The following is a 144179-nucleotide window of genomic DNA, read 5'->3' as shown; positions in this document are numbered from 1 at the left end:
AATTTGATGAATCAACAAAAATAATTTTGATTTTTCCTTAATAGCTATTTGCTTCCTTCAATGCGTATTTTATTTCAAAGACGCCCGAGCCGACATTTATATTCCGCATTCCGCAATCCATTATGTCAGCTCTCAACAGCAGCTCTCTGGAGAAAATGCCAGCAGAATTCAGGGCTAGTTTACCCTGTGTGTACTAGGATGCAGTAGTGGCAAATGATGGCAGAAACTCATTTAAACAACACAATCAGATTTACTTTATGCTTTTTTGGAATCTTATTAGAACTGAAATATATTTCCTACATTACATTAATAACATTATTAGGTATTTTATCAATCAGATCAGTTGGTAGTGTCTACTTCAAAATATCTGTTATGCCCTGTTTATAAACAATTTTTTTAATTTCTTAAATTTTACATTTTCTTTTAATATCAATGTTATCCAACATTTATTTAAATATACTTCAAATGTATTTAGACATACATTAGTGCTGCAAATCAATTTTAATGGAAGTAGTAGTTTCATTAAAACTGTAGTCAGCAAGCACACTTAACCTGATTGTAAAATGAATTATTTTCACTAAAATACTGTCTCATGGGGAAAAAATTATTTAGTTAGTGATGTTTTAATAAGTGTTTGTTTTCTTGGAACGAATTAGGGTGTTACTTCAATGGGCGTCTATTACAGTGTTTGTCTAGATTGTCTGGATGGATAAAATTTGAATAGTTTTTTTACATTGCTTTAATGGTGTTTTTCGGTTATCAATGGACCACTTGCCAGTCATTACCCCAGATAATTAGGAGTATACTGTACAACAAAAGAAAGCTTCAATTTTTTTATGTTTTCTATGTTTTAAAAGCTTTCCCAAAAATGCCAAAATTCACATCAGTCGCGAAGCTTTGCATCACAACCGAAGCTTCAAATAAAACAAATAGCAAATTTCCTGACGAAGTCAAATCAAATATTAAAAAGAGCTTCACGTAGTCGAAGCTTGTCACAGGTCTGCATATAGTGGTAAGCAAGTGATCTAACTATCGTATTTACTCGCATAATGTCCGCAGTAATTTGGCTACATTTTTGACCAAAAAAATGGGGTGCAGACATTATGAGGTGGAGTCCGAAAAAAAAATTTTTCCTCATAATTTTACGTTTTGTGTAGAGTAAAAAAATTGTTCTCTCATAATCAGTTTACTAGCAGAGCGCTGGTGACTGGCGACCCTCCTCAGCGAACGTGAGAAATGTGACGTGTGTCAAGATAATTGGGTGCCAGCGATTAGTGGAAGATGCCACTCTTTTTTTTTTCTTTTCTCACTCGCGTGTGCGCTCTTACGTTCAGAAGCCGCAGCCAGCCTACACAAAATAAACGCTTTGCGTGAAAAGATATTTTTTTTTAATCTTTCATTGAGACGGCCACTGACGGCACGGGGCGGATGTCTAATGTCTGCATTAGCCGGCGCCGGCGAGCCTCCCTCCCTGTCCCTTTCCCACTGTGCGTATAAAAAAACAGTGCGCATGTACCCCCACCACTTCTCCGCTACCTCCCCTACTTTGTGACAGTGTGAGTTGACGAGTACTGGCTTGTGCTATATATAGCCCATCCCCTTGCAACTCGCGTGACGTCGCAGGCAGCTGCTCAGTAGAGTGCGAGTTTCTGAGTCCGGACGGTTTCACCACGCTACAAACCCTCTCAGCGACCGCTCCGGAGAAATTAACAACTCAAGGTCAAAGCATTGTTGACAGCGTCGGTAAATTTCCATCCCGTTACTGTGCCTTTCAGGGGTGGCCAAGGTTGCTTTGTCTGGTGCGGACTTTATGCGGATTTAAAAAAATTTCATTTCAAGTATTTAAAAAGAAATGTGCGGACATAATGCGATTAAATACAGTACTTGGAACACTGGGTGTATGCTACTGAACACCTACACAACACATTGGATACTTGATAGTATGTTTGTGACCAATGACGAAGGAAGTGTCAATGTTGTAGCTCTGCGTGGGACCTGATATGTATGTTGTTTGTGTGGTCTCTTTATGAGCTGTCGCACATTGCAGTCAATATGTTCCTACCTGGAAATCAATTAAGATAATTGTCATCCTGGTTGTTAGGTGCTTGGATAATAAGTTTATATTTTCTCTTAATTGACGTTCAATTCTTATATAACTTGTGTACAACTATGTTCATAGTTTTCTTTCTGTGTTAAAGATATTTTTTTGCAGGTGATTATAATTCAATTTGGTGGAGTGGCATTTTCGACAGTGCCTCTAGACCTGCAGCATTGGATGTGGTGCATGTTCTTGGGCGTCGGCACTCTCGTTTGGACTCAGATCATCGTCTCTATACCAACAAGATCATTGCCTAGATTCTTGAAGTAAGTGGTACAATTATGTCTCTAGTCAGACACACACGCTTTGAATCTGAATTTGACTGACAAACTTTGGCTGCAGGTTTATCATGTGAAAATAAGTTGATAACATATTTATGGTCTAAATTGGCTCCCAAAACTGGTTAATGCCTTTGAAGTTGCAGCTCAACTGGTAGTTTTGTAAATAATAAAGAAAATATATTTATGATACTGCGTAATGCTTAATTGAATCAAGTTCTCCAAACACTGCAGATTTTGTCGCAGAAGTAAATACTTAGACGCTTGGCAGGTGTGCAACTCAGTTTGAAAGTTTTTAAGTTATGTACATGCAAATGAAGATATTTTGAAGAAAATATCACTCTTTTAATTAAACTAAAACAGTTGATGTACCTTAAAGTACATGAACTTGAATGCTGAATAAACCATGTGTGTCATCAAACATCACAAGAGAAAAACATGGTCGCACTTTTATTTGTGAGGCAATATTTTGTCATAAATAACTTGTTATTTAAGGATGTTTTACCTTTGGTTCCACAGTTTCAAATTTATTGGCAATAAAGGGTGTTAACCCAAAATAATTTTACTCTAGCGACAAGATTTGTGACCATATGTTGTAATACATGTTCTGAACTTATTTTTACTCTTATATGAATCTGTAGTCAAATTTAGACTTGTGTGTGTACACATACATATACACATATTTTATGTTTAATAGACACGTAGAATGAGATTTACTTTTGTTTTCAAGGTATAGAGCACTTATCAAACCGGAAGTCCATGAGAAGCCGACACCAGGAAAAATACTGTGGATACGAGGACTGACCAGACTGAGGACTCAGGTAAGATGATAGTGTATTTTCAAGTGTAATATTTAGGGACAGGACCGATATAACACCGAAAAGCATGTGAAATGAAAACACCGCATAACATGGAATTGGGAGTTAATCCACCATATAGCACCGAAAGGCAAGTTATATCGTGGAATTAAGCATTACTTAACCAAAACTATATTCAAACCATTAAAAGAAATCTTTAAATGTTTGAAATTCAAGGAATGTTGGGTGGTGGTGGTTTTTTTTTTTTTTTTTCCCTTAAAAAATTGTACCAAAAAGCATGAATCATAAAAATTAATTTAATTTTTTGTATTGTGGATCTTTTAGTGACTAACTTTTAAAACACAAATGCTTGCTAATTTATTTTTGTTCTGAATTAATCTGTTTTACACTATTTTATTGCAAAAAATGGCATATAATTTTACCTCTGTTTTAAAAAGAATTTGGACTAAAAATAAAACCATAATCTTGCCTGTAGCAATAAATTTTATTTTGATAATTTGTTAAATACAGAACAGTAAAAATCATTATTAACTACTAGAAAAAGTTTAATATTTTTAGAATTTTATAAATAATAAAAAACAAATGAATAAATTTACTGTCACTGATTATACAGTATAAACAATAAAACAAGCTCTCATCAGGCATATTTATATAACTTGAACTTTATAAGTAAATATTGTGCCAAATTTTAAACACTGCAGAAATGTAAAAATAGCATGAAAATTCACAAAAGTAATATTTGCAAAAGGACGAGCCATTAGTCTGAAACGAGTGGCTCAGGGTGGTAGACGTGTGTTGTGCGATGGAAGACATTCATATTTCTTTCTTGACTGGATAGCTGCAATAGACACTAAATACATCTATATATAAAACCAGTTACTTTTGTCTCCTGGAAGTCCGGCCCATTCCGTTATCCTATTTTTTGGGGGACGGCTTCAGTAAATTAAATATATGCTTCGAGAGTAGTTGTGTTTGAATGTATACCAAGCATTTGATAAGTTTCTTTTGGGAGTTGTTATGAATGTACCTACATGAAACGTATGTCAATTTCAACCAAAGTAAATCAGTCACAACGAACAGTGGGTTTTCCAAACTTTGGCTCTTGTGTAATCCAAGCATGGGTAAAGCCCAAATATCACCCAGTGGGTAGGCATAATGGCAGGCTAGAAGCAGCAAGGTCAACCGAGGCCAAGGGTTGGAGATGGCCCGGCCGAACGATCCATAAACCCTGAGATTTCTTCAAACTGCTCTACCAGCACCGGAGTTGGCACAGACATTTTAAACATTAAAAGTTAAGTAACATGTTTACCGTGATGCGAAGAAAAAAGTAATGAATGTAAGATGCTACTGTTAGCAGATGTTTTGAAGCACCATTAATATTGTGGTCACGAATATCAAAACCAATGCTACCTTTCAAAGATTTTAAACAAAATAAATCTAGAAACTGTTGAAGCACAGGCAACAAATTCTCACTTTGCAATTTGTTGTCATCTCGCCTGCCTCTGTTAGTGTGGTGATGCTGCATTGTGCCTGGAGTGCCAACTAGCAGATTACCGTGCGTCTGTACACTTGATATCTCAGGGCAGAGTGTTCAGTTGCAGCAGTGTTTTATAAAAAAAAATTTAAAAATTATATTTAAATTCATAGATTTTCTAGTAATAATCATGGTTTCAAGTCTGAAATGTCTACTACTACTACTACTACTATTACTACTAACCTACTTACTTTTTTTCTATTTGAGTATATATGTACTTGTATTTGTCTTGTATGTTTCGGTGCTGCAATTGTACGGCGTTGGTGGGCATGTGACAAATTTCAAATTAATTATTTAATTAACATGCTCGCGGAAAGTTCGTCACGTAGTTGCATAGAATGAAAATGTGATCGCTGGTGTGGTGCCTGGGCTAAGGGTTCCGGGAGTCTGTTGTACTGGCAATCAAAAAGTACACAAATAAAGTTGGACATACAGTTACACTTGAAGGAATACCGTCTCTGGCATGATGCCTAGGCATAGGGCCCCTGAAGTTGTTCCACCTCGTGGATGCTACACAGCCCGCCACAAAGTCCCAGGTGAAGTTACTCATTGATGAGTTCAGGTACACGTTTGGCCCATAGGCGGCCCCGTGTGGGTGAAAATAGAAAGCCTGGTGGCTAAGTCTTTGTTTAAGTGATACATACATACGCCACGCCTCGAGGGCAGATGAACAAAATTACATAGAATGCTGAATGTTTCTCGGGAGAGAATTAAGTAACTATTTAAATGACCAGCAGTTTAGAGCTGAGTCGAGAAGGACCCGCCGAGGAGCTGATTGAAATGGATTAAGAGTTACGCTATGGAAAACTACCTCGGTGCTTGCACGCGTGCGGCCCTGACGCAGAGTTAGGACCTACTGCCGCGGCCCTGGAAGGTGCCACACCGCCCAGGGTTGCGTTTCAGATGCGAAGTGCAGAGAAAACAGGAGACAAGTCAGGCTAGGTTTAAAGATGTAATTGTACATTGAACAAAGGTCATGATGGTTTGTGCGAGCAAAAACAGATGTCTTCAAAATATAATTTTCATTGCACCACCACCACTTAAAAACCTTTTTCTACAACAATGTACTATGAAGCGTTGCCAAGTTTTGTGTAGGCCGCTCATCATGCTGTTTCATAACACATCTATAAAAAATTGTGTGCTAACTATTCTGGTAAATACGGTTTTATGTATATTCACCCTTTGTTGTGGAATTTATTAGTGTTAAATGTAACTTGTAAAATGTTAGGTACTAATTATAAGTATGAGTGCTGTCAGAAATACATTTTTCTAAAATAAATTTTTTACGTACTAAATTTCTTCCTACTGATAACCATCCTAAGGAAATAAAACCAGATTTATCTTAACGCAAGATGCAATACTTTTCAAATGGCAATATTTAGATGTTAACATACTCTTTCTTTTGGTACAATGTCACATAATTTTGTGAAGTACCTTGAAACTGACTATTAGCTCCTCCCAAAATACTGTAATGTATGTATTGTAGACATAACATGTAAGGAAGATTTTAGAGTGTGTCCTCCATTATGACAAAAGTGCCAAAATGAAGGTACAACAGCCATTCTGTATATTAAAACAATTACATGGAGTAACGTATAGATATTGACGGGTCTGCATGTTCATGTCTTCAAGTAAGTAACAGAACACTGCCTGGGGTTTGTCGTGATTACATAAAAAGAGGTTAACTACTACAGTGAAACCCCTTATTTACGTTACCGTTATTTACGTTTTCCCGTTATTTGCACTATATTCTTCAGGTCCCGTTTGGTTCCCATTTAATCCAATACAATACTTTCACGCGAATTACGTCTCAAAAATCTAATCCATCCCGCTATTTACATCACGTAACAACGATAGTAGGCCTAAAAACATTGTGAAAAACGTAACTTTTATAGTCGGCAGTGAACATTTTAAATCGCAAAATAAACATATTTTATAACATGAAAAATTGCTTTTATTTCTAAACATATAATAATTTAAGCCTAGGCGTGTAAATGTCCGAGTAATTATAGCAGGAGACAATCTAAAATGTACTCGGGAAAAACGTAAACTCACGAATGTATAAACGTTCTGTTACTATATTTATGTCACAACTTAGCCGAAATACTGGTACGAGACATAAACTTCACTAGATAAAATGAGCGGAGTCTTGGTAACTGTTTTAAACGTATTTTATAATTTCGGAAGTATTATACAGTTGACGCATATCTTTTAAACTAACCATTTATATCTGGGGATCGTAAATTATTAATTATTGGTATCAAGACATCAAGATGATCGTAAACTTGAACACGTCACAGCAGGAGAAAACTGGTGCGTATACCAATAAACTGGTATTAGAACTGGACAAAACTGGTACACGGGAGGTGGAGCTTATATTTTTTTCCGCTAAGCTCACATCTGTTGGCTGGCTGCTGATGGAACGTCACGATTCTGGGCGGAGCGTTGAGTGAGTTATACTGCGCATGCGCAGCTCAGACAACACAGAGAGCCAGCCGGCAGCTACGCCGCGCTATAACAGCTGATTGAGTACGATGACCTTTCTCCGCGCACGGCGCGCTATTGACGGTAAATTTCCAATTTGTGGTCCTTTTTTTTAAATTTTTTGACTGTGGTACAATGCGTATGTGTAATGTAGCCCGCATTTGTTATGAACGCTGCAGGATGCGACTGTATTTTAATTAACTTTAACGTATTTCTTACTTTTCCCTTTATTTACACTTTCCCGCTTTTTACACTTTTTTACTTTGTCCCCATGAAAAGTGCAAATAAGGGGTTTTGCTGTACGTAGCATTCTCATATCTAGAAGATATGTTCTCTGATGTTGCATGTAAACATGCTAGCTTATGTACACGTATCTAAAGCATATTCTTGCCACTGTGAATGACTTGTTGCACCTGTTGCAGATACGGGTTGTGAATGCATTTCGCCACGGACTGGACACGCGCTTCCAATCCGTGGATGCCGCCCGCCGACAGAACCTGCTGCCCCGGGCCTCAATGGAGTTTCTGAGCGGCACCCCTGCGGAGCCGCGCACGAACAATGTGCAGATTCAGGCGGCCGTGTGATTCGACGCACTCCCCTGCGCCCCTCCCTCGACCCTGCTCCCTTTCCCAAGGAAGGAACTGTCACTTGTCACTTCCGCTATGCCAAGCTTCGTGAGGGTGAATCATCACGCTGTAGTGCTCGACTTTCTTCTCAAAATTGCAGCGTTCTTCTTGATCGTCTCTGAGTCTCTGAATAGGTTGTTATACTGTTGTTCATCCCAAGTTTCATTTAAATAATTGTTGCCTAATCAATATCCTTTAAGGTTGTTCATGTTGTTATAGGCTGTGTGGTGGTAAGATATTTCATAATGGTGCAAAAATATTGTTCCAAACAGTTTAATTTTTGTTAGATTTATTTAAACATTTAATCAGAAAAAAATATACTAACTTAAACTTTTTGAAAATGTATTTGGGGCCAATTTTGTATCAGAACACCATAATAGTGGTTGGTTTGTTTATCAAAAAATTATGTTACGAAGCATTTTTAAAAAGGGCCTAAGATTAAAATTTGAATTTAAAACTGACCAGGGTATTTTAGGGGACTCATACATAAACACTTCAGTTTCAAATAATGTTGCACATTAGGCATTGCATTAGTAATGCTTATGTGGTTATATGTAGTATAACTCCTGATATTTAATGCAAACATGTATCACTAAAAGTAGATGATAAAGTATATTGCATTTTTAAAACTGAAGAATACCACAATTTTTGATTGTTTTAAATAAGCAATGCCCAGAGAATGCTAAAACTATTGTGTTTGTTTTAAGTTTTTACATGTGCACCATATATTATAAATAAAACAGTAAGGCTATTTTGTACTATATGTTAAGGTGATGGATATACTATATTCTTTACATGTGCATTTTGAATGTTGCATTTGTTGGGCAGCTTGATTTTCTTGTTGTGCTTAAAAATTCAAGTGTGAATTATTGCATTTTTTAGTCTCATTTATGCACTAAAGATAAAATGTTAAAAAAAAAAAATTGAACTAATTTATAAGAGCTTTTTTTTTTTCTCTTGCTTTAGCAGCACTAACTTCGTTCTTTTAGGAATGATGTCTTTGAATTGTGTAGGGAAAGGTAAATATTTTTTTTCCAAATGATGTGTTTTTTAGTAATGGAAATTGTTATAAGAATCAGTAATGGAAATTGTTATAAGAATCAATATTATTTATATGCAAGATAGATCACCACCAATAGTCACATTTTCCAACCATAAAAATATTGAAGATTTTATTTCCTACTATTAGCATTAAAAAATTAAACTGAAACAATGTTTCGTGGAAATTTAATGTGGAGGAGAAATATTTCCCATGAAGGTGTGAAGTATTCATAAACCACAAGTTTGTAAAGATTAAAATTTTAAACTTAGTTTTATATAATTAAGTAATAGTGTAGATGTACATTTAAAATATTATAACACTAATATGTTTTATAGAATATGTAATCTCCCTGCCTTGTTACATATAGTACACACCACTATAAATTAACTATATGTGCAAATGGTTTCTGTTAATGTTGTTACAATTACGTATCTCTGTGAACCCTCTATTTAATGTGCGCACCAAGCAAGATTCCATTGTTTCATTGTATGCTCTAAAGATTGTAGAATTTTAGTAATTTATGATGTGGTCTGAATTGTGTTTTCTTAAAGGTTTTTGGTGTTTGCAAGCTTTAATTTTCATTCATGAATAAGTAAAAAAAAATCAAATCTATTTTATATTTAGAAAAAGTATTAAGTGGGTATATTTAAAAGTAGGGATTTCATTACTGTAATTTATAGATGTGTGAGAAGTTATTTGGTTCAATTAAGAACATAGTATAATAGTTCAGATCAGACTGAGGGAAGTGGTTTAAAATTGTCTAAAAACAAGAGATGACTAAGATCTAGGGCGGTTCTGATACCAGATACTATTATCGTACATTGGCCAATGTTAAGTACTGGTATTGGTAGTATCGGAAAAATATGTTCAAAACCTTGATTTTTTTTTGTTACTTGCTGTATTTATTTGTCATAGTTTGTGATATTTTTTATGTTTAATTATTTTAACTACTTTTTTAAGGGCAAATATTAAAAATTGTTGACTTAGGTACTGTTTAACTACAAGTAATTAGAAATGAAGATTTTACCTTATAAATAAGTGGTGCATGATTTTCAAGAAAATTGTTTTGAAGTCATTGTATCAGCTTCAGTAATTGGTATTGGAAAAGGAGGTATTCAAACAGCCCTACCAAGAACTCTTATTTTAGTTTTAACTTCTGGCACATTGACTGTCAAAAATTTAAATTCTTGTGCAATGTTTTTGCAATTATTTTATTTTTAATGTAGTGATGGGTTAAATTCCAAATTTTTGGAATCTAACTCTCCTGGAACTCTCAAGGCTTAAAAATAAATGTACAAGAAGTAAAAGTTATTAAATAGTTAAAACATTCAACCCTTTAAATGATTGTTTCCCAAACGTATGTTTCCTGAATCAATACATTTTTTAATTATATTTACGTAATTTCATACAAAAAATATAAAATGTATTGGGAGCACAGGATTTTAGAGTTGTTAGTATTGAATTTTTAAATTTGTTACATTTGAGTTCATGTTTCCTTTTAAAGTGTTTCATTCAGAATATTTAAAATAGTTGTCCGTCTGATTATACAATAACATGATGGTTTTGCAGTTTGCTCCTGCTTTTATTTCCAGGATATTCCCTAATTTTCTGTTTTTGTTTGGTATATCAAAAATATGTAAATTAATTTGTGGTATATGTGATTAATATTATGTTTTTTTTTTTTTTTTTTTTTTTTACATTCTTTGTGTAAGTTTTTATATTCTGTAAATCTAGGTGTGTGTAAATTCATCTCAAAATGGATTAAGGTGTTTTCATAATTTTTTATTTTTATATTAATGAACCTTCCACATCTCTATTAAGGCACACTTTCATAATTCTATGAAGTTTCTCAAATATATAGTTCATTAAATTGAGGGTTCATTTTTTTTTGTCAAAATATCCTTTATCATTGTTTGGTGCTGAAGTTATTTTTTCTTCCACTCTCATTTTAGTGTGTATGGTGTTATATTAGAAAGTGGTTCTCAGTTTTTTTTTTGTAGAATTTAACTTGTATTCTAAAATACCACTGTATGTCATTCAGGTTTGAACTTTTTTTTTTCTGCGAAGTTGACTGACAGTAATAGGGTAATCAATACAGCAAAATGGAGAAATCCTCCGTTGTACTCACTGCCATAGTTATGATACTGATAGTGCTACCAGTGTTTTGCAGTTTTCACCATTTATTATATATTTTCATGCTGCTTTACTAGTCATCTCAGTGTAATGTTGCCCTTAATAGTTTTTGTGAGTTACTGATTCTCAACATTTTTTTCTTCACACTTCATAGGTGACAATTTCCAAACTTATTTTATGTTTTTTTCATGTGGTACTTGTAACGTTATTATGATAACCATCAAGATGTAAATACAATGGTTGGAAAATGTACTTGCTTTGAGTTTTGTTGAGCTATGATCAGACATGCTCACAAGTTTTTATTTTTATTGGCATTCATTCATTGATTGTGTTGAATCTTTTTTTGTACCTATGTGCTGATATTTTATAATAGTTAATTGGATTTTGGTATGATTTTTGTGGGGTTGAGATTACTTAGAATTTTAAAAAGAATTACATGTAGGGGAACGTACCATAGCACCTGGATAATTTCTTTGTTAGGCTGAATAAAATTATTTAAATTATTTATAACTCTAAATGCTGGGTTAAATATTAAAACCTCAGAAAAAATTCAGGTTCATAATGTGTCATTTATTAACATTTGGTGCTACAAATATTTAATTTGTTATAATATAGGAAACATGCAAATGAAGATACTGAACATTAAAATATATACAATTAGTTAAACTCAAGGATTTATGAAATATAGATCTCATAATTTCTAAAGAATATTTTTTAAAAAAACTGCATGATTTAATGCATTATAAACAATTTATTATTATTTAAATTAATCTGAACTATTATTTGTCACCTGGTTGGAAGCCAACTTGAACATCGCTGAGGAAGATATAAGCAAAATGCTTGCTGGTTTGTCATGTTGAGTAATACGTTTCTTTGCCTCGAGTCTCATGCTTCATTCAGGACTCTATATCCAGATCATTAAAATTAATAACTCAAATATGAAACAGTTAATGTTATTCAGAAAATAAATTTTCATTTGTATGGAAGTTAAGAAAATGTCCCGCAGTAAAGTTGGGGGGAAAAACAATGTAAATTGGAACCTTATACACTACTAGTTATACTATACAAGCCTGAAATTGATATATGCCATTCAATTGATATAAAATATTTTGTTTGCAGTTGTTATTGTAACTCCAAAAATATGTATGCCAATGCCAATGTGCACAATTTTTTTTCCATTCTCCCTGGAATGATCATTGAGGATAGAAATAAACTGTGTAATCATGTAAGTTGTAAGACCACTGATAAGGGAAAAGCCGTAATGTAGCTGAAGATGTAATTCGTTAGTGTTGATAATTAAGTAGTAAGCAATAAAGAGTAGGAAAATGTGAGTCAAAGGGGTTAAGTATTGTTTTAGGAGGATCATTACTTAAAATCTTATTGTTGTTTGAATTGTACCTAAAGTAAGTTATATTATGGCAGTTTAGAATTGTGTTGATATAGAAAGAAAGCATTGGCAACCTATTTCTCCGTATCAAAGTGGATACTCCTCTGAATTTGTTTTCTTAATTTTCTCTTACTGTATTAGATGGACGTGTTACTTCAGTGTATTCAAGGACTCTAGTTCAAAAGTGAGCATGTTCAGTTTTTTTTTCTATTGGTAATAGTGGGTCGTCACTCGTTAAGAGATACATAGTCAAGTTTGAGGTGAGCTGAAGATTTTGTCTTCAAGCCGAGTCAGTCTGAATTTAAGGGTTTAATTTGTTGGAATCAGATCTATTTAGTGTTTGCGTCACTTTTGAGTTGAACCTTGCATTTATGGGAGACCTTTCTTTTTATCTAGTTTGATTATAGATTAATTATCTACGTGTTTCAAGGTTCTGAAGTTTTGGGTCTGGGTAGGTTTTTTTCTTTCTTTCTTTGTGAATGCTGTGCTATGTACAGATATATGCATTTAAAAAAACATTTCTGTTCTGAATTATGTGTACATATAAAGTAGTATTTGAACTTCACTATAGTAGTTGTTAGTTATTGGTTTTCAAAAGTTACAGCAAATCAAAGGTACACCTAAATTAACCACGCATGTAAGTAAGCATTGAGCAGGTAGTGCATCGAGACATACATCAGGATTTTCTGTACAAGTAATGCTTGAAATTAATGTATTAAATTGTAATGAAAATCTCTGAATGATAAATTACATAACTGTAGTTTAGGAACTAATTTTTCCCCCTGCTTATAAACCATTTAGGAACTGGTTGCATTATAAAATTCTATTTTACTTCACTTGCCATCTTTACAGAATTAACTGCCATAACAGACTAACTACTCTTTTTCTTACAGATCTTTTGGTTGAGATTATGTATCATTTGTGCCAACTCCTGTGCAGTTTATTAATTGTGTAGATACACACTTGCTTGTATTGTTATATTTTGACATACAAATTACAAGTGTGTCTGCTCAAGTCCATAATATTTTTCTTTTTATCTATAAACTCACGTGTTTGGAGAATTCTGCACTTTAAAAAGTTTTTTTTTTTCCGAATTAATGTCTAATTGTTTAACTTTTTTTTTACTTGGTACTTGTTTAAGCCTATTAACTGTTACAAGCATTTTAATCACACATTACAAACTTCACATTCATTTTGAAGTACAGTCAAACCTCTATCTATCGTTTTTCAGGGGACCAACAAAAAAATTCAGTAGATGCGGACATTCAATAGATGTGGACTTCACTCTTAAGAATTTTTAAAAAATAATATTTAACTTCAAAATTAGTGTCAGAAATATGTCAGTTACTTGTCATTAAAGTTAAATCAGTTGAAAAATAAATAAAAATGGAAGTATTTTACTTAATTCAATTTACACTTGCAAAAAAAAACATAAGCACAATAAATCTACATGGAAATTAAAGTCGTTTTCAATATCCTGAAGTCTGAAATATGTTTACTCATGTCATCAAATGTAGAGCTGTTCTGAAGAAGCCGATTTTGCCAATATTTAATTGAATCGGCATTTCTGCCGACTTCCGATATGCTTGTTAATTTTCGGCCGATATTACTGAAAAACGAGAGAGACTGCCATAACCTAAAAATCCACGAGTACCCTTTTCAGTTTTCGTAGTAGTACTGCATTATTTCAGATCGCATTATTTCTTCGCAACATGTGCCAAACGTACATATAAAAATTTAACATCCTTTTTTTCAATAATGTTCTTTAATTTTAATATGTCATAAATAAATACATTACCGTCACGGTAAATAGACATTTCGGTTGTAACGGTAACTGTAGTGCAAATGTGGTAGCTTTCGTGCTTCTGTAGTAATTATGGTATCGACAAAGAATCTTTAGTTCTTTTTATGGTAATTATCTTAGGATAACAATTGGGTTTGTACTGTAGTTATGGTACATCATCCATATTTATTCGTACGTTGTTGTTCATTTGTCTTTTCTTCATATTTACGTGCGCCATTACTTGGCTGCAGATTTAAGGTGATATTTACTACTGTATACTATCATTACTGTTTTTATGACGGTTTCTTTCTAAGAAATGGTTATTTCTGCAAAATATTTATGGTTAAACGATCATCTATTATAATTTATAGTGACGGGACCACATATTTTGAACGAACAATGCGGACAAAACGATAATTCGAACATCGGTACAAGCGGACTTTTTTAACCTTAGTTGTATGGCAATTTTGCCGGGACCGTAGAAAGTATACGATAAACACGGACAATCGATACATGCGAGTTCGATAGATAGAGGTTTGACTGTATATTTAATCAAATTTTTGCCATCATGTGTAATCTTATTGATGACAAGTTGTAAAAGTTGTCTTGGAGCTTAAAGAAAAATTTGAATATTGAGTTGAAGTTGAGCAGTGGATTCTATTTATAAACTTGTTGCACTACTAATAATTTATTAGTCAAATTATAGATTCATTTGAATTAATTTTACATTTGACTCTGGTTTATCATATTACTAACCTCTCTTAATGCCTACAAAATCTGTACCATTAGGTGAACAGGTATGTAATCCCCCATATTCTAACAAGTCTTCCAAATGTGATCTGGCATACTACTATATGTAAAATAAGATGGAAATCGCTGAGTGACTCTCCAAGTGTAGTGTCTCCAAAAATTATTTTTGAAGTGAAGTCTCAGATTTTGTGAAGATAAATAAAATAGGCATACGCCTGTAACGGTCTCGCACACTTTTCTAGCATTATGATGAATCCTTTGTTAATGATTCATTTGTAATTCATGTCAAGGTATTAATTATTTCTATTACCAACACTAATTTGGAAATCAAAAAAATAAACCACCGATAATAATCTTTACTTATGTATGGGTATGTAGAACATATTTGCAAATCTTAGTGATGCATTGTATTATTTAGCTTAAAAATGTTGCAGAAACTGCTAATAAACTTAATAATTAGGCATAATAAAAGTTAAATTCAATATTTAGATAGCAGTTCAGATTCTGTGAAGTGATGGAATTTATAAATAAGCATTTCAAAAGGTTTTGGGTTACATGTTTATGTATGTATCATATTCGTGTTTGAAACTGTACTTTTTATTTTTTGTTTTACACATAAAGTTGTCAAACTGTTTTTGATATGCTACTGTGCATTATTAAAGTTTGAGTACTTATGTGATTTGTCCCTTTCTTTATTTGTGCATAATATGTTATTAGATGGTGGTGTGGATTGATTTTAATTTAGGCATTAAAAGCTAACACAGATTTTTACCTCTGGTATTATTTTCATTTCATGAATTTCTTCTATTGGGAAATGAACAATGGTGCAGTTATATTTACTTAATTTGTACTCTGCCTAAAGAGATACTTTGGTAGAATTGCAGATAGAGATAGGATTTATGCTGTAGTAAGAGTTTGAATGCTCTTGTTTGCTTAGCATTAATTATGGCAACTATGCAACTCACAAAGCTGGTTACTGTTTGAGGATTATTAGTTTAATACCTGGGATAATATACACATACCCCCACCTCTTACTGTATTAGATAACCAAATAATCATAAAAAGTATATTTTGGAAGCTCATTGTAATAAAATTTTATGCAGTGTATGTCATTATGTATTGTTACACATATCAAGTGATAGCTGAGAATGTGAGAATCTTTCATGAGTTCAGGTCCTAAATGTGATTGTATTTATCGGCTACCACCGTGTGTATTTTTGTATTAGGGACTTTGTGGGTGAACCTTTCGTTTTATCATGCCTACGTGATTCGAGTAGTGTTGCCTAAACATCTTGACCAGAAGTATTTTTCAGAAAATCCAAACGGCAGAAAGTTTGGCTTTTTTATGCAGTTTGTTTTTTTCTCAGATCACTGCCATTGTTTGCATCTTGCCAGCGCGATATGCAACCTTTTTATATGCATCACTTTCGGGTGAAGTTGACACAAAAGGAAATGTCGGTATGATATTACTGTATGCCGGGAATGAACGTGATAGTGAGTTATTAGCCACAATTTAAATACTTTTGAGATATTTGCAATTCTTTAAGATTTTTTATTTGTATTAAATAATAGTTTAAAAAATTCTTATTTAATAAAAACTATTTTTGCAGTGATTATGAATTTTTTTTTTCTTAGTACAGACTGAGGTTTGTGTGCATTTCTCAAGGCACTGGAGTGCACAAATACTGACTGAAATATGTCTAGAGGGGAAAATATAGTAATACTGGGGAGGGGGGGGTACTTTTTTATCCAAATGTTGAACTGAATTTATTTAATTTTGCTAACTGCTATAAACTTATGTATGAATAAAATTAACTTGATAAGTGGCTATAATATAAATTGTGGTTAACAGATTCAAGTCACGTTTTCCATCTCTGAATTGTTCATTATTATATTGTTGAGATGATTTATTTTTAGTGTAATTTGTAACATTGAAGGTACAATTCTTGTTCTTATATTTATATATATATATATATATATATATATATATATATATATATATATATATATATATATATATATATATATATATATATTTGTATTGGTTAACTACATCTTTCTCTGTACATGCAATGTGAATGCAAAGTTATGCAGTTTGTGTGATTTCATTGAACCAGTCCTATTCACCAATGACCAAGTTGATTTTATTCTCCCCCCTCCCCCCTCTACTCTAGAATGCTATGTTTTTTATTATTATTTTTTAAATTATTTCCAATAATGAAAGGCATTGGTAAAACACGAGAAATTTAGTCTTGCCAGTTTAATGTGGTAATTCAACACAAAGCTGCTTCTTCTGCTGCTGAAAACTTACTACATAAGGTATATTGTGAAACATTTCCAAGTTGATGTTACTTGGTACTTAGTTCATTATTTTTGAGAGCAATCTTTATGGGCCAGGTTTGACAGCTTATTCAACTGGCACTTCTAAGTTAATATCTAGCTTATCTAGACTAGCAAGATCTTAAAATAGAAAGTATGCTTGTATAATAAATGTTAAAAATAGTTCTGTGGCCCACGAGGTGTATTGTACTAATTTAATAGCTATGCTTTTCTTAAGTTTTCCACTTATCAGCAAAGTTATATTCAAATTTTCTTGCATAATCAAACTGATGTACATAACCAAAGTAACTAAAGGCATAGCCAAGTCTTTTCCAATATGTAATTTAACCCAACCTAATTCACTTGTGGGTCACATATTTTAAATTGGTAAGCAAACTGTTAAAACTTATATTACTTCATTATATTATGAGAACTTTTAATGAACAATGACACATTGGATGTTATGTGTGTAAACGATAGTACATACATCAAAAGAGACAAAAATTTATTTTGACCACATGGTGGCATTTGTATATTGCCATTTGGTCAAATGTTTGTTATTTTTTGTTTTGTCCCATCTCTTTTGGTGTCTACTATTTCAATAGTGCATTATTTTAGGGGTTTGTTATTGATATTTTCAGAAGGTAAAATTTCAGTTTTTGGGGTGTTCATTGTGTAGCACATCTGCGGCACACTTGTAATATATAATACCAGAAAGAAAAGCTGTAAAAGACATTCAATATCATAGTATATATTTATATTTAAAAGCTTTGTTAGTAATGTATGTTGCATGTGTTGTACATTTTACTAGAAAAATTTTCGTTGGATGGTTGAAACAGTGAACATATGACTGCGATCTTTGCACTCCCATTTCATTTTCTTTGCCTGATACTCAAGAGTTGAATGTTAACAAGTGCTTAATTAAAAAGCCTGTAACTGTTTTAGGACTTGGTTCATTATGAAGCAGTTCTATATGTGTGTAGGTACATATTTCTCAGTTTTCAGGTACTGAAGTTTCCTAGAACAGTTGCCTGCTTTTTCTAATTAGTAACATGCTTTATTTTTTTTTTATTTATTATAGTTCAAAAAACCTTTTTATACATAGTTTGTAATTATTTATTTTAAGTTAGACATTTTAAGTATATGCTGTGTTTTCCCTCATTTATTATTAATAGTAATAATTTAGTACATAGTGTTAAAATTAATGTACTTATTGTAGTACTTATTTGCATTGTGTTTAAGCATTTTTGTGCATTTATGTTATTTCTCGCATTATTCTACTTGTAACATTTTAAGATAGAATTATAAAAGGTTCTAGCACTGTGCCTTCCTCGTCATTTTCAAGTAACCTCGTAGGTAGTTTTTCAGCAGTTTGTAATCTCTTGTACTACGGCTGTAATATTGATGTGAACAGACTGAACATTAATAAAGTTCTTGTTTTATACCTTATGCTTTTATTTCCACATTGTTTAATATAATAACAAAAATGCTTGGATTTCATGTAAAATTTTGTTAGTAGGCAAGACTTTTAGCATGGAAACTACAATTTTAAGAGCCAAATAGGAAAAAATTTTATACTTACAATTAAATTTGTTTCTATAGCATTTATCTTTCAGCCATTGGCTGAAGAAGAAAAGATATAGTACGTAGTAACTTAACATTGAAAAAGACAACCTATGGTTAAATTTTACAAAGCAGTGTTGCAACACTGTTTGTCCTGACAAGCATAATTGTTAGTAGGGAGTTGGGCATCTTTCACTAAAATAGTGATAACAGCCTATGTGTCATAGCTGCTGTCCACATAACTAGGGTCATGAAATATCATACTTGCCAATTTTTACGATTTTCCCGTAAAATGTACAGATACACAGTGTCTTTTACGGTTGTATGGGAGCGTGTAATTTCTTACGATTTTTTTTGTTTCACCGACTTCAAAATAATAACCATTTATAAAATAGCGATGTTTAAATTAATTTACAATTCCATAAAAGCATGCAATTATTTTGCCAAATTTACAATACACCTACTACCGTATGTACTCGTGTATAGCGCGCCCTTTTTTCCCCTCAAGTAAAGGAAAAAAAAAGGATGCGCGCTATACACGGAAAAAAAAAAGTGAGTAGATGCGGCGGGGAGTGGAAGTCGTTAACTGCCGGTGACGGGTGACGTTTCTGGCCAGCCCCCCACCCATACGCACAAGCAACAAGGCCTCTCTTTCACACACACACACGCACGCACACAACCTGGTCTCTCTCTCTCACACACACACACACACACACGTGCGCGCGCAAGCTCGCAGGTCTCTTGTTTATTTTTAGACCTCCCCCTCTACCGAAAGACAACGCAGCTAGTAAAATAAAAAAGAGAGAGAGAGAGTGTTGACACCAGTCCCCCCCTTCCACTTCCTTCGCTTTGTCGCAGCTGCTACCGGTGAGTCATCTAGTCCTCCGTGTCACATTCCTGCCTGCCTCCCTTCCTCCCGCCCACGTACCAGTTGTGACGATACAGCGCTTCATTATCTTCCATCTACACAGCAGAGTTTAAGTATTTTCCTGACGCATCACCACACATCAATTTAAATTATCATTTGTTTCATACGTAATTACTTAACAGGTACCACAAAATGTTAGTACAATTTATTTACGGGAAAAACAAAAATTTTTTTCTTTGGAATTTGTTGCAAAAATCGTGGTGCGCGCTATACACGAGGGCGCGCTATACACGAGTAAATACGGTACTTAAATAATATAAACCTGCAGGGATAGATTTTAACGATTTAACTGGACTGTCCAACGGACAGGTATAATTGGACACTTACCTGTCCGTAACTAATTCCACCTGTCCAGCTTACGTTAAAAAAATTACTGGTTATAAACTTGATATGTATATGCTTAAGAACATCACTGTACTCAAAACAAGTCAGTTTTACACTATTTTAATATTAATAATAAAGTTTTAAATATTGATTTAAGTGTTTTGCACTAAATCACTGGTTTAATGTGTCTGAACTACTATCAGATGAACTGTCATCAGATGCCACTTCCTCATCTTGCTGCAGCCTAGCTACGCACTTTCTGTATGGGGGCTGAAATGGTCTGCGCTTTCTCTCACCACGATTAAACCAAAGTTCAATAGCCGGGGTAGGATCAAAATCACAGACACTACTTCATTTCATCTGGATACGCATCAGTGATGATAATGTATCATCATTAAGTTTGTTGCGCCAGTTTGTTTTGGTAGACTTCATCAAAGATAATCCTCTTTCACAATCTGCAGTGTGAGCAGGTAGAGACAACACAAGATCCACGAGTGAAAGAATATTAACAAATTTGCTCTTGTGTCTTGTGTTTATTTCCCTCCAACTGGCTTTGTACACAGGAGTACAATCCTGGTAAACAATTTTCAGAGCTGTCCATTCTGGCTCCACCATTTCACACTGAACATTATTGTTCACAAGGGATCTTGAAAAATGTAACATCTTAATGATGGATGTGTCACCAAAGTGTTGTTCATTATTAGAAGGCCATGTTTTGAAATTGAAAATATTGGTTGCAACAAGTAATTCAGACATTTCAGTGTCTTTATCTGTGAGTCGAGATTCCAGACATCTAACAATGATATTTATAGCATCAGTCTTGTTTGAGGAATGTAAAGCAATACCTTTCAGCTGTCTTCCTTCCGGTTTCATCGATTTTCTCCAAGAACGTAAATGAAAACCTTCACTGATACTCAGTTTCTGCAACATGCAAATAGTCTCTTGTATGGTTGAATTTGTCTCTGCTATTGTCAAACCTGAGACCTGGAAAGACTGTGATAAGTAACTCAATGCACAGAGTATGTCACAAAAGAAATGCAGGTACTGTACCAATTCCAAACTTTGCAAAGATTCTTTAACTAATTTGCATGTTGAATTGGTGGATGCATCACATTTGGAGTCTTGCAGTAGATTTGTTGCAGTCAAGTGAAGAGCAGGAATTATTTTGATTACATTTGTGACACATGATTTCAAGTGTGGAATCCAATGAGTTCCTCCAAATCTTGTGGGCGCGTAAAACTTGATCTTAAGTGTTTCGCAGGAATTCTTTAGAAGACTGCGATGAACTGGGCTGTGATGGTAAAATGAATAAACCTTTCTCAAGAAAATGTCAATTTTAGAATGTAGTGGTATTTGGACGAATGCTGATTTTACAGCGAGCTCCAAGCAGTGAGCCATGCAGTGAACAGCAACTAAATTTGGTTGCATGTTTTCTTTCAATTTCGCTTGTACACCATTACGTAAACCTCTCATTACAGCTGCACCATCACTGGCAAAGCTTACCAAGTGTTTCTTCATGTTCACACTGTCATAACCACAATATTCATGTAAAACGGTTAAAATGCACTCAAATATCTGAGTAGCATTAGGCCTGTCGACATGCCTGACTGCTACAAAGTCAGTATGGATCTCCCCTTCAAGTGCGTACCTCATATACACAATGACCTGCTCAAGCACAGCACTGTCGGTCGACTCGTCACACATCACAGAAAAATAATTTGCACTTTTCAAATTATTTTCTAATGATTTCAATTCAGTTTCAGCACTTACACTCATGAACTCTTTACACTTTTTGTCTGTAAGGTATGTATTGCCTACATCGAGGCCTTTCTGTTTATCAAGTGCACATTGCCACCTAAAGTCTGTTAACGGTCGTCCATGTTTCGCCAGTGCATGAGACGTACGAAAAAGCAACTGCATTTTTGCTAGTGCCTCTTTATTTATGCTCTGCAAAGCCTTTTCTGCCAGAGATGTACTTGGTGTGGACATTTGCACATTTTGTAATTCTTGACACTGCCTATGACAACTACTTGCTGCATGGGACGTGAAGTTTTCTTTACGAAAACTTGAACATCCTTTTACCAATGCCGACTCGAATGCTAGTTTGGGATACACTTCACAGACTTTGCAGTACATTTTTTTCTGAGCATTATCATACCGAACCCATTGAAATTCTGTACACCAGTTCTGAATAAACTCACGTGCCCGCACTTTCTTATCATATTGATTATCGTAGTCTTTCTTGTCGTCGTCAGTTTTCCGTTTTTTTTCCGGCGGCTTTGAAGCGCCACTTACAAATCGCCACATTGCTGCACAAACAACTCTAATGTATAATATTAAAATATTGCGCGCCTTTACGTCATAAACACCTGTCAAGATAGACACGTTAATTGTTTGGGGTGCCAGTTCACACGTTAAACGAATGAGAACGAAGGCATGTGAAGAATTTGTGACGGGAGGAAGAGAGAGATTGATGGAGGGAGGGTAGCAGGAAGGGAGGGAAAACCGGTTATCACTGCCACATGGCTGCACGCACGCACACACTCTTTCGTCTCTCTGGCTGGTTTATTTTTAGATTTCCCCATCTCCCCCTTCTACAACAGCCTTGCTAGCGCCGGTGGAAGTCGTAAAAGAGAAAGGGAGTGGAAAAAAACGTGGAGTAAAATAACTGCGCTGTAATAAAACTCCCGGAAGGATCGCACCATATTTTATTACTCAATAAATCGGCATAAAATGTGCGACCCTCGACCCTTATGCGGGTAAATGGGTAAATACGGTACTCCTGACAGACTTGTGTGGGCTACTGAATGTTACGTTGAAATTTAATAGTAACCTGTCCCCCCCGGACAGGCACGTTTCGTTATATACCTGTCCGGGCGGAAATTTGCCTGTCTCGGACAGGCGGACAGGCGTTAAAGTCGAACCCTGTAAACATGAGTTTTTATGCATTGCATAACTTGATGTCGCCACTCGCCATGCTTCGGCAATTGGCAGTCATTGGCCATGTAGCACGTCACTTGTCTAACGGCAAGAATTCCGAAGATACACGAGCAAGTAGTCAGGTTTCTTTGGTCAAGTGACTCCGCTTCCTGTAGTTTTCCATCGTGGCCACGCGTGACAAAGTAGTTTGTAAATATGGCGATTAGGTTTTAGATGTTGAACGTGGTTATCAATGTTTGTAAAGTGTGAAATTACGATCTTATATTTTGCGTGTGTATTTTTTGTTTCAGTTTTGTTTTTAATGGTGTAATGGTATAAAAACATTACTGAAATGAGTTGTGCAGGAAAAAAACTGTATTGGCAATCTTTTCCTGAAGATTATACAAAGGAATTTCCATTTGTTCTTAAGTCTGAAAAGGGCAGCAAGTTTGCCTTCTGTAGCATTTGCAGGTGCGACTTGAATGTGTCGGATGGTGGTAAAAATGACATTTCAAATCACGTGAAGTCTATCAAACATACAAGCTATGTAAAAAATATTGATTCTAGCCGTAAAATAAACAGTTTTTTTGTCAGTGCCGGGCACGGAGCCGATAACGTTATTAGAGCAGAGTGTTTGTTTACATCGTTCTTGCTTGAGCACAATATCCCGCTTAGTATATCTGATCATACAAGACCAGTTTCCCGATTCAGAAATAGCGAAAAAATATGCTTGTGGAAGAACCAAGACAACAGCGGTTGTGGGAGAAATGGCTAGAGAAACAAGAGAAGGCATTATACAACAGTTACAGAGAGTACCATATTCCGTGGCAACAGACGGAACTAACGATACTGACTCAAAAATATATCCTATTGCAGTGACGTATTTTGACAAAGATGTTCAAAATGTTGTTACAACTGTTATCTTTACCAGAATTACAGGGCGATGCAACTGGCAGAAATATGGAAATATAGTTGTCAGTGAACTAGAAAGTTTGAATGTACCTCTAAGTTATATGGTGGGATTTTCTTCAGACAACGCGGCAGTTATGCTAGGTAATAAAAATGGCGCAGTTCAAGTTTTGGTAGAGAAACAGAAGGGGCTCGTTGTCATGGGCTGTTTGTGTCATTTAATTAATTTGGCTGGAGAAAAAGGCACTGCTTGTCTACCGGTTAAAATCGATGAACTGTTGATAGATATATACTATTATCTACAAAAAAGTTCCAAACGAAAAGACAGCTTAAAAAAATTTCAAGCACTCCATGGTGAAGAAACAAAGAAAATATTAAAACATGTAAGTACCAGATGGTTGTCTCTTGGCAAATGTTTGAAGAGACTTGTTGAAGAATGGGATCCATTATTGAGTTTTTTCAAGAACCAACTGATTGCACAAAAAACCACATTCTTCTAACCTGTCATCTTTTGTGATTCCAAAAAAACTCGATGGTGAAACGAGTTGCAGCTTGGAAGTAAAGAAGGTTTCTCAGAAATCTAGTAGCAAACACAACATACATTTCACTGAAAAGATAGAAGGTATCTCTAAGAAAAGAAAGTCAAGTGCAGATGGTGTCAGTTTCAGCTGGGTCTAATAAGAAAGTGCTTATAAATTCTTAGAGTAAAAATGTGTCAAAGCCTGCAGTAAGTTCAATGCAAAATGCATCTCGTGAGGAAATGCTGTTCATGACTTTGTCATCCCCTGTAAACAAGGCTGTCTGTTTATTTTTATTAAGTGTGATCCCAGTATTTGATAAATTTAATACAATATTGCAGTCATCATCTCCACTAGTTCATAAATTGGATACTCTGTTGCATGATTTCTTGAAGGAACTGATGTTAAGGTTTGTTCAACCAAGTGCTATGAAGAACTGTTCAGTGCTTGAAGTCAAGTACCATTCTGTTGAAATTCAGCGACTTGATGCAGATTTGTTAATCAGCAATGCAGGCAGCATCACAGATTGTTTGTTCATTGAAAGAAGCTGATAAGATGATGTTCTACTCATCTGTGAGGAATTACTTTGTAACTTCATGTGACTATATAGTAAATAAATTTCCTTTCAAAAATGAAGTCTTGAAGAAAGCAAGTGTTGCGGACCTTGACAACATTGGCAGTTCAAGTTTTAGCAATGTCAAGTTCTTCATTGAATGATTTACATTTATTTTACATGTTGGTGAGAATGAAACTAAAGACCAGGCATTGGACGAGCTTCAGAGTCAGTTTTCAGTTCTTCAGGTTGAAGATATCTCTTCGTTTGTCAATATGGAAGAGTCAGTAGTTGCTAAGTGGGTCAAAATATCTCGTATTGTAGATATCGCAGGGAAACAAAAATTTGACAGGGTATTCGGTGTCATGCAGTCAATTTTAACTCTTCTGCACAGCAACCTGGATTCTGAGCGTGTCTTTAGCCTTGTAAAGAAAAACAGGATTGAGTTTCGCTCGCAATTGTCTGCTAAAGTTCTTGAAAACATTTATGTTGTTAAATGCAAGCCATCAGGGGGAAAGTGCTATGAGCAGAACTTCAGTGACAATTTTTTGAAGAATGCAAAGCATGCAACTGTACAAACTCTTATGAAGAAGAATTAAATCAGTGCAGCTGTGTTAAAGTAAAGCTGTAACTGTTAGTTACCATGTGTGTAAATAATTGAAGTGTAATACAAGCTACAAGACAGTCCAAATGAGCTGAATTTATGAACTATAGAGGTAAGCGAAGAGTATTAATCATGTTTTCTTATGTGTTTCGGGAATTTTTGTCTATATTAAAATTTAAATCTTATTCCAGGTGTATGTATGTATGTATGAAAGTTTTTTTTAGTAATCTAAAATGTTGCTCATATCTTGTTTCCCATGAAAATTTGCCATGCCTAATTTACGCAGAAGTTATGTGGTTTTAAATGTTTTACTGATTTCAATTTGGAAAAGTTGGCAAGTATGAAATCTTTTCAATTGCTAAAAAAAAAGAAGAAAAATAATGAAATCTGATTTTCCTGCGAAATTTGTCCCATTTTGAAAATGTGTTCACTCCTTTGTTAGTACAACAGAGACAATGCCTACTTATAATCTTACTATGAAAATAATGCACAATCCATTTTATCACTGTAGACATAGCAAGAAATGGCACCAATCCTTAAATAAGCATCATACATACATTATTGAATAATTTTTTGCAATATTGGATGATGTTTAGAATCAAAACTTTTTTTTTGCAGAAACTTTAGTGAAATGTTCTATTAACTGATAAATTTTTTTCTAAGCTTACATAACTGTCCTGTAAATAAAAAGTAGCTTAAAAAAATTAAATGGAACCATTTTTAGACTTGAATCATGTTGATATTTTATCACTTGCCATCTTGTTTGTTGTTGGTGCTGCAAACTAGACCCAGCATTGCCAACCATAGCACACACAGTTTGGGTACACTCATCTCTAAATTCGGGTAACATTCAGGTACAAAAAAAAACTTTTTTCTGATACAAATATCATACAGGGGAGGGATACATCAATCAATGGAGAAATCGCTATTTTTATGTTCAGGAAAGAAATTTAACTCCTATAATAATATAATTATGGCTGTAGGGACATGCAAATTTTGCATTTGCAATAAAACAAATTTTTACACGATATTCATAAGTTTAACAGGAATAACCTCACTTTTACATAATTTCCAATACCACAAATTTTTTTGCGAAATACGTCTGTTTACCACGAATAACCACACATTCCTGCCATTTGGTAACTTAAAAAAAAGTAAATAAGCAGCCATTGTCACCATTGATAACACCATCAACGTAAAGACTACACTTGCCAATGTTTACGTTTTATTATTTATTTGATACGACACGTTCTTGGCGAACTGCACTCGTGCACTAATACGTTAAGTACTCTAGAGTCAAAGAGTAATGTACAGCCATTTTGTTGGATATTTTGTGCGTTACAGCGCTTGTGTCGCAAAGTAAATTATAATTTACGCACAACTGTTCATCTTGCATCTACTATGTAGTGTGCAAACTGTTTTAATTTGTTCTCGTACTGTAAACAAACTTAACAATTACGTTTTCTGTTTAAGAATTATAATTTTCGTTTGAAAATGTTTTACCTATACAGTGCGGCTATTTTATAAAAACTGTAGTTTGTGATAGAAAAAGGCTTCATATTTCTCAGCAGAAGTGTGAAAGTGTAAAATATGCCGAAACCTCAAGCAACCACCAAACTTCGTGAGCGCGAATTTCGTGATTGTGGGTTATATGCGAGTGATTAAAGAACATTAATGTGTCTACTGTAGGGCCGCGACGTCTTGGCGGGTCGACTCCCTAGAGCTCAGCGACCTTGTAATCGACACATCCCGCCTTGTCTGCTCCGCAGATAGCAACGGCCTGGAAGTCTTCATGCCGTTCCGAAAACATTAGTCGAGAACAATCTCACGTACGGTGCAACACAGCGCAGATCTTAATGATACAAAGATGCGATAATGCTTTACGGTAATTTATTATTTAAAGGTAGTGCACCATTTGCTCGACTGGGCAGCTTAGTTAAACATAGTTAAACATAACTATACAATTCTTTAAAGTTAAGAACTAAATTTGTAATTGTGGGTTGCTGTAGGAAACACAATTAATTAAGACTTGCATGGAACTCCCTCGCTGATGCTTTCTTTTCCATTTGGTTTGGCTGAAATGTGAAGACGATCGACGTGACACTTTCACGCACTTCAAGAACCTTACCACTTTTATGCACACGGGTTGGTATTTTTTCCATAACAGCACTCTGAAAGAACCATTTTAGTCATTTCGAGGGGGCCGAAAACCATATTTATAACAAACCATCCTCGTGTATTTTATAGTTTCCTGTTGTGCTTGCTTTACAAACAAGAGAGGCTCCGGGAAGGAAGCCCTGCGTAGAACCAGCGCTTACAACTATCAGTCTGTGCGCTGCATTTGCTGTTGCCATTACACCTTCAACGTCACCTTTCTTTTGCCAACATTTCTGAAAGGTTAAATTAGTGTCAACCCAGGATTCATCCATGTAAAATATCTTCTTCCTAGCCTCCCTGCACTGTTTCATCTGAGTCAGGTACCGTGATCGCCAAGCAACGTCAGATCTTTCGAGAAGAAGCATTCGCTTATCTTGGCTTCTTTTCCACACAAAACCCATTTCTTTGAGTATTTTACGCAGCGATGTTTTCCCCAACTCTATCAGATTTTTTCTTTCAAAACTGGCAGTAATTTCCTTGTGGGAACCACTTTTTTTACTGCATAAAATTCGTGGCTAGTGTCTCTGATCACTCTTCTATCAAAGTCATCAACTGACAACAAACGTTTCCCAGTTTTTTTTGGCTTGTAATGAATAATTAAACATGAGAGGCTGTTCCACGGTCAAATAAAGGAGTGTTACATATATGTAAATATAAACATATACATTGTAAATAAATAATATATTAATATAATATACATTAATATATATCATAAAATCATATATATAATAAAATATATAATGCCATATATAATGTATGTGTATGTATAATGTATGTATTGTAATATAATGTAATATAATATCATGTAATATAATGCAATATAATGTGTAAAATATTGGCTACACTTGTAACTAACAAATATTGTAACAAGCGGTGCAGAAAGTTTGGAAAATTGCCAAATGCAAAACAAACAAACCGCGAGTGAAATTACGGGGAATGCGTTTAAAAACTTATAATGTTGTTGTTTGTTTTTTATTTGGCGTCTCTCTGTTGTGTTTTCGGATGCGCGAAACATATCTTTGGCTTATACCTGTGTATCGCGCAGCTCTTTCGGTTGCTTTTGCAAGAGGTACTAGCAGACATTTGTTGGCAGCTTCTTCATCATAACACTGGATTACACTACTTATTCCTCTCTCCCCACTATGTATTACTTTATTGTATCTTGAACGTCCTGCGTCAGGCTCCATTGTTCACTTCAAACTGAGAGCGTGGCGCCTGATGTTTTTGCTATGAATCACATAGCGGCTGATGTGCGCACGCAGCTGCTTCCCCTCTCATTTACTCTTTCCTGCTTCCCCGCAAAATGACACGCCAAGACGTCGCGGCCCTACAGTACACTGCAATGTTACTGTCTCGTGGGATAGAAAGGACACCTGCAGAAAAATGTGGAAAGTGTTAAACACAAGAGGCTGGCTGCTAACAATATTGAAAAGAAAAGACAAATGTCTCTCTCAGCTGTGTTGCAAACTGCAAAAAAGAAAAAAAGATTCAGCAAACGAAATTGCGAAAGACACGGTGGAAGCTTTTGTTAAAGCAAAAATACCACTGGAAAATCTTGATGATCCCAACATTCGGAGTTAAATGGATACATATACATATTGAAGGAGCGGGCAATTTACCACACTCAAGAACCCTTAGAAAAAAATATGTTCCTGAGCTTGCTAGTTCACGTCTTGAAGAGGTCAAGGCAAAGTTACAAGGAAAGAAGATTGACATTCTTTGTGACGAGACAACAGACAAAATGGGGAGGTGCGTGTATTTTGTGCTTTTTAGGATTTTGACAGATTCTAGTCCTGAACTTCTTGTTGGTAGTGTTCACTTTCTCGAAAGCGCCAATGTCACGCATTGCTCAACATGTGCCATGTTGGGCACACAAGCTAAGTCTGGTTGGCAACATTTGAGTGAGTGTGGGGGGAAACAATAACAAACCGAGATTACCAACCGACTCGAGGGAATGTCCGCCACATTTCCCACTTGCGAAAAACCTGGGTTGGAGTAATCTCCCCCACCAGGAATTGAACCAGACCACTTTGGTGGAGGAATGTGTGCGATATAAAACACCCATCACCATGGGTCTTACCATTTCACACTGAACGAAGGAGGAGTTCCTTCCAATGATAACATGCTATCAATGCTGTCTAGTCTAAACGTGAAAGCCAAACAGAAATATGTCGGCCGCCTCCCTTCCTTGACCAACCGGTTTATAAAATCTTCATTTCTGAAGAACAGGAAAAGGAAAATGTGGGGGGAAAAAGCAGCAAACACACTGAAAATGAACAAGTAATAAATCAAAAGAACTAAATTTGCAGCAAATTTAAAAACATTTAAGTAATAAATGTTACTGCATCTCATATTACACATAGATAAGCTTGTACTAACAACTCTATTCAACTCTTAATTGCATGGATGGCATAGTTGATGCTTAGGTTGCTAGTCCAATGCCATTCGTTGGTCACGAAGTTGTAACACATTCCATGTATCAGCCTGGTGGTATTGCCATCTGCAATTGAGAAAAAAAAGTCATACCTAGTCTAGATTAGAAATCTACTCAAAGTCCATTAGTCCCTAGGTAAAATTCCATACCAGCAACTTGATGATACATTTTTCAGTAAACATTACATATGGAACTCACACAATGTTTTTTATAAACATCATATATGGAACTTGCACCTGACTTAATGTTTAGTTATCAAATTTATTTCAAAAAGCTATTTAATATTATGTGACACACATGTTCATCACACTTAAAATGGAGCAGCACTTCTATCAATTACAGTAAATTCTCCCTAATCTGGTACTTTCGGGACGACAGCTATTTTACTGGATTATTGAACGTCATTATAGTTTTATGAGAACATCAAAGAGAGATGAATATACGATGCCATGACATTTCAAACAAGTTGTAATGAGCTGCTCTTTGTCTGTACATTGTATGTACACAGTGTGGCAATAATAATTTATAATCTACTCCAGGCACACTAAGCAAAATTAATTATATTTTATCCAGATCTAGTTTAAATTTTAAAAAGTACGGCAATTATTTTCCTCTATTAGACAATAAAATAAATGTAGAAAAATTGTTACTATTTTAATTTTAATATATATTTTTTTTTATTAAGAATCAAATAATAATGTTATGTTGTATATACTATGTTGTTTATTTGCTTAATTCATAATTTTTCATGCTAAATCATTTGCAATCTGTAGACTCCTTTACTTAACTGGGAGGTCATCGCCCACCCCACAATTCAAGTCTTGGACCACCACTAGTACACAGTTATATACTGTGCAAATTATATATATATATAATCCACTAGAAAACTGTAATTTACATAACACAATCTGAGCATGAGCGGCTAGACGAGTGATGAATGCCGGAATATACTAGCTCAACAATTACCATTTTGGGCCAGAAAACTTCAGTAAAGCTCATTATCTTAACATTTCAAATAATTCCACTTGCGGAAACCAGCCAGGCCTGCAGGTGCCGTGAATGCTCACTCACGTTTGGCGAGCAGAGCCTCTGCCCCGTGTGGCGACACGCACTTGTTGAAGTCGTGGGTGCCTCTCGGCAGCAAGTGCAGTACGTACTCCGCCAGCAGGATGCCTGCGGCCCACGTCAGCCACGTTCTGTTCAGCGTCGTCACGAAGAACGACCCTCCTGGCTGGGCACAAGTTGGGGAAACTATCACTCAACTATCTGCTGCTTCTGTAAGTGAAATCTCATTACAAAGCACAGTACTTTACTTTAAAGTAATTCTTTTTAATCCCAACAAGAACTTAATAATAGTTTAGTGTAAAGTAATTTCATTATTAAGGCTCTGTCTCACACTCTTCCCCCCCCCCCCTCCTTTTCTCTCACTAGTTTCTCATCATTGCTATTAGTAAAGGGCAAGTTGTATAACTCTAGCATGATATCTCTTGCATTTTTTGTCCTGTTACAAATATTTACAACAGATATTCACTAACTGTAAATAACAGGTGTAAAAAGTCACGGAAGTGATAATATTATTAATTTATTCTTAACATTGTAACATACCCACCAACAGTTGGAAAAATTTTGAGGTGGGCACAAAAAAAAAACTACAAGATAAAGAAAAAATTACACAAAGCAGCAACTACCACTACAATGGACAGGACATTTACTACAAGACAAAATACAGGAAAGATAAATAACAGATAAATAGATATGATGAAAAGAACTATATATGATATGGTAATGAATAAGAGAGAGACACACACACAGCACACACAATAATCAACACAAAACAAACAAACCATACACACAACACAACACATACAAAACACGTGTCACTAGATGAACAGACTAAACAATATACAGTAGAATCTCATTACTAAGTACCGTGTTTTCTCGTATAATCGTTGCACATTTTATTCTAAAATCAAGTTTGAAAAGTAGGGGTGTGACAATTATGCAGAAAAAACTTTTTGTTAGGTAAAGTTATTCATAAAAACAAAACCTGTTCATGGAAAGTACGTTTATTTAAATAAAGGTGGAGTATAAAAGAGCACACCAAACAATCTATATTAATAATTCCTTAAACAAAACCATTTCTTCAACTTTAAATAGAAAAACCAAAACTCTAACGTCAACGCAAACCACTTGAATCCGACGTGAACGAACGTGTAGTAGTACACACTTGCCACGAAAAAATGTGGGCTATCAAATGTAGTTAACTCGGCACCTGACAGAGAGCGCATGTTGCATCCAATCGGTGAGATATCGATATTCGACTACGTGCGTACACTCTATACGGGAAGCAACATAACCAAACATGAATGATGCGCTGGCTACATTTTTATAAGCGGTACCAAATATTTGGTGGTAAGCCGCGGTAACGCAGACGATCAGATAAAGGAAATAATGTTTAAAAATGTCTTTATAAGAAAATTTACACGTTAAACAACTTCGTATTTTTTCAGTTAATTTATTAAGTAAGTGGTAATGACCGAATAAATATTAGATTTCTACTTTAAAATACATTGTTTTATACGGAAAAGATACCTACACAAAGCGTTCCGCATCTACTAGCGGGACCAAAAACATCATGCGACGTTTACGCGATAAGTTTTTTTATCCCAATTTTGACAGCCTAAAATATGGTTGCGACCATTACGCGCGTGCGACAAATATACAATAAAACACGGTACTTACAGGGACCTCAAGTTTTTGTACTTAGTACTTAAAAATACATACATATCATTTAGTGATGGCCCGATATCCAAAAACCCGATACCGATATTTCCAAACTAACCAATCCGATACCCGATACTCCGATAATAGGCCTATCTCATTTCTATCACTGATTCTATAAAATTGTTGTTCTGGAGTACTGTTAGAGACAATAATGAAAAATGTTAAATATTTATTATTTATGTTGTTGGCAATCCACTCAATATAGCCAACATAATACCTTTGCTGCAACTTGCCCTACTTAAACACGTTTCATATTTTAGCTTTTGTAAAACTTACGTAACGTCTTTGTATAGAACAGCAGTTGGCGACCATGAAACGACACGGAAAGAAAATGCCTGTTATATCAAGCAGCAACTTTATTCTTCTTCATGTTTACTTACGGCTACACCACTTATTAAATTAAATATCGTAATTATTTTCGTTTATGTTTTCAATTTATGTACACTTGGTGAACTTCGAAAATTCATCAAGCGAAAACATTTTGCCAATATCTGAAACTAATAAATATGCACTAATGACTGGGATTTGTGTACACATAGGAGAATTTTACCGTCGGGATGCATTGCAGTATCAGAAAGAAGAAATAGGCTTGAAATTGTTTCAGTGGAAAATATGCTTGGAATTACTAGGTAATATGGTGACGTGAAGAAAGATAAATTACGCCCGCGGAAAATAAGCTTGGAATTACGGTTAAGGTTATGTGAGAAGTATTATTGGCGAGAGCAAACATCGGTTATCATAATATCGCAAGTATTTACCAATGTCCAATATTGAAAAATGTGCCGATATTACCGATCTCCGATATTGAATATCGGGCCATCACTAATATCATTACAAAGAGAAAAATCATAAAATAAATCAAAAATAGCATTATTATAAAATATCATTTGGCGAACATCTGACATCAGTTTAAATACTGGTGTTTTTATATAACTTAAGTTTATTTATTTTTTTAAAAAATCTGTTATTTACATTTGTTTTTGAGTTTAAATATTGCTCTGTTTATAACGATTCCTTATATACAAAAATAAAAAGATGTTAAAAGCCAATTGTAGTTTTTGTTTTATTTTTCAAAGTAAATTGCTGCACTGATATATTCAATCACTTTCAAACTCTTTCTTACTCATTCCACTTGTACATCTGCCTATCGAGAATTGCTTTCAGATCGGGCGATGGGAATTAACAAAAATTAATGTAGGTTAAGTCCTTCAGTAACATCTTACTGTAAGAACACGAAATCAGTGCGGCCCCAAACGTGGTCACACCCAGAGAAAATGAATCTCGCCATGAGCCAAAATGCCAACGTCGGTGGCCGCAATTTCTATTTAAAAATGTCCAAAGAGTTCCAAAAACAACCAATGATTAAATTCCTATCTTCGGCATGGCTCGAACTACCGACGTTACATTTATCCTTCTCAAATACTTCATAATTTGTGAGAAGCCACCGAACGCGCCCTCGTTGTGCAGCGATCGACAGACGACTGGTGAGATCATGGCACTGTGTCCTTCACGCAGGGAGGGCAGTCACATGACCTCACCGACCAATCACACACACGCTTCATTCACGCTATAAATCACAAGCCAATAGGAATACGCAACATATATCAAAAACAGTTTCTATACACAGAAACAGGGACTTTACATTCTCGTTCTTTCTCCCATACCGTGAGACAGCAGTTATCACTCCGTTCCCACGACCAAAGGGGAATCCCAGTGTTACCTCCAGTCCGGAAGGGTGGGAGGACAAGGGGTGAAATCTCAGAAAGAGGTTCTTCTAAAGTTCGAGAAACAAAAGTGCTTTTATTAACAAAACTTGTAATAACAACGTCACATCCTTCAATACACGCATGCTCCGATATGACAACCTTCTGAATTCTTATTTTGACGATTACAGCAAGTGCCCACGATGTCTGTGAACAGAAAAATATAATTAACAATACTGGATCACAAATATATTTCACACACATTAAATTATCGCTTTACTTTGAAGCAAACAGTAAATTAAATTAGCAGAAAATATGAACATCAAATCAATTGGTTTTTGGCACATTCAATATTACATTAACTAACTGTACTAACATGAATTTAACGTTGCCAAACAAATCAAATTACGATTAGTGAATAAGAAAATATGAAAGAAAATAATTAAGGAGAACTGACATGAAATCTCTTATAGTACAGTTTATATTATACGTAACTAGTTTACATTCTCATTTATCGTGGTCGGATTCTTTAAAGTTAAACTGTGTTTCTGGTGTATCAATACCTAATTTATGACACTTAAACTGTTCACGTTCTTACACTCAGCGAGTCGTATTCAAAAGTCTCCTGGTTATTGACAGCGGTATGCCGTGACGCCCCACCAATATTGCGGCGAACAGTCTTTATCATTCCTCGGCTCGTCAGCCGTTCAACGATGTTGCTGCGTTTTGAAGTTCTATCAGGAGTGATCGTGTAGTCCGGGAACTTATAACAGTTCAGTCGAATCCGTTACGTAAAACTATGTTGGTTACGTCACGGTAAGCCTCAACGTATTGCAAGTTGGTACATTTTACGTTATGCGGTATTCAACCTCTCCTCTGTCTCTTGCCACGCTGCCTCACTGCTGTTTTACTTTCAACACCAGTCAAACATTTACTTTACTTATCCCGTAACCTTTACGAGACAGTTCCCTTCATTCTACAGACGAGACAAATTTTCTATTTCCTCACTCTGCGAAAATTCTAAGTCCAAACAAATGCGACTTGAATTTATTCTAAGTCCCTCGTGGACTGTAATATTTCTACTGGGTTGAAAATTTTTCAGAGTCCCATACGGACTTAGATTCTGACGACGGCTCTTACCGTTTTCTTCCTGAAGCGGTCGCCACGTCGTCGGGCAGCGTGACGGAGGAGGCCGGTGGTGTAGATGGTAGTCACTGCAGGTTCATGCTGCTGGGCCAGTCGGAGACTGCCTGCAGAAGCGTTGGCTGGGCCGGTTTATATAGTCCGCCGGGGCCCAACCGAGGAACAGTCTGGATACCCGCCGGCGGAAGTACGTCATCGTTGGTTGTTCCGGACGAAGCCTGCGAAGCCGGGCGGAGTCGAAGCGGCCCGAGCGGCCCCGATGTATTGCCGTCCGGCGCGCAGAAATCAAACTTTGCGCGCCCCTGTGCTGCGGGTGGTATCCATCAGATAGCCAGGGGCGCTGTCTGTAAGTCGTTTAGTTACGCAGTGTGAAACTGCGTAACACCAGCTTTTGTCTCTGTTGGCAGGGAATCCTAGTGTCTGTCTCATTCTTACTTACAAATCTCATATCTCTCTTTCTCTCTATTTACATCTGCCACAGACACAGTCCCTTGTTCTAGAACATTAGGTAACAGCAATCATAATACAAATTACTTGACAAAATTTAACTTATTTAGAAAAACATGAAAAAGTAGGCCAAAACAGCCAAAAATCCAGTACAACGACTTATTTGTGAATAATTACATAAAAAATAGTAATGATTTAAAATGTCTGTTATAATACAAAGTACAATCTTAAAACACACAGCAAGTGCAAATCTCAACCCTAAAATACCTACATAAAAACAGTAAAAATATTCTTAGCAAGACTTTTGAAGGAATGTTTACATTCATGAAAACAGTTTAAAAGAAAAATATTTAGCTAGGAGGGCAGGGGTCTTGCAACATTACATGTTGAACAAAATGTTCTATGTCATAGAAAGATTTCCTGATCTCTTCTGGTACCTTTTCATGTTTAGAGATCAATTTATTCAGTTTTTCTAAGCTCAGAATAGCTTCTGTAGCTGTCACAGGCGGCTCCTTACAGTCAGAACATCATCTGATTCAGCTTTTGATGACTGTGATACTTCACTAATCACATAACTGTCAGTCAACACTGGAGTTGTTTCTATTTCATTATCCACAGAGACTGTGAATGAAACAGCATCAAGCTACATGGAGGCTGTCACTTCTTGCCATACTTCAGGGTCAATGTCATTGCTTTCGCATGTTTGTGCTGTAGTGTGGCTTGAATCCTGGTCTGATGAAGTTACAGTGAGCTCGTCAGTATTACAGTTTACAATGCCAGACTTTCTCCAGCAGTTGGCAATAGTTTCTTGTTGAACATTTCACCTTCCACCTGTGATCATCTCAATTGCCTGATGAACATTGATGTTGGTGAGCACTTTCAACCCAATGTTGATGAGCAACCACTCAACAAGGCATTTTCAAAAATGTACCTTGGCATTATGAATAATGCCTTCATTAAGGGGCGGCAACTGAGATGTGCAGTTCGGTGGCAGAAACATCTGTTTGATGTTTTCCAGTCGAACATCAACACCGTGTGCTGTGCAGTTGTCTATTAACAAAAGATTTTTTTTCATTCTTTTTTCATATTCTTATCGGTTTTCACCAGCCAATTTGAGAAGAGTTCTCTCGTCATCCATGCACTAGTGTTACTAGCATGATCCACAGGAAAACAAGAAAATCCTTTGAAGCACCTGGGAGTCTTGTGTTTACCAATGAATAATGGCCTCACTTTTTTTTGTTCCTGTGGCATTGCAACAAAACAGACAACCTTTCCTTTGCTTTTTTCTCCAGTGCATTTTTCACCTTTATATGCCATTGTCCTGTTAGGCAGAAGCTATTAGAAGAAAAAAAAAGGCAGTTTCATCAGCATTGAAAATATTGTCTAATGAGTACGACTTAAAAATACTCTCCAACTTTTCTTCATTCCACTGGTTTGCTGCCTCTGTGTCTGCATCTTTATCCTACCCACACGCAACCTCCCAGAAGCTGTGCAACCACCCTGAACTGGTTTGGAAGTCTTTGATGTCCATAAGCAATGCAAACTATTTTGCATTAGCTTGTAACATTGGGCCAGTTACTGGAACATTTTTTGATCGTACTTCTTTCAACCATTTGTTCAAAGCACTTACGGACATTGGTGATCTCCGGAAGGAAGACTTTTGCAGTCACAACCGAACAAATATTCTTAATACATTTTTTTTTCAATTATTGCCCGGTCTTTAACAATCGTACTTATGGTCGTCGCCGCAATGCCGTATGTCTTCACAACTGCTACCTGCATTTCCACTTTTTTCTTAAGTGTGAATTGCTTTCGTTTCTTTTTATCTCCAGGATCACTCATTTTTCAAGCACAAATACAATGAGGTGTCTAAAAACCATAACGTGAAAATAAATTCCAAACAACAACAATCAATGCACGGACTTATATAATACATTAGCCATTAGCGAGACACTTTCCTCTGAATTAATAGACTTTTTTCTCTTACTTCATTCACTGTTTCGATGTATCGAATAGTATTGTGTTGTTCACGTCGCATATTAACTATTAAGTATGTTAATCAATGGTAGTGCGCGCACACATTTGTTTTGAGATTTTAGATGTTAGAAATTATGTCGCAGTGGTATGATTGATTTCTGTTTGATCTATAACATTAATCATTTAGCTGGAAATTTATTTCCCAATTTAAGTAAATTTTGGAGTAGCAATGCCACGCCAGTAGTGTAATTTATACTTTATAGTGAAAATTATGATACTTTAAACGGAAACAATTTTACACTGAAAATATATGATTTTCAGTAGGGATTTAAAAAAAATATGTTTTAGTGAGGTACATTGTACTGGTATTCTACTGTAGACCATGTTTTCAATCATAAGTTATTACTAGAGCTGGGAAAAAATGGTGTAACGATTTTTCCGCGAATTTTCGCGAAAAAAGAATTTTATAACTATAAAACGCGAAATTTTGAAAATCTCCAAAAAAATATTGTTAAAATATGAATTATTTGCGATTTTATAAAAGATTATGTGCGCGATGTCACAAAATACGATGTTCACACATTAAGTTGGAAATACCACTTATTTTAAAACACCTTAGCTGTCTTTTAGCGTCTTCCATTTGCCAGAAACATTACGCCTATCAATTCAGAAAATTACCTATTGCAGTACTTATTCAGCCGGCAGCCTCCATATTTACACACAGCAGTCCTTACTCCCCCTTCGCTTCACAATAGAATACACATAATTTTTCCGTTGATTAAATTTTTCATTGCTTTACTCCGCTGCTTAATTAGTTCTTTTCGAATACCTGGTTTCGAAAAAAATGTTCTATAATGATTTTGTAAACATTTATTACGCCATTCCGAATTTGCCGTGTACATTAATATTCTATACTTTTGCAAAAGTTTACACGGGCAGGCAGTTTAAGTAAAACAAGAATCCTTGTAGGTTTCGACTTATTTACTGCTAAGCCCAATATAGCGATGCCAAAATTTAAAGCATCTTTCTTATCACAGGCTACGGAATTTAAATCGGAAGGGCTATACGTTTCCAACAACATTTTGTTCTGCAAATGGTGCAAATAGTGCAATTACGAGAGAAGGGACACTGTTGTCAAACAAGTTGCTAGTAAGCATCATATGAAAGTGAGGTTAGGTGCCGAGGGCACAAGCAGTGACAGCAAACGTCTTGCAACACTAGAAGTCGCAAAAGTCGGGGAAAAAGTACGAGAGGACAGAGAGACATTTATTTTGGATACAACCGAGGCTTTTATATCTGCCAACATACCACTCCAGAAATTAGACAACACCCAATTACGTGGTTGGATTAATAAAAATGTAAAGGGTGGGGGAGATCTTCCTACAGCCAGTTCCCTTAGGAGAACATATGTTCCAAAATTGGGGGAGAAAGTGGAAGCACAGTTAAAAGATGAATTTGAAGGGTGATTTAAACTTTTGAAGAAAAAGTCGTAAGTACCGGTAGTAAAAAATTTTCTTTAAAATATGTTTTCCTATAAAAACACAAAACACCGCAATTGCTGTTTATTGAAATGAAATTGGCATAAAAATAACACCGCTTTTTCCCATCACTAGTTATTACATAGCTGTTAAAGACAATAGTGTACTTATGTTTGTGAAAAGTTGAGGAATAACATTTTTTACAGTTATTTTTTATCATCCAATAGAGAAAAAGACTGTCATATTTATTAAAGTAACTGATGAGTCTATATTGTTTGCTAAAGTATATAGTAGAGGATTCTGATAGTTACAAACTCTTGCTTGACTTTTCACACCCAATATATGTCGAAAAATATTTGATAGAACAACAAATGAAGGAGAAAGATTGTGTTAAAATTAAGAATTAACATAAATAGCCTCAGAACAAAGTAATGCCATAAAAATGAGATGATAAACTTTCCATATGAGACAGAGCCTTAAGTAACAAAACCAATTTTATTTTTAGTCACATAAGAGCGGGAATGGGATAGCAACCAACAAAATGACTGGCCTTTGAAGCGGGAATTAATAGTCTTAAAAAAATGTACTATCCAATCTTGAATCAGTGGATGATCTTGTACCAGGGTTGTAAAAAAAAGTTTTTTCTAAAAAAAATAAAAAAAAACCTGTTTTTAACAAGTTTTTTTTATTTAAACCAGGTTTTTTATTACATTAGTTATTTTGGCTCTCATATATTCAAATGAAGCCATATAACGAATCTGCACACCTGACTGGGACTTAACCAAAAAAATGGGATTTCCCACAGAATAGGAATTAACTATTTATTTTTTTTTATTTAAGAGGTATATTTAACTGAATATAATTTACAATTTAGCCCGATCATTTAAATGATAAGCTCTTGATTATAATATAAATTGTTTTTTTCCTGTAATTCACAAGAAATATTAATGACCAAACTTTTGTTCTTATTAAAGTAAAAAATTGATCTTTCATTAAAAATATTAACATATTCTATTTAAAAATACATTATTAAAAAAAACTGCCTTAAGCATGGCAATGAGATGTTTCAAGTGTGTATTTACACTGTAAAACAAGATTTGTCATTACAAATTCACAGTTAATCCTTAATTCTTTCTAAAAAATTCTTTAAAAACATTTACAAATTAACTTTTAATAAGTGTTTTTTTTTTAAAATAGTCTAAAATACCAATTTAGAATAAATAAACCATGCGACCCTAGTCACAAGCTTTTTCCTTTCCATGATAAAACAGGAACTACATACATCAAAAAATAATCTTTGTGTTAGTTGCAAAAATTTGAAAGGCTTGCAATACACTGGTGCTGGACATGCAGGGACGCCACCTTGAGGGAGGACGAGCAGGCTTCCACGAAGAGGTCCTTCTGCAGGACGTGCTCCAGGACCTCGGAGGCCACGACCGCGTCGTAGTGCTCCCGGTGGTCGCACGTGTGAGCCTCGATGGTGCCCAGGACGTAGCGCAGGCGGGCCCCGATGCCCGGGTCGCCGGCCGCGTGGCGCTCGGCCGTCTCGACCATGCTCCGGCTCGCGTCCACGCCCGTCACCTCCGCACCCAGCCGGGCCAGCGGCTGCAACGCGCACGCCCGCCGACCATGCCTCCACCTCGTCACAGTCACTCAGACCACATGGGTGACCACGAGAAAAACTCACTTCCATACGCAAACAAGTCTACAGAGTTTCCATGTTTTCACTGACCGTAGGAACAGGTGATTAAATTTTCTCTATGTAAAATGTTATCATGAGCTTCTTTGATAACCTTCATTTATTGACATCAGTATTTTATTAACTAAGGAGTATTCAATGTGTATTAGAAACAGTGCTAGTATGGCAAGTTGTTGAAAATCTTACATAATAGCCTACAAATGGTTTTTGTATAAAGGAGGCTAGATTGACCAACTCAAAGATAGCATTGAGCCTTATACTATATCAGAGATAATTGTGACTTGGAAAAGTGTATGAAATTGTAGCATAATCATGGATTAGCTTATTAACAGCAACCCCCCCTCAGAAGTTCTGAATGCATGAACAGTATTATATTCAGAGTAAGGGCATTAGCAAAAATCATCAAAATCATTTTTCAAAATATTGCTGCTCTTAATCAAAATGTTTTCTAACTCGTGAGGTGTTTTGGGATTTGTTTCAATACATTTCAATTTAGCTGTTATGGCATTCTGTATGCTGTACACCGGCTAACGTCATGAATAGGTATTCCATGTTGGGCCCAACACGGGAATCGAACCCAGATTGTTTTTATGGGTGATGAGTGATCTGACCACTAAACCACTGTAACCCTTAATGCATGTGATGACAATTCTTTAGCTTTCCTCGCTGGGGTCAGTTAATGTTTGACTTCCCGAAACTGAGTGTCCAGAAAACCATGTGCTATTACTGGAGTCAATGTTTCATAGTGATTTGCGACCAAACCGAAATCACACTGTGTAACACACAAATGTATTTTACATCATGAAATAAAACATGAGTCAAGCGTTACTTTTCTCACTTCAAATTACAAAATATTGTTTTCTTCAACCTCCAAAATGTAAGCATTTATTTAAACGTGTAGTTTACAGTAACAAAACGTATGAAAAATGTAGCCTGTACAAATTAATCATATTATTTAATGATCATGCATGTATGAACTTAAAACATTTAAATGCTCACCAATTTATTTTTCTCAGACAATGTTTGCTTCAAACATTAGTTATTAAAATTATTTTATCAAATAAATTAAGCTTGTAATGCAATTAAAATTACACTTATTTGATTAAAAATGGTACCATTAAGAAACATATAATTATATTATTGCACTATTGTCATAAATAAATGACAATAGTAAAATTACAAAAGTCTCTAAGTATTAACTTACATCAAAATCGTTTGTTTTTGTACAACAGTATTGTCAGAAATAATTACATACATATTTGGTACACGTGAAGGTGTACACATGCATTAAAAACTATGTTTTCATCTATAATATCACAGTAATGCGCGTTGAGTTTGGTGGGGGAGGGGGGGGGGAAGAGAGAGAGAGAGAGAGAGAGAGAGAGAGAGAAGGCTAGGGAACCTCTGAAATTAAGAAAAAATACGAACAGTATACCACATACAAGCAGCTTATCCAGAGATAACTTGTGTCTGTTAAAACCCAAGCGCAAAACTATCAGTCCAAGGTCCAAGTGGCCCCCCTTGCAAATCCTACAGATTTTCGCCCCTGATCACTGTTACTACTGGCCTAACATATTTATTTCTCGCCCACAAAACATAAAGCCGGGTCAAATATTATCGATGGGAGGAAAAGGACATGAAGTCAAGGAGCAGACTTCTGCACATGGAGCCCAAATACATCCACCATCTCCAAGGTGACTCCGAACGACTAAGGAATGTGGATAGTTTATCCTTCATAAACACATTTTTAAAATGTGGAATTTTTAATTTCCTAATTGCTGTCTTTAGATCTGTGGTGGTAAGGGGTCGCTTTGGTAGGTTACTAAATATCTTCATTCCCTACGACGGAAAAGTGACGGGATGCACACAAGGGAAAACAGTACTTACCCTGAAAAAAAACTACCTGTAAAAATCTGGTACTGGCCACGCACCCAGAGCACACAGAGAAATGATGCAGAAAGTAGCAAGTTGTATATAACTCTGACGTCACAGATGCAAATAGGTAAAGTAATATGTCTAATCTGACATCTCTAAATTGAAAATACTGTTACAATGAAAGGTCTTAAACTGGAATGTTTGAGACAGCAGCCATGTAGGATTAGCAATTTTGCCACATTTATGAAAGTCGTTATAGTTTCGACAGGAATACCAAAGAAAAAATAATATATGGTAAAACTGTGATAAGCTGCTCTACAGAAAAAAAAAACATACAAAAAATCATTAAAGAAATGCACCTGTGAAATGTAACCTGTCAGTAAACAGGAAAAGCTGTACTGAGATGTAAAGCAACAGTAACAATAAAATAAATAAAATGATAATGCTGGCAGCGCGGTAATATGATCTAGCGACAAAATTCAACAGCTGGAATCCACCCGAAAGATCTTAACATGAGTGGCTCAATTGGTGCTGGATCACAGAATGTGCTAAACCATAGTGTGCCTGATTAAAGACCTTTCACAGCTCACCGCTATTTCATCCATGTAAACTATAAGGATTCTGAGTGCAATTTTATGTGACGTAGAAATCTACGCCAACCTTTTATGTACGTGCTCTATCTCAAGAGTGAAACCTTGCCAGTTCTCAGTAAACGTATCTCTAAGTTCAAAGCAAACATGGAGATGCCATACCTCAGTTAAAATGCCACCACCGCAGCCCACTTCAAGAATCTTGAGGCCCTGTAATGGCTCACCCGTGTGAATGAGCGAGGGCAACACCTTATTGGTCTGAATGAGGCCATCGCGAATAAATGGTACCCTGGGAAAGAAACAAGTTCAAATAAAATTCATGGATTCTCCCTACAACATTTTTAAAGATCAAGTTTAAAAGTTTCCCCAGAGAAACGTTTAAAATCAATGACGATTTCAGGGGCACTTGAACAGAGGGGTGTCAAACAGGCAGCCCACAAAGTGCAGCTTTGCTGCCAGCCCTGCTTCTATTGAAATGTAAGTAAGAAAAAAAACACTGAAAACACTTATACATTCATAACAGTCTACGAAACCAGTACATAAATTCACTTTAGTTTCCTTATGAAATATTGAACTGATTTTTAAATTTTTATTTTAATATTTATTGAATTTTTTATTTTTTGTAAAATAAATAGGTCCTTTAATAGTGTTTATTTTATACAGAAAGTATTACTCATTTTCAAAGGAGTGCAGGAGAGAGAAAAAGAATGGAAAACAGTGAAGGAAGAGGAATGGTGGAGTGACAGAGAAAGATGAAGGCATTTTACTTTGCTGACTCGGCTGCAGGCTAGGAACAGTTAATCATGATCATGATGATGATGATGATGATGATTTTATTCAGTCTACATTATAAAGGCAATATTCACGCTTTATAGAAAATAAATATTTAATTTCCTTTGATATTTATTTAGTTTCTTTATATTTCATTTCTTATGTTTATTTGGACTCTATGAACAACCTAGACTGTAAATTTCTTTCGTTATCATTTGTCTATGTATTACTCTATGTTTATTTTATTTTTAAATTGTAGCCGCACCTACAACTGAAACGGGAAATCAACACAAACAAGGGGTCGTTCCAGTACGACCAACGGCAGAAATTCGCTGCGCTACAAGAAGAAAGTCCAAAAAATACGAATTAACAAGCAATCCAATTTATTAATCACAATGCATACAATGCATATAATATGCATATAACAATTTGATTCCCACGGGAATACAGGTTAAAACAATGGTGCAAGCTGACGACGCGTTTAACGTAGCACAATCATATGGGCCGCTAGGCAACAACATGAAAGAAAGAAAGAGTTTACAATTACGATTACCGTTACGACGCGGCTTGACAGGAAGTGTCCTAAGCCATCGTGGCGTGCCCATATACAGCCGCAGAAAAACAGTGTTACATAAGCTACCGTAGTACTCGGCGTGAGCAAGAGAAACTAAGGCAAAGAATCCAATTAAGCACTGACCTGAAGGGTCCAAGAGAAATTACAAACATTACTAAACATGGCAAAAATGAATAAGTGAAAGTGCGGCCACGACGCGCAAGCAAGAACAAGAAATCATACTAATTACTGAAAATTACAGACGTTAAGTTTCACAGCCGAGTACATACCAACGCGACGCCAGCCCTAAGTGACAGTCCTCGTGTCAAACGACCGGAAGACTGTGGCAAATAGCCCGGGTGCCGAGGTTATATAGGCCGGGAACAATACACGACAGAGTGCGCTGGTGGCGCGGCGGGGAAGGGAGGAAGAGGGGGGGTAGAAAGGGGAAGTTGAAGAGGAAGGGGAAAGGAGGAGAGGGGAGGGGAAAGGAGGGGAAGGAACACTCGGCAGTGCCCGCACTACTTCAAAATATTGTCAAAGTTAGCATAGCAGTAGTATTTTCAATTAACGATTAGTTTAAAGATGAACACGTCAGAAATGATAGTAATTTTATTATCTTTTGTTTTAGAAACAAACTAAAGAAAATTGTTTAATAGTGACGGAAAAATATTCTTTTAGAACGAATGGAGACTTGATCGAGACAGCAGCTAAAACGTAACACATTTGGAATTGATTTATGATTTAAGACATTTATTTGAGGATTGGAAATAACCGCTACTGCAAATATTAGCTGAGTTTGGAAGAATATAACGATTTTAAGCTACGGAAGATTATACTCAGAGGTCAAGATTTTAAATAATTCTTTCTAAGAAGAGAAATCGTCGTAAATCAGTATTCAAGAGACCGCCTAATGCATTTACTATGCTATGATTACTACGAAGATTGAATACTTTTTTTAATACGAAGAAAGAAGAACCGTCGAAATGAGAAGTCACAGTTCGAGCCCGGGAAGGATGAACGTTGCACAGTCCAGCCCTGTCGCTGCACATATTCGGAAGGATGGAGGCGTTACGGCGCGTATTCCTGCCGCACGCTAGAAGACGGAGGAGCAACACAACTACCGCAGTCCTTGACGGGTTGAACCAAGGAGTCACTGAGAGCCTACACGTCTCGTGGGTATCCTGCATCAAGGTTTGGTCCCTTACCCCATCAACCGAAGACTCACCGTATAGAATTCCCTGAACTAATTTCAGTTTAAGTGAAACGAACAATGTTTGACCGATCTAGACTCTTTAGTATTCTAACGAATATCCTCTGTAAAAAAAACATTCTTAACTTGTTCATCTTTAGATTTAGAATAAAATCCCGGAATCACGATCCCGATCATGATAGTATTACTCAATATAGATGGAATTTGGTAGTGTAATAATGTGTTATTATCTTTTGCTGACAAGTACTGCTTGAACGTACCTAGTGGTCCACGCTCTACAGGACTAATTTTTAGTTAAGAATTGATAACTTACTAATTTTACCTTTTATTTTAATGTGTGACTTTAATTGTACAAAATACTTTAAATTACACTTAAATATTTAACATTTGATAATGAAAACACTCACTCAAGTGTTAATAGAATTGCTTGATGCTTGAAGTTATAGTCATATCAAATTCCATCTGTAGCTTAGAATAAGTTAGTTTAAGGTAATATTCATGTTAAGTGTTGTTTTGTATAAATCAAAGTGTATTGTCACCGTCACAACACGCACTACACATGAATATAGACAGTACATTTGAATTTTGATTACACTTTATTCCGAGGTATAAAGTTTCGGTATTATTATTTAACGTACCTTTGAAACACCTTACCTTGACTTTTACACTCAAGTATCGTAACACAATTCTTGATACTGGGAGAGTTAGGCTAGAATTGAGGAAATTACAAAATAAATTAGATAATTTCATTTTAGGCACTAGCTGGCTCCACAACATTATTCTTAATTTAATTGGCCTATAAGTGCAATCTAAGCAATACAAGCAGTACAAGCAACGAACAATCATAATGTTTAAATGTGCATTGGAGTGTATGTTTTTGGTTAAACAAATTATGAAACCTGCAGCCTGCAAATTGTACTTGGCCTGCAAAATGTGTTATCATAAAAAAATACCCCCACCAAACAAAACAAGTTTGATAACCTTGTCAGAGACAAGCACATGCTCAGAATGACAAATGTTTTCCACAGATGCAACACTAGTGTTTCGCTGGTACAAAAAGCTTCCTAGGATTGAGATAATATTCCTGGAGAAACAAGAGTATATAGCGCGGTGCATACACTCATTGTCGCCACAAAGGTGTTAATAATAACTGTGTTTAAGAACATGCTTTCATCATCCTCCCATTGCATGTCACAGCCAAAATGCATGTTCAAAATTTAAAACAAAAATCAATTTCTCCCTGGAAAGTTATTCGCAATCCAAAATTTTCTATAATTATGCACCTGTTAAAATAATGATGCCCTATGCCTTTTAAGAAAATTATAAATAAATATAATACATTATGCATTATTTGAATTCATTTGTGGCATATCATTAACATTGACAAGAAGCCAAAGAAGAAAAAAACAGTTTCCACAAGGGGGAATCAAACACACGACCCTCGCATTACGAATCCGAACTCTTACCATTACATCAACCACTGCTTGGAAAGTACGCTAACGTAAAAGACTTATGTGTTGACCGAACCGCAAAAAATTTTTTATTTCCTAAAGGCTTGGCCATTATTTTTAGTCAAGCCTTATGTATGCTGTGATGACAAATAGCCACTTTATCCTTGTTTGAATCAACATGATTAAGAGCCTACTTGGATCCTGCACTTTCTTAAGAGTTCCTCAACAGCCATGCAGTGTATAACGCTGATGTCACCTCTTCTGACCTCACCTCAACGCGTTCATGCTGTGCAAGGCCTTCATCTCTCCGTTCTCGTCCCACCACCGGTCCACCAGCTGGTTGTAGAGTTTGATGTCATTCTCATCTACAGTCGACTGCGGCTTGGACGCTGCTATGTGGGCACTTCTCGACACGAGGCACCTGTCAACACGAGCACCAGGTCTAGTCGCCGGGGTCAAGTACGTTACCAGTAGCGACAAGATTATGAGGTGGATTGCAATAAAACCGAAATAACACCGACAAGCATGTCAATACGCCACATAACACCTAAATGCAAGTTAGTACACCATGATAGCTCCGAAATACAAGTTATATCATGGAATTAAGAGGCATTTAACGAAAACTTCATTCAAATAACAAAAAAAGTAATCTTTTAATATTTGAAATTCAAGAAATGTCATTTCTGAACAAATATTGTACCAAGTGCATAGATCAGAAACATTAATTTATTTTGTTTCATTTTGCATAATATTGAATTGCTTTTAAACCAAGAATGCTCCGCAACGAATTTGTATTGTTCAGAAATATTATTTTTGACTAATTTATTACAAAATATTTTATTGTAAATATGTAGCATAAAAAAACACTACCTATATTGGTGGAATAACTAGTACAAATTAGTATTTATAAAAATAACAACAATAACACAGAAATCTTCTGTTTTAAAAACAAAATTGGATTAAAAATAAAACCATAAATGCTTGTCTAGTTAACAGGTGTTAAAAGACAACACTTACATATTTGGTCAGAATGATATGTGCCTGGCAACGCAGAGACAGTGCCGCGGAAGCCAATAAGATGGGTGATTTGTGTTGGGAAGGAGGGAAGGAGTGGAGGGGGAGACTCAAAGACAATGCATGAGTTATGAAAATCTATTATTCCTTGAGATTTGAGTGAGACAGTCAATTTTCCTTTTAACATTCAATTCTACATTAAACTTTCTCATAAAAAATTCCCCCCTCTGGACCCGCTCCTTCACAAAATTCTGGCTACGGCCTTGCGTACCTCATGTGAAACTGATAAAGAAGTTGGAGGTCATAAGGGATAGGAGGGTGGAGTCAGTTGGTGATTCCTTAAAACAAAACACAGAGGCACGTGTTTGCAGAACAACTGTGTGATATATATAAAAGTGGAGGACGTTTAAAAGAATTGAAACTTCTTTGCCAGTGCTCTGACATCTAATCAAAAAATAAAATTGGTTGTCTGTTAAGTCGGTTTACGGACGATAGTTTAACGTGACGTCATAACAAATCATTGATGAAATTATTGATCCAGAAGAAAAGGAAATATCATATTCGGCCTGAGACTGAGCCGTAATAGGTTTTTGCAACCAAACCAGTTAGGCATTAAAAATATTATATTCTTTGAGGAAGAATATTGTTTTTTAATTTTTCTATCTTTTGTATGATAAAATTTACCTCTGCATACTTTTATGAATAAAATTGAATCATTTTTATTGAATTATCACTGTTTTGTATGGATACAAAGGAGTGAAATGAAATGTACAATTTAATTAATAAATTTACTTTTATTTGCATTCATTAATTCAAATATATTTATTACTTTTGAAATGTTGCGTGCGCCGTATTTATTTTTACAAGTACAAAAAAAAATTCGCAACTACCGGGATTCAAACCGACATCCTTTGAATTTGGAGTAGTGACGCTGACCGGAAGGCTACGAGGCCATACTTCAAAAAGGAGTAGTTGTTTAGGTTGTTATATACATATTTATAAAAATTTTGTTCACGGTAGGGGAATAATATTATTTCGTTTCTATAACACGATTTTATAACAAATACGCATCCCAAATACACCAAACTTATTTATAATGTGTTACAATATTTTTAAAACATTGTGCAAAAGATCCCGGGTGTAATTTTAATTATTATGTGTAACTGTAAAACACCATTGTTGGTTCAAAACGTATTTGAATATTCAACATTACTTTTAAATAACCGTACCGATTGGCTTAAAATCGGTAGACGATCGTTAAATTACATAATATTAATCATTCAAACGACGAAAATATGATTGAAAAGTCAAATCGATGGTTGTTCCAATCGAGTGGAAGAGAGATGCCACGCATGCGTACAATGAGCAAACAGGACACATCCGTAGTGGGACATCCGTAGTGGGACACTTTTTCGTGCGTGCAGCCGGAGTTCATCGATTTATTAGACGTCACGTCAAAAAATTTCAATTCAATTCAATTCCTCTGTACCCACAAAAATGATCTTGTGATATTCTTGTAGCATTCTAACTTTCTCCCTGTTCAGCATACATTCATGCCTCTCTGCTAAACACAAAATCCTGCAGATTTATTAATTTTACTGGTAAATGTTGAATGTCCTGCCATTCTGAAGAATGTAAATCAAGCAACTATTTTATTTTTGCATATTTATTTATCACTGTGTTACTTTCCTGTGGGATGTTGTAGTTATATCTGTGAATTTTTATATTCTTAAAGTTATTTTCTTTTTACAAGGAACAAATTATTATCGGCATGTATTTTTCGTTAAACAATCTGAGCACTCCTTAGACTGCAACAAGGCAAGTCTGCTCCAGCAGTTTCTTCCTTGTGACTGGAAGCCGTCTGCAAAAGAAGCCATTGTCTTTTTTGGCCGGACCATTCAGGACTTATTTGTTTCTACACTGAATGGCTGTGATAGGTGTGCCTAAAGTAGACATGCACCTGACAGAAACTCAACCAATCACGAAACACAGTCAACGCAACAATGTTTTACCACAAAGCTTGTCTCAAAATACTATTGTGAAAAATGGATGATCCTACATAATATATAATTTTACATTTCACACATGAATTTTACATGATTTACATTTTCAGACCATTAAAAAAACAACAGCATTAAAAAACAATTAGCAATAGGCTAATTTATTATAGTTTGGGATATATAAAATGATCCTTTCCTCTCCTTTTGTCTTTTAATGTCTTTAATGTCTTCATTTTGGGTGATTTAATTTTATTATTTATTTAACACCTTTGTAGGTGGCAAAGTTATAATAATAAAGCTATTTTTACATTTATCCATTAGTAAATTAACTACCATTGCAATGTAATCCTTTGTTTGTTTTTTTTTTAAATTTATTTAATAGTTTCTATTCGCTTTTCTTTTAAATTTGAGTTGTCGATTCATAATTTATAGTAGGTTCAAACCTTGGAACCAAAAGATCCTCTAGGTCTTAACAGCCGACAGTCGGCAGGATTAAATATTTTGTTCTCTGAAAGTTGCATGCTAGTAGGAGTGCTTTAGGGTTACTTGGATTTACTTGCAGAACTTGGATTTTGTCTGAGGTTTTCTTACAAACAAGAATGTCTGTAACATTCCCTTGCTCACTGCAAAGGACTTGCAATGTTTTCTCACAGTCCTAGGTTTTTCCAAGACAATTTTTTTCTGGTTTAGTTAAAGGTTTAGTCAGATAAAGGACCCCCACTTTTAAAATACGTTAAAATCATTATTTCGTAAAATATTCCAAGTTAAAAGTTCTGTATTACGTATCCAAGTTCAACCTGGTAATATTCTTACGTAACTGCTTTTCCGGAAATTAATAATAAAATTCAGAAATTTTTTTTTCTGAAACTAGAAACATTTTTGTTTACCTTGGAAACAGTGTCTTGATATTCTAACTGGTGTCTGAGAAATCACAGTTTATAGCTTACATTATAACACCTATGCATTGATGCAGCAGTAGCCATTTTTATTTTATGCTCATATCCGTAGAGAATCAAAGAATCTGCAAACCTAATCTTCACAACAGTCCATTCCAAAGCCACCTTTGTGCATGTTCTGCATAAATATTACAAATTTGTTACATCGTGAGAATGGTCGTTTTGATTAGGTTCGCCCCATTAAATATAATTTAATGTATTGTGGAGCATTAGTTAGGTTAATATACCTTCATTAAAATTACTGTGAAACATTTTTAATGGTTGTTTAGGAATTACAATGTAATGTAGCAACCAGTTCACATTATTATTTTTTTTTTTCAAATCTAATTAAAACTATGTGTATTTGGGAGTGGTCAGAGTTAGGGAGGGACCTAGGTGCACCTCAGGCCGAGGCTGTACGCCTAGTCATGCTGGGATTAGCCATGCAGGGATGGGTCGCATGCATCATGTACTAGGAGAAGATTGGCAAGCCATGGCAGTGATTGATGCCATAACTAACTCACCTTACTCTTAATTCTAGACTATAACTACTAGAAAGTTGGGCCCAGGTAAAACCTGCATGGACGCAGGGAAAACCCTGGGCACTGTCATACGGGGTGCAATTTTGCATACATTAAGTGTGGGAAAATACAGGAGAAGAAGGATGGTCTGGATGAAGAATTGGTCAGAGTAGAAAAGACTAGTCCGCTCCGAAGCCCGAATAGTTCCAAAGTTCGCTGAAGGTTACCGAAGTTTGCAAATCACACGAGCAGCTCAGTAGCACATATTACAGGATAAAAACGCGAATGAAAGAAGTCCATGTCGTCTTTCATCATTCGTAGACTTACATAAAGGAGAAATTAGAGAACAAAAAACCAAGCTAAAGCAAAAATACTTTTTAAAAAAGTGTGGATGGTTGATTAGGATAGTATAGCTACATTAAAAATACTGTGAAATATTGTGAACGATTGGTTTTGTCAGAATTGCTAAATTATAAATTGGTAATTCCTAAGAAACCATAAAAAATATTTGAAAGTATTTTTAATGTAGCTATACTAACCTAACTAACAGTCCACAATGTTTTAAAGTATTTATAATGTAGCTACTTTACCTAATCGACCATTCTGAATATTTGACTTAAGTACTCGAATACATAAACACATGGAGGTAATTATTGGACGTTGCGGCGTTTAGAACAAAAATTTAAAAAAAAAAATTAGAAAATGGTTTTCACACACTACACATGTCCCTAAATTTACTCCCAGAGGATGGTTTCATAATTCCTACTGGTTTGTGAAAAAAATTTAAAATTTTATATTTTACATTACAAAACCTGTGCTTTTACGTTGCTGCCGCCATTCATTGTTTACGGCAATTGGAATTCATACATGTTTTCCATATACTAGCGACGTTCCTGAATTAACCTTGCAAGGAAGATTTCTTAATTACTACTGGTTTGTGAAGGTAAAAAAAAAAACGTTTACAGCTTACATTACAATACCTATTTATTCACGCAATTGCTGACATTCTTTATGTATGTTTACCGGTGTGTGTTTTTTGTTTGATTTCTTTTTTTTAGAATTTTAGTTAATGTAGATGTTGAATAATGACATTTGTTCAAATAATGACTGTATTGCAGTTGTAAGGAATTTTTAATTATTGTATTTCATGTTTTTTTGTTTTATTAGTATAAGTAATTGTATTACGAAATGTTTGTTTTGTTACATTGCATTTAACGTACATACTATTTTGAGTCTGTTGTAATGAATGATTCTAATAGGACCCTAAAATTTTAATGGAACTGTGATTAATTTTCTGTGAGGAATACATGCTGTGCACTGAAGTAGCTAACATATTGATTTTTGCATGCTTTCCAGGGAATTCTTTGATTACAGCCGTTATATATTCTGTTTTCGTTATGACTGGTGTTTCATGTATCCAAGTTTATCCCTAGATCCTGAAGGCTTGATCCTGATGGCATGATCCTGTTGGCTTGATCCTGTGGTACATGATGCTTGCTGTTTTGGTTCAGTACGGAGGAAAAACCTGCACATAATAGAAATTTGCAAATTAAGAAAGAATTGAGATTGTATGTAAAAAAAAAATTTATTCTACTTATGATTATCATTTTTATTATATGACAATATTTTTTATGTGCAGGATCTTATGATGTAGGCCTACTTAACTAATACAACAAGCATCATGTACCACAGGATCAAGCAACAGGATCATGCCATCAGGATCCTTTGACATACTGAAATAAAACAGCAAGCAACATGTACCACAGGATCAAGCCAATAGATCATGTCATCAGTATAAAGCCTTCAGGAACAAGGTATAAATTTCAAAAAGACATTTTTAATTCTCCTTAGTTGGTTACAGTTGTGCTAAACAAAGAGATACACAATCATGGGTAAACAATGTCTGGTGCCAGCAGTGTGAAAACACCGGTATTGTAATGTAAGCTTTCGACTATTATTTTTCACAAACCAGTAGGACTTAAGAAACCGTGTTTTCAGGATAAATTTAGGGATGTCGCTAGTACTTGAAAAACATATTTATTTACTTTTTGTTGATGTCCGATGCTGGTATAGTAATGTAAGCTATAAACAATCATATTTCACACACTAGTAGGAATTAAGAAACCATCCCTTCAGAGTAAACATAGGGATGATGTGTAGTGTGTGAAAACCTACTTTCCCGATTGTTCTTTCCATTCTAAAAAGCAGCGACGTCTGATAATTACCCACACAGGAAAGCAAACAAATGGCAGGAGCATCTGCATCAATGCACAGGTACTGTGATGTAACCTATAAACTGTTATTTCTCAGAAACCAGTAGAAAATTATAAACACTGTTTTCAGAGTAAATAGAGGAACGTCTTTAATGTTCAAAAAAAGTATTTTCCAAATTGTATTATTATATTTACAGAAACGCCACGACGCGAGATTTTTACCAAGATCCTGGACATAAAAACGTGTGATGTAACAATACATTATAATCGTATGTTGAACACGGATGAAAAATAATTTCCACAAAACATGACATAATTTATCTGTATGGCGATATTCGAGATTTTGTTAGTATAAGATCGTTCCATAAACCCAAAAAAAAAATAAAACAGCAAGCATCAAGTATCAAACGATCAATACTACACGTCATGCCATCATCGTATACTTTTGGATACGTGATACGGACCAATTAACCTATTAAGATTTAAAAATTATTTTTTTTTTAGAAAAGGTAACGTCTTCTTTATTTTCCCACGTTCACAAGTCTTTTGAAATAACAGGTACCTACTAATAAATTTATAGAAAAAAAATATATAATCCTTAAAACATTACCAGCGTAAATAATTCCCTATAGGAAAAGTTCCATTACGAGCAATACCGTTCACACACATATCAGACTACAAATAAAAATTTCAATTCACGATGATTATTGTCATATCTTTTTGGGAAAGTGTAAATCAAAGCCTTAATTATTTATAAATAGACAACACAACTCTCAAAGAATGTATACAAACACATATATGTCAAAGATTACAGAGTACAAAACAGGAAAAAGACTGAAATTTTGAACTCGGTAAATTAAGGTATGTTTAATTCTATAGAAAGAACAGCTGTTCGGCCCCCTTCCTTGCACACCTGTTCGTGCACCCATTTGCTGAACAAGACGACATTTCACATAAAAATACACACTCCAAGAGCTCGAATTCCCATCCAACACGATCCAACGTTAACACAACTGTCCTAATTTAAGTAAAAAAAAAAACTTCCAATTTGGCGCTAAAAGTTATCACTTAGTATATAGAAATGTAGTTTACTATATACTCTTGTACATAATAATTTTTCTCGAGTCAAAAGTCTTTTTTTTTTTGTTTAATATTCATGCACTTTTCCACCACCATACATACATCACTTATGAGAAAATGTGATTTTCTTCATGGAACAATATGGCGGCGACCTGCTTCCCCCTTATGACCACTGGCTTCAGCAGAGATACCAACAAACTGGGTTTATGCTCCATCTGTAACTTTCTGTAATCTCTGAGATTATAGAGTCTTTGGACTTCTAGTAGGGCAAACATTTTGACCGCCATTAATTGTGTTAGAAGCAGTTGAATTGTCAGGTATGTTATTACTGGGGTTTTACTTTCAAATATAATTATCATGTTTAAACTGTATTGTAGAACGTTTGTGTAGTGGTAATTGTTGATGATATTATTTGTATGAACTAAATCTACTTTCAGTTGTGACTTCGAACTGGCGGGTTTTTCTCCATCTTGGTAAAAACAAGCTTTTCTGTATTTTTCAGTTTTTCATTAAATCTCTCCGTTTATTTAATTTTAATACTGGTTTTGTGTCGAGAATTATACCTGTCATGTTTTTCGTTTGAGTTAAAATATATATGGAGTTGTGAACGTCAAAGTTACACTGTCGGCGAGATGAGTCGTATATTAGTTAAAACGGAATTTCTTAAATTTAGAATAGAAATAGAAGATTGAGAACAACTCAAACGGTCCAGTGCAGATTTTTATTTGGTTATTACCTTTTTGCATTGTGTCACTCAAAATGCGCGAGTATCTACGCTTACGTAATTTATTTTTCCCTCCAATTTCGGTGTCCATCCAACAGCTTTTTACCGCGTTAATACACTGACGTATACTGAGCTTTCTTACAAAAAAATAGTGAATTCTATCGAACAATACATGATCCAAAAATAAAGGTTATCAATTCTTCTTTCTTGATAACATTGCACAAAAAAAAACCAATGAATAAGAATATTTTACTTTTCAAAACAAAAAAAATAACTAAATAAAGCGATTTTAGGTAGTACAAAAAGTATTCGTAGACAGTCATTTGTTGTTAATAAAAAATAAATCAATATTTTGTTGGGCATCCTTTTGCATCAATTACTGCCTTCAGTATTCGTTGCTTTGAATCGACAAGATTTTTTGTGATGGTGTTAAAAATGTTTCCCATTCTTTTTTGTAAAACCTTGAACTCCGCGCTATTCAAAGCTTGACTTTCCCTTATTAAATTTTCTATAGGATTTAGGTCCGGGGAGGAGTATGCTATTGGCCGGGTACATTATATAATAGCCAATTTTTGGTATTATAAGCAGTGTGCTTCGGATTGTTGTCCTTTTGGAATGTAAAATTACTTACAAGTCCAATTTGTTTTTCACTCACTGCTAAATAATTTTTTAAAATGTCAATGTACATCTTATGGTTCATTGTTCCTTCAATAACATGTAACTTTCCGACTCCTGCAGCACTCGTACACCCCCACACCATTACCGAACCACCACCGTGTTTGACAGTCGGTATCGAATGACTTGGATGCAGTTCAGAGTTTTTTGCCACACTGTACGCCTCCCATCCGTACCGAAAATATTAAACTTTAAAATATATATTTAAAACAAATATTACATTTACTTTGTTCCAGAAATCATTATCTTTATTTCTGTATTTTTTGAATTTGTCGTTTTTCCCAATTAGTTTTGCTGACAAAAAACCTTTTCCTGATGACTCGACTATGGTATCCATTTTCCGCAAGATATTTTGAATGGTACTGATTGAAACTTCTATATTTCAATCTTGCATGGTGGTAGCAATCGTCCAAGCAGATATTTTTGATTTTTTTTATAAGACGCACAATAAATCTTTCATTGGTGCATGAAAGAGTGTGTGGTCGACCACTCTGCACATTTTTTACTATTTCCACGTGCCAAATCGATAAATTATGGATTGAATTGTTGAGCAGGCTCGATGGACGAATGTCAAAATTTGTGCAAGACTTTTGCAATGATTATGGAGCCTACTAATATATTTTCTTTCTTCCTTCGTAGTTTCTTTTCCTTCAAGACCCATTTTCGACAAGTAAAAAGTAACAACTGAATGAAATATGGAATATTTGTCAATAGACATGGAGGGAATGACAAGCCAAAAGAGGTAAACAAATGTACGAACAGTGTTTCCCACCTTACATCGAATGTTGTTTTTGGTCTCATAATGTACGAATACTTTTTGTACTTCCCGAAATCACTATATTTTATTTCTTTGTTCCAAAAACTAAAAAAAAAATATTTTTTTTTAGTTAGTTTTTTTGTTCAATCTTATCAAGAGAAGAAGAATTGATAATATTTATTTTTTAATCAAATTCTTCGATAGAGATACACTATTTTTTGTTTAAAAAAAACTCAGTATACGAATACATTTTACACTCATTGTACGTAACTGTTTATCGATGGCTTAAAGCACAGTCATTGTATATCCATTTTCAGAAACTTGTGAGAAACTGAAAAAGAAGATTTCATATTGTTATCCCAACTACCAGTTACAAATTATACTATATCTATTATTTTTATTGAATTAGTAGATGTATATTGTACACGATGAACAAGTATCAATGCTAACAAGTTACAACTTTAAATTTAATAAATTTTTATTGTGTGAATTCTGTAGACATACAATGTCTGTGCTTCAGAATAAATTGAAATATCGGACATACAACAGATGTGCACTTATTATCTCTTGTTAAGTTAATGACAGTAATAATACCATGCTAGTTTAATAAATTTTAAATATTCTATTAAAGAATTTTTAATTTCAATTGAAAGGAATCAAAAATATGATCATAAACATATTACCAAAAATAATTTCTCATAAAACCTTTTTGTAATTTTTAAGTTCAATAAGTCACACAAAAACACTCGACATTTTATTCATCAAAATTTAAAACAATATTTTGTGTGTGTGTTTGTGTGTGTGTGTGTGTGTGTATATGTATATATATATATATATATATATATATATATATATATATATATATATATAATATCAAGTTCTTTGAGTAGGTATTTAATTATACTAATATTCATTTAAGCAATCAACATCGTCATTCGCTTATTTTTAATCAAATGTTTTACTAAACTTTGTTCAAATATTCACCCTAAACACTATTATTATTTTCTTTAACATAGAATATTATAAAGTGGTTTATTTTTGTAGTTCTTATTCATTTGAAGAAATCAACAACAAAATCATGAACTTATTATCAACACACATTTCTTTTTAAACATATAGGCCTGCACAATCATTTGTAAGTATACGAAGTAAGACAAAATTGCTACATATTTTCTGCCACATAGCATCACAGACAATTGTTAAGTTCTTTGGGTCTTCCACTACTCTTCTTCACTATCCTCCTGGTATGGAACCAAGTCACGGACACCTTTTTTTGATGGGGATGCCTTCTATAAATGCTGCATAGTCACCAGGTATGACACCAGTTCTCAGCAAATGAATGAGATCTTTTATCTTTGCAAATGAAACTGATATATTTTCTTAGTATTTTTGAGTAAGTTCAATAGTATTCCAAACAGTAGGCTTCAATTTCTTTTTTGTCTTAGAAGTGTCAAGTGCCAAGAAATTGGGATCACTTATCTCATACTTGAAATAGATTATGGACAGCTGCTCTTTGACAAATCTTAACCATTTTATTTTCAGCCACCGAACTGGGCCACCATCAGTACTTATTTTGGTGTTCACTATCTACAGCTACAATTAACTATGGGCTGAAAAACCTTCTAGTATATTATTTTTCCTGTTCTACTTGTGTATGTCTTGCCACTCCTGCGTTGTTTTTTTATATTTCTTTGCCATGAATCGGGATCAGCTTTTCTTTTTCTTTTACGATGGATGTTATCCTTTTGCTGCGCCTCCTGCTTATCTATCTCTTCCTCCAAACCTTTGGCCAAATCTTCATTGTTGTGTATATTAGGTAGTTCATTGGATTCATGTGAAGCATCTTGTGTAGTGTTAATTATATTTTCCATATCGAAGGCTTCTGTATGTATTGAACTCTCTTGAGAAATATTTATGTTTCCATTGACATTGTCATTTGTTACTGGGACTAAATTCTGAATGTACAAATTTGTTTCTAAATTGGGAATACTTGTGTACTCATTATCTGACAAATTATGAAGTACCTGTTGGGAGAAATTATTGTCATCTTGAGTAACATGTATTCTCCTTCTTCAATTACCTCACATTGCGAGACGTTAATGACATTCAAGGTTAGTATAGAGACAGGACTTTTGACGGCACAGATATTGTATGTCTGGATATACAATATCTGTGCTCTTGAGGTCAGATAAGACTGCTTTTTAAACTGGAGTATTGCCAGCACAAGTATTGCATGTCCATGCTATGGTGGACATACAATGTTTATGCCTATTGTAAAATGGCTCAGTGTTAAAATATAGCTGAAAATGTTGACATACAAAATGTGCGCATATAAATAATGATCAAGAATGGACATATGTTTTTTTTTTTTTCAGTTCATTTTTTAATACTTTATTATTATTTTAGTTAATGTAGATGTTGAATAATGACATTTGTTCAAATAATGACTGTATTGCAGTTGTAAGGAATTTTTAATTATTGTATTTCATGTTTTTTTGTTTTATTAGTATAAGTAATTGTATTACGAAATGTTTGTTTTGTTACATTGCATTTAAAGTACATACTATTTTGAGTCTGTTGTAATGAATGATTCTAATAGGACCCTAAAATTTTAATGGAATTGTGATTAATTTTCTGTGAGGAATACATGCTGTGCACTGAAGTAGCTAACATATTGATTTTTGCATGCTTTCCAGGGAATTCTTTGATTACAGCCGTTATATATTCTGTTTTCGTTATGACTGGTGTTTCATGTATCCAAGTTTATCCCTAGATCCTGAAGGCTTGATCCTGATGGCATGATCCTGTTGGCTTGATCCTGTGGTACATGATGCTTGCTGTTTTGGTTCAGTACGGAGGAAAAACCTGCACATAATAGAAATTTGCAAATTAAGAAAGAATTGAGATTGTATGTAAAAAAAAAATTTATTCTACTTATGATTATCATTTTTATTATATGACAATATTTTTTATGTGCAGGATCTTATGATGTAGGCCTACTTAACTAATACAACAAGCATCATGTACCACAGGATCAAGCAACAGGATCATGCCATCAGGATCCTTTGACATACTGAAATAAAACAGCAAGCAACATGTACCACAGGATCAAGCCAATAGATCATGTCATCAGTATAAAGCCTTCAGGAACAAGGTATAAATTTCAAAAAGACATTTGTAAATCTTCTTAGTTGGTTACAGTTGTGCTAAACAAAGAGATACACAATCATGGGTAAACAATGTCTGGTGCCAGCAGTGTGAAAACACCGGTATTGTAATGTAAGCTTTCGACTATTATTTTTCACAAACCAGTAGGACTTAAGAAACCGTGTTTTCAGGATAAATTTAGGGATGTCGCTAGTACTTGAAAAACATATTTATTTACTTTTTGTTGATGTCCGATGCTGGTATAGTAATGTAAGCTATAAACAATCATATTTCACACACTAGTAGGAATTAAGAAACCATCCCTTCAGAGTAAACATAGGGATGATGTGTAGTGTGTGAAAACCTACTTTCCCGATTGTTCTTTCCATTCTAAAAAGCAGCGACGTCTGATAATTACCCACACAGGAAAGCAAACAAATGGCAGGAGCATCTGCATCAATGCACAGGTACTGCGATGTAACCTATAAACTGTTATTTCTCAGAAACCAGTAGAAAATTATAAACACTGTTTTCAGAGTAAATAGAGGAACGTCTTTAATGTTCAAAAAAAGTATTTTCCAAATTGTATTATTATATTTACAGAAACGCCACGACGCGAGATTTTTACCAAGATCCTGGACATAAAAACGTGTGATGTAACAATACATTATATTTACATTTGTATTTAAAACGGGTTTAGTCTATATCCCGATTCCGTAACAATACTGATGATGTAGCTTATTTTGTTACCACCCAACATTTAATTCTAAAAAAAAGACACTCACAAAATTGGATTATTGTGCACATTGCTCCAACCATCCAGAGCCATGCACACAGATTTTCTGGATAGTTTTTTCTTCACCTCCATCCATTTCTCAGAGTAAATTTCATCTAGAAGTTTGTTTGAAACTTGCCTTCGGTTGGGGGGTTTGTAGCCAGGGCGAAGAAGTTGAACCATTTTTACAAACTCAGGATGTTCGACATGTCTGAATGCTGAGTTTGTACCGAATATGAAGCGAGCTATTTGCAAATCTAGTTGTTTTTTAACTTAGTGGTGCATATGGTAAACCTATCTAACAAGGTATTAGTTCCATGTGGTACATGTGTAGAGGAAGAAGCCTGAGATCCTTCAGTTGAATCCTCTTCACTACTTACTGCCGATAAGACAGATTACTTTCTAAACTTGATAAAATAGAACATTTGCAACCAAGTGTTGATGTTCTCTCTCTATCTGTAACAAACAAAAAGTACCCCATTGTTGTAGTTTTCACTTTTCATCCCCTATAATATCAACAAGGGTAGAGAGCGGGAGTGGGAGTGCTTTAGTGGGGGCAAATATTCAACTTTGCAGGCATCAGAGTGAGTCTCTTTTCTAGCTAAAAGTATCTTTTTTTAAAAAAAGCCTCTATCAGTCTCTATTTTTCTGAAATCAGTCTACACTGTCTCTTTTTTGTTCTTAAACTGAAGAATTTTTAAAATATTCATAAATTTGCTCATTACTAATTTGCATAATACTACATTACTGCAGAATGCAGAGCATGCTTGACCTTTCCTACCAATAACTGTATGGAAAACAATCTAAATCTAAATAAATTTGTTCGTATCAAGTTACATTACAGAGAAATTGCATTTATTGTAATATAGTTTACTGTCTGGTTGAGATCCTGGCTGTGGTATTCATTATTAGTAGGCAGTGTATCTCACATGACATAATGTGTTGGAGGGATTATAAGTCTGGTTAGAGAAGATTTCTTCTAACCAGTGATGGTAACAGTTAATGGAGATAGGCATTAGCTGACCTTAAGCACAATTTTTCTCTCTTACTGTAAGTTTATGACTACAGTGGAACCCCTGAATTAAACTTTTAGAGGGGAAAACTGAAAACTGTGCAATTCAGAGGAAAGTGTAATTGAGGGGAAAGTAAAATTTTACAAAAAACTACATGGAGTTATTCTTCAAGTCAACGCTTGCTGTAATAACAATTTTCAATTTTTTACAGCATTAACTATATTATTTTTGTTTTAATTTTAGTAGTTAATGTCAACCTCAAAACTGGAGTAAAAATAGTTATAGGCCTAACATTTAACAACTTGATATTTTGAATTTACTTTAAGCAGCAGCAATAACACAAACGAATGGGATGAAATTAACAATGCAGCAGCAATAACACAAACAAATGGAATGAAATTAATATATTTAATGTAGACACAGGAATATCCATTGTTGTAAATATTTGAAATATTTTTTAAATGATCTTTATTTTTTATATGTTCCTGTTCCGTTTTCTTAGTGCTTGTGAAATTAATATTAATAATAGTGTTTCTTCGGATGGGCCAGGGAGGGGGGAGGGCAGCTAATCCCCATCCAAAGCCAAAAATGAATTGTTCAGTGAAATGAATGAAAATCAAAGCTTAAACTCCACAAAAAAATATTTGTAATTATTCTAAAATAAAATATATTTTTAGTGTTTAATTAATTAATAAATTATCTGACATCTATTTTTTTAAAGTGCATGTACATTATTTCTAGTCTTAACCGGCAAATTGGTAGGGGTATATAAAGAAATCTCTTAGCATTTTTAATTTTTGTCATTCTTGATGATTGAGGCTTGATTTTTGAAGTATATTTTATAGAGATTTGATGGTCTACAAAGTCTACTTTTTTAAAGATTTAGTCTACATTTTACCTTTTTTTAAAGCCAAGGGCCACTCCTATCCCTGACTTTGTTACTCGAGAGGCACAGCATTACACACATAAATGAATTGTCAGAATACTGTGAGGGGTTAGGGACAATGTTCATACCAATGTGCAAAGCCATAATCCCATAAAAAATAACTTGCTACAAATCAACATAACATAGTTTTTGTTCCATATCCAATCAGCTTTCTCATGGACCAACTTTTGTTTGTTTAAGTTGGCTAGCATGTGACATACATTATTATTTTTAAAGGTTGCAGTTATTTGGGATTGTAGCAATTTCTGTTTGTATAATAAGGATTTATCGCTTTACTGTCACTGGTATGGTTACTGTTATTTCGATTGTAACATGTCCTTGAACAAAACAAGCAGCTGTCAATATGTGCCTGCCCAGTTGGGATTAAATTTTTTATTAATAAAAAGTGTCATTGTGTAATTTTTATACTACACCTCAAAATTGCCTAGGCAACATGTAATTTCTAACTTAGCCTACATTAAACAAAAGTTTAAAATACTTATTAGCGTACATGATATCCTGTTCATTTACTATATGAAAATTTTGTGATCTGACAAAACTCTCACATCTGTATCACTGATCACAGTCCTACACTGTGACACACAAGACTGAATGTAATGTGTACTTTTGAAAACAATTCTTTTTAATAACTTTGCTATGGTAGTGTAATTATATGTTTTTGTGGTGGTCTTTACTTAATCTCCACTTGGGTTGTCACTTTCTGTAAATACAGAAAGTATATGTAGTGTCCCAATCTAACACAGTTGTGTAAAAACAGATGAAGAAACATACATAAATATAAAATATGACATATTGTGTTATGTTGTTTTTTTGGTATGGCTGCAGCTAGCTCTATGCCAATCGCATAGCTCTGCACCTAGCTCTATATCGATCAGCTGATCGGTCGCTCCACTGCAACGTCTGTATTATTTTTAATTATGGGCGCCACTCTTATGTGTATAATGTCAGGTGTTTGAAGAATAAATAGGACAATACACATAAGAGAAAATTAGTAAAAGTTTCAGGACAAATAGTTAGAATGTAGAAACAAAGAGAATTGGGATATTTTACCATACATAAAACAGACAATAAATTACAAACATAATTTCTAGGTCGTATTTAATAAAACAATAAATATTCAAATTAGTAACTTGACATATGGCAACTAAATATGTGTTTTAACATGCTCAGGAATTAGGTTGCACACATGAATACATATACAAAAGTCCGTTTTATCCCGTTTGTAAAGTTCGTTGTTATCAGTTTAGGAGCGGCGATAAATGAGTAAATTATCATATATGCTTTCAAGGTTTACTTCAATTAAAAATGTACCGCGGCGTAGTTCATTATATGCGTCGGCAAAACACCGTGAGATCCTATCCCGTTTAACCTCTGGGTATAGGAATTGGATTGTGTATTCAGAGTAAATTTAATTAAAACACGTCTGTCTTTAGTATTTGACGTAATTTCACGTATTACTTAAATGCTTTAGATTTGTAGGGAAACAGATATGACTATTTTTGGTTCGTAGACACAGTCATTTGCGATGGAGGAAATCGAGTCAGATATTACTCACGTATTTTCACTCCTAAGATCGCATCAGTTCTGATGCACCCTATAATAATTACATATAATTACTGTAGACGTCGTTTAGAAACATCCTTTTTCTTGGATGACCTAAATAGCTTCGTCGAATTTCATATTATTAAGGGATCCAAACCCCGGCGATTTTGACTGTCACGCCACAATTTTATAACTCTCTATTCTTAATTTTAGTTCCAAACTCTTCATTATTGCAACTCGGCCTCTGATTGGCCGGAACAAAATCACAGTTAACGTAATTTAACATTTTATAATAAAATCCGACTTCTCCCAAAACGTCACAAATTTAAAATGTTATTTTTCAACAATAAACACTCTTTTATATAAAATCAGTGTCAAAAGCTGAAATCACCGTTAAAACCAATAAGGCCCTAGAGGGGTCTAGTCAATTGATGCTTAATTGTCAGCTGGAATTATGTCAATGATTCCGACACACGTAGAGACGTTCAATTGCACAAAATAAATCGTTCAAACGGAAATATATAAACAAACGACGATAAATATAATAAAATGTTAGTAAATAAATAGTTTGTTCACATTCTGTGCGTGAAGTAGTCATAAATGTAACAGCACAGTAGTATGGTACATTAAAATGTTTTTAAAAATTAATTTTCTCTCATAAAATTCCACTGCAACTCAACATGTCCTCAATTTGGATTGTTTTTAATTAATAATATTATTAAACCTGGCTGGCTTCAGTAACTTTCATTGCAATGAAAACTTAAAAGTGTTAAGTGATAGTATGACTTTAAACAACAACAAAAAAAGTAAAACTGTTTATGAGAAAATCAACACTTAATTTTCATACTACACATAACCTATACAATTCTTACGTAAACTATAACTAAAAAAACTTTCTTGCCAAGCCTGAGATGGTCCAGGTTGATGGAAGCATGAAAGGGTAAATAATTAGTGTACGGATTAGCGTCAAAAAATTTTTTAAAAATCTGAAATAACTTTTATTATATGCTCTTTTACATCCTCTTTTCAAAACAGCCTGCGTAGATAAGAAATTCCAATTACTTTTGGAGATGTAGCCGTTTTTATTTTGCAATACAAGACCTATGTAATTATTCCAAAGCCGCCATTTTATATTTTGCCGTGTGCACGTGAATGTCTAAATAACATAAATTTTCCATTAGGTAAAGTTAGTTACATTATAAATACTTCAAAATAAATGGAAATTAAAAATAATAATTAATTTTACTTGTATAGTTTTAACTATTTATAATGTAACTGACCTGACCTAACAAAACAAAACGGGACAAAGGTAGTTAGGTCAGGTCAGCTACATTATAAATACTTTGAAACTGAACGGACATTAAAAATAATAAAATTAATTTTAATGGCTGTTTGGTTTTAAAGTATTTATAATGTAGCTGACCTAACCTAACAAACCGGAACAAAGGATTAACAGTAGGAACGAACGTAATTTTTTAAAGCATAAAAATTTGAAACGTTAAAAACTCACCTAAGTTGGAGGCGGCCTATTGGTTCATTTGAATATTGGCCTATCACGAACTATCACGTGACAACATTATCCAATTAAAAAAAACAATTGATACTCGTAAACAAAAAACAATGATGGAAGCCGTGTGAATGTGCAGGTATAGTGATTAAAATTTAAAAATTTGATAGCTCCAAAAGTAATTGGAATTTCTTATCTCCGCAGGCGGTTATGAAAAGAGGATGTAAAAAAGCATAAAATGAAAGTTATTTCAGATTTTTATAAAAAAAAATTTTGCGATGATTAAAATTTAAAAATTCTATATCTCCAAAAGTTATTGCAATTTCTTATCTCCGCAGGCGGTTATGAAAAGAGGACGTAAAAGATCATATAATGAAAGTTATTTCAGATTTGTGCGATTTTTTTTTTTGGCGCTAATCCGTACACTACATATTTACCCATGAAAGAGAGCTTGCGGGGGACTGCTCATCAGTACTACTGGTACTGGTAGACAAAATACAAAGGTCCATTCCTTCTTCTTGTCTCATTAAGTTGTTGTTATTTTCCAGGGCACTGTTTCTGTGGGTAGGTCTACATTTTGTTTCAATATGTTGTTTCATTCTAGCAACTAGTCCAACCATGTCTTCTTTACACAACTTACATTTTGCCCTCATAGTTTTACCAGTACTTATTTCAATAAATTGTTGCCATATTGGATCCTTTCTTCTACCAGTTGAACTCATTATTACACTATGTCAATATACTTCTTTCTTTTATTTTCACACTTTTTGACACTATGAAGTAATAAAATGTATCACTCACTACTAGTTAAGTCATGCACTAACTGGCACATAAACAAATACAAATACACACAAACCAGGCTGCTCAACTGTCAACAATATGGACAAAAAAAATTCCCTGCATTACAGTTACCACATTTCCCTCTCAATCAGGATTGCTACAGTCAGGGAAAACCGAGCAAAGTCAGGGAATTCCTTACTCAAAAATGTGTAGCAATATACTTTACACCTGATGGGACTTCTGCTGAAACCATATGTGCAAAACATATTGTGGTGGTTTTGTTTAAAATTAATATTAAAAACAAAAAAAATTAATTTAAAAAACTCTTTAAAACATGACAAACTGTTTAAAACAAAAAAAACTGTTTAAAACCAAAAAAATTACTTTTTTGATTATTTTTTTTTTTTTAACTTTTTTTTCAACCCTGGTTTCAGATAATTTATTAAATAGTATATCTATTAAAAAAAATTTATTGCATTTTGTTTTTCTACCCTTATTTCCACCCCTTGCAGTAATAGTATGTACAGGTGCGGCAGAGAGGACGGACGTTTTTGAGATAGGTAGTACTCTCCCCCTCCGTCTACGAGAGAAGTGGGGAGGGTGCCGTTTGACTCGTGAGTTTCTAGCATTGTTTTACCAGTTGTCGTCATGGAGCCTTGGACGGTGGAGCACCGCGTGTTCGCCTATGATTTTTTTCGTCCGAAATAATGAGTCAGTCACCGTCGTATAGCGTGAGTTTCGTCGCCACTTCAACATTCATCGGAATAGAGCTGTTCCCTCTCGAAACACCATCCTTCGTTGGGTTGAATCACTTTGCAGGCGTGGTGAACTGATCAACAGAAGACTAAGAGGAGCTCCGCGAACAGTTCGAACTTCTGAAAATGTTGAAATCGTTCGACAAGCCTTTCTTCGCAGTCCGACTATCTGCCCGGAAACACGCTGCAGCACTTCGCCTCAGTGATCGTTCGGTAAGGCGAATTTTGCGTATGGATCTCCGCTTTCACCCCTACAAATTGGCCATTGTGCAACAGTTACAGCCCGGAGATTATGCACAACGAATGAACTTCGTACGTGAGAGGGAAGCACTGATCGATCAAAATGAGAACCTCATTTTGTTCATGATTGACGAAGCTCACTTTCACCTAAACAGCATGGTTAACCAGCAGAATTGCCGTTATTGGGCTAATGAAAATCCGCAACAGTTACAGGAAAGACCGCTGCACAGCCCAAAAGTAACTGTGTGGTGCGCTGTATCGCAAACTTGCATCATTGGCCCTTACTTCTTCGAAGACGGTAATGGTCGTGCTGTTACCGTGAACTCAGAGCGCTACGTCGAAATGATCACCAACTTCTTTTTCCCTGAAATACGACGGCGACGTGTTCCAACCCGACGTGTGTGGTTCCAGAAGGATGGGGCGACCACCCACACAGCCAGAGCATCAATGGACGTTATTCGCCCTCTCTTCTCTGGTCGCCTTATTTCCAGGTTTGGCGATGTTCATTGGCCTCCTCGGTCCCCAGATTTATCCATATGCGATTTTTTCTTATGGGGACACCTGAAGGCTAGAGTATACGAGAACAAGCCCCGAACTCTGGACGAAGTGAAGGACGCAATTCGCGTGGAAGTCACCCAAGCTGAGAGAGCGATGTTGGAGAGAGTCTACGCGAACTTCAAAAACGCCTCCAGCACTGCATCAACAATTTCGGCCACCACATGCCTGATGTGATTTTCCACACTTGACTGTCTCAAATGCTATTTCCTTGTGAACCTGATTGCATCAATAAATTTGTTTTTTCGTAAAAATTAACTATTTTATGATTTTTTTAAAACCGTCCATCCTCTCTGCCGCACCCTGTATTATTAAAATAAATTCAGAAAAAAATTGTAAGATTTACAAACAATTATAATGAATTTGATATTTTACCTACTACTTAAGGGAGTTACGAATTTTTTTTTAATTCAACCGTTCATTTTTTCAACTTGCAGCAATGGTTCAGCTGATAAAAATTTCAGGCAAAAGTTTTTTATAAAAATTATAGGATTTACAAAATCGAATGAATTCGATGTGTCCATGAAGGGAAGTAATTTTTCTGTCCTCCAACCCTTGTTTTTTCAACTCTTAGCAATTATGGTTGGTTGTATCAAAAGCTTATTCAGACAAAAGATTTTGTTATTGCTCCTACGAGTTATAGTACGTCTAAACTGATATATTTTCCATACTTGGGTGTTACAGCGATTTTTCTGTTTTTCAAAGAAACCTTCCCCATTTCTACCCTTTTCACTACTAGATTTTATGTATCGGTTTACAAGTGATTTGTAGAAAATTTTGATATTTATATATATATATAAACCTTCGCGTTGACAATGGTTTTAGGACGTATGGACCATGAAAAGTAAAACTACACTAGAACCTTGATAATCTGAGCTGGATGGGACCGGGGCCAACTCTGATTATCAGAACCTCGGATTATTGGAAATACGAATAAAAACACTCAAAATTGATATCTAATACATATGTCAATGTTTTAATAAAAAGAAAATACAAACATATTAAAAGACAGAATAGATATATATACTTAATTATTTTTTTAATTAATCTATTATTGTTTTTTTGTTTTTTTAATGCTCCTCGCTTCTCAGCTGCTCGTGTGCTCCACTTCTTAAAAAACATTACGTCATTTGGCGTGAAGTCATCTTGCTGCTCCACGTATTCGAGTGCCTTTTCTAAGCGTAGAAACTCATCTGCATGGCTAATTTTTTTTTTTGGTTTCTTCTTCCTCTTGTTTGTCTTTTTCGGTGTCCTCATCCAGGTTGTTGATCATTTCAATAATTTTCTCATGTGTCAATTCTTCAATTTCTTCACTGTCTAACCACTTCTTAACCTCTTCAGCACTGGATTCCATTTCGCAGCCAGGGATTGCCACCATTAAATTCAATAGTCATATTATCACAGTCATCTTCAACTGTTTCTTCTTCTTCACTTTTTGAAACTCTTGGTTTTATAATTTTTGACCAGGACTTCTGTATAGTTTCCTGTTTAATTTCTGACCACGCATCAACTAACCAATAGATAACGTCTTATATTAACTGTTTTTAGCATATCTACTAATGAAATTTCTTCTTCTTGCAAAATATATGTCAGAAGCATGCGTATGTACTTTTTCTTTATTGTCACAATGACGCCTTGGTCCATAGGTTGAATGAGGCTAGTCACATTTGGGGGCAGGAAAACAGTTTTAATTTCATCACTTGACAGCTCTTCTACGTTTGGATGGGATGGAGCATTGTCAATAACCAACAGTGCTTTTCTCGGTAATTGTCGTTCTTTTAAAAACGTTTCTACTGAAGGAACAAATTCTTCGAAGAACCAATTTTTAAAAATGGTCGTATTCATCCACAAGTTCTTTTGATTTTTGTATGCGACAGGTAGTGCAGAGCTGCCAACCTCAAATCACACCCATCAGTAATGGCAATTAGGTATATGAAAAAAGTACGCGTAAATCATGCTTGATAAATTTTTCTTGGGGCATTATAACACACTCTCAAGATAAAACAAGGACAATAATATGCAAAAGAAAAAGAAAAATATGAATACAATGCAAATTAATGAATAAAAAAATCTATTTGAACAATACAATCATCTGAATATGTAAGAAATATTAATAATTTTACTGGCTATTTTGAATCTTCAATTCAAAGTATTCAGAGTTAAACTTTAAAGCAACTGTCTTTTTATTTGCTTTTTTTATCCTGGTTGGATAAGAAATGTCATGTAAACAAACAAGACAAACACAAGGACTTGTAAACAATAACTGCGTTCGTTACTTTTGTTTCTTCAGATGTAGTGAAAAAACGAAGATATAGATTTATTGCTCGTCACGGCTTTAAAATGTTCTGCATGTTTCTTTGATTCAATATGCCGTCTACAGTCATCCCTTGCACCATGTGCAATCGAAAAGTCACACGTGCATACATTACAAAACCGTGGCGTTCCAAACATTTGAAAACGACAAGCATGGCCATTCTTTTGAATATTTAAGTCGAAAGTTCTGAAGACTTGCGTGTTTTTTTTTCCCCCAGATACATATTATTCTGTCACACGCTTCATTTCTAAAACCGGCACTGAAGAACACAACACTATCGAAAAACATGAAAAAATTTCACGTCTGTAGACACGACAAAAACACTATGATGAAAAAAATGGCTTTCAAGAAATAAATTAACACAACACAGGTTAGCCAAAGTACCATACAAAAATTATCGTGATTTAAGTAGCCTTCAAACGATAAGTCAGAGAATATGTACTAGTTGTATCGTACAACGGATGTAATACCATCCCATTATTATTTGAAAACATGAGAATTAATTTACTTATTTCGACAGTACATCGTACATGCGCACACTTACTAGTTCCGTTATTTGTGCAACCAAGCAATGTATTCAAACTGCGTTCACGAAACAAGCACAGCAGAAACGGAATTTTCTCCGTTACCATGCAGCACAAAGCCTCGTTTCCGTAATAAACCAGCGATGTTCCGTAATTCCGGGTTAAAATCCGTAATAATTACTGAAAATCAGTAATGGTTGGCAGCTCTGAGTAGTGCGTTCATATTTACATTTTTAAAAGCTCTAGGTTTTTTTGACTTTCCTATCACCAAGGGACGAAGCTTATGTGTCCCAGAGGCGTTGGAACATGGCAGAACAGTAATTCGTTCCTTGCTCTTTTTATGCCCAGGAGCGGAAATTTCGTCTTTGGATGCTAAACTCTTGTCAGGTAGCATTTTAAAATTTAACCCAGTCTCATCACAGTTATATAATTGATCATGTGTGTAGCCCCCTTCTTCGATCATGCTTTGAAATTTTTGAACGTAGTTTTCAGCACCAGCAGCATCGGCTGAAAGCTTTTCTCCCGTGATATGCAATTGCTGCACACCGTATCTATTTTTCCATTTTTCCAGCCATCCTTTACTGGCATTAAAATTGCTTTCACCTTGTAATTTATTACGAAAATACTGCGCTTTTTCTTGTAATATAGGCCCAGAAAGAGGGACACCTTTTTGCTGCTGTGCTAAAAACCATGAAAACAAAGCTTCACTTGTTTTTTCATACGAGATCTGGATGTTGTAGCCTGAGAAAGATTTTTTTGAGTATGCCATAACTCCAATTTCTGTCTGTTACACCTCCAGTCACCCACGGTAACAGCACTCACTCCTAACTCACGCGCAATTGTTTTTAGCGGCTCACCTTTATCAACCCGCGTCAGCGCTTCTAATTTATCACTTAATGATATTTCAGTATGTTTTCTTTTACTCATACTGGTTCGTAATAGAACTGGGTTGTAACTACATAGATGTGCTCACGGCGAAGAACTTATTAGGAACTAAAAATTGCCCTCTGGTGGGAACGCGGGGAAGTGACGAGGGGGCGGAGGATCTAGGCCGACGGAGAAAAGGGGTTTCCCCCCCCCCCCCTAATGTTCTAAAAATAGATTCTTGCGACTTCTGACAGGGGTGGACCGCTACCTGCTATGTACAGTCACTTACCCAACTCACCCCATCGGGCCTTCCTCCTCAACGTAGCCCTGGCCGTCCCTACGTGTATGTGTGTTTTCAAAATTTCTATTTTTTCTTTCTCATAACCCCCAAAACTGACTCGGATTATTGGGAACTCGGATTATCGAGACCCTACTGTACATAAAAAATTTCCGAAAATAGCACCATGGTAACAGCTACAATAGATAGTATTTCTTTGAAAGATACCTAAAAGGGACTAGTAGCTTTGTGATACCATAATACTATTGACTAAGTCGTCAGCATGGTAGTGCTGAGGTCATTACCCCCTTCCATTCTTGTGGTACAAATGTTGGAATATGGGGTTTTGGGTAGTGAATATGCACCTATTTTAGTAAAGGACATGATACCAAAGATATATTACCCACTGTATTGTATTATATACTACAATAGAGGTGATATAGGTTGAGGTGGGTTGAGGACAGTTGTAATATGTACGTACACAGAGGTGGGGAATAAATGGCAGTGAGATCACGGATGGAAGCTCCAGAGGGTATGGAGGCATATAGAAAGAGGAAGGCATGCTTTTCTAGTGAGGATGGGAAGGGAGTGGAATCCAGAGCTGCCAACCATTACGGATTTTCCGTAATTATTACGGATTTTAACCCCGAATTACGGAATTACGGAACATCGCAAGTTTATTACGGAAACGAGGCTTTGTGCTGCATGGTAACGGAAAAATTTACGTTTCTGCTGTGCGTGTTTCGTGAACGCTGTTTGAATACTTCGCTTGGTTGCTCAAATAACGGAACTAGTAAGTGTGCGCATGTACGATGTACTGTCGAAATAAGTAAATTAATTCTCGTGTTCTCAAATAATAATAGGATGGCATTACGTCCGTTGTACGATACAACTAGTACATATCCTCGGACTTATCGTTTGAAGGCTACTTACATCACGATAATGTTTTTACGGTACTTTGGCTAACCTGTGTTGTATTAATTTATTTCTTGAAAGCCATTTTTTTCATCATAGTGTTTTTGTCCGGTTTTTGTCGTGTCTACAGACGTGAATTTTTTTTATTTTTTTCGATAGTGTTGTGTTCTTCAGTGCCGGTTGTAGAAATGAAGCGTGTGACAGAATAATGTGCATCTGGGGGAAAAAACACGCAAGACTTCAGAACTTTCCACTTAAATATTCAAAAGAATGGCCATGATTGTCGTTTTCAAATGTTTGGAACGCCACGGTTTTGTAATGTATGCGCGTGTGACTTTTCGATTGCACATGGTGAAAGGGATGACTGTAGACGGCATATTGAATCAAAGAAACATGCAGAACATTTTAAAGCCGTGACTAGCAATAAATCTATATCTTCGTTTTTTCGCTACATCTGAAGAAACGAAAGTAACGAACGCAGTTATTGTTTACAAGTCCTTGTGTTTGTCTTGTTTGTTTACATGACATTTCTTATCGAACCAGGATAAAAGAAGCAAATAAAAAGACATTTGTTTTAAAGTTTAACTTTGAATACATTGAATTGAAGATTCAAAATATCCAGTAAAATTATTAATATTTCTTACATATTCAGATGATTGTATTGTTCAAATAGATTTTTTTATGTATTAATTTGCATTGTATTCATATTTTTCTTTTTCTTTTGCATATTATTGTCGTTGTTTTATCTTGTGAGTGTGTTATAATGCCCCAGGAAAAATTTATCGTGCATGATTTACGCGTACTTTTTTCATATACCTAATTGCCATTACTGATGGGTGTGATTTGAGGTTGGCAGCTCTGGGAATGGGCTGGAGTAAGGAATACTGGAGTTGAGAGATGCAAGGGACAGGGTGGCCAGCCAACCGGGAAATACGGGAAATAGCCAGGATTTCTTTATATAAAAAAAAAAAAACAGGAATACCTGGAATCAACCAGGAATTTTTATTAGAACCGGGAATTTTTTTTATGAAGTAACGATCGCAAAAACATACTGCTGTTAAATGAGCACGTTCACCACCCGTCGAAGCACGACAGTATGCTCGTGAGCTATATTTTGTGAAAGTTTATTTGTTCATATTGCATTTAAAAACTTTTGTAGTACGTAAGAAACCGTTTACAATTCAGACTTTCATACTTATTATGTTTCTGTATTCAAAAGCAACAGCATTTTGGCTGAAAATGTTGTTGTAGGGTGGTAGTAATTTCTCGCACGGCATGTTGGTAGCACTAGTTTTGTATGTATATTTGTTTTTACTTTGCGCTCATGTTGTTGCGTCACGGTATCACGGATACTTTTCTCGAGTTTTTTTAAAAGTTTAGTTGTGCGGGACGTTGTTTTGAATTTTTTAATCTAACATGTAATAGGCGCAGACTATCAAAATGTCAACGAGTTCGGTCACCACATACAATGACAAATATACGGAAGAGTTTGAATGGGTGGAGAAAGATCCAAAGTTCAGGACAAACGCTATTTGCAATTTGTATAATGTTAAAATCAATATCGGTAGCATGGATGGGAAAACAGCATTAGCCAGCCACGCAAGAGGGGCAAAACACGTGCGTTTCGTGTCAAGTAATTTTTGTGACGTGAGATTATAAATTTTTTTGTTGGTGGTAGGTTTTGTTTTAAGCAAGTTCATTGATTTAATTTTTAAGCCTATAGTTAAGTTGTCTATTGTTCAACGCCAATAAAACATCATATTGTGTGTGCTTAGTGTAACAAAAATACAAATTGTATGCAAATATTGATAAAAACAACCCTTGAAAAAACCTGGAAATAACCAGGAATTTTATTATCCCAGAAGAGTGGCCACCCTGAGGGATCTGAGGAGCCGACCAAAAGGAGAGGGAGGGGAGAAAGGCTTGCCACTGGGTGAAATCTCAATTGTGAGTGTAACTAATCAAATCAATCCCAACCGGTTTACTATATTTTGTGATACACTTTTTATAATTTAAATATTCTTCAACTGATTCTGGGGTATTTTAATGTATACTTTAGCTTACGTATTTAGTATAAAAAAAACATGATGGCATTAATATATTTTGTACGGTTTTGAATGCTATACTTCAAACCACTCAGTTTAGTAGCATTTATATCACACTTATATATTTTCATTTAAACTTTTCATGTATCATAAGGTATACTTCAGCCCTACCTATTTATGTATAGAACACAATACTAGAAGTATCTTACTTTCTGTATATTAATGTAATTGTGCAAGCATGTGAATGTCCAAGACATCCTAAGTACATACAAGTCATAATTATTTCACCACCACCTTGTTGACTAAAAAGAAAAATTAATTTTCCTTTTTTGACTACACTCATTACCACACATATCAAATTATTTTATTACCAATTAAGTATTTTTATTTTTTATTTATGCATATATTCCATTGAGCCATTAATTATGGTTGTACATGAATCATTGTAATATTTGCAGTTTACATGGCCTAAAACCTAATAGACATTGATAAACTGAAATAGACATTTACAACAAAATAGACTAAAACAAGTATGCTATTGCCCCAGAACATAAGGTTAGGAAACCTCACCATGTCAAAAACCTACTTTACCAACTTATTACCCGCATTCATGGTGGTTTCCCAAAATGTATATTTATTTAAATACTTATTATCAGTTATTCCATTCTACTAGGTATTTTCTGTTACAATTAAATACAAATTTTTTACTTTACTCCGACTTTTATCAAAAGTCCAAAACAGCTATTTTCGCTCCAAAACTCACACTATTGTTTGTTTTTATTTTCACGCCATATCCATTATTTATAAATTACTAGTATTACATACTATAATTTCCTCAATTTCTCTATTGAAGTCTATCCTGGCCAACTTCAATGATGTCATATCTTTCCCTTCTTTTTTTTAGACCATATGTGCACATATGCCGCTGACTGGTATCGAAATGTAGACTTGATAAAAAAAAAGCAGTATGTATACAGATATAGTAATAAATCTCTGGTAGCATCAGTATTCTCAAAAATCAGTACCTATGTTGTACAATTTACTGGTGAATATGCTTATAGACACCAACATGTGATTCCTTTAAGAAATGTTTTTACTAAAAACAAAATATTTAATTCACTTTTAAAATCCACATTTTCCCATGCTTCTAAAAATGTTGGGATTGATAAGAGTGTTAATGCAGCTATGTTGGTGGCATCATTGATATAATTGTTAAATCATAAATATTTTAATCTCAGATGATGAACGAACATCAGCTATAATTTCAAAAAATTACCATTTTGGGAATTCCCAGTCTCTTTCCACAAAAGCCCACAGTTATGTTCATTCTTGGGAGTGGCCTAGATCCTGATGTCGCCAGCATGCTATAGGATACATCATTATTACTTATTTTGGGCGGGGAACATTCACATGCTTATTTTGCACAAAATATGTTTGTAATGCACCTATTTTGATGGTTTAATTTTATTTACTACCTTCAAACACATTCTTGTTTAGGTTTAAATAATATCAATTGTGATACCAAGTTAAGGCCATATTCAGTTTGAGATTACAGTACTGTAGAATGGGTGAATAGGATCAATATTTAGGAAAATGTTTTATGGTGATACATTGTTCCACCTGTTTTGTAAAAAATATAGTAAGATCAACTGTTTTGGAGTGAAAAAACATAACCTAAAAACCTTTGTGTATCCAATCATGTATTTTATCAGCAGAAGTGAGTAAATATTTTTATTTTGTGCCTCAAAGTATCATGAAAGTGTAATGTAATTATTATTGCATTTTCTGAAAGACATGGCTTACTAATTAATTTTAATTGGATGAGTATAATTTTTCGTATTTTGTCGGGGTGAATAGAATCACCATGCCACAAACTTATAAACCAGTTCCAGGTGGTAAGGCATACACAAAATCTAACAAATTGGCATTTATGTGTGCAATTAATGCCATAAAAAAGGGTAAGCATAGTATACGACAAGCATATAATTAATATAATTTACCATATTATGTGCTTTAAAAACAAGGTGAAAAAACAAGGTGGTAAAGTCACTTTAACAAAGTGAGGAGAAAATAATTGTTGACAGGTTATTAATTTGTGCTGAATGGGGTTATTCCATTGATGCCTTCTCTTTACTATAGTTTATTATGGACGATTTGTAAAGAAATGGTAAAACAGTAAAAAAAAATTCAGAGACAACACGCCTGGAGTAGATTTCGCTGCTAGTTTCATGAAAAGATACAAGCAGAACTGCCAACTCTCACGATTTTGGTGTGAGGCTCACGATTTTAAGGTCCATCTCACGCCCTCACGCCAAAATAGTGTTTCCTCACGATTTTTCGGGGCCCCAAGATTTTGTTTGTAAAAGTTACAAAACAAGTTTTACGAAAGCTTACATTAACGAGTTTCCATCAATACTCGAGTCACGTAAAGGAAGCAATTTTGCGTTTTGTAGCGTGTGCCGTGCTGATTTTTCTATCTCGCATAGTGGAAGAGGAGACATTGTGAAACATGTCGCTACAAAAAAAACACAACTAACACGTGAAGTGTATTGCTTCCAATAAAAAAATTAATTTTGCTGTGATCAGTGTTAATAGTGTTACACGAGTAGAATGTTATTTTACATCTTTTTTAGTTGCGGCCCTGCATGATCACTACACGACAGCGCTAAATTATGTTCAACTAAATTAAATCTGCAACCTATAATTTGTTGAAATATATTTTGAAGCAGAGACCATGTAACATATGTACAGGTATGTCACTTAAATTTAAAGATTCTCATTTGTTGTTTTTTTTAAATCTAACCTGTATTTATGGGCCTGAAAATTTTTATCGAGGACCTCATGATTTTTTAAATTTGAATGTTGGCAGGTCTGTACAAGGATAAATTAGCTATAAGAATGTGTCATAACATAAAAAGATCACGAGCAGGTGTAACTTCTACTACTGTTGTAGAGTATTTCAAGAATTTGGAAGCAGGGATCAAAGATGTTCCACCATGTAATGTGGTTAATTACAATGAAACAAATCTTAGTGATGATCCCGGACGCAAGAAAATCATAACAAAATGGGGCTGCAAATATCCAGAGAGGATAATGAACTTTTCAAAGTCTTCAAATGTTGTTATGCTGGGGATGGTGCGCTCTAGGATACAGATATAATCTTAGCTCATTTGGATGTTTTGATGACTGGCTCACAATATGGATGAGATAAGAACTGCAATGGATGACTCCCTGAAAGCGCTGCTCCAAGAAATGAGACATAGTGACTCTTCCACACCACACCAAAGGAGGAAGAAGCTTGACATTTGAGCTGGAAAAAGTTTGTCAATAAATGACTTTCATCTTGAAGCTGATGAAGAAAGAAATGATCATCATAGCACTCCAAATACAGTAGTGTCTCGCTAATCAGGAACAACCAAAAATCCGGATTAACCGTAATAAAATTTAAAATGTATCAAAAACAAGTTTTATAGGCTAAAGAAAAAATGTTTATTCTTAAAACTCAACTGTGTTTTATTATAAAGTACTTAAGAAACTATATACATATGTATGTAACTTATATATAAAACAATTGAAGGTTAAAAACAATTGCAATTTACTCGAAAAAGTCTAATATTCTTTTGTTTTAATGAAGATTGCCATTGTTTTGCAGTGCGATCTCGTAGGCGCCTCAAGGTCAGTAACTCAGAAGCTCGCTTTGCTTCTCAAAGTAACTCGACAACCCCTCCAGCATTGTAGTCGCTTCACCATGAGTTGGGCCAGCTGATTCCTCTGTACCTCCATCGTCACCGTGTTTGCAATGCACGCCTCCACGATTTCATCTTCACTTAACATTTGATGACCAATACCGCTGTCACAGTTAATCCATTCTGATATGTCAATCTCCTCTTTGTTGGCACAACCCTCAAACTGTTGAAAAACATATACAAAATCAAAGCTAGTTGAAGTTGGTTGAGTTTCGTCTTGTCCCTGTTTTTGCTGTGAAATGCTTGGCCACAAATTTTCCAGCTTTTCTGAAGAGTTGACGGCTTAATTTCTTCCCATGCTTCTGCAACCAAGTAAATGACAGTCTTCATTGTCACTTTTTTAATATGATCTATTTAGTTAGCTGACGGGTCTGTTTCTTATTGCTCTAGAAGAGACATGATCAATTTTTTCCTATATTGCTGTTTTATTGTTTCAATCACACCTTAGTCCATAGGTTATATTAAAGCAGTCACGTTTGGTGGCAGAAATTTGACAAAAAATGTTACCATCTCGCAATTCTTCACTCGGGTGGCATGGTGCATTATTAATTAACACATCTTTTTCTGGGCTGTTTTGTTAAGGGCCCTAGGCTTAGCCGATTTGCCTATAACCAAGAGTGGAATTTTCAAGTTGCCAGAAGCATTACTACAACAAGGAAGCAAAGTTACTTTTTCTTTTTTTTATCTTATGACCTTTGGCTACAGAATCAAATTTTGATACTAATGTTTTTTTGGAAGCATTTCGTAATTTAATCCCTTTTTGTCAGTGCTAAACACTTAGCAAGACTCTAATTTTTCATCTTTAACAAACTTTTCAAATTTTACTTTAAAGTCTTCACTTGCACTATTGTCACCTGACAAAATTTCACCACTTGCACTAAGTTCACGAACACCGTATTGATCTTTCAAACGAGATAACCATCCCACACTGGCAGTTAAAGCAGGGTCACCTTTTAATTTTTTGTTCAGTTTGAGTGTGAACGCTTGTAATGTTATGCTCGACAGCGGAACGCCTTGTTCATGTTGTTGGCGAAACCAAATGTACAAAGCCTCTTCTAAAGTTTAATGGTTTTTTTTTTTTAATGTGCTTCTGTTACCCAGACTGTCCTTACTATTTTGGCACAAAAATCTTCGATTTCTTTCGAATTTTTTTTCTAATCAGAAACAGTTTGTTTTTCCACTCCTAAATCTTGTGTGATTCTAGTTAATGATTCACCCGCATCAATACGAAATAAGGCTTGGTTTTTTGCTCCATTGTTACAGTCACTTTCTTACGTTTAGTAGCCATTACGTTGCTCTTAATAACTGCACACAATACAACACTCGCACTGAATAAAAATATCTGTCACGAGCACCTATCACCAGCACGAGTAACCATCGACTAAAGGAAACAAAACAAAACAACTCGCAGGTATAGTCAGTCACTTCTTGGAAAACAGACGATGAGCAGAAAACTAGCGGTAAGACTCCCGGCAACTGAGGGCAAGAGGACCCTCTCTTAGAAATGTATTCTCTTTCATTATTTTTTTTTTAGATCCGGATTAATTGGATGTCCGGATTAGCGAGACACTACTGTACCAGAGAGCTCATCTAGTGATGAAAGTGAAATAATTTCAAGATCGCCTAAAGAAGCAACTTCAAATACTGTGAGATTTGCAGTTGTTAGTGAATCATTTGTTGATTTTAATGGTAGGAGATAAAGGCATGTTTGTCATGTGAAAGACACTGATATCAGAGAACAGGACTGGTTACTGGTTGCTTTCAACTCGAATGATACTGTGCCTGATTGTAGCAAAAAACATTGAATTTTATTGGTGTTGTTATGATTGTTGTAGATGTGGATGGTGTCAAGGAATTCTATGGCTCTTTCCTAAGTCCAAAATGTAAAGGAGACAGTTCTGGTTTCATTTTTGGCTTCCCTGACATCAAAGACGAATGTAATTTTGTCATTGAAAATGTCATTGGTAACCTAGAGGAACCTGAGAAATATGGCAGGGGTTTGCTAAAATTTTATGTCTGCCTTAAAGATATTTGTTAAAAGACCTGTAAGGTTACTGCCAACTTGGTGTATGTTTAACTGATAATGGTATAGTAGGACTTTACTCCGTTGTGTACGATTATTGTGGGTTCCATAGCGGCAATACTTAATTTAGCAGTGAATTGTCTACAACTGCTTACCTATAAATTAAAATTTATTTTTATTTTATAAATAAGTTTTACGATTTCGAATTTTGTAAATTTGTCTTTTTTCTTTAGAAAATGTTGTTTTTAAGGTGTAGTGAAGGATGGTCTATGGTTTATAATGATTTAAAATAACTTTCAGTTATAATATTCACCCCGACAAGAGGTTGATGGAAGAATACATTGAAATTAATAGACTGATTCTATTCACCTCTACTTATGGGGTGAATAGAATCAGGCACAAAATAATTTTTTAAAAAAAGTAAAATTATAATGCCAAATATAATTACGGAATCATAAATTAGGGGTTATTACTCATGTATTAGGCCAGTGTAGATTGTTTTATAAAATTTATATACATTCAGGGGTAGCCACAAAAGTTAAGTGATCCTATTCACCCCAATTTTACGGTACCTACAAATGTGGCTGTTTCGAACATATCTTGAAATGTGAATGTTCGGCTAAGAACTTATTAAAAATAGCCAATAAATTCTGACCAGATTTAAATTAGGTAGTGCAGTTAATAGATTCAAAGTAATTGTTTCTAGTAGTAGTATAGTAGTTTCTTTTATGTGAAATTTATTTCCGTAATCACACAGTGGCAACATTACATGTGCAGCTTTAAATACTATGAAACAAGTTAATAAGTTTATGAATCAACAAAAGTCATATTGAGGGAAATCATTTAAAAGAAGAAAATACAAATGGAAAAGTGCTTAAAATTGATGTATGGAATATCCTCTACACAATTAAATAAGTAAAGAATGAAAAAAATATATAATACTGGTAAATTATTTATATTAAGTAAATAAAACGTATACAAGAACAAAAGGAAATGAAACTTTCAAAAATTCGCTTTTCTTGGAGATGGTAAAATTTATTTTTGGTGAGCACCAAATTTACCATGTTTGGGAAATCTGTGAGTACATGTGTATCTAGCAGTATGATGAAATCACTGTTGAACATTATAATACTTACAAAATTGAAAAAAATATGAGCCAATTCCTTATTATTTCGAAACAGGATAGCCATTTAACCTTACAAGGTTTACTGTAGTTTGTCCATGTTTGCATTTTAGAAGTATTATTTGCTAGTGATAACCAACTTTTAAGTTATATAGCAAAGTACATTTCATAAAAACTTGAAAATGTGTTTATTAAAAGTGTTTAAAACAAATGTATTGAATACACACGCTCAAAAACAATTATTGAAATATATATTTATGAATTATAAAACATTTCTAATAGGTGCTAGCCAGATGGTAACAGTGGTGCCATGTGACTGTGATGCATTATATGTAAATCTAAATTGTTATTGAATACTTTTCAGTAGCCTAGTTACATAATTTGAAGTTCTTGAAAGCTTAGCAAATTGATGGTTTGGTATTATTAAGTGGTTATCCTCCAATTGTTTAATGTCTCAAAATTGTGTCAGAGTGAAACAACTAAAAAATTCATGTTTTGTGTGGAAGGTTCCTTTGTGGTAAGTCACAAGAGTATGATGAATGTTAACCCTGGTCTTGTCATACATGTCCCTCTCTAATGGCCTTGATGTCGATAAGACCTAAAGTTATTGTTAAAAAAAATGATTGTACATGGATGTTTGTTTCAGTTAAATATCAACAATGAGCAAAAAAACAGAGAAAGAAAACGCAGCTGGCTCCGGTTCCGAGGAAGAGGAGTTCTCTGTGGAAGAAATCCTGGACAGGCGCTTCAAGAACGGGAAAGTGGAGTACTACTTGAAATGGAAAGGGTACTCTCACGACGACAACACGTGGGAGCCGGAGGAAAACCTGGACTGTCCGGAGCTGATAGCTGCGTTTGAGGAGAAGCGCAAGAAGAAGGAAGAAGGGGGCAAGAAGGAGGAGACTTCGGAGAAAAAGAAGGAAGACACGACGAAGAAGCGGAAAGCGACGTCATCCTCGGACGAGAAGAAGTCCACTAAGACGACTAAGAAGGAGCCGCAGGGGTTCGCCAGAGGACTGAAGCCCGAGAGGATCATTGGCGCGACAGACTCGAGCGGGGAGCTGATGTTCCTGATGAAGTGGCAGGGCACGGACGACTGCGACCTTGTCCAGGCCAAGGTGGCCAACGAGAAGTGCCCACAGATTGTCATCAAGTTCTACGAGGAACGCCTCACCTGGCATGACCCCTCAGACGATTGAGCGTCTCATCTCACTGTCACAGGGACCTTTTTTTTTGTAACCAAACTTGCAGTGCGTGAGTTGAATGATTACAGACGGTGTGGCTAGTAGCTGCTCGTGGTCAAATTTATTATAGCTCTCTTTTATCCGTATGATTCTTTAGTCTTTATTTTTGGATAAGTTATCAATTGGTTCTTTTAAAAAAATTACTGAATTTTGTAAATTTCATACTGCTGAATCACTTTTTTTAATCTCATTTATTTCTTGTATTCATTTAGATGAAGGTACTGATGTTTGTAGTGCTTAGTGAGAATGATTTCTTTTGAGCTCGAGCAAAAATGAAATTTTTTACTGTGGTACATGTTGTATTATGCAAGTCTCCCATATTGTTTTCTTAGATTTTTCAGTTTACCATTTATAGATTGTGCTGAGTTTTTCATACAATAACATTGAAGTGCTATAGATAGTTACTGTTTTTGAAAACATACATCATATGAGTCTGAGAAACTAGGATATGTTTAGATATTTGTGGCTCATTGTGTTTTATGAAACAGTATTAGTTATTTCACTGAAAGGTAAAAAAATTAGTATTATGGCAAAAAAAAAAAATATTGTTAGTTTGTGAATATGCTGTATACTCTGAAAATAAATCACATGTGTAATCACATGTGAAAAAATGGGTATTTCTGTGTTAATTTTTCCAACTATTACCATTTACATTATTTTGTCCAAGTGAATTTGGTATAGTTATTAGTAAAAATTTGTTTTGGTGTTAAAACATATTTTTCAACTGGAATGGAGCCTTTACTTAAGTATTGATAAAAAAATACATTATTTATGGTTTTTTTTTGTGTTAAAATCAACCATGTTGAATTATTTTAAACTGGCAAATTTGCTTGCTACATAACCTGCCATAATTTTCAATTTTAACCCTAAAATATATCTTTTGTTTTGTATGCAAACATTTACTGAATATTGTAAACTTAAGTTTCAGAAGTATTTTGTAACAGCATTATTTTCTCAGTAATTCCAAAAATTGTTAAAAGTTATATAAAAAATTATTTAAATTAATTGTGGTTTTTGCAGGGTTAAAAGTTTTAAATTGTAAAATTAAACATGCTGGTTTTTTATTTATTAGGTGTTAAAATTATGTTCAAAATAAACTATTGGGCACTTTCATAAAATGTTATTTTTTGACTGTTCTGTAACAAGTAAATTGAAGGTATTTTATGATTAATGAAAATTTAGTTACAAGAAAAAAAATTATTTTCTGATATTGCTCATATTTTTATTTAATATGGTGTCACTTGGGTACATGTGTGTATTAATGCAATGTAACATAGTGATCCTTACTAAATGCTTATGATGTATTGTTTGTATTTGGAAGCAAATATGCATTACAAAGTGGTTGCAATTACTTTTTGCAACTACACTTGAATACCATGTGATGAAGGCCATGACTTGCTGTTGAATTAACCAAATAGCACACATAAAAAACTTTAAAAAATTATTATACCTTTAGCTATAGTGTTTTTAATGTATCTTAAGGTGTCCACCATTTGGAAATTCAGGAAAATTTGAATTGGTCAGGGAAAGTAAGAGAACTTACATATAATCCTAAAAAATATTACATGGAAATTCCCCGGTGATAGTAATTTGAAGGGAAAATGACATCCCCCTGCCGCAAGTCATACATACCATAAAATGACACATGGAAGGTTTTGTTAAAATTTTCATTTTTTTATATGAGAATGGTGGAGGCTTGATTTTCTAAATTTCCTTCTTATGAAACTGGTCAATTGTAATACAAATTTTTGTGGACACTATGTTATACTGTTGGTTATTTCAATTGTAGCATGGTTCGGAGTAAGCATTCTGTCTGGATTTGTGTGAGAAATCTTGATTCAAACGATGTCTGAACCAGGAGTATAGCGAGATATACCAGTCCATTTAAGGTGAACTACAGTTTGAGAGCCATAATTGACACTGAATGAATGCCTTAGATCGAACTGGGGTTAAAAAGAAAATCAAAATTGATCTTTGAACATGTATTTGCTGTCTTCTCATTCTAGGGAAGCTGAGAAAGAAGTAAAATACTCATTTGGTGGTGTTTACTGTAGCTAATATAAAAAAAACATTTAGAGGAAATGAAGGTTTTTTTTTTTTTTGTTCTGAAGTTCTGCTGACCACAATAAGGATTTCATGATTGCATTCTTCACACTTTATTAATCCTTTTTTGTACAATAGTCCAATTGGGGTATTTGTAAGTGCTTGAACATCTTTGCTGACTCCATGTTGACTCCTGACCAAAACTTATTTCTTATTTCTGAACAAAGTTATTGTTTCATATAGGCTAGGACCCATATGAAATTCTTGGAACAGTTCTAGTATATTAATTTTTGTCGTTTAAGGCTAATGATTCGACATCAGTCATTACTTTTTAAAATAACATACCTACTTGTAATATGTGTATACAATTAATTCTAATCACTTGTCGCGGGGGGGGGGGGGGGGGGGAATTGTTAGTTCATATAATTTAATTGGAACCATTGCACACTCGCTAGATTCATGTGTATGTGGGTAATTCTCATTAAATCTTGAAATTAGGTTGAAATAAATAAATAGAAAATATTGTAATTTATTTGAATTTTTTTTGTCAGTTTTGTAGTGCTTGTGTTAATAGATTCTACTAATATAGTGGTCCCCAGAATAAACCTATTTTAAGTGAATTAATGAACGATTTAAAAACTTGAAAGTGAGGGAATAATGTCTTCCTGGGACACATCCTGGAATTCTCTTTTTTTTTCTTTTTTTTCTAAAAAAAAAATAATCTGTAACATCTTGTTTAATTTTTATCAGTTAGCATTTATTTTCCTAGATGTGCTCTTTTTGTAGGTCTCATGTTTAAAAAAAGGTTTGAAGGTTTGGACAAATGCAACAATTTATACTTTTTCAGAAGGTCTGGTTTTAGAATGTTGTATAATTTCTTCTTCTCGCAATGTTTTTTTCAAACGGGTGTAGCTAGCTGTCTTTTAGTTGTTTAGTAATAACTTCCGAAAAAATAAGCTTCTTTTTCACTATCTTAGAAACTAGAACTTTTTTAAAAGTGCTTATACTTTAGCTTCAGGAGACGATAGACATCTTGCCTTTGACATCTTTTACGATGTTTATCCTTTATTCTCGTTTCTTCTTTCAAACTTTTCTCCAACCTGGCTATTTTTGCATATGTATGCTTTCTTAGTTGCATCCTTCTCTGAGCAGCTACTAAGCCTTGGTGAATTTTGAAAAACGGGTGCTATAGTAGGTGCTGAAATAGGTGGTTTTTTATTTGAGAGCCTTGTCGAAATCTTACAGATTTTTGCTTTTTGGTCACTATATGTTTTGCTATTTTTCTTCCAATTTTTTCTCTGGAACTCTCACCAAATATAGATTTCACTTGGCCTTAATCTTTTTTACCCAGGTATTTAGCCCTTGCATCTTGGCGAAGTTTTGCTAAACTCTCGAGATTAGACTTCATTTTTTCTCGGGGCTTCCTATTGTAATTTTTTTTTTTTTAATTTTGCTTCTGAATCACATAATTTCTTTTTTCTTGCCATTATTTTGTCCTAAAACAATTATAATTTCAAGGATTACATAAGCAAAGAAATAAACAAACCAGTTTAAAAGTCATTATCTCATAAATCGTCTTTCCCTCATTTCAAATTGAAATGAGTGAATGTTGGTAAGGGAATGATGAAATGAAACATACACTAAAAAAATCTTGCTACATAACCTTTTGTTACCACTGAATTTTTGTGTATGTTTACTATCTCCAAAAACCTACTTCACAGTGCAATTAATATTTATATATAGTAATTACCTTTGTTTTTCTTCAGTGTGAGGGAATGATGGCTGAAAATGTAATTTTTGACTAATTTTCATAAAATATTTTTTCTACAAATACTCTATTGTGCATAAGACAAATTGGCCATTTGGATCAATTGACAGTACTGACAACAATCAAAAACCAATAAGAGCGTTCATGAATAATTAAAAGTGCATTCATGTATCAACTGTTGGTAAAGGTGTGAGGGAATGATGTTTTTTGATGGGACACGTTTAAAAAATATATTTGAAAACTTGTGCATTTCTTTTTATTCCAAATTTTTTCAGGGTACTATATTTATTATTTTTTAAAGATACTCTTATGGTTGAAAAATTATAACCAACACTATTACCCTCGGTAATGTGCTTATCAAGGAAAAAATAATTCCTATCATGTCAGTTAAATTTCTATAAATAAGGACAAGAATTTTAAGATTTCATGAGAATTTACCATGTACATTCATATTCATACATGGGGATAAGGGAATTGCTGGACTTTGAGGTCACAAGGAGAAAATACCTTTAGACTAGATTTTTTGTTGTCCACTCCAAAATCTGTGAAATGTGGGTGTAAAATTTAGGCAACCAAGCTCAGTACCTTTTCATTTCATGTTTTGTGGATGTGTTAATTTAATCCTTGATGTTTTATTTGTAGTGGCAATCTATAACTTATTTTTTGTGACATTGTTTATACATTGTGATAAGCATTAATGTAGTTATGACAAAGTATTCTACATTTTTAGTTATATTCAGAAAGATGTGAAGCAAGCTAATGCAATCATTTTATAGTACCTTTCTTTCTTCGAGTACATGAAACAACATTTCAATGTTAGTTAACATTTTATTCTTTTTTTTTCCATTGGAAACAATTTTTTATATCTTGTACCAACTTTGTAAGCTGTAATAAATATAAATAATTTTTAAGTAAACTGTAGAAAATACCACTGCAGTTTCATTTTAATGTTATTTCCCTAATTTTTTTAAAAGAATTTATTATGTTGAGGTTATCGTGCTAGTCTTTATTTATTTAGTGAAAGCATACATTTTGCCTGTTTCTGTTCTTAATACTTGCCTTCCATTAGATCAGGGCAAGGTTTTTTTTAGGGTGGGGAAGGGGAGATGAATTAATTTTTTTTTTTTCAAAATAAGCAATATGGTGGATACTGTGAGCTTGTAAGTTTTGCACTTTCTCTCCTTCCTACACATTTCCATCATTCTTTCTGTCAATACTCTATTTTCATCTTATACCTCTTCTCCCTTTTTTTTTAATGCCCTTGATTCAATAGATATTAAAAATCAATACATCCTTCTAGGCTGCCTTTATGTTTTTAAAATATTGGAGTGACTGCACAAATTTTGTTTGTTAGGTACATACCTGCCAACTTTTACGGATTGTCCGTAAGTTTTACGGATTTTAATACTATTTTACGGTTTTACGGACGTCTTTAATATCTTACGGATTTATTTTTGCGTGGTGGTTTATTACCGTTCACTGTAACGGCCATGTATACCTGCCAACTTTTACTGTACCGGCCATGTTACCGACGCACCGACGGAAGGCGGAATGAAAACAAAACAAGAGATAGTTATTTGTATTTTGTATATGGTTTGGACTGAACAGTTTGCGGTTGTTTTCCATTTACCGCAACGAAAAAGTGCTTTCTTAAACGGAGGAACGGACCACAATAATTGTGACGTCAGCCTTACCTCCTTGGTCTGTTCCTTGTTCCTTATATTATGTTTAAAATGGCTGACTATTGTTCGTAGTTCCAATTTAGTGCTGCGCAACCGTTTTTTTCGTGTGTATTTGCGTGGTGGGAACCATGAGTAAGCCAGCCAACAAGAAATATGTTCAGACTTACCGTGCTGCGTATAACAACGAATTCCCGTGTATTTTGAAATCGCAAAAAGGAGAAACTTTTGTGTTTTGCACAGTGTGCCGGTGTGATTTTAGTATTGCTCATGGAGGTAGGTCCGACATAACTACACACGTTAAGTGTCCTAAGCATAGGAAAAACGTGCTTTCTGAGGAAGAAAATAAGAAGATTGATAGCTTTTTCACCAGTACTGCACACACGGGGTTGGAAGTGACGAAAGCAGAATGTCTCTTTGTTTCGTTTTTGAATGAACATAATATTGCATTAAACGCAGCAGACCACGCTGGTGCATTATTTAGAAAGATGTTCCCGGACTCTGAAATAGCAAAGAAATTTGCTTGCGGTCGTACTAAAGCAACGTGTATCTTAAATGAAATGGCGTGTGATGTAACATCTGAAGTTGTGAAATGTTTGCAGGTTAGTGCATTTTCCATTGCCACAGATGGAAGTAATGATACAGATGAAAAGCTGTACCCGATTGTAGTTACGTTTTTTGATAATGATGAGAGTAGAATAGTTAGTAAGGTTCTCTCAGTGCCTAAGTTAATCGGTGATTCGACTGGCAAGAACATAGGCAATATGTTGCTTTCACAGCTGAAAATGAAAAATATACCTCTAAAAAATTGTGTCTCGTTTTGTTCTGACAATGCACCGAATATGGTCGGTTCTAAGAATGGTGTTGCAGCTTTGCTGAAGGAAAATCATGAAGAAATAATAGTTATTGGGTGTTCATGTCACCTAATAAACTTGGCAGCAGAGAAGGCTGTAGCAAGTTTGCCACTAAAAGTAGAGGACATCCTGATAGACATATTTTACTTTTTAGAGAAAAGTGCGAAACGAAAAGAGAGCCTGCAGAAATTTCAACAGTTGCACAATAAAGAAACAAAAAAAATTTTGAAGCATTGCTGTACGAGATGGCTATCACTTGGCAGAAGTTTGAAAAGATTGATGGATCAGTGGGAACCATTACTTAGTTTTTTTAAACAAGAGGTGTCTGCAGCAAAGAAATCAAGTAATGCCATTTCTCTGTCGTCATACAAGATCCCTAAAATTCAGAAACCTGCAGATGATCCTGTTCCATCAAAGGGAAGTGAAAAACATGGGAAGAGAGTATCCGACGTGGTTGCAGACACTGAGGCAAGTAGCAGTAAACGAATTGCATTGGATGATAGATATAGCAGTGCTCCAGTTTTGAAAAATCAGAATCTGTCTTTGAGCCGTGAGGAAAAATTATTTCTGTTTCTTTCCTCTAAACTGAATTGTACATTTTGTACGTTCCTTCTAAACACGATACCTATGTTTGACAAAGTAAATGTTTTACTTCAGTCTGCTTCACCACAAATACAAATTCTTCAAGAAATTCTCACCACATTACTGAGAGATCTATTATCAAGATTTGTAAAGCCAAAAGTTGTGAAAAGTGGTAATATTCTTCTGCTTAAGTACCATTTGATTGAAAATCAAAGAGAAGATGATGAAGTAGTTGTTGGGAGTGAAACTTCAGCTTTAGTGTCTCAACTAGAAAAAAAAGAAAAAGTATTGTTTTTTGCATCAGTGCGGAAATATTTTGTTACTGCATGCGACTATATAGTAAACAAGTTTCCCCTCAAGAGTGAAGTTCTGAAACATGCAGAAGTGGCTCGACTAAATGAGTTTGAAATTGCAAAGTTCTCCTCTGTTAAGTTTTTTGTGGAAAAGTTTCCATTTATCCTTCCTTTGAAGGACAATGAAACAATAGATTCAGCCATGGATGAAGTCCAGCAACAATTTGTGGCACTTCAAGTTGATGACATTTCATCTCTTCTAGAAAAAGAAGGCACTGTTGATGTCAAGTGGGCTGAATTATCAAGAGTTCGTGGAGTAGATGGCTTCCTGAAGTATAACAGACTGTCAAAGATAATGCTATCAATTCTGTCAATCCCCCACAGTAATTCAGAATGTGAGCGCATTTTCAGTATGGTAAAAAAAAACAGAACCCAATTTAGGTCCTCCATGTCATCTGAAACTTTGCAGTCTATTTCTGTGTTGAAATCTAGAAATTGTGTTTGTTATGAACAAAGGTTTACCTCAGATTTGTTAGGTAAAGCAAAGAAGGCAACTGCTGCACATTTAAAGTTTTAAAATTGCATCAAGGATAATCAGGAGATGACTGAAATATGTAACAAACATGTGATATAGCAAGGTATGTCTTTATGTAATCTTGTTTAGTGAATACTATTGCTTTTGTTTTGTACTTGATCATTTTGCTTTTCATATACATGCTGTGTAAATTGGCACATTCTGGATAGGTTTAGTTTCCCAGTACATTTACAATATTGACTGTATTAGATTTTCATTCTAGGCCATCATTATGCCCTTCATGTCATTAGCAAATTAGCATAATCCAAATGGAATAGAAAAATAGAAAATAATTGCACATAGAGCATGTAAAAAATTGCCGCATTTGATTTACGATACATTTTCCCAATTTAAAAGTTTTCTTGATGACCAAACTAAAAAGTTGGCAGGTATGTAGGTAATATGTATTGTAAATGATAGCTCAGGTATGTTAGAACAGCATGGATAAAATACAATTACACATCATACAATATCTTCTTCTGCCAAAAATTGTGATGGTTTGCCTTGTGAACAATTGAAATTTAATTAAATTATTTTTCTCAGAGATTAGCTTGGATTTTTCATTTGCTAACTTTTCTTTGGGAAAAAACATGTAATTTTGTTTATATTATGCTGGGAGAGGTTTTAGTTTGAAGGTATATTCCCAGGAAAATAGAAATAACCAGTAATTTTAAATATATTAATGTTAATATAATCTCTGAAATGTTGGCATTGCACGCCATAATACTGACATCTCTGAAATAGCTGTGGGATTATATGGAAGAGATTCAATATAATAATAAGTCAAACATTGTTAACTGAAGATATGGTAGAAAGGTTTCTATTTTCAAAAGTATGGAGAGTAGCCTAGCTACAAATTCAGTAGTTAGGATTAAACTTAGTTTTAGCAAAAATAAATAAATTTTAAAGATCCTGCCTCAGCTATTGGAGTATGATTTCACTTCTTACAACTAACTTCCATTGCACATTAAAATGTCTTGAGTTTACAAATTTAAAAAATGTAGGTAGGTATAATAAAATTTTGTCTCTTCATCTTTGTTTATTATAATGCTAATTTTTTAGTTTGAAATAATTTATTTAAAAATGTTATGAGTAGTGTGGGAATTGCTATATGTTATGTAATATTATTTTGAAATGTGTGTTTACAGTTAACCGTTTAATTGGATATGACACAATGTGGTTGATTAGTATTGTTATGGTTTGTAAAAAGTGAAATCATAAAATAGGAACTACATGTGTGGAGGGCATGAATGTTTGAAATTCTTGTAATTAGGCATTTTCCAATTGGTAATAAAGGTTTTGCCTTAGTTCCAATCTTATGAAAGTTGTCCCTTTTCACCTCTCCCACCATCTCTTCAAGCTCTTTCTACTCTCATCCTGCATATGGGAGTGCTTCTCTCATTTTGTGCTATTCTAGAAAAACTATGAAGCTTACCCAGTGGGGTTCTTTCTAAGGCTATTGTACAGCTATATTTTTCTCAACCCAGCTCATCCCCCCCCCCCCTTTTCCCTTCTACTAACACAAATATCCCTTCCTCTGGTTGGCAACCATTCTGGATGGCATGTGCATTTCCTCCTCCCTCTCTACATTCATCTATTCTGAGATATTGATATATAATATATATGTGTGGTGTGGAGATACTAAATAATGATCTCAAAGGAAATAGGCAATGAAGTTCCAACTCAGCGACCACAAAAATTTAATTTTCTTACAGTTTAATGTTTATTATGACTTACCTCCTTGGCCATTAAAAGAGCCCTGGGGCCCAATTCTTGACAGTCTGAATATATTGGTTTCATTCCGATAGTCAAATGTCTATTCTTGAAACTGCTATAGCATCTATTGGAATCAACATTGTTGGGTTGAAAATTCTATGGAAGTGTGGCAACATTGCTTTTAGTGATGACGTGACTGGTATAAGGCCAATAACAATGAGGGAATGATCATATTGCATGCAAGTATGTTAATTTTTCAGTATCTTCATCTTTAGTTGATGACTAGTAAAATCATTTAGATTTTTTTCTATAAAGGTGATTTACAATTATTTTTTTTAACAATTAGATGTAGGCAGTAATATGCCTCTTATTCGAAACATCAGTTGTGCAATTTTTCACCAATAAGTACCATAATAAAGATTAATGAAAAGGGGGGGGGGGGGGGGAAATGGTAGTTTTAGGAATTTTATGGAGACTGTGACATTCCTCTTGTTTTGAAGGATAAGTGTGCAAAATTTCATCAAGTGCTGATAAAAACATTTAATTTGTGTAGTAAGATGCAATCAAACGTCAACCATTATTTATATTTATGTAGCATATACTCACATTTTCACGTATACTCAATAATTTTGATTTCATTTTAATTTTTTCTAAAAAAAAAATATATTAATGCTGTGCTAGTATAAAATAACTAAGGCAACGGACACGTGGGCCATCTTTGTCAGCACGCAGCCCACCACCCATCTGCCATGACAGCTCGGAATGTAAGTTTGGCTTCAAGAGGTTGAAGGGATCAAGAAGATCGATGAAGAGGTATCGAAGAGAAGGCAGAGGACGCACAGTGAGCAACAGGTATTAGATGCTGAACTCTTTTCACTTGAAATAGCAGTGAACAATAAATAGTAAATAAAACCGTAGTTGTGTAGTTAAGGCATGTGCGGAGCCTAAATACCACCCTGCTTAAGCATAACGACAGGTCATAAATGGCTAGATTCACAATTGGTGAAGATGGCCCGGCCGAACGAAAACGGAACCCTGAGATGAGACCTGTACAGATTGCTTTGTGAACACAGGAGTGGACACGGACGTGTTAAGACTAGGTTGTGTATTTAAAGTTATTATAACATGTAATAATATGATTTTCTTTAACTATATATATATGTGTGTGTGTGTATGCATATATGTGTGTATATATATATACATACACACACGCAAACACAAAATTGTAATTGTTGCAAACAAACTTTGTACCAATTTTTCCATCCATAATAAATAATTAATTACAAGTGGAGAAAAATTATGGGAAAAAAACTTACAAATTTAAATAGCTAAATAAACTTATCACAAATGCACCTATGCTGTAGGATTAGAACCCACTGCTAGAATGTGTTGCACATAATGTCTCCCATTTTTTGACGACTCATATAGTGTTTTACTACAATATTTGGTGGCACTTTGAGTGCCCTTGCCTGCATTATAAGGCCCCAAGTTAAACACGGAACGCTGATTAATGCCTCACAATTTAATATTTGTATGATAGTGATGAAGATGGACATCACAGGAGTTTGTGCATGGGCCTGACACTTGAACGTAAGCCACAGACTTTTTCAATGCAGGCGTCTTCACCCAGCAACAATGTGCCGAATGAGTCTGAAGTTGCCATTTCACAGAACAGGCATTGCGCAAACAAACTCATCCTCAGCAAATTGACCGAGCGATGACTGCCACATGTTCACCACCTGTTAAAGGTGGGACTGTGTTGATTATAATATTAAAGTAATTAGTTATACTCCTTGAGGGAGCTGAAATATCGTGGCATTTTGAGGTTAAGTTATGCCCAATGAAACTTTTTTTATAATTAATAATATATGTTTCTTCCAGGTGTGTGTGCGTAAGAGTGAATAAAAAAAATTGGCTCCAAATAAATGTTAAAAAACAAGGATTAGTACCATAGAGGTTTGTGTCCAGGAGATATTGTCTGCACTATGTATGAAGTTTTAATTTAGAGTTTGAAAACATTTTTAATTGACCATATTTTATCTAAGTTGTACTGCAACATTTACTGTTTTGACAGATTAATTTATAATTATTTATGTGTTATTTAATATGTGTATTCTATGTCATATATTTAATTTATTATAAAACTGTAATTATTTTTAGATGCATATCTATGAGAATGTTACTCTATGGACTGAATTAGACGATTGAAATTGAACATTTACCGAGACCCCTCAGGAGGAATTGACTTTAAAACGGTAAACTGTAAAGTTGACGCCGTTATTTTGTATTGAAAATTATTATTTTAATATTTGTATATTTAAAATTTAAATGAAATTTTGTGTTCCGCGCTATTGTTGTGCGCGGATTTCACGAGTTAATTAGAAATTAATGTAACAGTTTTTGGTAATCGGCCAATCACGGCACACCATTTTAAATTAAGTCTAGCATTGTTAACTGGCTTAATTTGAAAAGGTTTGAGAGAATGTAATGGCCAGCTTAAGCTATCACAGCTTCGTGATGACGGTGAATCTAAATCCTACGAAATAGCTCGAAAGTAGTAGGCATCCTGGATTAATGATGGTAATTATGTATCTTTTAGGGTGTATATATACTTAAGTAGGCTTTATCTAAAAAGATAAAGATCCTAGAAGTGATAATTACATGAGTAATAGAATTGCAAAAATCTGTCACCACAATTATATGCAAATCGTCACGAACCTCCCGTAAAATCGTCACATCGCGGCCTAAACTAATTATAAACATTGAAATTTGAAGTTAACTAATATTGTCTACGAGAAAATTGACTGTTTTTGATACAAATTGTTTTATTTTTACACACATTTAACGTAACTTAGAGGTCTGATGAGCGAGAGACTCTTAGCTCTACCGACCTAATTTGAACCTATCTAGCCAAGGTAAAAACAATTAAGAACCCAAATTTTGCGAAATAAAACTGTGTAAAATATCGCCGAACCCGAACCAAAGACTTTTGCTTGGTAATGAAATGTACGCATCGTCACTCCTGACAGTTGGAAATTTTATGTGTGATGCGATGCTAATAGACAGTTAGGGAATTTGAGCCTAATAAGTAATGACGTCGACCGACCGAAGGCCACCCTAAAGCCCGACCTGCAACCGCCAGTATTCAACCCCGCTAACGGAACGCGCCCCTAGCCATGGCCCACCCGAGTCAGGCGAGCCACCAGCAACCAACAAGGTAGAACCCGGCCCCACCCAAATAAACAGACCGTCATTTCAACCAACCACGTTAGAAAAACAAACACAGATTATTAAACAGTATTACGTATTAATTTAAAGTTGGTTGACGAAAGTGCGACGTAGGAGTGCCTGGGCACTCACGTGTGTAATACGTCGATACGTGTGTGAGTGTTCCCCTGGTGGCCTTCTGCCTGAATTAGTCAATGAAACCATATGACATAATTATTCATCCCTCGTGTTACGTTATTACCCCCACCAGAGCAATCCGGCAAGAGACGAACAGTCGCTGGTGTGACGTAAAATTTAAATGAAATGATTTCTAAACATAATAACTTCAATTTGTAGAAGGGACGAATGATCTTGATTCAGCTTTAATAATTAATGTAAGAATTTAACGCCCTTAAATTCTCTTATTAACACGTCACATCAGAAACTAACGTAATGAGGTCAACCCTGGCGCGAGGGCCACCGAGCCTCGGCCGGACGCCATGACATGACGCCAGTACAGCGCGACTCGTCGACCGGGGCGGACGCACGTCACACGGAGAGAAATCATCCTTTGTCCACACCGAGTTTACTTCTGGTAAATATAGTCACTTCTTAAAACCTCTTTTTTACTAATCTCTCCGTGCGTACCCGGTCCAATTTTTCGGTCCAGGACCTAATCCGACCGCATAAATCTAAAAAAAAAAACCTGCACCACACTTGGTCCGCGGGGTATGTTCAGCATCCGGCACGGGCCGTCTCCCGAGGAACAGAACTTTAGTTAAAATCAGTCGCTCCGGCACTGACACCACCCCGTAAGGGAACTTTGAGCGAATTTAGCCGCGGTCCGCGCTCCACTACCGTGGATGCGAGCACTGCCTCGATACGTAGATTTACGGGATTGGCCGCCTCCAATCACCCTCACCCCTCGTTGAGTTACCAGGCTCAGAAACGCCTAGTGCCATGCTAATAAGGAATATTTAGTGACTTTGTACGACGCCTTGGAACTGAGCGTTTTTCTTTTGTAAACTTGTGCAACGCAACTCCACGTAACATTCATAAACTTGTGTAATGCACCCTCGTGTAACATTTCTTTTGTAAACTTGTGCCACATTTATTAAGTAACTTTCAGACTCAGTTGTGTGTAATAGTGTAGTTTTTGTATTTTGTGACGTCACATGTTGTACGACATGGCGTGTAACCAACGGCGTTACACCTAGACCACAGTCGCCTGAATAAATGACGCACGTCATTTATTGCCTCATTTCTGCGTATGATTACTTAACCCTACGATTCCCAACCACCGCCGAGTAGGGAATTCCTTAAACCCACGCAACATCGCCGACGGTCCTAGTGGGCCACGCAGGGCAATCGACCCCACGACCCACCTACCGACTAGCACCAGAGCTAGTCTGGCGCCCATCCGGACACATTACATTCACAGCAGCCACTCCCGCTAGGAACCGCACAGGGACTCGAGCCCGAGACCCCGGACGACGGCATTTGGCGCCCGCTGCGAGTGTCCGGGGTGCCCTCGCCCAATGCCTCGCACGCCCATCCGCACCCCCTCCCCAACGCGGACAGTTTTCGACCTCCGCTTTGTGCGGCTGTCCGGGCACTCTCGGCCGTCGCTGCGCTCAACGATCTGCGCATCACCCCGCCACGGCCATTCTCAGCCTCCGTTTTGTGCGGCTGTCCGGGCACCTGCCCAGCTGGCGAGCGCGACCCCGCGCGCAGACCTGCCCCGCGCAAACAGAGCCACGAGCGAGAAGCACAGACCAACACCGCTAAACACGCACGATAACATGAATAGCAAGTGCGCAGAGATGTATGCGGACAAATGCATCGGGTGATACCACCCCTGCCCGAGTGGGTACTTATACGGCAGGACCGCCGCTGGGTACGAGTGTGGCTATTGTGAAGAGTACCTCATATACGGGATGACGATGTGTGGAAACCGGTCGTGTCCCGGAGGAAGTAGCGGGGGCTACCACTGCGACGAATGTGACCGCCTGTGGCATCGTGACTGCACCAACGAGCGTGAAGGTACTTTGAGGCGTGAGTCCTTCACATTCACGTGCGCGCGATGTACCGCAAAACGAGCCACCCAGGTGCAGTATTTGGCAGCGACGCTAATAATTCCTCCCCTACGATACGCCGTGACGATCCACAACATCCAGACACCACTCACGCCAACGCATGACGTACCACGAACGCACGTCCCGACGACATTCGCACCGTCACGTACAATGTGCCCGCCACCCACCGTCCCGACGCCGTCGCTCGGCTTCCTGACGCCAGCAACCCCGCTCCCACCGCCTCCTGTCCCGGAGCCACCAACCTCGGCGTCCCTTGTAGACCTGACGCCTCCCGACCCAAGTCTGGAAACACCATCACCAGCGAGACCACGCTTCATCGACCTGACGCCACTCACGCCGACGCACTACGCCTCACCAAGGACGCCTTCCGTCCCGACGCCGACGCTCGTCACCCTCTCGCCGCCAATCCTGCTCCCTCCGCCTCCGGGCCCAAAGCCACCAGCATCAACACCCCTCGCAGACCTGACGCCAATCAACATGACTGTGAAGACGCTTGACCCGCCGAAGCCGACCGAACGACGCACGTCGCCGACCGTCCCGCCGCAGTCTGCCATGACGTCCCGAACCCGCCTTGTGACGGAGACACCTCACGACGCCAAGATGGCCTCGCCACCGCACCTGACCACTGTCACAGTGCCGCGAAGGACCATTCCGACGCAGCCCGCGTCGTCTCCGACACACGCCTCATCCAGGACGCCACCAGACTCGACACCGACACGTCGCGCCACACCGTCGCTACCACCTGGCTTCAACGTCATGCTACCGTCGTCACTGCCACACGAGTACACGGTCTCAAAAGGGACGCTGGACAGCGAAACGCCCAGGGCCACGACGCCGAGATGCCTGTGCGAGGCCCCGCCACCGGGATTCGCCCCGCGGTGCCCGCCTGGCTTCGAGGCACAGTGGATGGAGCCCACCAAAACGAGACAGACGCGCACGACGCCGACGCAGTCTAAGTCACCGCCTGAAGCAACATCAAAAACGCTAGAGGCGCGACGACGCCGCCCCTCGGCCGGCCTGCTACAGCAACTGCCGAGGCGACGCGCACTCTGCCCTCCAGAGTCGCCAAGATGCCGCCCCTCGGCCGGCCTGCCACAGAAGCCGCCGAGGCAACGCGCACTCAAGCCACCACAGGTGCCATGACGCCGCCCCTCGGACAGCCTGCTACAGCAGCTGCCGAGGCGACGCGCACTCTGCCCTCCAGAGTCGCCAAGACGCCGCCCCTCGGCCGGCCTGCCACAGAAGCCGCCGAGGCAACGCGCACTCAAGCCACCACAGGTGCCACAACGCCGCCCCTCGGACAGCCTGCCACAGCAGCTGCCGAGGCGACGGGCCGCGAAACGCCCGCATGTCGGCAAGGCTGAGCCACGCCGTGCCGAGCGCCGCCCGCGCTTGCTGCCCGCCTGCTGAGAGCCATCTGACCTAGGTCGCCGCCGCCCCAACAGGCCGGCACCCTGGCCACCACCGCACCACCGCACGCTCCGAGACACCGCAGCCACACTCGGAGCAACTGTCACCCCCCAAGAACGAGTCCGGGGAGGTGCTTAGGGCACAACAGCAGGACGACCACGCCGACACCACCCACATGGTGATGGAACTGGACGACGAGAACAAGGAGGCCTCTACTCAGAACCCGCCCGGCATACCGGAACGGGAGAGAAGGCTGTACCTAGCCACGCCGTAGCAGACGCCGAGGGACAACGCCAACAGGCCAGCACCCGGGTGATCGACGTGGGACAACCTGAGACCCGTACGCAGGCCCTACCAGCTGCCGGACCACACCGACGAACCACCCCGGACATTCGACGTGGGACCACCCAAGTCCAGAGCACGGGCCTCCGCCAACGTCCCACCACCCGGACTTCCGACGCGGGACCACCCAATTCCAGAGCGCAGGCCCTACCAGCTGCCGGACCACCCCGGACATTCGACGCGATACGCCCCAGGTCCAGAGCGCGGGCCCTACCAGCTGCCGGACCACCCCGGACACTCGACGCGGGAAGCCCCAGGTCCAGAGCGCGGGCCCTACCAGCTGCCGGACCATCCCAGACATTCGATGCGGGACGCCCCAGGTCCAGAGCGCGGGCCCTACCAGCTGCCGGACCACCCCGGACACTAGACGCGGGATGCCCCAAGTCCAGAGCGCGGGCCCTACCAGCTGCCGGACCACCCCGGACATTCGACGCGGGATGCACCAGGTCCAGAGCGCGGGCCCTACCAGCTGCCGAACCACCCCGGACACTCGACGCGGGACGCCCCAGGTCCAGAGCGCGGGCCCTACCAGCTGCCGGACCACCCCGGACACTCGACGTGGGACGACCTGGACCCAGTACGCAGGCCCTACCAGCTGCGGCCGCCGCGAGCACCACCTGGCTGGAGCTGCTGCCGAAGCTAGGGGCGCCCCCACGTGGTGGGGTCACTCGCGGCGTAAGGTCGGGCTTCTCGAGGGGGGGGGGGGGGCGTTTGACGTCGTCCGACCGAAGGCCATCCTAAAGCCCGACCTGCAACCGCCAGTATTCAACCCCGCTAACGGAACGCGCCCCTAGCCATGGCCCACCCGAGTCAGGCGAGCCACCAGCAACCAAGGTAGAACCCGGCACCACCCAAATAAACAGACCGTCATTTCAACCAACCACGTTAGAAAAACAAACACAGATTATTAAACAGTATTACGTATTAATTTAAAGTTGGTTGACGAAAGTGCGACGTAGGAGTGCCCGGGCACTCACGTGTGTAATACGTCGATACGTGTGTGAGTGTTCCCCTGGTGGCCTTCTGCCTGAATTAGTCAATGAAACCATATGACATAATTATTCATCCCTCGTGTTACGTTATTACCCCCACCAGAGCAATCCGGCAAGAGACGAACAGTCGCTGGTGTGACGTAAAATTTAAATGAAATGATTTCTAAACATAATAACTTCAATTTGTAGAAGGGACGAATGATCTTGATTCAGCTTTAATAATTAATGTAAGAATTTAACGCCCTTAAATTCTCTTATTAACACGTCACATCAGAAACTAACGTAATGAGGTCAACCCTGGCGCGAGGGCCACCGAGCCTCGGCCGGACGCCATGACATGACGCCAGTACAGCGCGACTCGTGGACCGAGGGAACGCACGTCCCACGGAGAGACATCATCCTTTGTCCACACCGAGTTCACTTCTGGTAAATATAGTCACTTCTTAAAACCTCTTTTTTACTAATCTCTCCGTGCGTACCCGGTCCAATTTTCCGGTCCAGGACCTAATCCGGCCACATAAATCTAAACCCCCCCCCCCCCCCCGCATCCACTTGGTCCGCGGGGTATGTTCAGCATCCGGCACGGGCCGTCTCCCGAGGAACAGAACTTTAGTTAAAATCAGTCGCTCCGGCACTGACACCACCCCGTAAGGGAACTTTGAGTGAATTTAGCCGCGGTCCGCGCTCCACGACCGTGGACGCGAGCACTGCCTCGATACGTAGATTTACGGGATTGGCCGCCGCCAATCACCCTCACCCCTCGTTGAGTAACCAGGCTCAGAAACGCCTAGTGCCACGCTAATAAGGAATATTTAGTGACTTTGTACGACGCCTTGGAACTGAGCGTTTTTCTTTTGTAAACTTGTGCAACGCAACTCCACGTAACATTCATAAACTTGTGTAATGCACCCTCGTGTAACATTTCTTTTGTAAACTTGTGCCACATTTATTAAGTAACTTTCAGACTCAGTTGTGTGTAATAGTGTAGTTTTTGTATTTTGTGACGTCACATGTTGTACGACATGGCGTGTAACCAACGGCGTTACACCTAGACCACAGTCGCCTGAATAAATGACGCACGTCATTTATTGTTTCATTTCTGCGTATGATTACTTAACCCTACGATTCCCAACCACCGCCGAGTAGGGAATTCCTTAAACCCACGCAACATCGCCGACGGTCCTAGTGGGCCACGTAGGGCAATCGACCCCACGACCCACCTACCGACTAGCACCAGAGCTAGTCTGGCGCCCATCCGGACACATTACATTCACAGCAGCCACTCCCGCTAGGAACCGCACCGGGACTCGAGCCCGAGACCCCAGACGACGGCAGTAAGTAGTATGTATTGGGGGCTCCGACGCCTGGCTACTGGCTGTGGAGCCGGGAGCCGGTCCGCCATATTGGATTGTGACATCACGGTGGCCATCTTGGATGGTTGTGACCTTGACCCTGGCGGCCATCTTGGATGAGCGTAACGGGACATAACGTAATGAGACAAGTAGATCACGGCGGCCATCTTGGATCCGCCAACTTTAAATCGAGCGCCCCACTCATGATGATATTTTCATGTCTGTCGACAAAATGATTTTTTCTGTTCCGCTGGAGGCCGCCATATTGGATACCGTTTACTTTTTTTCTGTTGTTTGCTCCTAGATAGCACCAGCATCGCTCTTGATTTTTTTCTGTTCCACTGGAGGCCGCCATCTTGGATATCGTCGACTTTGTTTCTGTTGTTTGTTCTTGGATAGCGCCAGCGTCGCTCTGTCTCATCACATAAGGTCGATGTTCCATTACCTACGAGAGCTATTATGATCCTTATCAACATATTAAATTTAATTTTTTTATGCAAAATACATTGGAAGTGCTGTGATTCGAACCAGCACTGCTCTGATCTCTAGGTTGGAAAACATACACCTTTAACCGCACGGCTATCCAGACATTTACCAGACTGAGAATTAAATAAGGTATATAAAAAATAACATGCATATTCGGACTTGAAATTATTTTAATTTTAAGTAATAATAGCACTACCTGTTCGAGACAGAACCGCCATCTTGGATTATGAGGTCACCGTTGCAATTTCCGTTATGCCCGCATACTTTAAAATCCGCAATTTTTATGTTAGAAAATCTTAAAAAAATAAATAATCCAATTAAATAATAAAAAACCTTTAAACCACCGTTGCACTTTTCGTGATGGCCGCCATCTTGAAAATTCGTAATTTTAATGCTAGAGATGCGGGAAAAAGTTCAAAATTCATTAAATAAATTTGTAATCTATATAATGATTGATTAGATTGACTAAGGTCCTTGGTTCGATTCCTGGCCGATAAAAACAACTTTAATATTTTAAAAAAGTCAACTCTAGTGGCAGGTTTGAGAAAATAAAAACACCGCAAGTTCTTTTTAAAAAACTTTTATTACATACATACTACACTACTACAAGTACAAAAAAACACAGACAAATTACTAAAGTTTTGTGGATTCCTCGATTCAAACAGTCTTCTTAATGGACGAAGTAAGTCTTTTACATGTCCGTAAATGTCTATTCAGTTTATCAGGTCGACATATTGGTACACCACAATTTTCACACAAAGACGAATTATCGACTTCATTAAAAGGACACTGATATATTTCGTGTCGATGTGCACTTTGAATATTTGCCAATGTTTTGTTACAAAATATACAGCTTGATTCCGATGAATGTACAACCAGTCTATCACAATTCCTGAGGTGCCATTTTAATCTTCCATAGAGTATAAACTTGCTTAAACATCTGTTGCACTGATATTTAATGCGTTCGGAGTTATTACTACAATTGTGTATTACATAATCCCGTAATTTCAAGTTTTTGATCTTCTCACAGTACGTGCAGTCGGGTGATGGAACACCGCTGGATGCTCCTTCCTTCATCAATGGCACTTGAATTGTTGACAACCATTGTAACACTGCTGACATGTTAACTTCTGAAGCCTTTGAGGTCTGCTCTGCAGAAAATGTTGCACGCGTCGAAATCTCCTGCTGTGCTGAGAGAGCAGGTGTAGCTGTAGACGTCGTTGTCATCGTGCTCTGCACTGATGATGGTAGACATTCGATCCAGGTTGGTGTAGATAGTGGCAATGATGCCATCGAGTTCTCAAGAATAGCTAGATACCGGTCTATTATGTTATACAAGTCTAACTATCCGATCCGTTCATCACCGCAGCCAGAGGCGGACTGAATTTCATATCACCAGGGTCTCATTTATATAGTCTCATCAGCTGGTACAACACACAAGGGCGCCCATACCCGGGGGCAGGGGGGGGGCCGTGGCCCCCCCCTAGCTTTCAGGGAAGGAAAAAAAATATAGTGTAGTCAGGTGTTTTACTTTAAAGAAAATTATTTAAATTCGGTATTATGTAGAAGTGGTTCAACACGAAGATATTATTGTATATCGTTTTTTACATGTCTACTTCATTTTTTATGTTAGTTGAAGCATTAGTTTCTGCTGCTGCGATATAAGGTGTTGTGAACAGGGAGAAAACGCTGTTCAAGCGCAACGCCCGTGGCGAGTCATTCCCCTTCGTAATCCTGCCCAAGCTCACTCGATAACACAACGCAACAGATTTAGACAAGTCAGAGTTAGACGACGCGACAGTTGACATGTACTTGTAGACGGCGAAATGTTTTGCTACTTTTTCGTCATAATAATGTGTATGTTCACAAATAACATCTCAAAACAGATTTTTCAATAGTCTTTAGGTCTACAGTTTTATGCATCTGGTCTAGATTTAGTTTAGTGTATTCAGTCAGTAAAGATAACTTAAGTGTAAATAAATCAGTGAAAAGTGTAAAGATAAAAACCATTGTTATTATGTAGTGTTTCTTAGTTTTCCTCATTCGTCACATCCGCTCAGAATATTCACAAATTTTAAGGTAAGCTAACACCTTTAAAGTTACTCAAATAAGAATTATTGTTCAGAAAAGTCTACAACGTAAAATTTATGTTGGAATTTTGAATTTAGAGGAAAACCACTTTTTCCCCTTCAAAAGTGTTTAAAGGGATAAGGATTCCGCTACCTTCAGTAGACTCGGAAGCAATTTACACTGGAATCTCGATTTTACGTACGCTCACGGTCGCTTGGATTGCATTCGTAAAATCGTTATCTTCATAAAATTTTAAACACCCCACCCCGTGAAGATACATGTTATAATTTATTGAACGGAATATATATATAATATAAAATAGTAAAAACAATGACTGCCGTCTTCCCTCTACCCTCCCCTGCGTTCCCCTTATTTTTTTAGCATTCCACAACTTGCCTCATTGCACGAGTGATATAAAAGTGACATCACAGCGACTAAACACAGTTGCACCACGCATTGCATCATGTTAACTTTTGTGTGGTGACAGTAGGTTGTCCGACATGCCTTTCTTGGATATATTTCCTTTTCGTAAGACGCGTGCTACTAAAATAAATTTATATTTGAGTTTGCAAACTTGTCCACTCCTTGCCAGAGACGACTGAACACAGACGAGACTATCCAGGGTAGGGTTGATGAGCTGGAAGCATGGGCGCAAATCTGTAGGATTTCCAGGGGGGGCCCGTGAATTTAATTTAAGAATTTTGCGCTAGAGGTCAACCGAAACAAGTCTTCTCTGGATATTAAGCTCGTATGTTATACACTTTATTTTTACGTAAGTGATATTAACAATAAATCAGAGCAACATATGTTTTAGTAATTATCAATTAATGACTATAGAAGTGATCTCTCAAACATGTTTGAATAATTTGCTAACCTAAATACATAAAATATCCATGAAAAAATCTATAAAAATAATATACGTGAATATAATGCAAATAGATAACACCCCACCCATACATTACCATTTTCCAAAAGTGTTTATTCTAATTTCAATTTAAAAATAAATGATTAAATTAAAATAAAACAAATATTTAAGGGGGGCTCCCATACAACAAACGTGAAAACAGAATAAAATTTCACAAATGATGTATTTCTGTTGCCGCTATAACACTGCGCCCTAAAAACCCAAAGCGCCACAGCTAATAAACGGATCAACATCAAATGAACGATCGAATCATATTAAAACTCTTAAAGACTATTTTATTTAGTAAAGGCATCAACCAGGTAAAAAAGAAAAAAAAAATTTAATGACACAAATGAAAAATCTCGGAGATAGAACTATGAAATTTATCCTACAGCTAATTGAACCACATACATTTCTCGGCTTATATTTAGTATAATCAGTATTTTGGCAGTGAATTATTTAGTTAAAATATGCCTCTTGATTAGTTATTAAAGAGACGCGTTTGCTTCCTTATTAACTTAAATACGGATGTGTAACGTTTAAATACTTCTTTCTCACTCTTACTTCTGTTTACTCGTGCAGTGTTGCAGTTATCAAATAACAAATGTTATAAAGTGATTATCGGCCATGAATTGTGAAAATTATCGTTTGATAATAAAAGGGGAGTGATTTTAAATTCCATATTGACGAGGAAAAAAATTATTCCATGTATATTCACATGTAACGTACAGAGCAGCTAGCCTTACAGAATGGAGATGAGCTAAAAAATTCCAGAAAATGGTATATAAGTTTCAGTTCGTAAATAAACTAAATTCTGCTATAATTACTGTTAAAGTATTAAGTTGTTTATTTACTGGAAAAAATAACGTTACATAATCACTTAAATAAAATATATATTACCTAAATAATAGTCACTACTTATAAAACAATCAAGCTTATCAGGTGAGAATCAGATTATGTTTTCCATTTCTTCCGCGTCACGAACTTATCCATGTTGATGTTTGCCAAGAAAGCAGAAGACTGGGGCACACGAGAGCAAAACCACTTTAAAAACAGACTACCTGAAACCTATAATACTGTCGTTTCAGATGACAAGGTAGTGTGGGTAACAATAGGGAGGAAAAGCTAACGGAACCCTACCCTAGCTTCTTCCTTTGGAATGAACGTTTTCTGGGAATTAAGGGTTTCAAAGTTCTCACTGGAAAACTCCATACCATGGCTTTCGCAGAAGGGGTAGGGGAAAATAACTACGGAACTCGAAGGTAGGAATGCAAAGCATGTCAAAGTGTCTGTCGTCGTTGTAAATAATAATAATATATATAAATATATATAAATATATATAAAAATATATATAAATATATATATATATAAATAATATATATATGTTGTGTACACCATTAACTTTAAAATCACGAAGTGGGCCCCCCCAAGGAGGGGCCCATTAATTCCAGGGGGGGCCCGGGCCCCCCTGGCCCCCCCGGGATCTACGCCCATGGCTGGAAGAATTCCCTGCCTTGCATTTTTATGGACTTCACCTTATCATATTTATCAGTTAATCTTTAACAGATCGGCTTGAAAAATATTAATGAACGCACTTTTAGTAACATAATCGAGGAGAACAAGCACACAGTTCAGTGTACACCTGTATTGTTTCATAAAAGTGATCATAGGTAGGGATTGGAAAAATTCGCGGTTTCAATGACCACTAGGATATACTCCACGATTCTCTATGTACTCGGGCAAATATCACCTGGCTATTGGCTACCGACTCGGGACACCTGTTTATTGCGATTATTATGATTCGATACTTCTTTTGTTGAGTGTTTGCCATTGGCTCAGAGTCCTTCAGGTAAATTGCGGTCCAATCACTGACGCAGCATTAAGCTAAACGAGTTTGGATTCCAGCCTGTCTCGAAAGGAATCCACGAATATTTACGGTCTCTAATCATAGGCTTATTTGGTGAAGAAAAACGCTGCTCTGTAACGACAGACATCCATTAAAAACACAGTACATTTTAGTGCGAGAAGCCCTTGAATTTGTGATAGCCATAGGGAATTATTTGTTTGTATAGTAAGTTAAAAAAAGCTTAGTTAAAAACCCGCTCGTCACGTCTACTTGCTGCGTCACTTATACCATTTTTGAGCGTTTTTTACTGGGAAACCGATGCAGCGAAGGTAATGAATGCGACACATGTCAAGATAATGCCTAATGGCATGGGTTGCTGGATATTAGCGGAAAGGAGAGGAAGTAGCTAGGTACTCAATATCGTTTCTTTCTCTCACGCTTCACAAGGTTTCAAGCTCAGTTGCTATGCTCACGAGCTGGAAATGTTGGAATGGGTAAGGAATGTTGAGTATAGTTCATTTGCAGTAAAATTAATATTTTTACAGCCTTGACATAATTTTTCAATCGAAGAAATTTCGAACTTTGCGACAAATAGTGTACCTAGTCCATTTTTTTCTTTTCGATTTTGAGTTTGATGACGCAATAACGTATACAATATTCACTAACGGTAAATGGATGTAGTATTAGCTTAAAAATATGAATACGCTGTGCATTAAAATTAATATTTTTATATGTTTTCATAGTTTTTTAAATTTTTTATTAAATATATTTTGGTGTCAAATTTTCCGAATTTTAGATGGTTCCTGAAAAATGTATTCGTAAAATCGCGGCTTCGTTGAGTCCGGGCTCCGTAAAATCGAGGTTCTAATGTACTCTTAATTCTGAAGTTAAGTACTGAACATGTTATTTAAGGGTTTATCAGGGCCGTATTTACGCGCAGGCTATCTAGGCTGTAGCCTATGGGCCCGCACCACAAATGGGGGCCCGCACCACACGACACGAAAAAAAAATTATACTGCGACGTGGATCTTCTTATATTCTTAAAATATGCGTCGACATAGTGTCCAGTTGTTTTGTGTGGATTAATTGCGCCGAACTAAACTCTTCTGTGGAAAGCTGATATATGAGTTATGTCAGCATTTAGAAATTTTCGATTATTTTCATTGGTTTTGGTGTCACTTAATTCCTTAACCTCTAAATACTGTTTGGTTAAATTGTCTAGTTAAATAATAAACTAATTTTTTCTGCGCTTTTCTATCACTAAATAAACTTATAGTCCTCGACTACTGAATCCATCTGTGCTAATTCTAAATGATAAGCAATTATGATTCATATCTAAACATAGTAATATACATTTAATTGTGAAACAATTTTTGACTATAATTATAAGCGTAGTTCAGGTGTTACATTTAAAAACAACTGTTTTCTGACTGTGATAACATATTTAAATCGCTTCTCTCCCAAAGTTGAATCTTTTGACCAACACTTTTTAAACTTTATAATTATTTTAATTTAATTTGTACGCGACATTTATTTATGGGTAAAGAGAGCAATTAGTTGAAGGACTGTATTCTTGATATCCGTGTACCCGAGACGCTGCAAAAGTATAAGGACTGTATTCCTGCATTTTTGTTGCTAAAAATTCATTTGTTTCAATAAAATAGTTAATAATTAATTAATAAAGTAGCCAATATAGATTTTTTATGGCGAATGAGTACTGTAGTCTAGTATTTTAGTAACAGGACAAAAAATTTTAATAGGGTCAGAACTGGAACTATTTTATGGCTAGTAACAAGCCGCAGTTGTCTTCCAAAATATTAAAAATACTTCATACCCCTAAGTCTGGCCCCCCCCTACAAATTATCATATGGGCGCCCTTGACAACACATGAGTCAAAACAATAACCATGTTTATTATACTCGCACTTAACTTTCTCGGAGCATTTTTTATAATGATGATGTAAGCTATCGAGACGTGAAATTAGTTTATTACATTTTATACACTGAAATAGTATTCTTAGAGCATTATTCTGACAGCTGCTTCTTTCATGTCTGCGCGCATTCGTAGGTTTAGTAAAAGATGCGCCACAGTATTTGCACTGACGCAATGATCGCTCTTCATTAATTGAAGTATTCAATGCAGATGATGAAACTTCAGCTGATGATGGAACAGCACATATCGTCTCCTCTGCAGTCGGTATCGGGATCTCCACCGCTGTCGCGGTCTCCTCTGCAGTCGGTATCAGTATCTCCGACCCCATCATCGTTGCTGCCATCGAGGTCCCCGCTGCTGACGGTAAACATATTCCGGTCGACATAACTAAATCTCACGAAACTACCTGAAGAGAGCAAGTCCGTACTGCACCGCGATCAGAGGTGAACTGCGGGTCCTGTCGTCTGAACCTCGCTTATATACCCGCGGTCTACTGGTATACTATGACGTCCCTCGGCTTCAGGTCCCCGTTTTCCCGTTGAAATAAATGTCCTGTTATGCCCGTACTGCCCTCGTCGGAGAGGTGTGGGTCCAGGCCAACGTGGCCGGGACCGGGAAAGGCGGGACCTGGAGGGAGAGTGAAGTGATTGCGAGGAATGTTGGTAGGTTGTCGCAAGCAGAACACGGCATTAACGAATTTCACGAGCCGTCTTTTATTAACGCTTATAAAGTCCTGCCGCAGCCTGGCGGAACCGTCGCGGAACAAGTGCCCTACCACGGCGACACGGACTCCCTGATGACGGGGCGGTTCTCAAATACGTTTCGGCGCGAATCGTAAAGTTTATTAATGCTAGGCTGACCCAGTGAGAAAGGGCCCGAAGACGGAACGCTGTACATACGCGGCCCGTTACGTAATGTTCCGTGGACGGCGAAAAGTTCAGAGACTCGTAGCACCACGTTCGCGTTGTAGAAACTGCCCGCTAGACACGTCTCCCGATGACTCGTAGGTTAACCATGCTAAGCTGATTCGCGGTGGCAGCTCAGCTGCCGTGACCGACTGCGGACTGAGCGAACGTTCAATCCCGAGCGCAACGTGCGCGGCTCGCGGAGCAACGAACACGTCTGTCTCCGCTCGAGACCAGGACGCGACTGCCTCTCCCCGCTCGCCCGCGGGCCGGCGCCCGCGGGTGGCGGGGAGGGAGGGGAAAATCGGCCGGCGTGGGAGAGAGCTCCGTCCCGCGGCGCGCCAGGCTGCAATTACATACTACGGCGAAACACTTCAGAAAAAGTTATTGAATTATTTACAAAGACATACACGAGACATTAATTACACAGCGAACTTGCACAATGAATAATAAATAAAATAAGTTAATTACACACATTCAAATCCCTTAATCGTTTACAAATATATACACACTGAAATAAAAGATAAAGTCACATAGAAAAAACACTCGTTGGCATGCTAGGGCGCACGCGGGTGCGTCCCTGGCCGTCGCACACACTGGGGTTCACTGGGGGGGAAAATAGGCCCCCTCAGGCCCGCGTCGGTGGCCAGGTACGGCCTCTGTATCTGGGAGGGTACGACGACTGTCGTCATATGCCCCCCCTCTCCCGAGGCCGTCCTGGCCCCCGACGCCGACCTAGACCGGCAGCTGCGTCCGCGTCCGGCCACTTGTCTGGTCGTCGGAGCTCGTCACGTCATTCCGTCCGGGTCGGGCAAACTGGGGCAGGAGCTGCATCACGCTGCAGCGTAACCCCCCGTCGGTCGTTTGTCTTACGTCGCGGGGTTTGCGCTGACTCCCCCACTCGTAGTCCCGGAGGTAGTGGGGGGCCGTCTTCTCACGCGTGGACCGGCGCAACGCCGGTCCCCTCCCCGCGTGAGCGGTCATCCTCGGCTCCCCGGAAGGCAAGTCCAGGACCACCTGCTGGGCCCTGTCGACATCGCCCTCCCCACTGAGGAGCCGGACCGTTACCCCGTCTGTCACGTCCTTGCTCACGTCCGTCCCCGTCACCCGCCGTTCCCAGGAGTGGACGTACCTCCGTCCACGTCTCTGGGTAGGCTCCGGCAACGTCACCACTGGTTCACTCAGGTCGACCAGGTCGCCCTGAGCAGTGTTGTCATGTGTTACGTCCTCGATGAGCGGTCCATCAGTGTCGTTGGCGTAGGCGCTGACGTCATCAGGCGGGAGCACCCGGTCCACGAAGCGCTCCAGCTCTGCCATGCTTGCGCCACGCGGACCCCTTCCGCCCCTTCTGACGGGCGTCCGTTCCCCGCCCCCTCTTGCCAGTTGCCAACCACCGTTCCCCTTTTGCTGTCCCCCCGTAGGAGGCTGAGTCGGTGTCGTCGTGGGGGCCCGTCCATGTGTCGTGCCCCAGGTGTCGTCGTCCCTGTCAACGTTCCTGCCAACCCCCCGCAGTGACTTGGGGTGGGCGTGTCCTCGTCGACGTCCCTGATCCGGCTCCGGTGGCGTCACCACGGGGTCACCGAGGTCGACCAGGACTCCTACTGCGACGTTGTCATCGGTCCTGTCCCGTGTGTCGTCGTCCCTGTCAACGTTCCTGCCCACCCCCCGCAGTGACCTGGGGTGGGCGTGTCCTCGTCGACGTCCCTGATCCGGCTCCGGTGGCGTCACCACGGGGTCACCGAGGTCGACCAGGACTCCTACTGCGACGTTGTCATCGGTCCTGTCCCGTGTGTCGTCGTCCCTGTCAACGTTCCTGCCCACCCCCCGCAGTGACCTGGGGTGGGCGTGTCCCCGTCGACGTCCCTGATCCGGCTCCGGTGGCGTCACCACGGGGTCACCGAGGTCGACCAGGACCCCTACTGCGACGTTGTCATCGGTCCTGTCCCGTGTGTCGTCGTCCCTGTCAACGTTCCTGCCCACCCCCCGCAGTGACCTGGGGTGGGCGTGTCCCCGTCGACGTCCCTGATCCGGCTCCGGTGGCGTCACCACGGGGTCATCGAGGTCGACCAGGACTCCTACTGCGACGTTGTCATCGGTCCTGTCCCGTGTGTCGTCGTCCCTGTCAACGTTCCTGCCCACCCCCCGCAGTGACCTGGGGTGGGCGTGTCCCCGTCGACGTCCCTGATCCGGCTCCGGTGGCGTCACCACGGGGTCATCGAGGTCGACCAGGACTCCTACTGCGACGTTGTCATCGGTCCCGTCCCGTGTGTCGTCGTCCCTGTCAACGTCCCTGCCAACCCCCCGCAGTGACCTGGGGTGGGCGTGTCCCCGTCGACGTCCCAGGTCCGGCTCCGGCGGTACCACCACAGGGGCGCCGAGGTCGGCCAGTACACCTTCGGTGACGTCATCCTCGGCCTCGTCACCGTCCACTGGTCCGCTGTCGTCGTGGTCGTACTCGTCGTGCGGGTCGCCTATCAGTCGAATGTCGTCCCTGTGCACCTTAGTTGTCCGTCCGTCGGCGCGACGCACGAGGTACGAGGTGGTGCCCAGTCTGTCTACGATCTCCTGTGGCCCCGCCCACTTAGGAGCCAGACTGGCGCAAAAGCCCCGCTCGCCAGCCGACAGGTGATGACACTTAACAAACACCTGCTGGCCAGGCTCTAGTCGTGCTGGGGGCTGGTGCGTCTGCGGCGTACGTCTAGTCAGGTAGTCAGCTTGGCGACGTCGGGCGTCTTCGCGCAGATCGTCCGTGGTCATGTTGTGCAAGTCGGGGGTTGCGCGCGCTTCCCCGGGCAGGGCGAGGTTCCGGCCCTGCACCAGTTCAGCGGGGGAATGGCCCGTGACCGCGTTCGTCCGACGGCGCAGGCAAAACAGCAGCGTCGGCAGGTGCAGGTCCCACTTGGTGTGGTCCTCGTCCAACCGGATGCGCAGCTGAGTTTTAATGTCCTGATTCCGCCTTTCGGTCGGATTCGCGCGCGGATGGTAGGTGGGCGTCGTGTGATGCTCCACCCCCCAACCCGCGCAGGACACTCGCCAGCTTCTCCCCGTGAACTGCACCCCGTTGTCCGTCAGCAGGACCGCGGGGTACCCGTATCGCGGGAAGAACTCGCGCTCGAGCAGGGCAATCACGGTGCCGGCCTTCACGTTTGGTACTGCGAACGCCTCCGCCCAGCGGGTGAAGACATCCGTGACCACAACAATGAATCGCCGACCACGGGACGTGCGAGGATACGGCCCCATAATATCCACCGCCACAGTGTGGAAGGGATTCCGGGGCCGTCGTGGGACCTGCTGCTCCTTGCCGTCGGGTCGCCTGGACTTCCGCTCCTGGCAACGCAGGCAGGCCCGCACGTAGCGTCTTACTTCTGCCGCGTCGCCAGGCCAGCGGAACGTCCGTCTGACCTCACGCAGCGTCTGCTCCGCGCCCGGGTGTCCCGCCAGGGGGTGGTCATGCAGGTAGCTCAGGACCCAGCGCCTGGCCTCGGGCGGCACGTGGGTCCGCCACCCGCTCGACCTGTGAGCCCCCCTGGTCTGGAGCACCCCGTTCAGGCTCCGGCAGCCCGGTATCACCCCCTCCCCACACTCTGTCAGTCGGGTCCGGGTGTCGGGGTCCCGGAGTTGCGCCGCGTGGACCCACGCCAGCAGGTCAGTCATAGTCTCGGGTCGCGCGTCAGGTGCAGGAGCAGTGGGGCTTGTCAGCGCGTACAACGCGCACGGTCGCGGCACCGAGTCCTCTACCCCGCGCTCACGCTCAGGGAGGAGCACTCCCTCCCAGCCCTGGTCGTCGTGGAACTCATTCTCAGGGTCCGGATTCCGGGACAACTCGTCGGCCAACTGATTTTCACGTCCAGGAATGTGCTCGACCGTGAACGAGAATTCCTGGATCAGCATGGCCCACCGAGTGAACTTAGACTTCCGGCCCTGAGCGGAGTCCAACCAGCGGAGGCATTGGCTGTCGGTTCTCAGCGTGAATGAGCGGCCCTCGACGTGGTGACGGTACCTCTGTAGGGCCCAGACCACCGCAAGGCACTCTTGCTCATTCACGTGATACTTCCGCTCAGCCTGCCCAAACTTGGCGCTGGCGTACTCGATCACGCGCCTCTCGCCCCGGTCATCCATCTGGTACAACACCGCCCCCATCCCCTCCTGACTCGCATCCGTCTGGATGAAGATGGGGTGGCTGGGCACCAGGCGTGAGAGCGTGTGACAGTTCCTGAACCGGCGCTTCACCTGTCGCAAGGCCTCGTCCGCGGCGGGGGTCCACCGGAACTTAGTCTTCGGCGACAGTAGGTCCGTCATCGGGGCCGTCACCGTGGCGAAGTCGGGGACGAAGGACCGCAGCCAGTTGAGCAGCCCCAGCAGCTTCTGGAGCTGCTTCCTGGTCTTCGGTGCCCCCTTTCCCTCTATTAGCTCCAACTGCTCAGGTCGGGGGCGGCACCCCTCCGCCGTCACTATGTGTCCTAGGAACTCTATTTCCGTGGCCCCAATGTGGCATTTCTTTGGGGCGCACGTCAGTCCGTGTCTGGCCATACGTTCTAGCACCAATGCCAGATGGTGCGCGTGTTCCTCCCACGTCCTGGACCAGATGATAACGTCGTCCAGATAGGCACTGGCGAACTCACCAATGTACCCATCCAGAACACGTACCATCAGGGCCTGGAACGTGGCAGGGGCGTCCATGAGACCAAACGGCATGGCGCAGAACTGGTAACGTCGACCGTCTGGTGCCGTAAATGCCGTCTTAGGGCGGTCCTCCAGACATACCGGCACCTGCCAGTAGCCTGATTTTAAGTCTAGTGTCGTGAAAATAGTGGCGTCCCCCAGTCCTGCCAGTGCGTCTGTGATATTGATCTGCGGGGGCGGGGCGGGAATGGTCAGTTTGTTTATCGCCTTGAAATTTACGCAAAAGCGTAGACTTCCGTCTTTCTTGGTGGCCAGCACCACCCGTGAGTTATACGGGGAGGTGCTGGGTTCCACTACCCCGTCACGTAACATCTCGTCAATTTGAGTCTGTATGGCCTCCCGTTCCCGGATGCCAAATCCGTATACCTTCTCAAAGGGAGGGCGGTGCGGTACCATCGGTATCCGGTGTTCCGTCACGTTTGTCCGTCGTAGCCGGTCCGCGGCCGCAAATACCTGTGCCTGAGAGGTGAGGACATGGTTGATGACATCGACGTACTCCTCTGGAACACCGTGCTGAAGGTCTTCTAGGCGAATGACTGACTGAGGGGGACTGGGGGGAACCTGGTGCACGCCGTACACCGTCCAGCGCCCCTGGGTGCCGAAGTGCATCCGGCCAGCTCGTACTTCCACGGTGGCGTCGACCTCGTGCAGCCATGGGACCCCCAGAATCAGCCCCTCGCGGAGCTCGGGGACCACCCAGGCCTCGACGTGGCTAACGTGACCAACGATGCTCATTGTTACCTGAGTGATGCCCCCTGCTGCAACGACGGCATCCCTGGTGGCCAGCTGCACCAGCTCCCTCCGCGGTGTCACTGCCTCCGCTCCCACCAGGTGGGCCGCGATGTAGGTTCGGCTGGCGGCGGTGTCCACCAGGGCCAGCATCTCCCGCCCGTTAGCGCGGACAGGAATTCGCAGCAGCTCCGGCTCCTCGGGGCCGACCTGCCCCAGCTGTGCAGTCGTCTGTCCCCCACCGCCCCCGGCCACCTGGCCGTCCGGGCGTGGGGAACTCGCGGCGAGGTCCGCGGCTCGCTCCGGCGCCGACGTGTTGACGTTCCGGTGGTCCACCTCGTCGACGACAGGTCGACGAGGCGGCTGGTCCGGCCCTGGTATAACCGGCCTCAGGGCCGCGGCGGTGGCGCCGGCAGTCAGCTGTCCCTGCACGGAGATGGCCGGCGGGATGCCTGCGCTGATGCTCTGGTTGTCCGCCCCGTCGACGGCGTATCGACGAGGCGGCTGGTCCGGCCCTGGTATACCCGGCCTCAGGGCCGCGGTGGTGGCGCCGGCAGTCAGCTGTCCTTGCCCGGAGATGGTCGGCGGGATGCCTGCGCTGATGCTCTGATTGTCCACCCCGTCGACGGCGTGTCGACGAGGCGGCTGGTCCGGCCCTGGTACACCCGGCCTCAGGGCCGCGGTGGTGGCGCCGGCAGTCAGCTGTCCCTGCACGGAGATGGCCGGCGAGATGCCTGCGCTGACGCTCTGGTTGTCCACCCCGTCGACGGCGTGTCGACGAGGCGGCTGGTCCGGCCCTGGTATAACCGGCCTCAGGGCCGCGGTGGTGGCGCCGGCAGTCAGCTGTCCCTGCACGGAGATGGCCGGCGGGATGCCTGCGCTGACGCTCTGGTTGTCCACCCCGTCGACGGCGTGTCGACGAGGCGGCTGGTCCGGCCCTGGTATACCCGGCCTCAGGGCCGCGGTGGTGGCGCCGGCAGTCAGCTGTCCCCGCAGTTGCCTCGGCATGGGGACAGCTGATGAGGAGTAGTCCCGTTGTCCCCTGCTTCCCGGCGGCATACAGGACGTTAGTGCGGTAGGCGCCGGTGGTGGTCGACGTGTTCTGTCAGTTACTGGGACTGCCGGTGGCTGGCGGGCCGGGGAGCGGCACCCAGTTGTCCCTCCGCCCCCGGTCCTGCGTTTCCCGCCTGCGACGTGTTGCCTTCGCGCGCCTCCTCCCACGCGGCTCTGGTGGGGCAGAGGCGATGCCAATGGTACGCGTCCGGGCAAAAACGGCATCGCGGCGGACGTTCGTCCCTCTCTCTCGTATCTGTCCGCTCGTGACGTCCTCCTCCTGTCGCAGCTGGTTCCGGGCGTTCCCTGGTGCCACCGCGGTCTGTTGTCCTGCGCGGTCCCGCGCCGCCGGCGTAGCTCACCACGGTCAAGTCACTGTCCGTGACCTCTGTGACGGTGACCCCTCGCGGCCCCGAGCGAGCACGGGGAGCTCTCGCGCCCCTGAGTGCCGTCCTCCACTGCGACATGTCACGTTCGATCACGCGGGCGAGGGCCACGAACTCCTCCGCGTCACGACCAGCAGCCGTCCTCATGAAGGGGCGAAACTCTGGCAGCAATTGTTCGACAATGGTTGGCAACGCCGCACTCACGTCCCCACTTGTCCCCAATCGGCGGAACATGCGTAACTTCTCGTAAATGAACTGCTCTGCACTCTCGTCCTCCTCCTGGTTTCGGCAATAAAATGTCCGCAAACACATTGCCCGCGCCTGATCGTTATCAAACCTAGTTTTGACTTGGCGCACAAAATGTCCCCACTCGGTATCAAAACTCCCGGCCATTGACCACCAGTTCCTTGCCTCGCCGCGGAGCTGTCCCGCCACTCGCGGCGTCCACTCCGCCCGTCGCACTTCGTACAGTTTTAGGAGGTGTTCACACTCCCGCAAAAACTCCCGCGGGTCCTCGTTGTCTTTCCCCGCAAACTCTGGCAACTCAAACTGCGTGCTCACGTACCGCACTACCGGCCCATCTGCGTCCGCGTGCCTGTCCCCCTGTTCCCGTTTACTGTCCTCAACTGTGCTGTCCGTGCTGTTTGCGCCCTCGGCCGCGCCGCCGGACCCGCAAACCTCGTTTTTTACGTCCATTTTCGCGGAGTCTCCCTCCTCACACAAGTCCGTTTCGAAACTGATTAGATCGTATCTTTCTTGTCCCGCCTGTTTCCACGCCATCCTGTCCTCCTGTGCTACTGATCCGCGGATCGTGAACACAATCTCCCCCAGTAATACAATACGATCCTCCCCAGCGCGTTATCTTCAGCCCGGGATACCGCTGCACCGCCGTCTTGTATTTCCGTCCCCCACGACGCGCTATCTCTCGCCGAAACGTCTCGTGTTCGCGCCGTTCCCGCGCTGCGTTATCTCCCGCCGGCGCGCCGGCGCGACGTCTCGAATTCGAGCCGCTCCCACGCCGCGCAGCCGCACCTGCTTCCGTTCTGTCCTGCACCTGCGCGCTTGCGTGCGCTTGCGTGCGCTTGCGTGCGCTTGCGTATGCTTACGGCCACACTAGTTGGGCGCCAAATGACGTCCCTCGGCTTCAGGTCCCCGTTTTCCCGTTGAAATAAATGTCCTGTTATGCCCGTACTGCCCTCGTCGGAGAGGTGTGGGTCCAGGCCAACGTGGCCGGGACCGGGAAAGGCGGGACCTGGAGGGAGAGTGAAGTGATTGCGAGGAATGTTGGTAGGTTGTCGCAAGCAGAACACGGCATTAACGAATTTCACGAGCCGTCTTTTATTAACGCTTATAAAGTCCTGCCGCAGCCTGGCGGAACCGTCGCGGAACAAGTGCCCTACCACGGCGACACGGACTCCCTGATGACGGGGCGGTTCTCAAATACGTTTCGGCGCGAATCGTAAAGTTTATTAATGCTAGGCTGACCCAGTGAGAAAGGGCCCGAAGACGGAACGCTGTACATACGCGGCCCGTTACGTAATGTTCCGTGGACGGCGAAAAGTTCAGAGACTCGTAGCACCACGTTCGCGTTGTAGAAACTGCCCGCTAGACACGTCTCCCGATGACTCGTAGGTTAACCATGCTAAGCTGATTCGCGGTGGCAGCTCAGCTGCCGTGACCGACTGCGGACTGAGCGAACGTTCAATCCCGAGCGCAACGTGCGCGGCTCGCGGAGCAACGAACACGTCTGTCTCCGCTCGAGACCAGGACGCGACTGCCTCTCCCCGCTCGCCCGCGGGCCGGCGCCCGCGGGTGGCGGGGAGGGAGGGGAAAATCGGCCGGCGTGGGAGAGAGCTCCGTCCCGCGGCGCGCCAGGCTGCAATTACATACTACGGCGAAACACTTCAGAAAAAGTTATTGAATTATTTACAAAGACATACACGAGACATTAATTACACAGCGAACTTGCACAATGAATAATAAATAAAATAAGTTAATTACACACATTCAAATCCCTTAATCGTTTACAAATATATACACACTGAAATAAAAGATAAAGTCACATAGAAAAAACACTCGTTGGCATGCTAGGGCGCACGCGGGTGCGTCCCTGGCCGTCGCACACACTGGGGTTCACTGGGGGGGAAAATAGGCCCCCTCAGGCCCGCGTCGGTGGCCAGGTACGGCCTCTGTATCTGGGAGGGTACGACGACTGTCGTCAACTACATGAGTCAAAATATTGTCTGTATTTAAAATATTTTTTTATTAGGTACCTAAAAAAATTATAGAAATAAAAACACACACAAGTTCAAGTTTTACACATTTATTTATAAAATTTACACAAATACACATTATGTTAAGGAATCAAGCATTTTCACAAGCAAAGTCTTTAATGCCGCACGCACTGTATCATCGACTCTGGTTCCAACTGGTTCACAGGCCATGGGATCAGGAACACAGGTTTCCAGCTGGTCATCTTCTGCGGCGTCGACAACTCCGACAAGACATGGTCGATGACGTCTGTGACCACGTCTACGCCTGGGCTTTAGCACAGTGCTAGTTGGGACAGATTCACTGCCTGAACTGCGATGACGAGACACACGCCGTTTGGACGTCTGCGTAGAAGCATCACAGGTCGCAACAGGTTGCAACACGTGCATGTTTGGTGTTGCACATGCAGACGAGGCGACTACCTCAGCGATGCTAGCAGGAAGGATTGTGTGTGGTCTCATGTGATAGACGGCACAGTTTCCAGGTTCTCAACAATCTACCAGCTGCTGAGTCGGTTCGTAGGACACAGGAAAGTGCGCAAACCGCCAATGCTGAGCGCCTCCATCACAGGTTTATGCATATGTACGTAGATACCCGAAATCCCTGTAGCTGTACTCGACACTGCTGAAGCTAGGTCGTACGCTCACGTACACGTTAGCAGGATGAAACGTAAACCTCTTCTTACAGGTCTAACGGCAACTGAAGGCACGAACGGATGTACGACATTTATATATGCGGGCTCCTACTAACACTGTGTGCCATTTTAGCTGCGAGTTTGTACAGGCACAGACACATTCATACTTGTCACATGGCTGCACGTCATATATTGCACTAAGCTTGCGCAGGGATGGACAGCCGTAGTCGGTCTGTAGGTCAACAATTACATCTGATGCATCACACAACTTGCTCAGCCATTTCTTCTGTTCAGGTCCGGCAACGTAGATTGTTTCGTTTTGAACTAGTAAATCTTCAATAGTGTTTTTTACTTGGTGGTACGGAATTTTTCCTTCGTCCCACTCTAGTCCGTGATAATATTTACATAGCCATTCATTCGACCGTTTACTTTTTTCGTCTAGTAGTTTCCACGGATACGGAGGTCGGAAAGTGCGTGTTCGAGTCTTGTCTCCGGAGGTGACGCTAATTTCCTTGAGCAAGAACCCATTTAGACTCTGGATACCTTGCAGGTTGCAGTACATCTTGTCGCTAGCAATGCTCGGTCGTAACTAAATTATCGTAGAAAACGAAACACTATTTATGTCAGAATTTTCACAAGTTTGTCTTGACAATTGTACGATGCAAGCCGATCGTGGAGTATCAGACAAAAAGCATAGGTGTTTGGTGGAATATTTCCACTAGTCGTTATCTCATTCCTACAGTCGATGATGTTTGAATTTATTCTATCATCCTGTTTGGAAACGTCAAACACCATTAACGGAGCCTTGTTCTTGAAACTGTCGGGACTCAGTATCGGTGACTGTCTCCGCCCATAGTAAGCTTGCTGAAACTTGGCATACATTTGATATGCGAGAAGAAATCTTCCACTTTCAAAGTCCATGTTCATGTCTACGTATGGATAACTTTCGCTTTTTAAAAATATTTTTACATTACGTATTTGACAGTTATCGAATACGGAGCGACTCACTCCTGCATTGAGCTGTCTTCCGGTTTGAAGCCCGACGATGATGTATCTTGGTTATTCCGTAGCGAAGCTGGACTTTACTATCCAATTGATATGCTGACTATGAGGCAAGCCAGGATAAGTTTCGAGGATCCAGGATCGGAATGGCACATTGAAGTTCTTGCCATTTTCTCTCCAACATCTTGACTCTTTCAACGGTGCTCACTTGGATGTGGGGCAGCATCCACTCGATAGACTATAGTGTTAGCGAGACATCTTGAGGGTTTTCTGCAGCGGCGACAATTGCATTAATGTGCGTGTTGGATAGAAGCAGTACGAGCTCTTGTTTAGAATTAATGATTATATGCTTGTAGTCCTCAGCGAATCCAAGAAGCATGGACAGAGGAACACAAACTTCGAACTTCCCTTCGGCATAAACCGGAAGCTTATATTCATCCTCGAGAGCCCAACCGACCATCTTTGCAGCAGTCAGTTCATTTGGCGTGAGCGAAAGGTAATTTTTCATAGCAGATGTTATGCCTACATCACTCGTCTGGTCTACCTCGACGCCATTGAGTACATAAGTAATACGCTCGATTAGGTGAAGAATACCATTGCAGGATATTGACGTCGTTGTCGGATGCGTACCATCCGCTTTTGTAAGCGTGCCTCTTATACGTAGAAATGACTGCGAAGGTAAAGTACAAATATCTTGGTGCTGTACAGCAATGCGTACTTCCGATGGTAGTGCGTACGGTCCGAGCAGGAAAGGCTGGTACTCGTGCAATTTCATTTTCGTAATGCTGTCATCAAAAATGATCAGATCTACCACATTAAGGATTTCGTCTTCCATATTTATTCGGCACTTGTCCAATACTAAGAAGATACTTTATGTTGTCAGGTGTTAATGCACCGATGTCTGATAGAGAACTGTTCTTATTCACGGCAATACGATTTCTTTTATAACTGTTCGGTGTTACGAACTTTATGCCCATCGCTTCAAGTGCAGATGTAATGTAATTTCTTCGTCTTGAAAATTCACCAATCGTCCTCGCTGGTCAACGATTCTGACGACGACTTCGTGTGCGCACTTCACGACGACTGGAACGTAAATGATACTTTGCGGTACTTCGACCAGTTTATATCCTGGCGGGACCATCGGCGAAAACTCGTGCAGCATGTTGCTTAGTCTTCCGTTGAGATACGTTCCACTTGCCAAATTACAGTTTATTTTTATGACATTTACACGCAAAATGTTTACTGCGCGCGTAGATTCGTACGTGAATTAGTTGATCGTCTTAGAATTCTACATGCTTCACTTAGTGTAGGAAACTATTCGCACATCAACGAAATAGTCTCCATACTTGAAGAACTGAGGGAAGCCGGCTACATACAATGAGTCAAACCGGAATCGCTCACGAACTTCATGCTCCTGCTAGACGGAAATACCTTCGTCGCAAAGTCGTAGTTCGTGGAATTGATGATTTATTCCAGGCGGACCTTGTTGAGATGATACCGTATTCCCGATTGAATAAAGGTTTCAAGTACATGTTGACAGTCATCGATTTTTATAGCAAGTTCGCTTGGGCTAGACCTGTCAAATCAAAGACTGCAACTGAAGTAGCCAAGGCCATGAACAATATTTTGCGTGATAGACGTGTACCGTCGCACCTGCAAACGGACCACGGGAAAGAATTCTACAATGCAACCTTCAAGGCTTTGATGAAGAAGTATGGCATCAAACACTACTCTACATTTAGTAACGTCAAAGCCTCCATTGTCGAAAGGTTAAACAGAACTTTGCGTTCCAAGATGTGGCGGCAGTTCATGGCTAACGGAAATTACAAGTGGCTTGACATCTTGCCGAAACTAATAAGCGAGTATAATTCCACGGTGCATTCTACCACGAAAATGAAGCCAAATGACGTAACGTACAATCGCCTGATTCAAACAGTGTTTTCCAACACGAAGAAGAAAGATCCACGAAAGCTTAAAGCTAACGTCGGTGACATTGTGCGAATCTCCAAGCAGAAAGGTATCTTCGAGAAAGGTTTCACTGCGAACTGGAGTCCCGAAATTTTACGTGTGACACATGTTCGTGAATCAGAGCCTAGGACCTACTACCTCGAAGATTTGGACCACAAACCTATCCATGGCGGCTTCTATGCCGAAGAGATTCAGCCTACGTTGTATCCCGATACGTACTTGGTGGAGAAGATTATAAAACGATAAAATGGACGGTCCTACGTCAAGTGGTGGGGCTTTTCACCTCGCTTTAATTCGTGGGTGGCTGATGCAGAAATCGAGGAATCCACAAAACTTTAGTAATTTGTCTGTGTTTTTTGTACTTGTAGTAGTTTTAGTATGTATGTAATAAAAGTTTTTTTAAAAGAACTTGCGGTGTTTTTATTTTCTCAAACATGCCACTAGAGTGGTACTTTTTTAAAATATTAAAGTTGTTTTATCGGCCAGGGATCGAACCAAGGACCTTAGTCGATCTAATCAATCGTTATATAGATTACAAATTTATTTAATGAATTTTGAACTTTTTCCCGCATCTCTAGCATTAAAATTACGAATTTTCAAGATGGCGGCCGTCACGAAAAGTGCAACGGTGGTTTAAAGGATTTTTATTATTTAATTGGATTATTTATTTTTTTATGATTTTCTAACATAAAAATTTCTGATTTTAAAGATTGTGGGCGTAACGGAAATTGCAACGGTGACCGCATAATCCAAGATGGCGGTTCTGTCTCGAACAGGTAGTGCTATTATTACTTAAAATTAAAATAATTTCAAGTCCGAATATGCATGTTATTTTTTATATACCTTATTTAATTCTCAGTCTGGTAAATGTCTGGATAGCCGTGCGGTTAAAGGTGTATGTTTTCCAACCTAGAGATCAGAGCAGTGCTGGTTCGAATCACAGCGCTTCCAATGTATTTTGCATAAAAAATTAAATTTAATATGTCGATAAGGATCATAATAGCTCTCGTAAGTAATGGAACATCGACCTTATGTGATGAGACAGAGCGACGCTGGTGCTATCTAGGAACAAACAACAGAAACAAAGTCGACGGTATTCAAGATGGCGGCCTCCAGTGGAACAGAAAAAAATCAAGAGCGATGCTGGCGCTATCTAGGAGCAAACAACAGAAACAAAGTAAACGGTATCCAAGATGGCGGCCTCCATCGGAACATAAAAATCAATATGTCGACAGAGACGAAAATTTCATCATGAGTGGGGCGCTCGATTTAAAGATGGCGGATCCAAGATGGCCGCCGTGATCTACTTGTCCCATTACGTTATGCCCCGTTAAGCTCATCCAAAATGGCCGCTGGGGTCAAGGTCAAAGGTTAAGGTCACAACCATCCAAGATAGCCGCCGTGACATCACAATCCAAGATGGCGGACCGGCTCCTGGCTCCACAGCCAAAAGCCAGGCGCCGGAGCACCCAATACATACTACTCAAGTAAATAATAATAATAAGGGTAAATTTTGAAATATATTTTTTTAAATAAATAAGTGATTTTTTTTAATAGTGTGTTGTTTTAAGTTATTTATTCTCTTAGATATCCAAGTGTATATTTGTGTCTATGTTCCTAAGTCGATACCTAACTGTGGCTTAAATACTTCCAACACAGGCCAACTGTATGTTACCCAAGCAGTATTTTTTTACACAGTGAAAGTAAGCCCAAAGTAAATTTATTTTGTCTCCATCGAGGTGGGGCCATTCGTACAAAGTGTGAAAAGTTTCCCCACATAGTTATCTGGCAACTCAAGTGGGGTCATTTGTACGAGTAGAAGTAGCTCTACATAATTTAGTGGCGCCTCAAAGTGGGGCCTAGATATACACCAAAACAATTCAAGTGTACAAAGTATTAGAAGTGAATGTGTTTGATGACTGAATATTATTTTTTTTAAATTTTCATTTCCTCACAGTAAAAAGTTTTGGTACCCGCTTAAATAAAATAATTGCCCTATGCACGATAAATACACCACTGACTTCCAAATATTATAGATTTCAACTAGTAGAACCCAGCAGATGCCCTGGCAGTGTTTATTTTTTATCTATGTATTTAAAATGGTTGGTTTGTATGTAATTTAAAATTTATGAAGTGTTTGCAATTTTTTCAATTTTAATCTCTCTCACCAAATACTAATAACACAATGACTCTTTATTGTTATTGAGAATTGACAGTAATAATCACAATAAAGGTACCTACCAATATTCATGGCGATCGGCTAAACGGAATAAATGTTGATATGCTGCAGCACTATCTAGTGGCGAATTATAGTAAAATGGAATGTGTGAAAATATTCTCCATGTAAACACAATGCGATATGCCAAATTTCATATTGATCGGTCAAACTGTGTCGGAGTTAATCAATACCATACATACCAACATCCATATATATATATATATATATATATATATATATATACACACACACACACACACACACACACAGGATGTATCAAAATTCATGTTACAATGCTTGAGTGTAGAAAGCTCTTATTATTTGCAACCATTTTTGCCAATAAACATGTTGCCGGAAACGCTTAGTTAAGCCCCTGTAGCCCCAGAAATAGTCAACTTGGGCAACCCGTTGTAGAGCGTTATGTTGTGGATGTGCGGGCGTTCGAGTAGAGAAATAACCTTTTTAATCGCGGCACAGACTTTAATTTCACTCTGAAATCAATCACAGCTTCGGCTTTGTTTCACAACATTGAAATTGTTGCATATGTTTTAACAACGTGACAGCCTAAAGCTACGGCTCAAAAACACGCCCACCTTGAGCGACACAGAGGTTGCAATGGCGAATCATGTTTTCACGGATACACTGGAGCATCTGTGGAGTCGACCTTATGATTTCGAATGCTTCAATGATTCGCTGTGTAAGCTCTTCTACCATTTCTACTGGCGTAGCGTAGATAAGCCCTTTTACGTAACCCCACAGAAATAAATCTAACGGGGTTAGGTCCGGTGACCTTGGCGGCCATGTGACAGTGCCCGCTCGTCCAATCCATTGGTTTGGAAATGTTTGGTTTAAATACTCTCGCACTTGCAGGGAAAAATGAGGTGGTGCCCCGTCATGTTGCTACCACATCACACGTCGGACATGCAATGGAACCTCTTCAAGAAGACCTGGTGGTTCGTTCTGAAGGAAGTGGAGGATCCGGCGCCGGTAAGTTGTGGCGGAAGAAAAAAGGCCCGATGAGTACGCCGTCAACAATACCGGCCCACACATTAACTGAAAAACGTTCCTGGCGAGTTGTAACACACGTTTCATGCGGATTGACATCATTCCAAACATGACTGTTAACTTTGCTTCATCGCTGAATAAAACCGCTAACTCGGGGTTCCTCAATATGTACTCTTCGAATGTACCAACGAAAAAAGGTCATGCGAAGAGGATAGTCCGCCGGATCCATGTGTTGCACTTTTTGAAGGTGGTACGGGTACAAGAGTTGCTCATGAAGAACTCGCCAAACAGCCATTTTGTCAGCATCCATGTCGGAACCTTCTGCCCTTGTGCTTGTATCCGGACTTTCCTCAAATCTCTGAAGTACACCTTCAAAACTGGGAGTACGAACCCTGCGTGGAGCACCAGCATTTGGTCTTGTGACGGCACATGTACCAGTATCACGCATTCGCTGAGTAAGTCTTGCAAACATGGTGTGAGCTGGAATCCTACGACCCGGATATCGTTCTTCGTACAGACGATGGGCGGCTCGTCCATTTCGTCTAGCTTCCCCGTAAACAAGCAGCATGTCCGTGTACTCATTAAACATGTACTCCATTGAGCTCCACTAAAACGTCGCCCTTTTCAGAACCACAGCAAAATAAATGACACCACGAGTTTGATTGTACGACAGAACAGTCAACGACAGACCAGATATCAAAACACACTGCGACACTGCGATGTCACGCTGCGCAGTGCTATGGCACTGCACGAACGGAAGAAAAGAGGTGAGGGCGCCACCAACGGAAGTAAAAAGGGGCGGGGGTCAGCATTCGACATCGTACAGTCCTCTCGAGCGCTGCCCGGCATCGTAAACACGTATTTCACCACAGCAGCGTCTGTCTAGCACAAAGCCCAACGGGTTGCCGACGCTGACTCTTTCTGGGGCTACAGGGGCTTAACTACGCGTTTCCGGCAGCATGTCTATTGGCAAAATTGGTTGCAAACAATAAGAGCTTTCTACCCTCAAGTGTTGTAATATGAATTTTGATACACCCTGTTTTGTGTGTGTGTGTGTATATATATATATCACTATTTGGTATTACTATACTTACCAATTACTAATCACAGACACAGTCAGTATTTGTTAATAGTTGTTGCTATGTGTTCTTAAGTTAAAATGGTGGCGGTGGTTGTTGTAAGAGCTCGTGTGCGTGATGTAAATGTGCAAATAACTAATACCGCGTGAAGTATAGCTTGGAAAATGTGCGGTGGTTTGCAGTGTCGCTGGGGAGAGATACAGTGAACTCTCCATATAGCGATTCTCCCTATAACGATACTTTCTCTATAACGATTGATATTGACATTAACGTTTGGTCTACCATAAGAACAACATATTTTTTCTCTCTAAATAACGATATCGTTCACTCTCTATAACGATGTATTTACTTAGAACACTAATCAAAATACAGTAAAACATTACAATAAAACCAAATTTCCAGTCATACCACTTGACGAGCGATCGCCAGTTGGACTCAAGGTCAATGCCCGTAACCAGTTATTTCCAGTGTTTAGGCGAGGGGGTGGTCGAGTCCACTAGTCGGCGCGGGGGTGGGAGGTCAGTGGCGGGCGAGGGGGTGGTCGAGTCCACTAATCGGCACGGGGGTGGCAGTTCAGTGGTGGGGAAGTTGAGCGCGCGCCAAGCAGCTCAGTCAGTTTACTCAGTTAGCCACGTCACGCCTGGCTGTTCATATCGGAGCTGTTTTTGTACACCTTACTGCACCGTGTAAGTTAATGAGTGTTTTATCAGTTTTATTCTAACCATTATGCTACCAAGAAAGCGGAAAGTGCTCACCGTGGATGAAAAAGTGTCATTAGTTAAAGCAATTGAAAATGGTGAAAAACAAACTGATGTTGTGCGGCGAACGGGGCTTTCCCAATCGACTGTGGCTACCATTTGGAAGGATAGGCGCAAGTGGCTTGACGCAGATGTGCATGGGGATAAAAAGAAAATGCGAAAACCTCAGTATGAAGACTTAGATCGTGCTATTCTGCAGTGGTTTCAACAGCAACGCATAAATAACATACCGCTCTCTGGACCTTTGATAAAAATGAAAGCTGAGTTTTATGCAACAGAGCTTGGAATTCCTGATTTTAAGGCTTCTGAAGGTTGGCTGAGCAAGTGGAAGCAGCGCCACAACATTAATTATGGACAGATCAACGGGGAGGCTCGTGACGTCGATAGGAACACTACAGATGGCTGGCTAGAAAAGGTATGGCCTGATCTTAAGGCTCGTTATTCAGCCGAAAACATTTTTAATGCTGATGAGACGGGTCTATTTTACAAGTTGACACCAAACAAAACTTTAAAATTCAAATCAGAAAAGTGTATTGGAGGAAAGTTGTCAAAAGAAAGAATTACAGTTCTGGTAGCGGCCAATATGACAGGATCGGTAAAGAGAAAACTTTTGGTGATTGGCAAATCTAGAAACCCGCGTTGTTTAAAAAACATCAAGCGTCTGCCTGTCACCTACAAGTCAAACAAAAGTGCTTGGATGACGTCTCAAATTTTTGAAGAGGAGTTGAGAAAATGGGATTCTGAGTTGAAGGGGAACAAAATCTTGCTTTTGGTGGACAACTGCCCTGCACATCCAATGATTGAAAACCTCGAAAACATAGAACTCTGCTTCTTACCTGCCAACACCACAAGTGTCCTTCAGCCCATGGATCAAAGTGTTATCAAAAGTTTGAAAAGTCATTATAGGCGCAGGCTTTTAATGGAACTCGTCGAGTCTAATGGGAATTTCAAACCTACGATCCTAGACGCCATACAAATGGTCAGTAGGGCATGGGCAGAGGTAACGGATAAGACCATAAGACATTCCTTCAAGCATGCAGGATGGCTGAAAGATCCCGAGCCAGCAGATGATGAAGATGACTTGCCTTTGGCCGTTTGGGTTCAGCAGCTGGAGCTTCCTACAACATTTTCAGAAGAGGAGCTTCTGGATTTTGAAAACATCGATGGGCAAGTGGCTACAGCAGCGGGTGTTACAGACGAAGACATCCTGAATTCTGTTCGTGTTGATGAAGATAGTGATCAGGAAAACATTGATCCAGAGGAGGAGCCTGAACCAGAACCGGTCCCAACTCCAAAAGAGGCATTGGAGGCTGCTAAAGTACTGAGAAGATTCTTTACTCACCTAGATGATCCTGTGGCTACGGAAGATGTCGGTCGTTTAGAAGATAAAGTGAGGTCATTGCTGTGGAAAACTAAAAAAAGGCAAACGACGCTAAAAGACTTCTTCCAATAAACTGTATGAACTGTATGTCTTGTTGTGTTATGTATGTACGTATTTTGACATTCTAAATACAGAGTACTACATATGTACTAATGATTGTATACACTGTATCATTGTATCATTTCATATACATATGTAATTTACTACTACATATGTACATATGTGTGTTTGTGGACAATGTAAATATAGTACTGTATATTGTATTTATACTGTTTAATATGGTGTTTTATTTCAGCACACTACTCCATCCAAGAATTAAAAATAGGTTTCTCTCTGTATAACAATCTTTCTCTATAACGATGAAAATCGCTGGTCCCTTGGATATCGTTATAGGGAGAGTCCACTGTAGTTATTTTTTGGGTGACTGAGCGAATGATTGATATAAGTGTTCAGAAAACATGGTCGAAGCGCACGGAATAGGGTCAAATTCGATGGTAAGGAGATATGACTTCTAAGGCATGTTGCGGGAGTGTAAGTAAGTATGAAGGGGAAAAGAGCAGGGAGTGAAATGTGATGGATGTGGAGTTTGATTGCACTCAAAATATGAAGGAATCAGTAGAGCTGAGCACAAGCAGTTGGGAGAGGATACCGGCGAGTGGAAATGTAGGAAATGTTATGGTGAGGAGGAGAGAAGTAGGAGGCAGACAAGGGAAATGTAGAGGAAAAGGAAAAGGATCAAGGGAACACAGAAATAAATACGCTTGATGGGGCAGAGGGTGCTATGCAAGGGCAGGAGATAGTGTGGTTAGGGGGTGTAGGGAAAACCAGATGGAGGAGTGAAAAAATGTGCCAGGAAAGGAACAGGTCAAAGGGGGAAGTGGAAAAGGATCTATCTGGGAGGGGGAGAAACCTTGAGGGTCTGATAAATGGCAACAGAAGGGAAGTGGACTTATTGAAAGGGGGAAAGGAACAGTGGGAAGAAAACATGGAAGAGGTTATGAGAAAGCTAGGGCTAATGATGAAATTGCTGTAGGGTAACTTGGCTGATATCCAGAAACAATTTCAGGATGAAAATGGAACAAAGAAACAAGGAAAATGGAAAGGGGGGTATTGATGGAAGTCGAGTATTAAACACAGTGTTAGATGACCTGCAGGAGAAGGTAAAGAAGGAAAAACTAGAAAAATTGCAGAATGTAATAGACAGAGATAGGGAAAGACAGAAATGTTTGGAACTTGAGAACAACAAATTGAAATTTTTTGGAAGAAAGGGGGAAAACGAGAGATGGGTTGTATTGCAAGATGTATAGAACTGGGAAAGACAGGGTGAGCAATGCAGGAAGGGGAGTGGGGAAACAGAGATGGAGGAGAAGAAGAATGAGTCATAAATAAGGGGTTGGGCTCATTGGGGAATAGGGCAGGAGTAAAGGTGAACAGTATGCGTGGATTGGAGTTAGGGGAAGGAGAAATGTAAGGGGGGGGGGGGGGGACAGACATGGGTGAGGTGTGATTTTTGGGCAAAATTGATGGGGAGGGGTGACGGAGGCCTAGAAGCAGGTAAGAACATTTGTAATAGGGTTGAGGAGAGCTGGAGAGGAGGGGCAGTGTGGTGTCGCCTACAGAGACGAGGGAAACACAGATGGAGCAAAGGGAAATTCAAGGAGAAAGGGCAGAAATAAGAGAACAAGGAAAGATATTTATGATTGGGGACTCCAGGATGAGGGGCAGCTGGGGAGGAGGTGTACCATAAAATTAAGGGTGGCAGGAGAATAGGAGATTTGACAGATATAATAAGAAATATTAGGAGTGAGAGAAGAGTGAGATCGGAAAACATTCGGGGAGGGGTGAATGATTTAATGTACAGGGAGGGGGTTGAAAATATGGAGGAGTAGATGGGTGATCTTGTAAAGAATGCAAGAAGGAAATGTGAGCAGGGGATGGACTTAATAATACATGGAGTTCTCCCAAGAAAAGGAGTCCACACAAGATGTGTGTAGGAGGCTAGCAGGGTGATGAGGTTAATATGTGGAAAGCTGGAGGTTAAATATGTAAACATCAGGCACCAGCTGGAGGAGGGCGACTTTAGTGAGGATGGGTTCCACCTAAATATAAAAGGGCAGGAGAAACTGTTGTTTTCTGGAGGAGTAGGTCATGAAAGTATGTAATGTGGTGGGAAGAGGGGAATACCATTCGGGAAATGGGAAAGTGGGAAACAGGAAGGGGGACTAATAGGAGGGAAAAGGGGGGAGAAAGGACTGGGTGCAGAGGAGTTGGACAGCGTGGTGGTGGGGAGGTGGAAACGAAAGAGTAAAAGTTAAACAAGGCGATGATCATGTGAGGGTGGTAATAATAAACTGCAGAAGTGTGTATAAGAATTTAGACATGGTCTGGAGCATAGTGAGGCATATGAAGACGATATTGTTGTAGTGGTAGAGACTTGGTTAGATGAGTAAATTAGGGATGGGGAATTGAGGAGGGCTAACTATGAGGTATTTAGAAGGGACAGAAATAGAAAGAGAAGGGGGTGATGGTATGCTTGCGAGAGGAACTTACAGGTAAGGTTGAATGAGTAAGTGATAAGACAGAATTATTAGAGATGAGAGTTAAAGGACTCAGATGTCATATACGGCTACTGACAGCGTATAGGCCTCCAAGGCAAGGGGAAGAAACTATTATAAAGCTTACGAATAGACTGGACAGGTTAGGATAGGAGAGTTGGTTGATGGTAGCTGGAGACCTTAACTTGCCAGGGGTAGTGTGGAAGCAGAGACCGGAGGAGATGTGAGTAAGAGAGCAGAGATGGGCAGCTCAATTGGTAAATAGAGGACTGGAGCAGATGGTTGGGGAGAACTCCAGAATGGAGGCAGCTGTAAGCAGTATGGTGATGGAGAAGATCAGTGACCACAGGGTCCCACTGGTAGATGTTAAAATGGGGTGAAGATTAAATAAGGAAAATACGGAGAAAGTGCGTAAAATATGGGGTAGGGTGGATAAAGTAGGGGTGGAAGCATATCTAAAGACAGAGTAATGTAGTTGGATAAAGATTGGGGGACATAAAATAAATCTGCGGCCTTGAGAGACTTACTAGAGCAGATGGTCGAGCATTTTGTGCCTGGAAGGAGGGTATGGAAAGGTGGTGATACTAAATATTATGGGAGGGAGATGAGGGCATTAAAGAGAAAGTATAGGATGCCACAAGCAATGGCTAGGAGGAAAGGAGGGGGGGAAAGAAAGGCAGAGATGAAGGAGTTAGGTAAGCAACTGAGGAGGAAAACAAGAGTGGTGAGGGATGCATCCATGGGAAGGTGAAGGGGGAAAGGAAATGTGATGTTCCTTAAAAGCTATGTGCGAAGGTTGAAGGGATGGGCAAGTATGTTGGAGGACAGGGAGAAGGCAAATTTGCTACAGTAGTGTCTATCTGTGTTTGTAAGGGGAGAGGTATGGGAGTATCGGAAAGTAGCAAACACAGTAGATCAGAGAGGTTTAAAGATAAGGATGGAAGATGTGCGCAAGGGGGTCAGAAGTTTGAAGGGGAGGAAGGCACCTGGGCCGAACAGGATAGGGAACAGTTATCTTAATTTGGGTGGTAATGAGGTATGTAGATACTTAATGGTGATGTTTAAATAATTTCTGGAGGAGGGGGAATGCCCAAAACAATGAAAAGAAGTGGTAGTGGTACCAATTTACATGAGAGGTAGGAATAAAATTAACCTTGGGAACTACGGAACAGTCCGCCTGACGTCGTTTGTAGAGAAAATAATGGAGAGGATGGTGGGCAGTTATATGGTGGGAGTAATGAGTGACCTGGGAGACTTCCTATGGGATAGAAGGCAAAAGGTGAGGGTGGGTGAGGAAAGGTTTAAAGAGGAGGAAGTGACATCAGGAGTTCCGCAAGGGAGTGTTTTTGAGCCTCTGTTGTTGAGGTTAATGATGAATGATATTGGAGAGGGGGTGGAGGCCAGGAAGAGAGTATTTGCAGATGATTGCATAGATTATGAGATATTAAGGCAAGGGATTTATTTGAAAGCTGACATGAGCAGACTGGAACAATGGAAGGAGCTGAATGTGATGTCGCTGAATGTTGAAAATAAGAAGGTGGTTAGGTTCACGAGGAAGAGGAATGTAACAAGGGAAGTGTATGTGTGGAAGGGGCAGGAGATAAAGGAGGCCGATGAGTATAAGTACCTGGGGATGACCCTACAAAATAACATTGGATGGCCAAAACAAGTTCAGCAGGAGGTGAGTGAGATTAGAGGTTTGCTGGGGCTGCTTGGCAGTACCCTGCAGGTGACAAAGAGGAGGGTAAGGGAGAAGGCATACTCTACATTGGTCAGGCCAGTGATGGAGTATGGGGCTGTGATATATGACCTCTACATAGTGACTGCGGTAAAGGAGCTGGAGAAAGTTGCAGCATAGAGCAGCGAGGTGGGCGATGGGTATGCAGAGAAAGGAAGGTCAAAAGGGGGAAATGCATAGTCCGACTTCCATGGTTAAGGAGCTAGCATGGGAAGCATTACAAGGGTGGATAAGGGTGGAAAAGTTAGTCAGACTGTATAAAGTGATTAATAGAGAGAGGGGCTGGAAGCAGCTGGGGAATAGGCTACACAGACTTTGTTATAAAGGGCGGAGAAATCACAGGTGGAAGCTCCAGTGAGACTGGAGGCGAACAGATAGGGGTAGGAGTGCATGAGTGAATGAAGAGATGCTAGGGGATGACAGATGCAAAGGATCTGTGGGTGAAAGCCCAATTGCGAGAATAACAATCAATTCCATGTTGTATAAATAAATTACATATAAGACTTTGACGTCGTCCCGACCATGGCCTCTAAGCCCATGATCCGCACCGCTAGTACCCGATCCCATTTTCGGAGCACACCCCTACCCCAGCGGGAATGAGTCAGGCGAGCACCTCGGGCGTGACCCTAATAGACTCAAAGAAACTTAAGGGCACGAAACCCCGGGGGCTCTAACCCAAAAAACAATTAATGGACAAGACACTAGGACACAATTATTAATTCGCAGGCATTAACCAAGTGTGTTGTAGCCACTCTGTGCGAGCACCGCATGCCCGGAGCGGATAACAAACCTCATTAACATTCACCGCGGCCACTGGCCTTCATTAAAGTGCCCGTGAAAATGATCAAATCGGATTAGGATAAATCCCACTAATACAGTTCACAGGAAGATATTATGTTAATAAATTTACAATCGCCAACTTGATGCCACAATTCAAATAATTAAATACTCTAAAACAGTTGTTAAGCCTTAACCCTCTCGTACATTTAGCCTCATATGAGGCACGAAAACTGCGTAATAATGTTTATTTTTTAGAATATTTTATAATTATTGTAACATCAAATTTTGATATTCACTGAGTCACCGAAGCATGTCTTGATGTCTGCAAGTGTTTCTCATTGCTGCCGCTAGGTTGGGCTTGTGTTAATAATCGAAGCTTCTTTGTCAAGACAGTGAGGTTTGCAGTTTCTCTGGTGTTACTCGATGTCGTAATTTTTCTCCTTATTCTAGAAGACGTTAGTTATATTATCTGGTAAGTAAAAATATTATGTGTTAGTTTTGAGTTTTAGTTATGCAATCATTCAAGTGTAAATGATTTTATAATAATTTTTACTGTATTTTTGATGTAATTTATTTCATTCCCCACTTGAGGCTTATATGTACTAATGGTATAAAATAACTACGTGAAATTTGGTGACAATATTATTAGAAATGTAAAAAAAAAAGTTTTGGTTCTGGATTTAGAAAATGTTTTTAAAGTAGGACATACAGACAGCCATTATATATTATTATTATTATTATTATTATTATTATTATTATTATTATACAAATAGCATTCACTTAATTTGCTGAGAATTTTTTTTGCAGTTTTTTTGTCAAATGCCTGCCTGTATGAGTAACTTACATACAGTAGGTACAATTAGTTTTATGAAAATTTCAGATGGCCACTTCTCCAGGTGTTCCGAGCACCAGTTCTTCAACTGTCCGGCACAACAATTTTTTTCGTTCTACTGAAGAGGCACTTCTAGCATTCCACAACCTTCCTTCAGATTCTGAAGACGACTTCTCTGATAACACTGAAGATGATATTTGGCACCCAAAAACAGTACGTCAGTCTCCTCTGAAAAACAAAACTCATCAAACACTTCCGTGCAGTGAAATTTCAGATGACTCTGAACATGAAGATATCGACGACTTAGTTTTTCCTCAGAACACAACTGTTCCTAAACCATCTGCAAAAGGACAGAGGTTGAAACATCATCATAAAAAAGGATCATCACAAAAGACACACGAAGCATGGATACCTGATAAAGACAACAATTGTAATGAACCACTTAAATTTTTAGGCATGGAAAATTGCAATGTTTCAGGTGAGGAACCTATTGATTTTTTTTCTGCTCTTGTACCAGATGATTTTCTTCAGATTGTTGTCGACCAGTCCAACCTTTATGCAGTTCAAAATGGAAAAGAAAACCTTTCACTAACGTTAGGCGAATTAAAAGTTTTCCTTGGTATAAATTTTGTTATGACATACTTACGGTACACAAGACTACGACAATACTGGTCTGCCATGTATGGTATGTGTCTGTCAATTGTTGCTGACAGCATGTCATACCAAAGATTTTGTACCATCAGGAAGTATATACATTTCGCAGACAATTCTGTGCAGACCGATAGTTCTGATAGACTCTATAAGCTCAGGCCCTTCATTGAACACCTGAGGACATCTTTCAAAGCAGCTATTTCACCTGGCGAGTTTCTGTCACTTGATGAGATGATGGTACCCTTCAAGGGAGCATCTAGCTTGAAACAGTATATGAAGAATAAGCCTCATCGTTGGGGGTACAAAATTTGGGTCCTTGCCACATCGTCAGGGTATGTTTTAGACTTTGAAATATATCAAGGAAAAGGTCATGGTCAAGCAACGCCCTCTGAATTTGGTGTAGTTGGTGACCTGGTGCTCCGGCTGACTGAAAGTGTGAAAGACAGATGTCACAAGCTGTTCTTTGACAATTTATTCACATCAATTCCTTTATTGCTGAAGCTGAAAGAACTTAATATTTTTGCTACAGGGACTATACGAATAAATCGAATGAAAGATGCAGCACAAAAACTTGCACCAGTAAATGAATTGAAAAAAAATGACAGAGGTGTACATTCCAAAGTAACAACTCAGAATTCTAACATAACAGTTCTTATATGGTGTGACAATTCGGTTGTTCATGTTGCTTCGACATTTGCTGGGGAGAAGCCAATGACAACAATTGGACGATGGAGCAAGAAAGAAGGATGCCGTATACAAATTCCCCTTCCATATGCAATTCAAGTGTACAACCGCCACATGGGAGGAGTTGATACAATGGATTCACTCATTGGTTTGTACCGTCACACCATAAAAGACAAACGGTGGTATATGCGCATTGTAAACCATATGCTTCAAGTTGTTGTTGTAAATGCTTGGTTGTTGTGGAGAATGTGTCCAGAAAATCAAACAATGGATCTACTGGAATTCAAAAGTTCTGTTGCAGCTTCTTTGATTTTCCAAGGACTATCCAAGCACACCAAAAGAGGGCGGCCTACCAGCAGTAATGGCCACTCTCCTGCAGTGAAAAGAAGAGTGGTAATCAAAGCACCCAACGAACTGAGACTAGATGGTGGCAATCACTTCCCTACAAAAACAGAAGGAAAATATGCTGCACTATGCCATCTCGGAGAGTGTAAACGGAAAACTCGTTATAAGTGCAAGCGATGCAACGAACCATTGTGCCCAGAATGTTTTGAAGCATTTCACACTAGAAACTAAATACAAAGTGCTTTTTCAAATAAACTTACATGTTGTAATGTCTTAAGGAAGTGCTATAATGTGAAATGTAGACATTCTGTAACAAAATATATTTTAAAATTTAGTGTAAATATTATTACATTTTGTTTCCACAGCTGAATAATTAAATGTGATAAATATTTTTATAATTAGAATTAAATCCCTGATATAGCTTACATATTTTAAAAATTTTACAATGGATTATTGTGACCAGAATGATTTGAAGCATTTCAAACAATTCGCTAACTACACAACGTATTTTCAGAATGCTGAAATGTGAAATTTAGACATTTTGGAAGTGAATGTTGTAATATATAATTTAATTTTTTTATAAATTATATTAAAATGTAATTTTAATGATTTGTGCAAAATATTTTAATAACTGATGATTAATGTATCGCATATGATGATTATGTATTTGAAAATTTAAGTCTACTTTAAAACACGCAAGCCTCATATGAGGCACTTAAATTTTTTTATGTAAACATTGCTAAAAAAATTTTGTAACTATTTTATAGAGTTGTTATCATCAAAAACTACTAAAAAATTCATATGAATATTTTTTATACCTTTCAATACACAAATATATACGAGAGGGTTAAGCACCCAATTACCAGGTGCTACCTTTTAATTGGGTACCTGGAATGTGTTTTTAGCTTATAATAGAGCAAATTAAGTTAATGTAAGTTTTTGTCGCCGACTCACAAAGGAGGTGAAAGTTTCCCTCCCTTGCGAGGAGGCCATGTTCGGCAGTCTCCAACCACTCCGCGCCGGGTCAAGTCGTGTGTCCGTGAGCAGCCTTCCACTTTGTTCCACCGATCGTTCATTCTGTAGTCACTTTAATATTTAAACCTTTTCTTGTACTTCATTGCTACTTACGTCGACTCGGCGTGTATTTTGCAGACCCTGGCATATCTAGACCGTTTTCCTTAGTGGTTCCGCACCGCGTCGCGGACCATGCCATTTACGGCACTGGCCGACTCCAGCCAACACGCTTTCGCTAGACAGCCGCGCATACCTCAAGTAAGGCCCTTCGTCCACCGGCGCAATGCAACTGCAACACAACTGGTGAAATAGTTGCCTAGTAGTTGCAAATGAATCTGACTATTTTATTAGATGCGCAACTTGTCCACCGCATGCGACTGCAACACAATCTAGATGCAACCGTCGCAGTGCAACTGGACGTGTCAGTTTCAATCCAACTGTCGTATGATGCGGATGACGAAATGAGTGACGCGGAGCAAGTGTTCACCCTCAAGTTAGTTGAGGAAGTTGAGAAACACCCATGGCTGTACAACTCCGGACTGGCTGAATATTCGAACAAGTGCGCTGTTGACAAGGCATGGGAAGCTGTGGCTAAAGAAGTTGACGCTAACGGTAAGTTAATTATGTTCAGATACTTATGTAGTTAACTTAAACAATAAAAATCACACAAATAATTAGTAATAAAAAAATATTTGCGAAACAATATTCAACGAAATATATTGCAGAAAATGTATCAAATTATCACATAAACAAACATATTACAAATAGGTTACTTAAAAATGTTATATAGAGTTTCACTACATGCCCAACACAAGTTTTAAGTGTTCATTGCTACGTAGTAAATAACGCCTCACAAAGACATTTCACTTGTCAACACAATGATTACCCTGCCATGGTAGAGCAACATCTGGTTTGAGGAAGTAATACGACAAATAATCACGCACCATTTGAGCGTTTGATGCATGGTCTATTGTTGCGATCTCCCGTTCGTCCCTAGCTTGTTGACAATCATAATCATTCGCAGTCTCCGCATAGGTGCTCGTATACGATTTACCTTCTGTTTTTCTGATTAGGTTGTGTAGTACGCATACAGCTTTAACGATGGCATTGACTGACTGTTCGTGTTTACAAGTAATAGAGTTCAACAAAACTTGAAACTTGTGAGACATCATGCCAAATGCACATTATACACTTTTGCGACCCCTGCTTAGTCTGTAATTAAAAATTTTAGTTCGTTCGTTTAGTCTTCTTTTTGGATAAGGCCGCATTAAATGTTTTGTAAGAGGAAACGCTTCCTCAGCAGTAAAATAAAATGGGAAATTGCATATGTTTTCATCATGGGGTAATCTTTGGGGCTCAGGTAAATCAAGTATACCTTGATTTAGCCAGTGATTCATTCTTGATGCTCTGAAGATGCCCCCATCACTGTTTCGCCCAGAGTAATCCGTCTCAATCATAATATAATTACCATCAGCATCGGCAATTGCCAACAATACTACGGAATGAAAAGACTTATAATTGTAATTTCTTGAGCCACTATCCTGCATCTTCCTGATACGTACATGCTTGCCATCAAGCGAGCATACACAATTTGGGAGGTTCCAAAGCATTGCGATATTGCTTTCCAACGAGCACTATCTGGTACAGGCATATACCTCTCGTGTAATTCAGTCCAAATCACAGTGCAGCATTCATGGACGATTCTTCCGATAGTACAATTCCCACGGGCAAAATAATATGAAAGAGATGTGAAATAACTGCCGGAACCCAAGTATCTGAAACATGGAATGTAAAATATTGTTAATACTGTAGCGATTTTAACTGTGCGCGCCTCATCGGCCTCCGGCACTCTGCTCCCCTCCTCCTTCTCCATCCCTTCCCTCCCCTCCTAATGGTTCTATGTCTACTCGTTCACCCCCCCCCCCCCCCTTGTGGATTGGCGCATGCGCGCGCTGCGGCGCGATGTTATATAAAGAGATGTAAATTCGTCAGGAGGCTCTTTCTTTCTTGATTTTTGTCAGGCTCGGTTGTCAGCGTTGTAATCTACGAGCATGTAGTCGATTAGGTTCAGTTAGAACTACGTGTGTGTGCGACCACAGGGGAAAAATGTAAGTTGGTTTGAGTTGTCTGTGAGGCGGTGGCCCTTGCCTTAATGTAGAGTCATATATTTGTAAATTGGTTTGTCTAAATTCCCTTTCGGCCATCACCTTAAAAATTATTCTGTTCGGATTAATGTTTTAACGTAACTTAACTGGAAACTATTGGTAACTATCTTCCCCTGAGACGTCGTCGCACGTATTTGATCTTTTCTTAATAATGTAACAATTTTCTTTAAATGTAACTGCACTTTGCAGTAGCTTTGTCAATGTAACACTTTCCCGTAATTGTAACTGCACCTTGCAGCAGTTTGTAAAAGTAAATAAGTTTGAATTGTAATGCATACTTGGCACTGCTTTTAAGTCGCGTTAACGGCAAGTTGTATAATGGGAGCGCTTACACTGTGTAGCCGGCTTACCCTTGAAGCCCGTTTTGTCTAGAATCATTGTTTTTGATTATTGTATTTAACCTTGCCTAAATTGTATTGACTTAACTTCATCAGTAACCTTATGTTATGATTTCTTGTTTGAATAAAATGTCTGTGTACCTAATACCTTTTACCTTGCTTACCTAAACTGCTCCATTCACGTAAACCCCAGTCCTTGCCAGGTTCTGGCCATCCATCCCAATGCTCCAAAGCTAGCTAGGCTTTACAATACGAACATGTATAATGTAATATATAGTCATAAACTTGAAATTGTAAAGAACTTCATTGAAATTAAATATTGCATCTTCGGTTCTTTGAATTCAAATATTTCCAAACAAACACTAAATTCAAACAAACAATTAAAAATTTAAAAAAATATAAGAACAGTAGATATTGATACGAACGAAAATTAGCTGCCTGAACTATAGTCACCGTGCGGTAAAAGTTTTACGTTGCTTTCGCACTATTCGTGAGTCAAAACAGATAGAATTCCGCCAAATGTGAAAAATATCATTGCCACATGGCAATAGTTCTGTTTACATATTGCGGAAGAATACATTTATTGCCATCAAAAATAGATTGGAAGCAGTTGTTATTGTGGCTATAGTTGATTTGTCACACGTAATTTATTATTACTTTACTAAATACTCACAAAGTTTATGTTATACATTAAACATAAGTATTTACATATCCAACTACTTCATTTTGTTTGGTTTATTATATGTAAAATATTTTGCTTTTACAGTGTCAAGATTCAAAGACAAGTGGAGGAACATCCGCACTGTATTTGGCAGGCATTTGAAGCCAGCTCCAAGTGGTAGCAAGACAACTAAGCCGTATTATTTACATAATATGCTCCAATTCTTGGTGCCATTTGTAAAACCTGCAGTAGTTCAGGTAAGTGGAAACTTGCCTCCAGTTCCCAGGGAGAACAATAGTAATACCTTCCAACAATGTGATGAGGATGCTTGTGATAATAACGGCGGTGATGATGACAGAAGAACACAGACTGCTCATGCTTCACCTGACTCAAATAATGAATCATCTAGCGTGTAACCAAATAAATCACCAAAGATGAATACAACACCTATTCACAAAAAGAAAGCGAAAGTGGGTATGTCAGAAGCTGATCGTGCTTTCATTGCATTTTGTGAACAACAAAAAGTTCCAGCTGTAGATTCGCCAAGAAAGTATTTCCTGCTCAGTTTACTGCATGATGTTGATAATATGACTGATCTACAGTTCCGGCAGTTCAGAAGAAAGGTATTGTCTCTTGTGGATGGAATCTTGGCTCCTTCCACCGCGTCAACGTATGGACTGCTTCAATCAGAGTCGTCATCGTCGTCTTCAACACCACAACCTTTCATTGTCACCACTACTGAAGTCGCTGATGAGAGGACCTACATAGACCTAGAGCCGCTAACCTCACATCTTCAGCCTCCCCCCACGAATTTGTGGAATGAATAACTCGTACATTGTGAGAACTGACATTTGTCATTTAACTGTTTAACAATTCTGTATCGTATATTATGTCCTAATGTATAATGTAAAGTGTTATATATGGCATACAGAACTTACCTCAAAGTAATCAGTAGCCTCTCTTCAACAGAAATGCTTGGCCTGTAGTTTGTATCTTTCCTTTGTAAGACCGGTATAAGTTCCTCAGTTAACCATTGAAATAATTCTTTCGACATTCTGTAAAAGCATTTAAACTTCTCGTCGTCTTTTTCCAGTTCTTTAGCGGCTACAAATGCACGTCGATTGACATTGCGTCTAATATATGGATGAACCCAATGTCTCCGATATTTTCGCCTTCGCTTCAAGTACCAGTACCATTGCGCTCCCCAACAGTCGACATCATAATGATAACTGAAGTAAAATCTATAATTCAGTTGCTTATGAGTTGTGTCTGTGGACGAACAACATCCAACGCAACCCACGTCCAACAATTGCACAAGAGTTGTGTTGCAGTTGCGTTGCAGTTTCATTGCGCCGGTGGACGAAGGGCCTAAGTGTAAAGTATAATTTAGATCACGCTCACCAGAGCCCCCCTAAGACAGTTAACTTTCGGTACCTACTGGCCGTCTTCAGAGCACTATTAACCACACCCCGCGAGACTGCAGCGGTGAATTCATAGTGTTGTGTTAGTGTTGTGTTTTGTTCTGTTATCAGTGTGTGTTAATGTAACTGTACAATGGCTCAGACGCCTGATAGCGCATTCGCATAGTTTTTGTAGTGGTTCTGACACCGCGTAGTGTACGCATAGGGATTACCGCGTACCCATGCGTACCACCGGAGAAGTCCGTGAATTAAACACAAATTAACATAAAAGGTGTCACTTACGATTATTTTGCTCAAATACGTCCTCCACACGGCCGAGCAGCCTCACAACCAAGTAGGGAAGTTAAGGTAAGATTTCAAGCCGCATACCTGACGGGGCACGCGGGGGCAGAGTACCCATGACCCATCAGCAACGGCCTAGTGTCTCACTAGCCTGGCGCCCCCAACCCCTTCTCCCCCACGGACAACAGCAGAACCTCGACGCCCGTAGCGCTCGTCAGGTACTTCCAGGGCCTTCTAAAGAGGCCTGGTGATGGCAAATGGCGCCGTTGTGTTGGGCATAATAACAGAGCCAGAAACCAAGAAAATCGGATCAAGATCAGACAAAGAGGATGGAAGATGGCCATTTTTGACCCGCGCAGTGGAATCTGGCGCGCAGAGAAGCGGCGATAAAGG

General features: G+C 38.9%; 3 protein-coding genes across 5 annotated transcripts in view; 2 read left to right on the top strand and 1 right to left on the bottom strand.

Annotated features, from left to right (window-relative positions):
• Window positions 1–18696, top strand: part of LOC134546260 (plasma membrane calcium-transporting ATPase 4-like) — a 155388-nt gene extending 136692 nt beyond the window's left edge. The window contains exons 18-20 of the mRNA XM_063388962.1: window positions 2213–2364; window positions 3107–3197; window positions 7635–18696. Of these exons, the coding sequence (XP_063245032.1) occupies window positions 2213–2364; window positions 3107–3197; window positions 7635–7796 (405 nt within the window). The 3' untranslated portion in view covers window positions 7797–18696. The remainder of the gene's footprint in view (window positions 1–2212; window positions 2365–3106; window positions 3198–7634) is intronic.
• An 11333-nt stretch (window positions 18697–30029) lies between these two features.
• Window positions 30030–55340, bottom strand: LOC134546262 (ubiquinone biosynthesis O-methyltransferase, mitochondrial). The gene is made up of 6 exons (XM_063388964.1): window positions 55139–55340; window positions 48117–48266; window positions 44020–44146; window positions 41056–41298; window positions 31233–31392; window positions 30030–30227 (listed from the first exon to the last, which is right to left on the bottom strand). Exons 1-6 carry the CDS (start codon window positions 55195–55197, stop codon window positions 30115–30117), a joined length of 852 nt encoding a protein of 283 aa, XP_063245034.1. The 5' UTR covers window positions 55198–55340; the 3' UTR covers window positions 30030–30114.
• Window positions 55341–55824: 484 nt separating this feature from the next.
• LOC134546259 (chromobox protein homolog 1-like) lies at window positions 55825–84719 on the top strand. 3 transcript variants are annotated; one of them, XM_063388961.1, is made up of 3 exons: window positions 55825–55925; window positions 57647–57749; window positions 83505–84719. In XM_063388961.1, the coding sequence occupies exon 3, from the start codon at window positions 83518–83520 to the stop codon at window positions 84055–84057; it is 540 nt and encodes a 179-aa protein (XP_063245031.1). In that variant the 5' UTR covers window positions 55825–55925; window positions 57647–57749; window positions 83505–83517; the 3' UTR covers window positions 84058–84719. The 3 variants fall into 3 exon arrangements, with proteins under 3 accessions (XP_063245031.1, XP_063245029.1, XP_063245030.1); XM_063388960.1 differs by lacking the exon at window positions 57647–57749 and adding an exon at window positions 60744–60918 and having other exon boundaries at window positions 55862–55925; XM_063388959.1 differs by lacking the exon at window positions 57647–57749 and having other exon boundaries at window positions 55831–55925.
• Window positions 84720–144179: the final 59460 nt, after the last annotated feature.

This window comes from Bacillus rossius, chromosome 1, assembly GCF_032445375.1.
Source record: "Bacillus rossius redtenbacheri isolate Brsri chromosome 1, Brsri_v3, whole genome shotgun sequence".
Lineage (NCBI taxonomy): Eukaryota > Metazoa > Arthropoda > Insecta > Phasmatodea > Bacillidae > Bacillus > Bacillus rossius.
This window is presented reverse-complemented; position numbering and strand designations above follow the sequence as displayed.

What these genes read in the sequence shown, in the direction of transcription:
- LOC134546262 (XM_063388964.1), bottom strand. Translation starts at nt 55,197, where the DNA reads ATGTGTGTGAACGGTATTGCTCGTAATGGAACTTTTCCTATAGGGAAT. An exon ending in ATAGGGAATTATTTACGCTG is followed by an intron (nt 48,267 to 55,138) that starts GTAATGTTTTAA and finishes TCGTGTTGACAG; the next exon opens with GTGCCTCGTGTCGAGAAGTG. An exon ending in AGAGGCTCTGCTCGCCAAAC is followed by an intron (nt 30,228 to 31,232) that starts GTGAGTGAGCAT and finishes TCTCAATTGCAG; the next exon opens with ATGGCAATACCACCAGGCTG.
- LOC134546259 (XM_063388961.1), top strand. Translation starts at nt 83,518, where the DNA reads ATGAGCAAAAAAACAGAGAAAGAAAACGCAGCTGGCTCCGGTTCCGAG.